This window comes from Bos indicus x Bos taurus, chromosome X (assembly GCF_003369695.1).
Source record: "Bos indicus x Bos taurus breed Angus x Brahman F1 hybrid chromosome X, Bos_hybrid_MaternalHap_v2.0, whole genome shotgun sequence".
NCBI lineage: Eukaryota > Metazoa > Chordata > Mammalia > Artiodactyla > Bovidae > Bos > Bos indicus x Bos taurus.
The window spans coordinates 102,129,329-102,273,507 of record NC_040105.1 but is presented as its reverse complement, the minus strand read 5'-3'; the positions used below and the strand labels follow the sequence as shown (position 1 = coordinate 102,273,507).

The 144,179-nt window shown below is 36.8% G+C and overlaps 1 pseudogene; it reads left to right on the top strand.

Annotated features, from left to right (window-relative positions):
• The first annotated feature begins 51,180 nt into the window (after positions 1 to 51,180).
• Positions 51,181 to 86,136, top strand: LOC113888127 (annotated as a pseudogene).
• The last annotated feature ends 58,043 nt before the right edge of the window (positions 86,137 to 144,179 follow it).

Genomic DNA, 144,179 nt, shown 5'->3' with positions numbered 1-144,179 from the left:
CTTGTTCATAAGTCTGTTCTCTATGGGTCTTCATTGCTGCTCGGCAAACAATATATATATATATATATATATATATACAAAATATGTATAATTTATATACTATATATTATTTCATTGTATATATTTATACACACACACACACACATATATATATATATATATCTCACATATTTTTTATCCATTCATCTTTTGATGAATATTTAGGATGTTCCATGGATGGAGAAGCCTGGTAGGCTGCAGTCCATGGGGTCGCTAGAGTCAGACACGAATGAGCGACTTCACTTTCACATTTCACTTTCATGCTTTGGAGAAGGCAATGGCAGCCCACTCCAGTGTTCTTGCCTGGAGAATCCCAGGGATGGGGGAGCCTGGTGAGCTGCCATCTATGGGGTCGCAAGGAGTCAGAAACAACTGCAGCGACTTAGCAGCAGCAGTAGCAGCATGTCTTGGGTATTGTGAATAGTGTTGCTATTAATATAGTGGTGCATGTACCTTTTTAAATTATATTTTTGTCCAGATGTATGCCCAGGAGTGGGGTTGCTGGATCATGTGTTAAGTCTATTTTTAGTTTCCTGAGAAACCCCCATATTGGTTTCCCTTGAAGCTGCACCAACTTGCATCTCCACCAATAGCATAGCAGGGTTCTCTTTTCTACAAACCCTCTCCAGTATTTTACTTTTTAATGATGGCTATTCTGATAGGTGTGAGCTGGTACCTCATTGCAGTTTTTATTTGCATTTCTCTAATAGTTAGTGATGTTAAGCATCATTCCATTTGAGTGCTGACCATCTCTTTGGAGAAATGTCTGTGTAGGTTTTCTGTGCATTCTTTTATTGCTGTTGTTGTTGCTGAGTTGTATAAGTTTGTTCATATATTTTGGAAATTAAGCCTTTGTCAGTTGCATCATTTACAAATATTTTCTTCCAGTCTGTAGCTTGTCTTTTTGTAGCTTTTATGGTTTTCTTTTCTATACAGACTTCTTACAGAAGTCTGTAAATTTGATTAGGTCACATTTGCTTATTTTCTCTATTTATCTCTCTCTCTTTTTGCCTCAGGACACTGACCTAAAAAAACAATGTCATGATTTATGTCAGATAATGTTTTATCTGTTCTTTATTCTAGGTGTTTTGTGGTGTCATGTCTTATATTTAAGTCTTTAAGCCATTTTGAGTTTATTTTTGTGTGTGATGTGAGGGTGTGTTCTAATTTCATTAGTTTATATACAGCTGTCCAACCTTCCCACATCACTTGTTAAAGAGACTGACCTTGTGTCTATTTTATATTCCTGCCAAAATTATTTGATTGTAGGGTGTGTGTGTGTATGTGTTTGTGTGTTTTGTCTGTGTCACACAACTTGCGAGGTCTTATTTCCCTGACCAGGAATTGAACCCAGGCCTCTAGTAGTGGAAACATGGAGTCGTAACAACTGGGTGGCCAAGGAATTCCAAGTGTGTGGGTATAGATTGTCTTATAAAACACTACATTCCACACTGGAATTCCCTGATCTCCTAAATGATTTTTAATTTTCAATTATTATTTTACTGTTTGTACTGTTGAATATCTAATTTTATTAAATTATGTTTCTTCAACTATTGAACTGATCATGTGATCTTTTCCCTTTTGCTTGATAATATGGTTAATTATATTATTTTTGAATATATTAAAGCTTGAATTCTGGGGTTAAGCTATAATGATATATTCTCTTTTTTATGGACTATAGAATTCATACACACACACACACACACAAATATTTTTATTTTTGTTCACACAATGCAGCTTGGAGGATCTTAGTTCCCTGACCAGGGATAGAACCCAGGTTATGGCAGTGAAATTTCTGAATCCTAACCACTGGACCACTAGAGAATTCCTGTGTATGATTTTTCCATAACATTTTCTGTTTTCATAAGTGAGATTGGACAATAGTTTCTTAATACTGTCATTTTCATGTTTTTTATCTATGTAATTCTAGCTTTATAAAATGAATTGGAGATTGTTCCTTCTGTTCCTACACCTTGCCAGAACTTGCAAAACACTGCATTCATTTGTTCTTCAATGTTTTACAGATTTCATTAGTGAAACAAAATGAGCTTCATGTTTTATTAGTCGGAAAATTAAACATATTTCAGATTCAAAAGTTTACTTCATGCTTGCAATTCTCTTTTTTTCTTGATTGAAACATAATCTATGTATTCTAAAATTTCATTTCAAAGTATGCAATAAAGTGATTTCAGTAGTATATTCACAAAATTATGTAACCATCACACAATAGAATAAAACTATTCTCTAATTTTGGTGCATATACACAATGGAGTATTACTCAGCCATTAAAAAGACTACATTTGAATCAGTTCTAATGAGGTGGATGAAACTGGAGCCTATTATACAGAGTGAAGTAAGCCAGAAAGACAAACACCAATACAGTATACTAATGCATATATATGGAATTTAGAAAGATGGTAACGATAACCCTGTATACGAGACAGCAAAAGAGACACAGATGTATAGAACCGTCTTTTGGACTCTGTGGGAGAGGGCGAGGGTGGGATGATTTGGGAGAATGGCATTGAAACATGTATAATATCATATGTGAAATGAATCACCAGTCCAGGTGTGATGCATGACACAGGGTGCTTGTGGCTGGTGCACTGGGATGACCCAGAGGCATGGTATGGGGAGGGAGGTGGGGGGAGGTTCAGGATAGGGAACACGTGTACACCCGTGGTGGATTCATGTTGATGTGTGGCAAAACCAATACAATATTGTAAAGTAATTAGCCTCTAATTAAAACCAATAAATGTAAATTAAAAAAATAAAAATAAAATAAAGGCATCACTCCCCACAAAAAAATCTCATACACATTAGCAGTCATTCCAAATTCCTCTGCCCCTTGAAACCACTATAAACAGATTCTGCATCTATAAATTTGCTTAACCTAATCTGGATATTTCATATGAATAGAATTATTCATTAACTTGTGTCCAGCTTCTTTAACTTATTATGATTTGTAACATGTATCAGAATTTTATTTATTTTGAAGGCTGAAAAATATCCTATTTTATGTATATACCATATTTTGGTTACCCTTTCAGCAGCTGATGGCCATTCGGTTTGTTTCCACTGTGGGGGTGGTTATTTTGAGTAATGTTATAATGGTCATCCATTTATGTTTCGTGTCATCATGTGTTTTCAATTTTGTTGGGTATATATCTAGGAGTGGAATTGTTGAGTTATAAGGTAATGTGTGTGTGTGTATACACATATATGTGTTATAAGGTAATATATTATAAGGTTATACAAACACACACACACATATGTATATATATACATATAATATCTGTTTTCCAAAGCAGCTGCATCATTTTACATTACTACAAGAAGGATATGTTGTTTCAAAATTCTCCACATACTTGTTGACAATTGTTATTTTCTGCCTTCTTAGTTTAGGTATCCTATTTCACAGAACCTCTTGATGAAAGTGAGAGGAGAGTGAAAAAGCTGGCTTGAAATTCAACATTGAGAAAACTAAGATCATGGCATCCAGTCCCATCACTTCATGTAAATAGATGGGAAAACAAAGCAAACTGTGACAGACTTTATTTTCTTGGGCTCCAAAATCACTGAAAATGGTAACTGCAGCCATGAAATTAAGAGATGCTTGCTCCTGGGAAGAAAAGGTATAACAAACCTGGACACCATATTAAAAAGTGGAGACATTATTTTGCTGACAAAGGTCTGTCTAGTCAAAGCTATGATTTTTCCAGTAGTCATGTATGGATGTGAAAGTTGGACCTTAAAGAAGGCTAAGAATGAAAGAATTGATGCTTTTGAACTGTGGTGTTGGAGAAGCCTCTTGAGAGTCCCTTGGACAGCAAGGAGATCAAACCAGTCAATCCTGAAGGAAATCAGTCCTGAATATTTCCTGGAAGGACTGATACTGAAACTGAAGCTTCAGTACTTTGGCTACCTGATGCAAAGAACTGACTCTTGGAAAAGACCCTGAAACTGGGCAAGATTGAAGGCAGGAGGAGAAGGGGAGGACAGGAGATGAGATGATTGGACAGTGTCACCGACTTGATGGACATGAATTTGAGCAAGCTCCAGGAGTTGGTGATGGACAGGGAAGCCTCGATTGGTATAGTCCTTGGAATCTCAAAGAGTTGGACACCACTGAGTGACTGAACTAAACTGAACTTTCTTACAGCCTTCGTTGTCCAAGAGTCTTTCTGCCAGTGAAGAGTTAGTTTTCAGTGAGCATTGTTGCACGTGTGGATGTATTTTTCATGTGTTCATGGGAAGAGGTGGATTCAACATCCTTTTACTCTGCTGTCTTGATTCACTTTCTTCTAGATTAATGTTTTCTTCCTAAATTTACTTTAAAACTTTCAAAATCCGTGTTTTAGAAGTGTCCTGTGTAAATTGAATATATATTCTGATCTGAATATTTCTTTTCTAGCTAAATATTCTTTTTAGTTTTTATAATGACGTACATATTTAGATTTATATCTACCACTATATTTTATGTTTATTTTCTCTTCTTTACAGTTTTTAAATTTTTTTATCATATTTCTGTTTTCCTCATTTTAGTTTGAAAATTTTACTAATTCTATTCTTTAATAAATACCCTAGGATTATCAGTAATATATAAATTATTAATATAAAATATTTCCTTTTATTCTTTTTATTTTTATTTATTTATTTTAATTGCAGTCTAATTACTGTACAATATTGTAGTGGTTTTGCCATACATCAACATGAATCCGAACAGGTGTACACATGTTCCCCATCCTGAACCTCCCTCCCACCTCCCTCCCCATACCATCCCACTGGGTCATCCCAGTGCACCAGCCCCAAGCCCCCTGTGTCATGCATCAAACCTGGACTGGTGAGTCGTATCACATATGATATTATACATGTTTCAGTGCCATTCTCCCAAATCATCCCACCCTCGCCCTCTCCCACAGAGTCCAAAAGACTGTTCTATACATCTGTGTCTCTTTTGCTGTCTCATATACAGGGTTATTGTTACCATATTTCTAAATTCTATATATATGCATTAGTATACTGTATTGGTGTTTTTCTTTCTGGCTTACTTCACTCTGTATAATAGGCTCCAGTTTCATCCACCTCATTAGAACTGATTCAAATGTATTCATTTTTATGGCTAATACTCCATTGTGTATATGTACCAAAGCTTTCTTATCCATTCATCTGCTGATGGACATTTAATAGGTTGCTTCCATTCCCTGGCTATTATAAACAGTGCTGTGATGAACATTGGGGCACACATGTCTCTTTCAATTCTGGTTTCCTCAGTGTGTATGCCCAGCAGTGGGATTGCTGGGTCGTATGGCAGTTCTATTTCCAGGTTTTAAGGAGTATCCACATTGTTCTCCGTAGTGGCTAGTTTGCATTCCCACCAACAGTGTAAGAAGGTTCCCTTTTCTCCACACCGTCTCCAGCATTTATTGCTTGTAGACTTTTGGATAGCAGCCATTCTGACTGGCGTGAAATGGTACCTCATTGTAGTCTTGATTTGCATTTCTCTGAGAATGAGTGAGGTTGAGCATCTTTTCATGTGTTTGTTAGCCATCTGTATGTCTTCTTTGGAGAAATGTCTGTTTAGGTCTTTGGCCCTTTTTTTGGGGGGGGGGTCATTTAATTTTCTGGAATTGAGCTGCAGGTGTTGCTTGTGTATTTTTGAGATGAATCATTTGTCAGTTGCTTCATTTGCTATTATTTTCTCCCATTCTGAAGGCTGTCTTGTCACCTTGTTTATAGTTTCCTTCGTTGTGCAGAAGCTTTTAATTTTAATTACATCCCATTTGTTTATTTTTGCTTTTATTTCCAATATTCGGGGAGGTGGGCCATAGAGGATCCTGCTGTGATGTGTGTTGGAGAGTATTTTGCCTATGTTCTCCTCTAGGAGTTTTATAGTTTCTGGTCTTATGTTTAGATCTTTAATCTATTTTGAGTTTATTTTTGTGTATGGTGTTAGAAAATGTTCTAGTTTCATTCTTTTACAAGTGGTTGACCAGTTTTCTCAGCACCACTTGTTAAATAGATTGTTTTTCTCCATTCTATATTTTTGCCTCCTTTGTCAAACATAAGGTGTCCATAGGTCCGTGTATTTATCTCTGGGCTTTCTATTTTGTTCCATTGATCTATATTTCTGTCTTTGTACCAATACCATACTGTCTTGATGACTGTGGCTTTGTAGTAGAGCCTGAAGTCAGGGAGGTGGATTCCTCCAGTTCCATTCTTCTTTCTCAAGATTGCTTTGACTATTCGAGGTTTTTTGTATTTCCATAAAAATTGTAAAATTATTTGTTCTAGCTCTGTGAAGAATACTGTTGGTAGCTTGATAGGGATTGCATTGAATCTATAGACTGCTTTGGGTAGTATAGTCATTTTCACTATATTGATTATTCCAATCCAGGAACACAGTATATTTCTCCATATATTAGTGTCCTCTTTGATTTCTTTCACCTGTGTTTTATAGTTTTCTATATGTAGGTATTTAGTGTCTTTAGGTAGATATATTCCTAAGTGTTTTATTCTTTCATTGCAATGATGAATGGATTTGTTTCCTTAATTTCTCTTTCTATTTTCTCATTATTAGTGTATAGGAGTGCAAGGGATTTCTGTGTGTTGATTATATATCCTGCAAATTTACTATATTCATTGATTAGCTCTTGTAATTTTCTGGTGAAGTCTTAGGGTTTTCTAGTAGAGGATCATGTCATCTGCAAACAGTGAGAGTTGTACTACTTCTTTTCCAATTTGGATTGTTTTATTTCTTTTTCTGCTCTGATTGCTGTGGCCAAAACTTCCAAAGCTATGTTGAATAGTAGTGGTGAGAGTGGGCACCCTTGTCTTGTTCCTGAATTTAGAGGAAAAGCTTTCAATTTTTCACCATTGAGGATAATGTTTGCTGTGGGTTTGTCATATATAGCTTTTATTATGTTGCAGTATGTTTCTTCTATTTCTGCTTTCTGGAGATTTTTTTATCATAAACGGATGTTGAATTTTGTCAAAGGCTTTCTCTGCATCTATTGAGATAATCATATGGCTTTTATTTTTCAATTTGTTAATGTGGTGTATTACATTGATTGATTTGTGGATATTGAAGAATCCTTGCATCCCTGGGATAAAGCCCACTTGGTCATGATGTATGATCTTTTTAATGTGTTGTTGGATTCTGATTGTTAGAATTTTGTTAAGGATTTTTGCATTTCTTTTTTTTTTTTGGCATCTTTATTAGGTTTTGGTATTAGGGTGATGGTGGCCTCATAGAATGAGTTTGGAAGTTTACTTTCCTCTGCAATTTTCTGGAAGAGTTTGAGTAGGATAGGTGTTAGCCCTTCTCTACATTTTTGGTAGAATTCAGCTGTGAAGCCGTCTGCTGCTGCTGCTAAGTCACTTCAGTCATGTCTGACTCTGTTCGACCCCATAGATGGCAGCCCACCAGGTTCCCCCTTCCCTGGGATTCTCCAGGCAAGAAAAATGGAGTGGGTTGCCGTTGCCTTCTCCAATGCATGAAAGTGAAAAGTGAAAGTGAAGTCGCTCAGTCGTGCTTGACTCTAAGTGACCCCACGGACTGCAACCTACCAGGTTCTTCCATCTGTGGGATTTTCCAGGCAAGAGTACTGGAGTAGGGTGCCATTGCCATCTCTGGTGAAGCCATATGGACCTGGGCTTCTGTTTGCTGGAAAATTTCTGATTACAGTTTCAATTTCTGTGCTTGTGATGGGTCTGTTAAGATTTTCTATTTCTTCTTCATTCAGTTTTGGAAAGTTGTACTTTGCTAAGAATTTGCCCATTTCTTCCAAGTTGTCCATTTTATTGGCATATAATTGCTGATAGTAGTCTCTTATGATCCTTTGTATTTTTATGTTGTCTGTTGTGATCTCTCCATTTTCATTTCTAATTTTATTGATTTGATTTTTCTCCCTTTGTTTCTTGATGAGTCTGGCTAATGGTTTGTCAATTTTATTTGTCCTCTCAAAGAACCAGCTTTTGGCTTTGTTGATTTTTGCTATGGTCTCTTTTGTTTCTTTTGCATTTATTCCTGCCCTAATTTTTAAGATTTATTTCCTTCTACTAACCCTGGGGTTCTTCATTTGTTGTTGTTGTTGTTGGTTTTTTTTTCCTAGTTGCTTTAGGTGTAGAGTTAGAATATTTATTTTACCTTTTTTCTTGTCTCTTTAGGTATACCTGTATTGCTATGAACCTTCCCCTTAGCACTGCTTTTACAGTGTCCCACAGGTTTTGGGTTGTTGTGTTTTCATTTTCATTCATTTATATGCATATTTTGATTTCTATTTTGGTTTCTTCTATGATTTGTTGGTTATTCAACAGCATGTTGTTCAGCCTCCATATGTTGGAATTTTTAATAGTTTTTCTCCTGTAATTGAGATCTAATCTTACTGCATTGTGGTCAGAAAAGACGCTTGGAATGATTTCAATTTTTTTGAATTTACCAAGGCTAGCATTTGTCTTACATACTGTGGTGCTCTTATGTTGGGCACATTTATGGCCCAGGATGTGATCTATCTTGGAGAAGGTTGTGTGTGTGCTTGAGAAAAAGGTGAAATTCATTGTTTTGGGGTGAAATGTCCTATAGATATCAATTACGTCTAACTGGTCTATTGTATCATTTAAAGTTTGTTTTTGCTTGTTAATTTTCTATTTAGTAGAACTATTCATAGGTGTAGAGCTTCCCTGGTGGCTCAGAGGTTAAAGCATCTGCCTCCAATGTGGGAGACGTGGGTTTGATCCCTGGGTCGGGGAGATCCCCTGGAGAAGGAAATGGTAACCCACTCCACTATTCTTGCCTCGAGAATCCCATGTACGGAGAAGCCTGGTAGGCTACAGTCCATGGGGTCGCAAAGAGTTGGACATGACTGAGTGACTTCACTTTCACTTTCTTTCATTCATAGGTGCAAGTTGGGTATTAAAGTCTCCCACTATTATTGTGTTATTGTTAATTTCCTCTTTCATACTTGTTAGCATTTGTCTTACATATTGTGGTGCTCCTCTGTTGGGTGCATATATATTTATAATTGTTATATCTTCTTCTTGGATTGATCCTTTGATCATTATGTAGTGTCCTTCTTTGTCTCTTTTCACATCTTTTGTTTTTAAGTCTATTTTATCTGATATGAGTATTGCTACTCCTGCTTTCTTTTGGTCTCTCTTTGCATGGAATATCTTTTTACAGCCCTTCACTTTCAGTCTATATGTGTCCTTGTTTTGAGGTGGGTCTCTTGTAGATAACACATATGGGGGTCTTGTTTTTGTATCCATTCAGCCAGTATTGTCTTTTGATTGAGGCATTCAACCCATTTACCTTTAAGGTAATTATTGATAAGTATGATCCCGTTGCCATTTACTTTATTGTTTTGGGTTCGAGTTTATACACCCTTCTTGTGTTTCCTTTCTAGAGAAGATCCTTTAGCAGTTGTTGGGGAGCTGGTTTGGTGGTGCTGAATTCTCTCATCTTTTGCTTGTCTGTAAAGCTTTTGATTTCTCCTTCATATTTGAATGAGATCCTTGCTGGGTACAGCAATCTGGGCTGTAGATTATTTTATTTCTTCACTTTAAGTGTGTCCTGCCATTCCCTCCTGGCTTGAACAGTTTCCACTGAAAGATCAGCTGTTATCCTTATGGGAATCCCCTTGTGGGTTATTTGTTGTTTTTCCCCTGCTGATTTTAATATTTGTTCTTTGTGTTTGATCTTTGTTAACTTGATTAATATGTGTCTTGGGGTGTTTTGCCTTGGGTTTATCCTGTATGGGACTCTCTGGGTTTCTTGGACATGGGTGATTATTTCCTTCCCCATTTTAGGGAAGTTTTCAACTATTATCTCCTCAAGTATTTTCTCATGGTCTTTCTTTTTGTCTTCTTCTGGGACTCCTATGATTTGAACATTGGGGTGTTTAACATTGCCCCAGAGGTCTCTGAGATTGTCCTCATTTCTTTGATTCGTTTTCTTTTTTCCCCTCTGATTCATTTATTTCTACCATTCTATCTTCTACCTCACTAACCCTATCTTCTCCCTCAGCTATCCTACTGTTGGTTCCCTCCAGAGTGTTTTTAATCTCATTTATTGCATTATTCATTATATATCGACTCTTTTATATTTCTGCTAGGTCCTTATTAAACCATTCTTGCATCTTCTCAATCCTTGTCTCCAGGCTATTTATCTGTGATTCCATATTGTTTTCAAGATTTCAATAAAATGGATCATTTTTACTATCATTATTCGGAATTCTTTATCAGGTAGATTCCCTATCTCTTCCTCTTTTGTTTGGTTTGGTGGGCATTTATCCTGTTCATTCACCTGCTGGGTATTCCTCTGTCTCTTCATCTTGTTTATATTGCTGTCTTTGGGTTGGCCTTTCTGTATTCTGGCAGTTTGTGGAGTTATCTTTATTGTGATGTTTCGTAGGTGTGGGTGGGGTTCTATGCGAGGCTTGTCAAGGTTTCCTGTTTAGGGAAGCTTGTGTCGGTGTTCTGGTGGGTAGAGCTGGATTTCTTCTCTCTAAAATGCAATGAAGTGTCCAGTAATGAGTTATGAGATGTCACTGGGTTTGGAGTGACTTTGGGCAGCCTGTATATTGAAGCTCAGGGTTATGTTCCTGTGTTGCTGGAGAATTTGTGTGGTATATCATGCTCTGGAACTTGTTCGCCCTTGGGTGGTGCTTTGTTTCAGTGTACGTATGGAGGCATTTGATGAGCTCCTGTCAATTAATGTTCCCTGGAGTTAGGAGTTCTCTGGTGTTCTCAGAATTTCAACCTAAGCCTCCTGCTTCTGGTTTTCAGTCTTATTTTTACAATAGCCTCAAGATTTCTGCTTCTCCTTTCGAAGACAATGGGCTGCTTTTCTAGGTGCCTGATGTCATTTGCTGGCATTCAGAAGTTTTTTTTTTTTTTTTTTTTGTAGAATTTAGTTAGTGTTCAAATGTTCTCTTGATGAATTTGTAGAGGAGAAAGTGGTCTTCCCGTCCTATTCCTCCGCCATCTTAGGACTGCCCCTCTATCCCTTTTATTTATTTATTTTTATTTTTATTGGAGGCTAATTACTTTACAATGTTCTGGTAGTTTTGCCATACTTTCACATGAATAATCCATGACAGTACATGTGTTCCCCATCCTGAACCCCCTCAGTCTCCCTCTCCATCCAATCTGTTAGGGTCATCCCAGAGCAACAGCCATGACAACCCAGCCACATGCATCAAATCTGGACTGGCGATATGTTTCAATGCTATACTTTCAAATCATCCCAACCCGCCTTTTCCCACAGAGTCCAATAGTCTGTTCTTTCCATCTGTCTTTTTTGATGTCTGCATATAGGGTCATCATTCAGTTCAGTTCAGTTCAGTTCAGTTGCTCAGTCATGTCCGACTCTTTGCGACCCCATGAATCGCAGCATGCCAGGCCTCCTTGTCCATCACCAAATCACAGAGTTCACTCAGACTCATGTCCATCGAGTCAGTGATGCCATCCAGCCATCTCATCCTCTGTCGTACCCATCTCCTCCTGCCCCCAATCCCTCCTAGCATCAGAGTCTTTTCCAATGAGTCAATTCTTCGCATGAGGTGGCCAGAGTACTAGAGTTTCAGCTTTAGCATCATTCCTTTCAAAGAAATCCCAGGGCTGATATCCTTTAGAATGGACTGGTTGGATTTCCTTGCAGTCCAAGGGACTCTCAAGAGTCTTCTCCAACAGCACAGTTCAAAATCATCAGTTCTTCAGCGCTCAGCTTTCTTCAAGGTCCAACTGTCACATGTATACATGACAACTGGAAAAACCATATCCTTGACTAGATGGACCTTTGTTGGCAAAGTAATGTCTCTGCTTTTGAATATGCTATCTAGGTTGCTCATAACTTTCCTTCCAAGGAGTAAGTGGCTTTTAATTTCATGGCTGCAGTCGCCATCTGCAGTGATTTTGGAGCCCCCAAAAATAAAGTCTGACACTCTTTCCACTATTTCCCCATCTATTTCCCATGAAGTGATGGGACCGGAAGCCATGATCTTAGTTTTATGAATGTTGAGTTTTAAGCCAACTTTTTCACTCTCCTCTTTCACTTTCATCAAGAGGCTCTTTAGTTCTTCTTCACTTTCTGTCATAAGGGTGGTGTCAACTGTATATCTGAGGTTATGGATATTTCCCCCGGCAATCTTGATTCCAGCTTGTGTTTCTTCCAGTCCAGCATTTCTCATGATGTACTCTGCATATAAGTTAAATAAACAGGGTGACAACATACAGCCTTGATGTACTCCTTTTCCTATTTGGAACCAGTCTGTTGTTCCATGTCCAGTTCTAACTGTTGCTTCCTGACCTGCATATAGGTTTCTCAAGAGAGAGTTCAGGTGGTCTGGTATTCCCATCTCTTTCAGAATTTTACACCGTTTATTGTGATCCACAGTCAAAGGCCTTGGCATAGTCAATAAAGCAGCAATATATGTTTTTGTTGAACTATCTTGCTTTTTCGATGATCCAGCGGATGTTGGCAATTTGGTCTCTGGTTCCTCTGGCTTTTCTAAAACCAGCTTGAACATCTGGAAGTTCATGGTTCCCGTACTGCTGAAGCCTGGCTTGGAGAATTTTGAGTATTACTTTACTAGCATGTGAGATGAGTTCAATTGTGTGGTAGTTAGCATTCTTTGGCATTGCCTTTCTTTGGGATTGGAATGAAAACTGACCTTTGCCAGTCCTGTGGCCACTGCTGAGTTTTCCAAATTTGCTGGCATATTGAGTGCAGCACTTTCCCAGCATCATCTTTCAGGATTTGAAATAGCTCAACTGGAATTTCATCACCTTCACTAGCTTTGTTTGTAGTGACGCTTTCTTTTTTTTTTTTAGTTGTATTTATTTTACTTTTTACCTTTACAATATTATTATATTGGTTTTGCCATATATCAACATGAATCTGCCACAGTTATACACGTGTTCCCCATCCTGAACCCTCCTCCCTCCTCCCTCCCCTTACCATCTCTCAGGGTCGTCCCAGTGCACCAGCCCCAAGCATCCAGTATCGTGTATCAAGCCTGGACTGGTGACTAGTTTCATATATGATATTTTACATGTTTCTATGCCATTCTTTCAAATCATCCCACCTTCTCCCTCTCCCACAGAGTCCAAAAGACTGTTCTATACTTCAATGTATCTTTTCCTGTCTCTTTACAGGGTTATTTTTTACCATCTTTCTCAGTTCTAATGAGGTGGATGAAACTGGAGCCTATTATAAAGAGTGAAGTAAGCCAGAAAGAAAAACACCAGTACAGTATACTAACGCATATATATGGAATTTAGAAAGGTAGTTTTGCTTTCTAAGGCCCACTTGACTTCACATTCCAGGATGTCTGGCTCTAGATGAGTGACCACACCATCGTGATGATCTGGGTTTTGAAGATCTTTTTTGTATAGTTCTTCTGTGTATTCTTGCCACGTCTTCTTAATATCTTCTGTTTCTGTTAGGTCCATACCATTTCTGTCTTTTGTCGAGCCCATCTTTGCATGAAATGTTCCCTTGCTATCTCTAATTTTCTTGAAGAGATCTTTAGTCTTTCCCCTTCTGTTGTTTTCCTCTATTTCTTTGCATTGATCGCTGAGGAAGGCTTTCTTATCTCTTCTTGCTATTCTCTGGAACTCTGCACTCAGATGCTTATATCTTTCCTTTTCTCCTTTGCTTTTCACTTCTCTTCTTTTCACAGCTATTTGTAAGGCTTCCCCAGACAGCCATTTTGCTTTTTTGCATTTCTTTTCTATGGGGATGGTCTTGATCCTTGTCTCCTGTACAATGTCACAAACCTCAGTCCATAGTTCTTCAAGCACTCTATCATCAGATCTAATCCCTTAAATCTATTTCTCACTTCCACTGTATAATCATAGGGATTTGATTTAGGTCATACCTGAATGGTCTACTGGTTTTCCCTACTTTCTTCAATTTAAGTCTGAATTTGGCAATAAGGAGTTCATGATCTGAGCCACAGTCCCCTCCTTGTCTTGTTTTTGTTGACTGTACAGAGATTCTCCATCTTTGGCTGCAAAGAATATATGTTATTTCAGTGTTGACCATCTAGTGATGCCCATGTATAGAGTGTTCTCTTGTGTTGTTGGAAGAGGGTGTTTGCTATGACCAGTGCATTTTCTTGGCAAAACTCTATTAGTCTTTGCCCTGCTTCATTCTGTATTCCAAGGCCAAATTTGCCTGTTACTCCAGGTGTTTCTTGACTTCCTACTTTTGCATTCCAGTCCCCTATAATGAAAAGGACATCTTTTTTGGGTGTTAGTTCTAAAAGGTCTTGTAGGTCTTCATAGAACCATTCAACTTCAGCTTCTTCAGCGTTACTGGTTGGGGCGTAGACTTGGATTATTGTGATATTGAATTGTTTGCCTTGGAAAGGAACAGAGATCACTCTGTCGTTTTTGAGATTTCATCCAAGTACTGCATTTCAAACTCTTTTGTTGACCATGATGGCTACTCCATTTCTTCTGAGGGATTCCTGCCCACCGTAGTAGATATAATGGTCATCTGAGTTAAATGCACCAATTCTGGTCCATTTTAGTTCGCTGATTCCTAGAATGTCGACGTTCACTCTTGCCATATCTTGTTTGACCACTTCCAATTTGCCTTGATTCATGGACCTGACATTCCAAGTTCCTATGCAATATTGCTCTTTACAGCATCAGACCTTGCTTCTATCACCAGTCACATCCACAACTGGGTATTGTTTTGCTTTGGCTCCATCCCTTCATTCTTTCTGGAGTTATTTCTCCTTTGATCTCCTACTGGGCACCTACTGATCTGGGAAGTTCCTCTTTCAGTATCCCATCATTTTGCTTTTTCATAATGTTCATGGGGTTCTCAAGGCAAGAATACTGAAGTGGTTTGCCATTCCCTTCTCCAGTGGAGCACATTCTGTCAGACCTGTCCACCATTACCCGCCCATCTTGGGTGTCCCCAATGGGCATGGCTTAGTTTCATTGATTTAGACAAGGCTGTGGTCCTAATGTGATTAGATTGACTAGTTTTGTGTGATTATGGTTTCAGTGTGTTTGCTCTCTGATGACCTCTTACAATACCTACTGTCTTACTTGGGTTTCTCTTACCTTGCACGTGGGATATCTCTTCATGGCTGCTCCAGCAAAGCGTAGCTGCTGCTCCTTACCTTGGACGAGAGGTATCTCCTTACCACCACCCCTTCTGACCTTGAACGTGGAATAGCTCCTCTAGGCCCTCCTGTGCCCGCGCAGCCAGTGTTCCTTGGAGGTGGGGTTGCTCCTCCTGGAATGGTCATCATTACTATCTTTCTAAATTTCAAATATATGAATTAATATATGTATTGATGTTTTTCTTTCTGACTTAATTCACCCACTATAATAGGCCCCAATTTCATCCACCTCATTAAAACTGATTCAAATGCATTCCTTTTAATAGCCAAGTAATATTCCATTGTATGTATGTACCATGGCTTTCTTATCCATTTATCTGCCAATGGACATCCAGGTTGCTTCCATGTCCTGGCTATTGTAAACATGGCTGGGATGAACATTGGGGTACATGTGTCTCCTTCAGTTCTCATTTCCTTTGTGTGTATGCACAGCAGTGGGATTGCTAGGTCGTATAGAAGTTCTATTTCCAGATTTTTAAGGAATCTCCATACTGTTCTCCATGGTGGCTGTACTAGTTTGCATTCCAACCAACAGTGTAAGAAGATACTTTTTTCTCCACACCTTCTCCAGAATTTATTGTTTGTAGACTTTGTGATAGCAGCCATTCTGACAGGCATGAGATGATACCTAATTGTAGTTTTGATTTGCATTTCTCTAATAATGAGTGATGTTGAGCATTTTTTCCCATGAGTTTGTTAGCCATTTGTATATCTTCTTTAGAGAAATGTCTGTTAGTTCCTTAGCCCATTTTTGTATTGGGTTGTGTATTTTTCTTGAATTGAGCTTCATGAGTTTCTTGTATAATTTTGAGATTAATTCTTTGTCAGTTGCTCACTCCAGTATTCTTTCCTGGAGAATCCCATGGACAGAAGAGCCTGGTAGGCTATAGTTCACGGGGGTTGCAAAGAGTCAGACACAACTGAAAGAAATCACTTTTTTTCCTTCTTTCTTTCATTTGCTATTTTTTCTCCCATTCTGAAGGCTGTCTTTTCACCTTGCTTATAGTTTCTTTTATTGTGCAAAAGCTTTTAAGTTTAATTAGGTCCCATTTCTTAATTTTTATTTATACCCATTACTCTGGGAGGGTGGTCTAGAGAATCCTGCTGTGATTTATGTCAGAGAGTGTTTTGCCTATGTTTTCCTCTAGGGGTTTTATAGTTTCTGGTCTTACATTTAGATGTTCAATCCATTTTGAGTTTATTTTTGTGTATGGTGTTAGATAGTGTTCTAGTTTCATTCTTTTACAAGTAGTTGACCGGTTTTCCCAGGACACTTGGTAAAGAGATTGTCTTTTCTCCGTTGTATATTCTTGCCTCCTTTGTCAAAGATAAGGTGTCAATAGGTGCTTGGATTTATTTCTGTGCTTTCTATTTTGTTCCACTGATCTGTGTTTCTGTCTTTGTGCTAGTACCATACTGTCTTGATGACTGTTGCTTTACACTATAGCCTGAAGTCAGGCAGGTTGATTCCTCCAGTTCCACTCTTCTTTCTCAAGATTGCTTTGGGTATTTGAGGGTTTTTTTTTTTTTTTGTAATTCCATACAAATTGTGAAATTATTTGTTTCAATTCTCTGAAAAATACCGTTGGTAGCTTGATAGGGATGGCATTGAATCTATAGATTGCTTTGGGTAGTATACTCATTTTCACTATATTGATTCTTTCGATCCATGAGCATGGTATATTTCTCCATATATTAGTGTCCTCTTTGATTTCTTTCACCAGTGTTTTATAATTTTCTATATATAGGTCTGATATTTCTTTAGGTAGATTTATTCCTAAGTTTTTTTTTTTTCTCTCACGATGGTGAATGAAATTGTTTCCTTAATTTCTCATTTTGTTTTCTCATTGTTAGTGTATAGGAATGTAAGGGATTTCTGTGTGTTAATATTATATCCTGCAAGTTTATTATAGTCATTGATTAGCTGTAGTAATTTACTGGTGGAGTCATTAGGGTTTTCTATGTAAAGGATCATGTCATCTCCAAACAATGAGAATTTTACTTCTTCTTTTCCAGTCTGGATTATTTTTCTTTCTTTTTCTGTTCTGATTGCTGTGGCCAAAACTTTCAAAACTAAGTTGAATAGCAGTGTTGAGAGTCGGCGTCCTTGTCTTGTTCCTGATTTTAGGGCAAATCCTTTAAATTTTTCACCATTGAGGATAATGTTTGCTGTTGGTTTATTATATATAACTTTTATTATGTTGAGGTATGTTCCTTCTATGCTTGCTTTCTGGAGTTTTTTTTTTTTTTTTAATCATAAATGGATGTTGAATTTTGTCAAAGGCTTTCTCTGCATCTACTGAGACAATAATGTGGGTTTTATCTTTCAATTGGTTAATGTGGTGTATCACATTGATAGATTTAAGAATGTTGAAGAATACTTGCATCCCTGGTATAAAGCCCACTTGGTCATGATGTTTGGTCTTTTTAACATATTGTTGGATTTTGTTTGCTAGCATTTTGTTAAGGATTTTTGCATCTATGTTTTTCAGTGATTTTGGCCTGTGGTTTTCTTTCTTTGTGGCATCTCTGTCTGGTTTTGGTATTAGGGTGATGGCGGCCTCGTAGAATGAATTTGGAACTTTACCTTCCTGTGCAATTTTCTGGAAGAGTTTGAGTAGGATAGGTGTTAACTCTTCTCTAAATTTTTGGTAGAATTCAGCTGTGCAGCCATCTAGTTCTGAGCTTTTGTTTGTTGGAAGAATTCTGATTATGGTTTTGATTTCTGTGCTTGTGATGGGTCTATTAAGATTTTCTATTTCTTCCTGGTTCAGTTTTTGAAAGTTATACTTTTCTAAAAATTTGTCCATTTCTTCCAAGTTGTCCATTTTATTGGAATATCGTTGCTGATAGTAGTCTCTTATGATCCTTTGTATTTCTGTGTTGTCTCTTGCAATTTCTCCATTTTCATTTCTAATTTTGTTGATTTGATTGTTCTTCCTTTGTTTCTTGATGAGTATGGCTAATGGTTTGTGTATTTAGTTATCTTCTTGAAGAACCAGCTTTCAACTTTGTTGATTTTTGCTATGGTCTCTTTTCTTTCTTTTTCACTTATTTCTGCCCTAATTTTTGTTATTTCTTGCCTTCTACTCACCCTGGGGTTCTCCATTTCTTCCTTTTTTAGTTGCTGTAGGTGTAGAGTTAGGTTATTTATTTGATTTATCTCCTGTTTCTTGAGCTAACCTTCTACTGTTACGACCCTTCCCCTTAGCACTGCTTTTACTGAATCCCATAGGTTTTGGTTGTTGTGTTTTCATTTTCATTCATTTCTACGCATATTTTGATTTATTTTTTTATTTTTTCTGTGATTTGTTGGTTATTCAGGAGTGAGTTGTTTAGCTTCCATATACTTTTATATTAATATTTTTTCCTGTAGTTTACTTCTAATCTTACCTCATTGTGATCAGAAAAGATACTCAAGATGATTTCAATTTTTTTGAATTTATCAAGGCTAGATTTATGCCACAGGGTGTGATCTGTCCTGGAGAAGGTTCCATGTGCACTTGAGAAAAAGGTAAAATTCATTTCTTTGAGGTGATATGTCCTATAGCTATCAATTAGGTCTAACTGGTCCATTGTATCTTTTAAAGTTTGTTTTTCCTTGCTAATTTTCTATTTAGTTGATCTATCCATAGGTGAGAGTTGGGTATTAAAGTCTCCCACTATTATTGTGTTATTGTTACTTTCCCCTTTCATATTTGTAAGCATTTGCCTTACATATCACAGTGCTCCTATGATGAGTGCATATATATTTATAATTGTTATATCTTCTTGGATTAATCCTTTGATCAATATGTAGTGTCCTTCTTTGTCTCTTTTCACGGCCTTTATTTCAAAGTCTATTTTACCTTATATGAGTATTGCCCCTCCTGCTATCTTTTGGGCTCCATTTGCATAAAATATCTTTTTCCAGCCCTTCACTTTCAGTCTGTATGTGTCCCTAGTTTTGACGAGGGTCTCTTGTGGACAACATATATAGGGGTCCTGTTTTTGTATTCATTCAGCTAGTATTTGTATTTTGGTTGGGGCATTCAACCCATTTACATTTAAGGTAATTATTGATAAGTATGATCCTGTTGCCATTTGCTTTGTTGTTTTGCATTCAAATTTATAAACCTTTTCTGTGTTTCCTGTCTAGAGAAGATCCTTTATCATTTGTTGGAGAGCTGGTTTGGTGATGCTGAATTCTCTCAGCTTTTGCTTGTCTGCATAGATTTGATTTCCCCTTCATATTTGAATGTGATCCTTGCTGGATACAGTAATATGGGTTGAAGGTTTTTCTCTTTCATCACTTTAAGTATGTCCTGCCATTCCCTTCTGGCTTGAAGAGTTTCTACTGAAAGATCAGCTGTTACCATTATGGGGATCCCCTTGTGTGTTGTTTGTTGTTTTTCCCTTGCTGCTTTTAATATTTATTCTTTGTGATTGATCTTTGCTAATTTGATTAATATGTGTTTTGGGTGTTTCACCTTGGGTTTAAGCCTCTTGGAACTCTCTGAGTTTCTTGAACTTGAGTGGCTATTTCCTTCCCCATTTTAGGGAAGTTTTCAACTATTATCTCCTCAAGTATAAAAGGAATCCAAATTGGAAAAGAAGAAGTAAAACTCTCACTGCAGATGACATGATCCTCTACATAGAAAACCCTAAAGTCTCCACCAGAAAATTACTAGAACTAATCAATGATTATAGTAAAGTTGCAGGATATAAAATCAACACACAAAAATCCCTTGCATTCCTATACACTAATAATGAGGAAACGGAAAGAGAAATTAAGGAAACAATTCCATTCACCATTGCAACGGAAAAAATAAAATACTTAGGAATATATCTACCTAAAGAAACTAAAGACCTATATATAGAAAACTATAACACTGGTGAAAGAAATCAAAGAGGACACTAGTAGATGGAGAAATATATCATGTTCATGGATTGGAAGAATCAATATTGTGAAAATGAGCATACTACCCAAAGCAATCTATAGATTCAATGCAATCCCTATCAAGCTACCAATGGTATTCTTCACAGAGCTAAAACAAATAACTTCACAATTTGTATGGAAATACAAAAAAAACTCAAATAGCCAAAGCTATCTGGAGAAAGAAGAATGGAACTGGAGGAATCAACCTACCCGACTTCAGGCTCTACTACAAAGCCACAGTCATCAAGACAGTATGGTACTGGCACAAAGACCGAAATGTGGATCAATGGAACAAAATAGACAGCCAGGATATTAATCCACACTCCTATGGACACCTTATCTTTGACAAAGGAGGCAAGAATATACAATGGATTAAAGACAATCTCTTTAACAAGTGGTGCTGGGAAAACTGGTCAACCACTTGTAAAAGAATGAAACTAGAGCACTTTCTAACACCATACACAAAAATAAACTCAAAATGGATTAAAGATCTAAATGTAAGACCAGAAAGTATACAACTCCTAGAGGAGAACATAGGCAAAACACTCTCCGACATACATCACAGCAGGATCCTCTATGACCCACCTCCCAGAATACTGGAAATAAAAGCAAAAATAAACAAATGGGACCTAATTAAACTTAAAAGCTTCTGCACAACAAAGGAAACTATAAGCAAGGTGAAAAGACAGCCTTCAGAATGGGAGAAAATAATAGCAAATGAAGCAACTGACAAACAACTAATCTCAAAAATATATTAGCAACTTCTACAGCTCAATTCCAGAAAAATAAATGACCCAATCAAAAAATGGGCCAAAGAACTCAATAGACATTTCTCCAAGGAAGACTTACAGATGGCTAACAAACACATTAAAATATGCTCAACATCACTCATTATCAGAGAAATGCAAATCAAAACCACTATGAGGTACCATTTCACGCCAGTCAGAATGGCTGTGATCCAAAAGTCTACAAGCAATAAATTCTGGAGAGGGTGTGGAGAAAAGGGAACACTCTTACACTGTTGGTGGGAATGCAAACTAGTACAGCCACTATGGAGAACAGTGTGGAGATTCCTTAAAAAACTGGAAATAGAACTGCCTTATGATCCAGCAATCCCACTGCTGGGCATACATACTGAGGAAACCAGCACTGAAAGAGATACGTGTACCCCAATGTTCATCGCAGCACTGTTTATAATAGCCAGGACATGGAAGCAACCTAGATGTCCATTAACAGATGAATGGATAATAAAGCAGTGGTACATATACACAGTGGAGTATTACTCAGCCATTAAAAAGAATACATTTGAATCAGTTCTAATGAGGTGGATGAAACTGGAGCCTATTATACAGAGTGAAGTAAGCCAGAAAGAAAAACACCAATACAGTATACTAAAGCATATATATGGAATTTAAAAAGATGGTAACAATAACCCTGTGTACAAGACAGCAAAAGAGACACTAATGTATAGAACAGTCTTTTGGACTCTGTGGGAGAGGGAGAGGGTGGGATGATTTGGGAGAATGGCATTGAAACATCTATAATACCATGTATGAAACGAGTCGCCAGTCCAGGTTCGATGCATGATACTGGATGCTTGGGGCTGGTGCACTGGGACGACCTAGAGGGATGGTACGGGGAGGGAGGAGGGAGGAAGTTTCAGGATGGGGAACACACGTATACCTGTGCGGATTCGATATTAACAAAACCAATACAATATTGTAAAGTTTAAAAATAAAATAAAATTATAAAAAAATAACCCTTAACAATTAAAAAAAAAATTTTTCTCATGGCCTTTATTTTTGTCTTCTTCTGGGACTCCTATGACTAGAATGTTGTGGCATTTAACATTGTCTCAGAGGCCTCTGAGGTTGTCCTCATTTCTTTTAATTCTTTTTTTCTCTTTGTTTCATTCATTTCCACAATTCTCTCTTCCTCCTCACTTATTCTGTCTTCTACCTTAGTTATTCTACTTTTGCTTCCCTCCAGAGTGTTTTTGTTCTCAATTATTGCACTATTCATTATTGCTTTACTATTCTTTGTTTCTTCTAGGTCCTGTTTAAACTTTTCTTGCATCTTCTCAATCCTTGTCTCCAGACTATGTGTAACTCCATTTTATTTTCAAAAATTTGGATCATTTTTCTATCATTATTCTGAATTCTTTTTCAGGTAGACTCCCTATCTCCTCCTCGTGTTTGATTTGGTGTACTTTCATCATGTTCCTTTCAGTTCAGTCACACAGTCATGTCCAAGTCTTTGCGACCCCATGAATCACAGCACCCCAGGCCTCTCTGTCCATCACCAACTCCCGGAGTTTACCCAAACTCATGTCCATCGAGTCAGTGATGCCATCCAACCATTTCATCCTCTGTCGTCCCCTTCTCCTCCTACCCCCAATCCCTCCCAGCATCAGGGTCTTTTCCAATAAGTCAACTCTTCGCATAACAAAGTATTGGAGCTTCAGCTTCAACATCAGTCCTTCCAATGAACACCCAGGGCTGATCTCCTTCAGAATGGTCTGGTTGGATCTCCTTTCAGTCCAAGGGACTCTCAAGAATCTTCTCCGACACCACAGTTCGAAAGCATCAATTCTTCAGTGCTCAGCTTTCTTCACAGTCCAACTCTCACATCCATACAGGACCACTGGGAAAACCATAGCCTTGACTAGATGAACCTTTGTTGGCAAAGTAATGTCTCTGTTTTTTAATATGCTGTCTAGGTTGATCATAAATTTCCCTCCAAAGAGTAAGCATCTTTTAATTCCCTGGCTGCAGTCACCATATACAGTGATTTTGGAGCCCCCCAAAGTAAAGTCTGACACTGTTTCCCCATCTATTTCCCATAAAGTGATGGGATCAGAGGCCATGATCTTAGTTTTCTGAATGTTGAGCTTTAAGCCAACTTTTTCACTCTCCTCTTTACGTGCTGAATATTTCTCTGTCTTTTCACCTTTTTTTATGTTGCTGTGTTTGGGGTGGTCTTTCTGTATGCTGTAAGTTTTTTGTTCCTCTTTATGGTGGAGGTTCCTCCTTGTGGGTAGGGTTGGACAAGTGCCTTGTCAAGGTTTCCTGGTTAGAGAAGCTAGCATCAATATTCTGGTGGGTGGAGCTGTATCTCTTCTCTCTGGAGTGCAACGAAGTGTCCATTAGTGAGTTTTGAGGTGTCTATGGATTTGGTGTGACTTTGGCCTGCCTGTATTTTTGTGCTCAGGGCTTTGTTCCTGCATTGTTGTAGAATTAGGTTGATGTGTCTTGTTCTTAAATATTTTGGCCCTTGGATGGAGCTTGGTTTCAGTGTAGGTATGGAGGCTTTTGGATGAACTTTTTTTGATTAATGGTTCCTGGAGTCAGGAGTTTTCTGGTGTTCTCAAGTTTTGGATTTAAGCCTCCTGCCTCTGGCTTTCAGTCTTATTCATACAGTATCCTCAATACTTCTCCATCCATACAACACCAATGATAAAACATCTAGGTTAATGGTGAAAAGACTCTCCACAGTAAGCGACACCCAGAGAGGTTCACAGAGTTACATGAAAAAGAGAAGAGGGAGGAGGGAGATAGAGGTGGCCAGGTGGAGAAGGGGGGGAATCAAAAGGGACGAGAGCAATCAAGCCAGTAATCACACTCCCTAAGTAAAAATGGATACCGAAGATTGGATTCTTAAAGGTACCAAATTGATAAAAATACCAAAAAGCAAAGATTAATAATCTAGAGTAGAGGTTATACTCTCAAAAATTCAACATTAAAAAAAAACCAAAAAAATTGCAAAAATTATATGAAAAAAATGAAATTTTCTTTAAAAAGAGTGTCTTTTTTCAAGGAAACAGTATGTTTGAAAAATTAAATTGAAGTAATAAAGTATTCTTAAAATTAAAAAATTATAATAGTAAAGTATATCTAAGAAATTCTTTTTATTTTATTTTTAAACTTTACATAATTGTATTAGTATATCTAAGAATTTCTGTGGAGCTGTTGAGGAAAGTGTGTGGTCAATTCAGTTTCAGATAATTCCTTGTTCCACCTTATACTTCTTCTCAAGTTCTGTAGGTCAATTCCAGTGTAGCCATTGCTAACTACAGGGTTTTAATGTGTTGCACCTGTCACTTCCAAAGCCATTCCCTCTTTGTTTATTTTGGCTTCCTCTTTTTGCAAGTCTCTTCAGTATCTAACGTTCGCCTTGACACAAGGCGGTGAAGGTGATCATTTATTTAGGCTCACTTGTTCAATTGTGCTGCGAGGAGGGATGAACACTGCAAACAAATATCACTGGTGAGTCTGGGAAGTGCTCACTGTCTGGGCCACACTGGGTTTCTCCCACTCATGGTGTGTGTGCTTTCTTGGTCTACATTGCTCAGGCTCCAGGTTGGTATGCTGGAGAATTGTCTAAGGTGGGCCCTGGGTTGCGTGCACTTTCAAGATCTATGCCACTCAGGTTCAGGTTCTCGGTTACTTCACCAAGGCACAGACTTAGTTGGGCCTGCGAAAAATATTTCATTTTAAAAGTTTCCTCCATGTCAGTACTAGAATCTTAGAGAACTTTAATTGTGATAATACCCTAATTTATATGATTTGATCTCTTGTACGTAAATTATACATTGTTCTCCCTTCTCGTATACCTGTGGCGGATTCATTTCGATATATGGCAAAACCAATACAATATTGTAAAGTTAGAAAATAAAATTTAAAAAAATCATAGATGATATTTTCATTTTATGCCATCAGTTTTCATATTCACATAGATTATCTTCATATTTGTCATATTGTATTTGGGATCATTCCTTTTTTTGCCTAATTGAATCACTTAGAGTTTTCAATCAGAGAAGGCGATGGAACCCCACTCCAGTACTCTTGCCTGGAAAATCCCATGGATGGAGGAGCCTGGCAGGCTGCAGTCCATGGGGACACTCAGAGTTGGACACGACTGAGCGACTTCACTTTCACTTTTCACCTTCATGCACTGGAGAAGGAAATGGAAACCCACTCCAGTATTCTTGCCTAGAGAATCCCAGGGACAAGGGAGCCTGGTGGGCTGCCGTCTATGGGGTCGCACAGAGTCAGACACGACTGAAGCGACTTAGCAGGAACAGCAGCAGCAGAGTTTCCAATAGAGCCTCTTTTTTGAAAAAACCTTCTGTAAATATATTCAATTTACCCCTTGCTTCTGAAAGACTTTCACTTAACATGTAAATTTAATTTATAATTATATTCTCTCAGAATTTTGATATTATTCTTCAATATTCTGGCTTTCATATTTGCTCTTGAGAAGTCAGCTATATATCCTTTCTTTTAAAAAAAGATGATATTCTATGTTTTTTATGGCTGCCTTTAAGTGTGGGAGAGGTGGTTTTTCTTCAGTTTCATTCTCCTATGTCCAGTTTTACAATTATGCTTAATTTTTTTTATTTTGCATAATTTCCTAACATATGAAAAGCAGAGAAAATGGTTTAATTAACCTTTATGTATAAACATCATCCCCCGTCAATATATCTCAACTTATGTCTAATCTTGCTTCAGCTAGACCTGTAACAACCACCATCACCATTCAACACTATTATTTTGAAGCAAGTTCAAATTATCATTTTATAAAATAAAGTTAGCATATGTAGGTAAGTGCTCTTTTATAAAATCATAGTAACTTTTTCACAGATGCAAATTTTAATAATATTTTCTCAGTAATTTCTCAGTGAGTGCAAGAGCTTGGAGTTTCTCAGGTTGTCTTTGAAATGTGTTTTTCTTCTCTTAAACAATTTGAATCAGCATCAAACAACAACCATATATATAGCTGGTTGATAGTGTTTCTTAAGTCCATTTTAATATGTAGTTCCTTGTATCCTTTTCCCTACAATTCGCTTGTTGAATTAACCAGGTTCTTTGTACTTACATTTTTTTTAAATAGCCTGAATTGTATATTTCCTTTAATTATCATCTTTGGGACTCATTAGGCTGTCTGAATCTGTAGATGATTTTCTTTCATCAGTTTAGTGGATGTATCAGTCATATTCCCTTTAAGTATTTCCTTTGCCACATCCTCTCTTTTCTCAGCTTCTAAAACTCTGACATTTTGGTAATAATATTTGTGTCTTTTAGCCTCTCATTCTTCCAAAGAAGATTTGGACTTGATTCTGCCAAGCACCAGAATGAAAACATTACCCAGTCAGAAAAAAAAAAAAATTAAATTCCAAATTTTATTTTTTGAACCACCCAGGTAGTTCAAAATTTAGGTTACAAGGCCACATGATGATGGGCTTGCTGTTATAAATCATTAGAAGAAGCATAATTTTTCATTTCAGTTAGCATGCTGGTTCAAGACATGCAAGTTTCCTTTGTATTCCCTGGAAAGTAGAGGTTTATTTCTAGTATATATTTTATACTAAGGATGGAACATTTGGGAAACTCAATTTATTTAGAGTGGGAATAATTACTGTGTCAGACTCCAAGTTCTGGTGGTTCTAGGCTTTATTCCTGTACGCTTTTTCCCTTATAAGTCAGTAAAAATAGAAGTACAAGTTCTTCTGGTATAGCAAATATCCTGATAGCAGGCTTATTTCTATTATTTTAATTATTTTCTAGAATTCGAAAATTCCTAGTTTCTTATCAGCTTATGGATGATTTTAGGTTTTTTTTATAAGTGTATTTCATCTACTCTAGTTATTTTCAAAGAAAGGTAAGTCAGGTTGCACACATGTACAAAATGAATAGTGAATAGTGAATCGTGGTCTTGCATACCAGCCTTGGCTTTGAATGCCTTTTTTTTTTTTTCCCTAAGGGATTGACATTTTCTTCTCCTTTCAGTTGCTGGCCTAGCCTTTAATAGGAATCTTGGATACAAAATATCACACAACTTTATCTATAGGGTTTTTAAAAAAATGTTAAAGTGTATTATCCCACTGGAAAAAAGAAAATCACTTCACTAATGTCAATTTACTCCCTACTGCTCTATTTTTGTGCCTGCTTTAATGCTGAATCATAAATATATATATATATATATGTATATATATATACATATATATTTTTTTTCCTTTGGTGATGGCTTTTAAAATCATACAGGTGCAAAACCTAGCTCTCCAATTCTTCATGCTTTCTTGCTATCATCGTTAGTGACTGTTCATTTGGTTTGTCTATATTATCAAATCTGCCCAAAGGGATGTATAACTCTTTAAAAGAATACATATTTTAAAATTCTCACATTGCTTCATTAAACTTCTCATATTAATCAGTTACATGATCTTGTAAGTAACATAACCACTGTGCTTTATTTTTCTTTTGTGAAAAAGTGGAAACATTAATCTTAGCAGACAGCAGCACATCAGGCTAACCTGTCCACCATCTCCCGGAGCTTGCTCAGACTCATGTCTTTTGAGTTATTGGTGCCATCCAACCATCTCATCCTCCATCATCCCCTTCTCCTCCTGATGTCAATATTTGCCAGCATTGGGGTCTTTTCTAATGAGTCAGCTCTTCGCATTAGGTGACCAAAATACTGGAGCTTCTGCTTCAGCATCCGTCCTTCAACGAATATTCACAACTGATTTCCTTAAGGATTGACTGGTTTGATCTCCTTGCAGTCCAAGGGACTCTCAAGAGTCTTCTCCAACATCACAGTTCAAAAGCATCAATCCTTTGGTGCTTAGCCTTCTTTATGCTCCAACTCTCTCATCCATACATGACAATTGGAAAAACCATAGCTTTGACTAGACGGACATTTGTCAGTAATGCCTCTGCTTTTTAATATGGTGTCTAGGTTTGTCATAGCTTTTCTTCCATGGCTGCAGTCACCATCTGCAGTGATTTTGAAACCCAAGAAAATAAAATCTGTCACTGTCTGCATTGTTTCCCAAACTATTTCCCATGAAGTGATGGAATTGGAAACCATGAGCCAACTTTTACACTCTCCTCTTTCACCTTCAGTAAGAGGCTTTTTATACAGAAATATCTCTAAGTCATGAAAGGTTAAAATGAATACAACAATAGAGATATAAAATGCCATTGGAGTATGGTGGAAAGAAAAATCAGTTCTGATTGAAATTAACTAGTTCTGACTGATATCAGCAGGGACTAATAATGCTACTTGTAAGCAATATAAATATTCTTAATAAAACAATAAAAATATATTTCAAACTGGAGATACAATTAACACTCTTGCAAATTATTTTTTCCTATTTAGTTGCTACATATATGTTTTAAACATTTTACATTATCTATAATACTTTTATATATCTCTGTGGGTAAAAAGTATAAAATAATGCTTGATCTCAGTAGTGAAATGCTAGATAAGAGCAACAAATATTTTTGACTATAGAAATTCAAGCATGTTGTCATTTCAAACAATAATATTCATATTTCTAGAAAATTAGGCATTGAAAGGCACTTAGAGGTCATTATTACATGAGAAACCAAGACCCAGAAAAGTGTACTGATTTAGTCAAATCTCACAATGGATTATTTGGCAAGAATTAGATTTAATATTTCCATCTGAGTGCTGTCCATCAAGCTGTTTTACATGAGGAAGGCAAGTTTGTTTAACGAACCATATTTCACAGCTAATGTTAAAAATCAATTATAAAATTTAAAAAGTTATTTTATACAAATGGATTGTCAACATTTAACTCATAATAAGGTTTGTGGAACTCAACACTGAAACTCTGAGACAGTATCAAAAAATTATCTGGATGTTCTTTTGACAAGTTATTTGTTAGAAAGCATTTTTGAAAAAAAAATTAGTAGCATTTTGTAATATGTGCTGGCAGCTTTCTGATTAAACTGTCAAAGTTGGTCAGGTGAAGAAGGTATATAGAACTTGAGTTTTGAAAAACTTTAAAAGGAATCCACACCTTTAAAATCATTTATCTTCACATTATCTCTGCAATTTAAAAACATATATTGATTTAAAAATCTAGGCATTCATAGTTTCCAAATAAGATTAGCTACTGCCTAGTAAAGTAGAAGAAAATATCATGTCTAAGGTCAGATTTGCAAAAGAAGATACTCTTGTGACTAAATTACTCAGAAGTAGTTATCAAAATAGCTAAGATCCATTTTCTTTGTGTATACATAGAATTAAAACAGGTTGGTTAAAAGTGTGGGTATGTTACTCTAGACAGTCAGATTATTTCTTTAAGAGTACTATTTGTATTGAGTTTTTAATGACAAGAAGGATATATATTGGCAAAAAATAAAGAAAAAATAATTAGCAAAGATAGAGGATATAGTTTTAGGAAACTTCTTGATAAGCTTCAAATAGAAAATGAATACAAATAGTGCAATATGGCTACAAATATAAATCTTAATATACATTATCTAATAATATGCTCTTTCTCTTCAAGCAGAATGTAATATAATGTGTCAACTGATGAATATTTGTAAAGTATCATCATTGGTCAACATGCCTTTTTGACTAAAAAATTATAATATATGAAATAACATTTACTGGAAGCAAGAGAAATTATTTGAAACTGGGACTTAGTTTTTTCAGAAAAAGTTTTAAAATATTTACTATACATATTCCTATACAATACTCATCCATTTTTATAATGGAAAATAATTATAGAAAGAGAAAATGCAATTTTCTTGTCCTGAATATCTCCACATTGAATTCATATTGGTTTATATGTGTGCTAAAGATATTAAAATACTCATGGATAAAAATGAAGTTGTTTTAAAAAACGAAGGACTGTTCAGAATCTTTTGTTATGATAGCTGCTGCTGCTGCTAAGTCACTTCAGTAGTGTCTGACTCTGTGCGACCCCATAGACAGCAGCCCACCAGGCTCTCCCGTCCCTGGGATTCTCCAGGCAAGAACACTGGAGTGGGTTGCCACTTCCTTCTCCAATGCATGAAAGTGAAAAGGGAAAGTGAAGTCACTCAGTCGTGTCTGACTCTTAGCGACCCAATGGACAGCAGCCTACCAGGCTCCTCCATCCATGGAATTCAGGCAAGAGTACTGGAATGGGGTGCCATCGCCTTCTCCGTTGTTATGATAGAGTTGCTAAATTTATTTGACCATTAGACACATATGGGTCTACCTTGGTGAGTCAGTGGTAAAGAACATGTCTACAATTCAGGAGATATAAGAGATGCTGGTTTGATCCCTGGGTCATGTAGATCCCGTACAGGAGGACACAGCAACCCACTCTAGTATTCTTGCCTGGAGAATCTCATGGACAGAGGAGCCTGGCAGACAAAGTCCATAGAGTCACAAAGGACATGACTGAAGTGACTGAGCACACATGCACAAACATATACATTTTCAAATTTGAGTCATTAACATCTCCCAGAATATTATTTCATGAAACACCTGATTAGCTGATAAAAATGCAGTCCAAGTAGTTCACCTAACAGGAGTGGAAATGGAGATCCACAGACCTTAACTCACTTCACCTCTCAGCAGCTATATTAGATTTCTTCTGTAGCTGTAACACATGTATAAGCTTAAAATAGCACGCATTTATTATATCACAGTTTCTGTATATCAGAAATCCAGGTGGGTTCAATTGGAGTCTCTCCTTAGGGTCTTACAAGACTAAAATCAATATGCAGGCAGGTCTAGTCTCCTATCTAAAGCCTTAGGGGGGAAATATGCTTCCAAGTTTATTCAGGTCAATAATAAAATTCATTCTCTGTGATTGTAGAACTGAGGTCCTTGTTTCCTTCCTGACTGCCAACTGAGACTGGCTCTCCACTCAACAGGCTACACACCTTCTTTCTAACATCTTCACCATCTTCAAAGCAGAAGCAGAACATCAAGTTCTGTTTTTTCAACCTCTTCTTCTGTTAGAGAAAACTGTTTTAAAGGATGCATGTGATTACATTGGGCCTACCTAAACAATTAAAGATATTCCGCCTATCTTCAGGTCAACTGTGCCATGAGTTCATGCCTGTTAAGTTGCTTTAGTCATGTCTGACTCTTTGTGACCCTATAGACTATAGCCCACCAGGCTCCTCTGTCCATGTGATTCTCCAAGCAAGAATACTGGAGTGGGTGGCTGTGCCCTCCTCCAGGGGATCTTCCTGATACAGGAAATGAAACCATATCTCTTATGTCTCCTTCACTGGCAGGCAGCTACTATTACCATTAGCACCACCTGGAAAAAGCAGCTGTGCCATATAGCAAAATAATAACAAGGTTGAGCTCTCATAATATCAAAGTGCTTCAGGGATTAGAGAGAGGGAAAATCAGGCCATTTTAGAACCCTGCCTATCTAGAGCTAAAACTAGAACCAAAATCTCTTTACTGTGAACCCACTATTTTCTCTTATCTTGTTTGAAATCAGTAAATGGATTTTATAAATATTTGATTCATTGAATTAAATTATAGTTTATGTTATACTTAGGATTTGCATGTTTAATCTGAAGAAGGATTGTGATCAACATTTTCTCTCAGAGTCTTGCTCTTTCATTATAAATAGATTTCTAAACAGATTATCTGTTTGTTATTTTTAATAATCATATTTTGTTTTCTTTCTCATTTCAAAGAAAATGAAGTGGCATACTATTTGCATTATTGTAAGGAAAATAAATGTCAATAATGGCCACAATGCAATTCATTCATTTGTAGTCATGAAAATTTAAAGTAATTAGTTTCTTTAACTGCTCCAGTAGAATGACTAATGAATTAATTATAAAAAAGAAGTAACATAAGTGTTAATTAAGCAGCCAAATGCTGTTTCTATGATCATTTACATGACTGCAGTAATTTTTATGATTTTTTTAATTACTAGTATCATTTTTGGATATAGTATTACAGTTGTGACTTATTTCTTCTATTAAAATAATAATAATAAAGTTTTTATTATTAGTGTAACAATTTTCTAAAGTGGAAAATGTCTTCTACAAAGGAAACTGAAGGATAATTTTGTTAATACACAAGCATAATTCTCAATCTTAAAACAAGTTATAGTGAATGTCTCATAATTTTTAATCTGTTCAGCATTTCTTCCACTTTTTCTAGTAACCTCAACTTCATTCTGTGGGTAACTAGCCCTTACCCATGCTGTGGTTTCAACTGTGTTGACAAAATAGAACCTAATATCTTGATGATAATGATGACCATCTGACTTAGTCCTGATAATTTATAATAACCTATTTCCTTGGTCTCAATAATTTTCCCAAAGAAAGGCACCCAGAACAATCAAGTATTTTCCTCAAAGTTTTATGTAAATACAGGAAAATAATATTTTCTACTTTATCTGGGATTGCAGGCTAGAAACACATAATCCCAGATCTATGTGCAGATATATTATCTCCCAACTTCCATTACCACACAGAGAAACCTTGTTTTAATAAAAGAAGTGGGTTAACACAAAATGTAGAGCTATGAGTTAGAAATAAAAAATGAGCAAGTGGTAGACTGAGACAGTTGACAGCATGGTTTTATACCTTAAAATTTTATTCTTTGACTTCTCAGTTGCATGAGCCAATGAATTACTTTTTGTTTCTCTTACAGATTTGCAATGTGTAACCAAGAGATCACTGACTATCACCATTGGGTGCGTTTATCTTAGCAAATTGAATTGGATGACAGTTTGACTTGAAACCAAGAAGGACAATACCATTACTGTCGTGTCCTTTGTCCGATCCACCATCATTTCTCACTTTGATTACTACAGTAGGTTTCACATTGGTCTCTTTGCTTCTACACTTGCTCCTACAGACTATTTTCAACATGGAGACCATAAACCTTATTATGTCATTCCTCTGCTCAAACCTTGTTGATCGATGGTCATCACTATTGAAATCTAAATTAAGTATATTAAGGAAATATAGGTAAGTGTTGTTTCTTAAACTTTAGTATGTGTCAGAATCTTGAGAATTATTGGAATGTATATTCCTGGACCCTTACCAAGAAATTTTAAATCAAGAGATTTAACATGCTTTCCATATTCCATCCTTTATGTAACACTGAGCTATATGGATGGAGAGGCTAAAAAGTATTCTACCAGCAAAAGTGTGGTGACTTTACAAAAGCATTTGCTAGGTTTTGGAAATGATTTATTCCTTTCTAATAATTTATTCTTCATAACTCAATCTTTATTGTACACAGAAAAATATAATCCATTTTTAATTTTTATTTGTGATAGGTTACCTTGCAGTCAATGACCTTCCCAGATGGCTCAGTGGTAAAGAATCCACCTGCAATGCAGAAGACTCAGGTTTGATTCCTGGGTTGGGAAGATACCCTGGAGGAAGAAATGGCAACCCACTCCAGTATTCTTGCCATGATAATCCCATGGATAGAGCAGCCTTGAGGGCTACAGTCCATGGGGTTGCAAAGACTCAGACAAAACTGAGTGACTAAGCATGATATTCTTTCATCCTCACCTTCAGTATTTTTCAGTTTTATATGTAACTCTGTTATGTATCCTTTTAGCTTATCCTCACTAACTTGATCTTCTAAGTTAATTACATTTCTAATTAGTTTTGTCCTTAACTCTATCGTGATTTTGTATGTTCAAGACTGAATTGAACCAATTTGTTGACCAACTGTCGTCTTACAAGACTTTGTTTAAGGTATTCAGCTTCTACATTTGGGTTTCTTAGTCGCACTGCTTACTTTTTAATATATCTACTTATTTAACTAATTTTCTTGGCTTTTGACCCACTAATGCTCCATTTGTATCTAGATTCTGCACTAATAATTCTTCTTTTATTCTTGACTCTAAAAAAGCAATGCTTAAAAGTTAGGTTCTTTAGTCTCTTCAAAAACACACAAAAAAGTGACTTCTCTCGTGGTCCAGTAGTTAAGACTCTGTGCTTCCACTTAGGGGCATGGTTTCAATTTCTGGTAATGGATCTAAGATCCCACATGCTGCATGGCCCAAAGAAAACACACACACACACACATAAAATAATCGCTAAGTTGCATCTTTAGTTTTATTTCATTGTTGATTTTATATAAATTTAAAACACAAATCTAGCTTTTTAGTGAATTTTAACTCATTTTCAGCTGAGTCATTTGAACAATTTATTTTTTGGTTGTAACCAAGATCATTCTGTTTTAGAATGCAAATAGCACACGTAATTTTATTTAAACAATTTTATAATTACTGTATTTAAAAATATAAAATTACACACCCCATGACTTTTGTGAAGTTTAGCCTCCAGTACACAAATAGGATATAAACCATTATACAACTAAATCATATGTATATGATGAAATTTACTAAAAGTGAAGCTGCATCTTAATTATTTATTCTTATTCCCCAAAAGTCATTCCAACAATTTTTGCTGAAATATGTTATAAGAGAGAATCCTTAATATAAAATACTGAAAAGAATTTGGTATATATAAACATAGTTCTGAGGAGAGTTTTTCCAAATACCTTCTTACCTGGGCATTGTATGGAAAAGTTGCTAAAGGTAAGGCAATATGGGAATAAGACTTATTGAAAACAAGTAAGGAGACTTATTCTGTGAGTAGATAAACACAAGGCATATGTCATTATCAGTTTATTATAATTCATAAAAATTTCCAGATATTAAAAACGGATCTGATCAAAGCCTGAAGATGTTGCTTTTCCAGGCAAAGAATTATATTGTGGTCAGAACTCTATTTAGAGTAGGGGATACTGTAAAATGAGTGTTTGTTTCTTTATAAACATTTAAACAATGTAAATTTTAACATCTTTCACTGCTGAAGATAGTTTAGAGAAACAGAGGCAAGTTAGAGCAAAGAAATTAGAACATGACCCAATACTGTGTAGTAGATGTAAGCATAAGTTCATAGATCACTGATGCTATGAATGTGACCCCAATTTCTGTGCTTTAATATTGCACATTTCCGTTTGGAGGATAGACCCATCAAACTGTAGAATCTCATTTTTGAGCGGTGGGAACAATGATACTGATAGATTAATGCCAGGGACCATACTAACTGCTTGCATTAGCTCTAAGAGTGAACCATAAAAGTCTTGGAATATTTTTATTTCCTACCTTTAAAATGGAGATTTTTTGTGAGTTTTGTGTTTAATGATGGGCACAGAACAAGATGGCAGTGATCAATGTCATTCCAAAGAAAAACAGTCTTTTGGACTCTGTGGGAGAGGGAGGCGGGGTGATTTGGGAGAATGGCATTGAAACATGTATATCATATGAGAAACGAATCGCCAGTCCAGGTTCAATGCAGGATACAGTCGGCTTGGGGCTGGTGCACTGGGATAATCCAGATGGATGGTATGTGGAGGGAGGTGGGAGGGGGGTTAAGGATTGGGAACACGTGTACACCCATGGTGGATTCATGTTGATGTATGGCAAAACCAGTACAATATTGTAAAGTAATTAGCATCTAACTAAAATAAATAAATTTAAATTAAAAAAAAAGAAAAACAAATGCAAAAAGGCAAAATGGTTATCTGAGTAGGCCTTACAAATAGCTGAGAAGAGAAGAGAAGTTAAGGCAAAGGAGAAAAGAAAAGATATACCCATCTGGATGCAGAGTTCCAAAGAATAGTAAGGAGAGACGAGAAAGCCTTCCTCAGTGATCAATGCAAAGAGATAGAGGAAAACAATAAATGGGAAAGACTACAGATCTCTTCAAAGAAACTAGAGATACCAAGGGAATATTTCATGCAAAGATGGGCACAATAAAGGACAGAAATAGCAAGGACCTAACAGAAGCAGAAGATATTTTTATTTTTATAATTTATTTATTTTTATTGGAGGCTAATTACTTTACAATATTGTATTGGTTTTGCCATACATCATCATGAATGCATCACGGGTGTACATGTGTTCCCAATCCTGAACCCCCCTCACACCTCCCTCCCCATACCATCCCTCTGGGTCATCCCAGTCACCAGCCCCAAGTATCCTGTATCCTGCATCGAACCTGGACTGGCAATTCCTTTCTTATATGATATTAAACATGCATCAATGCCATTCTCCCAAATCATCCCACCCTCTACCTCTCCCACAGAGTCCAAAAGACTGTTCTACACATCTGTGTCTCTTTTGCTGACTCACATACAGGGTTATCCTTACCATCTTACTAAATTCCATATATATGCGTTAGTATACTGTATTGGTGTTTTTCTTTCTGGCTTACTTCACTCTGTATAATAGGCTTCAGTTTCATCCACCTCATTAGAACTGATTCAAATGTATTCTTTTTAATGGCTGAGTAATACTCCATTGTGTATATGTACCACAGCTTTCTTATCCATTCGTCTGCTGATGGACATCTAGGATGCCTCCGTGTCCTGGTTATTATAAATAGTGCTTGTAATGAACACTGGGGTACACGTATCTCTTTCAATTCTGGTTTCCTCGGTGTGTATGCCCAGCAGTGGGATTGCTGGGTCATAAGCATAAGATATTTTTAAAAGGTGGCAAGAATACACAGAAGAACTATACAAAAACGATCTTAATGACCCAGATAACTACAATTGTATGATCATTCACCTAGAGCCAGACATGCTTGAGTCTGAAGTCAAATGGACTCTAGGAAGGATGACTAGAGACAAAGTTAGCAGAGGTGATGGAATTACAGCTGAGTTATTTTGAGTCCTGAAAGATGATGCCATTAAACTATTGTAGTAGATATGTCAGCAAATTTGGAAAACTCAGCAGTGGCCACAGGACAGGAAAAGGTTAGTTTTCATTCCAACCTCAAAGAAAGGCCATGCCAAACTATGTTCAAACCACTGCATTCATCTCACACACTAACTAAGTAGTGCTCAAAATTGTCCAGGTGAGTCTTCAACAGTATATGAACCGAAAACCTCCAAATGTTCAGACTGGTTTTAGAAAAGGCAGAGGAACCAGAGATTAAATTGCCAACATCTGTTGGATCATGGAAAAATCAAGAGAGTTCCAAAAAAAACATATGCTTCTGCTTTACTGACAATGCCAGATAGCTCAGTTGGTAAAGAACCAGCCCTCAGTGCAGGACATCCTGGCAAGATTCCTGGGTCGGGAAGATCTGCTGGATGAGGGATAGGCTGCCCACTCCAATATTCTTGGACTTCCTCTTTTGGCTTAGCTAGTAAAGAATCTGGAGAAGGCAATGGCAACCCACTCCAGTACTCTTGACTGGCAAATCCCATGGACCAAGGAGCCTGGTAGGCTGCAGTCCATTGGGTCGCTAAGAGTTGGACACGACTGAGTGCCTTCAGTTTCACTTTTCACTTTCATGCATTGGAGAAGGAAATGGCAACCCACTCCAGTGTTCTTGTCTGGAGAATCCCAGGGACAGCGGAGCCTGGTGGGCTGCTGTCTATGGGGTTGCACAGTCAGAGACAACTGAAGCGACTTAGCAGTAAAGAATCCACCTGCAATGTGGGAGACCTGGGTTTGATCCTGAGTTGGGAAGATCCCCTGGAGAAGGGAAACACTACCCACTCCAGTATTCTTCCCTGGAGAAATCCATGGACTGTATGGGGTTGCAAACAGTCAGACACAACTGAGCGACTTTAACTTTCACTTGCTTTCAACGCTATTGTTTGTGTGGATCACAAGAAACGGTGGAAAATTCTTCATGAGATGGAAATACCAGACCGCTTTCCTGTCTCCTGAGCAATCTGTATGCAGGTCAAGAAGCAAAAGTTAGAACCGGCCATGGAACAATGGACTGGTTCCAAACTAGGAAAGGAGTACATCAAGACTCTATATTGTCACCCTGCTTATTTAACTTATATGCAGAGTACATCATGAGAAACGCTGGGCTAGAGGAAGCACACACTGGAATCAAGATTGCCGGGAGAAATACCAATAACCTCAGATAGGCAGATGACACCACCCTGATGGCAGTAAGTGAAGAACTAAAGAACCCCTTGATGAAAGTGAAAGAGAAGAGTGAAAAAGTTGGCTTAAAGCTCAACGTTCAGAAAACTAAGAGCATGGCATCTGGTCCCATCACTTCATGGCAAATAGATGGGGAAACAGTGGAAACAGTGGCTGAATTTATTTTCTGGGATCCAAAATCACTGCAGATGGTGATTGCAGCCATGAAATTAAAAGACTTACTCCTTGGAAGGAAAGTTATTGCCGGGGTCCAGCCCCGGTGGATCCAGGGAATTCGAAGCTGGGATGGCGTCAGCGAGGATCAGGAAACAATTGCTTAATTAAATGTTAATTAAGGATATAAAGAGTAATAGAATGAGGATAGCTCAGTGAGGAAACTCAGTGGAGAAAAGAGGCTGAATAATTCAGCCAGAAGGTAAGAGAAAGAACGACATGGTGAGACCAAGTTTCGGTGAACACGGCCCACACTTTATTTTCCAAAGTAGTTTTTATACCTTAAGTTATGCATAGAGGATAATGGGGGAAGGGGTAGAGTCATGCAGTAAGCCAGGCTTTCTTCCTGCAAACTTATCATATGCAAAAGCTTAGGTGATTTGCATCATCTTCTGGCCCAGAGGCCTTTTTCTCTAAAGGTGATTATTCTAAAGTCAGGCGCCAGCCTCCAAAAAGCATTAGATAAAGTTGCATTCCTACAGAGCAAAGGTGTGGTGGGCTATAACAAGAAAAAGAATTAATTCAAGGGTCCCAGGTTACAAACATTAAAGCTACTATTTACACCAATTATATTAATCAATACACTGCCAGGGACACAGCAGATAAGGGATATGGAGTCTTAGCAGCAAACATTGGCCCAACAAGTGAAAATCCCTTCACCAATACAATTTCTATCAATCTTTTAACTGCTCAAAGGAATCTGTATTTAGACAGTTTAGAACATCTCATGCCTTTCACAGTTTGGAGGCTCTGAGCAATCACATGTGGCCGGAAAAACCTATTCAGGCAGGCTAGAGGACTTCCAAGGGAGTTTGTAGGTTGAAACACTGTCACACCCAGGAATTATTAACTGGAGCTGTAAGCTAACTCTTTTTTCAGAGAGGTAGTGGGGGACAGCCCCCCGTAAAGTCAGAGGTGTAGGTGAAAGCACAAAGCAGAAAGTAGGCAGACTCTGGTTTGGGGGGTAGATTGCTCGAGAATTTCCAGGGAGACTCCTGAGGCTTGATCCCACCTTTGCGTATGCCAAGCCTCCTTCCTCATGACCTTTGCCAGGGGCAGAGCTCGCTCCCCACAAGTTATGACCAACCTAGACAGCATATTAAAAAGCAGAGACATTACTTTGTCAACAAAGTTCCGTCTAGTCAAGGCTATGGTTTTTCCAGTGGTTATGTATGGGTGTGCGAGTTGGACTATAAATAAAGCTGAGTGCCAAAGAATTGATGCTTTTGAACTGTGGTGTTGGAGAAGACTGTTGTGATTCCCTTGGACTGCAAGGAGATCCAACCAGTCCATTCTGAAGGAGATCTGCCCTGGGATTTTTTTGGAAGGACTGATGCTAAAGCTGAAACTCCATAACTTTGGCCACCTCATGCAAAGAGTTGACTCATTGGAAAAGACTCTGATGCTGGGAGTGATTGGGGGCAGGAGGTGAAGGGGACGACAGGATGAGATGGCTGGATGGCATCACTGACTCGATAGACGTGAGTCTGAGTGAATTTTGGGAGTTGGTGATGGACAGGGAGGCCTGGCGTGCTGCGATTCATGGGGTTGCAAAGAGTCAGACACGACTGAGTGACTGAACTGAATTGTACTGAAGGAAACTCTTATGCTTTTAATTTTTTCGTTGCTGTAATCTTCTGATCTCATTACAATCAGTTTTCATTTCAGAGTCATAATCCACCTCATAATAATACACTGTTCATAATACTTTGCCTATTATACTCATTTTACTATTTATTTTGTTTTTAACAAGCAGCATGCAAATTATATTATTCATTGCAGTATTATATACTATCTTCTTCCATTTAGAGAAGAGTTAATTGTGTAGTTATTACTGGATCTCAGACTCTGGCATGGTATTTTATTAAATTCTCCTGTACTGAGAAGCCCCAGTTCTTCTGCAAGTAATAGTCATTCTTTCAGAAATCAGTTATATAAGCCACAGTAAACAAAAATTATTTTATTCATTAATCCAAGAATTAGTCAATATTTTTTACCAATTACTATATACTTAGTACTAAGTACTACTTATTAAAGATAAGATAAATGAAGTCTCTGCTTTTATCAGCTTTACATTCCAATTATCACTGTCCTGTCCCATTTTTTTAAATTTAATTTTATTTAACTTTACAATATTGTATTGGCTTTGCCATATATCAAAATGAATCTGCCACAGGTATATATGTATTCCCCATCCTGAACCCTCCTCCTTCATCCCTCCCCATACCATCCCTCTGGGTCATCCGAGTGCATGAGCCCCAGGCTTCCAGTATTGTGCATCAAAACTGGACTGGCGACTCGTTTCATATATGATATTATACATAACATACATAATTGTGAAAGTTTTATTTCATGTGGAATAAAGGCACATCATTTTTAGTTTATTTAATATGCAAACAAATACTGGACTTATGCATTTTCTTCCTCACACACCTCTAATTTTTCTCTACAAATAAGCAAAAATAATCTTTATACCATGTAAATAAAATTATATCATTCATCGTCTTCAAACTCAACACATCATTTAATGCACTTAGAATAAAGTCTAGTGGCTTACAGGAACTCCCCTAAGCTTTTAGCCACTGCTGCCTTTTCAACCTCATCTGATGTCACTCTCTTTTTTTAGTTTTATGTGCCTGAACCACAGCAGTTTTTCTGCTTCTTGAATATGTACATGTTGGTCCTTCTGGATGGAATGTTCATTCACAGGCTTTTAATATGGTTAATTTCTTTTAGAAATCATCTCCTATAAGAAGCCTTCTCTGGGACAGTCTAGCTTTTCTCCATTGTCTCTTTCAGCTCTTTTTGTTAAATAACAAATAGCAATTGACAATTCTACATTTATTTGTTTGCTTAATGTCTGCCTGCCCCATTAGACTAAGCCCCATGTGGGCAGGAATAAGGTCTGTTTCATTCATTACTGTATGGTTAGCACTTAGCATGGCACTGACATGGAAGAGATTGTTTAATAAGTAAATGACTGAATGATTGAATGAATGAGAACCCGTGGTTGGGGATGTGGCCCTTCATTATAGTATTTTTCCTCCCTATGAAAGAATTTTAGACTGATATCATTTCATCACCTTTTTCAGGAACCCAATTCAAAGTTCAAAAACAATACTTACTTCAAAATACACATATTTTTTATAAATGGTTTATGAGCTTAAATCCAAAATTTATGCTGATACAGTGAAAAATATTTTAGTCTGTAGATATTTTTCATATATGCTGAAAAACACAGAGTATGTCTTCAACAAACAGATTAAAATGAATCAGTAGTATTTTAAAAAATATTTTTATACATACAATCATTACGGTACCCATGAAGTTTCCAGAAATAACTTGTTCCATGTGATTTAAATTTCTTTGGATGTTTTGGGACATAAGGGTTGTCTGTAGAAAGAATAATATTAAACAATCATTGAAGAGAACTCCACCCCTATATTTCTAAAGATGTAACCAAGGTCTAAAGTAAATGTCTCCCAAAGTTTTGACCTTAAGACACATATCTTCCATGTAACAGTTCCTAACTAGCCACACTTTAAATCATATCCCTTTTGTCAAGAATTTATAATCTGCTCTGTGCATGATTAAGCACATGATTATGAGCTAGTTTACATTTTTATGTGTTGATCTCTTTGTGTATGCTAGTCTGATCTCTGCAACCAGTTTTCATTCTCTTTGGTAGAAAACTATGTTATATTTCTTTTGCATACTCCAAAGCTCTGGTATGGCACTGAGCACACAAAGAGTGCAAAACACTCTTAATTAATGTATGTGTTGGTTGTGAATCTTAATATTTTATGTGCAAATTAATATATGTACAAAGACTTGCACACTCTTTAAGATCTAAAGAATTCTACAGGAAGAAAAGTTATACACAGACATATAATATGCATTTTTATTTGTGTCAAATATAGTTTGTCTGTCTTATTTAAATAAAACCCTAATAGATGGCCCCTATTGAAATTTTAAACCAGTCAATCCTAAAGGAAATCAACCCTGAATACTGACTGGAAGAACTGACGCTGAAGCTGAAACTCCAATACTTTGGCCACCTGATGTGAACAGCTGACTCACTGGAAAAGACCCTGATGCTGGGAAAGATTGAAGGCAGAAGGAAAAGAGGTGACAGAGTATGATGTGGTTGGATGACATCACTGATGCAATGGACATGAACAAGGGCATACTCTAGGACATGATGAGGGACAGGGAAGCCTGGCATGCTGTGGTCCATGGGATCATGGAGAGTTGGACACAACTTGGCAACTGAACAACAATTGGAATTTCAAGCCCTGGCCGTTACAGGAAAAATTTTTTTCCCAGTCCATGTGATAATTGCAATTTCTTTGGTATATTAGGAATCCTATATGTTTGTTTCTTTAGGAAGAGGTCAGGGAAGTGAGTAGAAAAGTACATTGAGCCTCCTAGCAATTTTGACCTCATATTTTCAAGTCTTCATCTTGTCCAACAGAAAGGGATACAGTTAATACTAAACTATTTGCCTAAAAGAAGGAGTTTAAAAAATCAGACTAATTATTTCATGTGCTACTGTCAGGGATTAGACTGCAGAGACTATCAGCATTAAATCTTATGCTATTTCTGGTCAACAGACCCCCTGGAAGAGTGTAGCCAATGTTTCAATTTGGTTTTTGATTAAATGCACATTTTGTTGTTTCTTCACATATGCTATTTAATTTAGTCTTCACGTAAGCTCATGATTATATCTACTTAAAAAAAATGAAATTGCAGCTCAGAGAGCTTGAGTAACTTGCTACAGGTAATGCAGTAATCAAGCTTTTGGGATCCTATATTTACCCTTATTTTTTTCCCAAGACATGAGAGGTACGTAAGAAGAAGCAGCATTTTATAAAAGTATGCCCCAAATCAGCAAGATGTGGAAGAGAATAACACCACTGGTGAGAAAACTTCATCTAATCCCATTCTAAACACACAAAAGCAGGCCATGAATGGCTTTAGACAAAATTTTTAAGCATTACAAGGATCGTCAATACTGTTGGGCACTTAAAATGTCAGTAGTTAATGCCAACCTTGGGGAGGAAATTGATTGGTTTAATAGTTTCCCAAGGTGACAAGAGTCATCTGCAATCCAGTAGTGAATTCTAATGTGAACTGCCTGGAAGAGAAATAAAACAAGATAATAGAGGTCATTTGTTAATTGCTTCCTAACTTAAAGTGACAGAAAACCATGTAAAGCATTTCTAAATCTCTTGCAACATAAACAGTCCTTTGAACTATTTAAGTTAATGTAGGACATAAGATATGTCAATTAGAAAGATATTGTGGAATTCAGAATTAAGAATTGCAAATAGTCACTTCTTCATATGTATTTTTAAGTGCAAAGCATAGCATATTAATCAGATGATGTCTAAGTGTAATCAATTAAATATTTGTTAGGACACTTGAAAGAAGTTTTCAGCAAGGAACTTATAGAAATCCCATTTCTAAATACTTGAGGGAATATATAGTTTTTCAGGAACTGAATGCTGTTTGTGTATTAATCCATCAGAAATTATTACCAAGTTTCAGTGTTACATTTAAGCTGACTTTAACCTGACAATTCCTTTGCCGTCCAGTAATTAGGACTCTATGCTTTCATTTCTGAGGCCAGGGTTCAATCCCTGGTCAGGGAACTAAAATCCTACAAGTTTATCTTGGAATAACAGAATATGGAAGCATGATGCTGTATAACATGACTTCTGTTAACCCTCTTCAAAAAATAGGCCTTGGAGTCAAATAAGTTAGGATTTTTTGGTTTCATTTGCAAAGGTTTTTAGCTTTGTGCTGGGCATTGTGTTAAGCAATTCATTTACTTTACCCTAATTTTCCTATCAAATTATAAAGCAAATTATTTTAAATTACTTATGTTCAATGTGGAAATAAAGGCTCAGGTGAATAAAAGAGTGGCCCAAGATCACCAAGCTGTTAACAAGTAAAGCCAGGGGCATTCCCTGACTTTCCAGTTGTTAGGACTTTGTGCTTTCACTGCTGAACGACTAGACTCAGTCCTTGTCCTGGTCAGGAATTAAGATCACACAAGCCACAGCATGGCTGAAAAACAAATGGACAAACAACAATGACCACAACAACAGAAAACAACAAATAAAGTCAGGATTCTAATCAAGATGTATTTGAACCTATTACTTATAATTTAATCTTTGACATTTGTAGCAGGTGCTGCTAGTGCCCTGACCCAAATCCTTGAAAATAATTTCTAGACACATTAAGGTCTTCCTGTAACTCTGTTTGAGGTGTTTTCTAACCACGGGAGCCATTCAGGGGGCAGCAGTCATATCACATTTATAAATTATGTGGATTATGATCAATGTGAATAAAGAAAAGATTCTCCACTGAAAATGAGGTATATATGTCTGAACTGCCTTGCCAAGACATCAGTGAAGGAGGTAGAAGCCAAAAAATGATGGACATGCTAGAAGGGATTAACTATGGGAGACCATAAAACTTATCATCTGAACATCTTCCTCAGCAGGCTCCAGAGGGCACTCTCTCCACCAAAGTAGTGAGGAATCATTTGACTGATTACTGGAAGTCTGGAATGAGCAAGATTTGAAGATTGAAGATCATGAAGTCAGAGAGAGATAAATGTGACTGAGACTACAGGAGTAGGAACAAAGTGTGCAGATCATTGTCTCAAGTCAATGCTCACCTGACACCACTGTAGAGGAGGCATTGAGCAACCGAGTGGATTGAATGACTGTTTTAGTGGATTTCTTCTAGTTTGTCTTCTCTCCCACCCAATGGCTTAGAGAATAAAATTATGAATACAGTAATCATAGTATAGGTTTTTTAGGCCAGCCTTAAAAAATCACCTCGAATTTGGTGGCTAAAAACAGTGGAAATTTATTTTCTCACAATTAAGGAGATCAGCTGTCCAAAATCAAGATATCAACCAGGTTGTCCTCTCTCCCAAAGCTTTGGATAAGAATTGATTTTGTACCTCTTTCATGGCCTTTGGTGACTGCTGGCAATCTTTGGCTTTCATTGGTGTGTTGCTGCATTACTTCCATCTCTGCCTCCTTCACATTGCCTCCTCCTCCCCTGTCTATGTCTCTACTGTGTGTCTCATAACACACTTGTTAGTGAATTCAGAGCCCACACCGATAATTCACACTGATCTCAAGTTCCTTATCTTAATTGCATAGGCAAAGATAATTTTTCCAAATAATGTAACATTTACAGGTTCTAGGACTCTGATGTGGACATATATTTTGAGGGAGGGGTTGCTATACAACCATGACACATGGTAACAAAAGTGGCATTTATGCACAGGCTCAAAAGCATGGACTCAATCTCATCAAGGCTAATTTACCTATTTCCACTGCTAAATATCTGATCCGTAAACAGCAAAGACTGAGACTGGGCTCTTAATATAGCAAGCCCTTCTAAGAGAACAACAACCAGACACATGGTGGGAAGTTGATTACATACAACTCTTTCCACAAGAGAGGATGGTCCTTACTAAGAGTGACATGAATTCTTAGTATGGATGTTCATACTGTTTCTGTTAGCATTACTACTCAGGGACGCACAGAGTGTCAAATTTACCCACCCTGAGCTCCACATAATACAACCTTGGAACAAGGGGACAGTTTTGCTGTTGTTTGCTTGTTTATTTGTTTTTAGCAAAAATGCTGCCGCAATTAGCACATGATCAAAGAATTCATCGCTTATACCATATATTATATCACCCAGAAGCTTCCAGCCTTATGGAACATTAAAACAATCTCTTGATGGTGCGACTAAGGTACTGGCTTGGAAATAATCTCAGATGTTATACTCTTCTTAAGGATATAATTTATCCCTTAAGCTAATGTAAATTTTATCATGCTGTTCCCCTAAAGATAGAACACATGATTTAGGAACAAAGTGGTAGGAGTAGAAATGGTACACTCGCCAGCACTGAGGAATTTATTATTTCTTTTCCAGCAACTTTAGGTTCCATGGTCCCTGCTTCCCACAGAAGGAGCTTCCATTAGTGAACACAAGAAGAGGCCTATAAAATCAAAATCTATGGCTGAAATGGGTCTTTTTGGGTTTCTTCTACAAGTAGAACAGTAGCAAAAGAAAGTCTTACATACCAGTAGCGGTAATTGAAAGTTATTTCACAAAGAGCTATGATTACTGCACCAAAATGGGGATAGTCATTGAGATTCCATTTTGTGCTTCCATACTGGATATTAATAGGAAGAGAAAAATTGTAGCAATGACAGACTGATAAGAACAAGGTATCCAGAAGGCTTAAATCTTGTAGAGATGAAGGTCTAGGTCTCTCAACTTGGCAGACAATTCAGATCAGGATTGTATTCTGAAGATAGGGAAAGAAAATCTAGAATTTATGGTAAAGCAAAAGAATAACATCAGGAAAATTATAGCATCAGGTACTAATGGTTATCCCATTTACCCTTCTGTTGTATTCCTTTTTTTTTTAATTTTATTTTATTTTTAAACTTTACAATATTGTATTAGTCTTGCCAAATATCGAAATGAATCCGCCACAGGTATACCTGTGTTCCCCATCCTGATCCCTCCTCCCTCCTCCCTCCCCATACCCTCCCTCTGGGTCGTCCCAGTGCACCAGCCCCAAGCATCCAGTATCGTGCATCGAACCTGGACTGGCGACTCGTTTCATACATGATATTATACATGTTTCAATGCCATTCTCCCAAATCTCCCCACCCTCTCCCTCTCCCACAGAGTCCATAAGACTGATCTATACATCAGTGTCTCTTTTGCAGTCTCATACACAGGGTTGTTGTTACCATCTTTCTAAATTCCATATATATGCGTTAGTATACTGTATTGGTGTTTTTCTTTCAGGCTTACTTTACTCTGTATAATAGGTTCCAGTTTCATCCATCTCATTAGAACTGATTCAAATGTATTCTTTTCAATGGCTGAGTAATACTCCATTGTGTATATGTACCACAGCTTTCTTATCCATTCATCTGCCGATGGACATCTAGGTTGCTTCCATGTCCTGGCTATTATAAACAGTGCTGCGATGAACATTGGGGTACACGTGTCTCTTTCCCTTCTGGTTTCCTCAGTGTGTATGCCCAGCAGTGGGATTGCTGGATCATCATCCAGTTTTTTAAGGAATCTCCACACTGTTCTCCATAGTGGCTGTACTAGTTTGCATTCCCACCAACCGTGTAAGAGAGTTCCCTTTTCTCCACACCCTCTCCAGCATTTATTGCTTGTAGACTTATGGATCGCAGCCATTCTGACTGGCATGAAATGGTACCTCATAGTGGTTTTGATTTGCATTTCTCTGATAATGAATGATGTTAAGCATCTTTTCATGTGTTTGTTAGCCATCTGTATGTCTTCTTTGGAGAAATGTCTATTTAGTTCTTTGGCGCATTTTTTGATTGGGTCATTTATTTTTCTGGAGTTGAGCTGTAGGAGTTGCTTGTATATTTTTGAGATTAGTTGTTTGTCAGTTGCTTCATTTGCTATTATTTTCTCCCATTCTGAAGGCTGTCTTTTCACCTTACTAATAGTTTCCTTTGTTGTGCAGAAGCTTTTTTTGTTAAGAAATTACAACTGGAAACTACTGTAAAGGATCTGTGATAAGACAGAGTGTACATTAAGTGAGACATGAGTGTATATGAGTGGTGTAAGGGTAAGACTGTAGCAAATGCTATCTTCCTCCTATTCATACAATTCTCGAGACTGTCTGAAGACAAAAGATGACTTCCTTCAATTCTATGACTTGGAATTATTTTTGGCATCACTCCAGGATTCTTGCCTGGAGAATTCCATGGAGAGAGGAGCCTGGTAGGCTACAGTTCATGGGAACACAAAGAGTCGAACATGAGTGAGTGACTATCACTTATTCACAGTAGTTTTCTTGCTCTCCACCACATCTGCCATTACTTCCTCCACTGATGTCTTGAATCCCTCAAAGTCATCCATGAGGGTTAGAATCAATTTCCAAATTCCCTTGAATGTAGCCATTTGAACCTCTTTGTGGAATAGAGTTAGGTGCTTGCTTAGGATTAGACTTTGGCTCAAGGGAATGTTGTGACTGGTTTGTTCTTCTAACTAGACTACTAAAACTTTCTCCATGTCAAGAATAAGGATATTCTGCTTTCTTATCCTTCATGTATTCACTGGAATGTCATTTTTAGTTAGCTTCAAGAACTTTTCTTTGCATTCACAACTAGCTGAACTAGCTAGCTGTTTGGTTCAAGAGGTTTAGGTTTAAACCTATCCTGGCTTTTTACACGCCTTCTTCACCAAGCATATTTCTAGTTCTTGATTTAAAGTGAGAGCTGTACAACTCTTCTTTTTATTGTGAATATTTTGAGGTCATTGAGAAGCTCTATACAGTCAGCAAAAATAAGACCTCAAGCTGATTGTGGCTCAGATCATGAGATCTTTACTGCAAAATTCAGGCTTAAATTGAAGAAAGTATGGGTAAACACTAGACCATTCAGGTATGACCTAAATTAAATCCCTTAGGATTATACAGTAGAGGTGACAAATAGATTCAAGGAGCTACATTAATAGACAGTGTGCTTGAAGAACTATGGACAGTTTGTAACGTTGTAAAGAAGGTGGTGAACAAAACCATCCCAAAGAAAAAGAAATATGATAAGGCAAAATGGTTGCCTAAGAAAGTCTTACAAATAACTGAGAAAAGAAAAGTGAAAGGCAAAGAGGAAAGTGAAATATATACCCAACTGAATGCAGAGCTGTAGAGAATAGCAAGGAGAGCTAAGAAAGCCTTTTTAAGTGAGAAATGCAAAAAAAAAAAAAAAATAGATGGAAACAATAGAATGGGAAAGACTAGAGATCTCTTCAAGAAAATTGGAGATATCAATAGAATATTACATTCAGAAACAGACAAAATAAAGACAAAAGTGGCAAAGACTTAACAGAAGGATAAGAGATTAAGAGGAAGTGGCAAGAATACACAGAAAAACTGTACAAAAATGTCTTAATGACCCAGATAACCACAATAGTGTGATCACTCACCTAGAGCCAGACATCCTGGAAGGTGAAATCAAGTGGGTTTTAGGAAGCATTACTACCAACAAAGCTGGTGCAGGTGATAGAATGCCAACTGAACAATTTCAAGTCCCAAAATATGACATTGTTAAAGTGCTGCATTCAATATACCAGCAAATTTGGAAAACTCAGTGATAGTTACAGGACTGGAAAAGGTCAAGTTTTGCTTACAATTTCAAAGAAATGGTAATGCCAAAGAATGTTCAAAATACCAGACAATTGTGGTCATTTCACATGCTATCAAGGTAATACTCAAAAATCTTCAAGCTAGGTTTCAAGAGTATGTGACCCAAGAACTTCCAGTTGTGCAAGCTGGGTTTAGAAAAGGAACCAGAGATCAAATTGCCAACGTCAATTGGGTCATAGAAAAAAACAAGTGAATTCCAAAAAATCTACTTCTACTTCATTGACTACATGAAGGCTGTTGACCGTGGATCACAGCAAACCGTGAAAAATTCTTAGAGATGAGAATACCAGACCACGTTACATTTCTATTGAGAAACCTGTATGCAGATCAAGAGGCAACAGCTAGAACCAGACATGAAACAATAGATTGGTTCAAAATTGGAAAAAGAGTACAGCAAGTTTGTATATTGCAACTCTGCTTATATAACCTATTTATAGAGTGCATGTGTGCTCAGTCGCCTCAGTTGTGTCTGACTCTTTGCAACCCTATTGACTGTAGCCCGCCAGGTTCCTCTATCCATGGGATTCTACAGGCAAGAATACTGGAGTGGGTTGCCATGTCCTCCTCTAGGGAATCTTCCAGACCCAGGGATCAAACCTGCATCCTCTGGAACTCCTGCATTGCAGGTGGATTCTTTACCTACCGAGCCACCTGGGAGACCCCTATATGTGGAGTACATCATGGGAAATGCTGACAGGATGGATAATTCTGAAGCTGGAATTAATATAGCTGGGAGAAATAACAATCTCAAATATGCAGATGATAACACTCTAATGGCAGAAAGTGAAGAGGGACTGAAGAGCCTTTTGATGAGGGCAAAAGACAGGATTGAAAAAGCTGGTTTAAAATTCAGCATTCAGAAAACTAAGATCATGGCATCTGGGCTCATCACTTCATGGCAAGTAGATGGGGAAAATGTGAAAACAATGGCATATTTTATTTTCTTGGGCCCCAAAATAACTGTGGATGGTGACTTAAGCTATGAAATTAAAAACCCCTTGCTCCTTGGAAGAAAGGCTATGACAAACCTAGATAGTGTATTTAAAAGTAGAGACATCACTTTGCCAACAAAGGTCTGTCTAGCCAAAGGTATGGTTTTTCCAGTAGTCAGGTACGGATGTGAAAGTTGGACTATAAACAAAGCTGAACACCATAGAATTTATGCTTTTGAACTGTTGTGTTGGAAAAGACTCTTGAGAGTCCCTTGGACTGCAAGGAGATCAAACCAGTCAATCCTAAAGAATATCAACACTGAATATTCATTGGAAAGACTGATGCTGAAGCTAAAGCTCCAATATTTTGGCCACCTGATGCGAAGAACTGACTCATTAAAAAAGGCCCTGATGCTGGGAAGGATTGGGGGTAGGAGGGTTCAAAGGTAACAGGGGGTGAGATAGTTGGATGGCATCATCAACTCAATGGATATTAATCTGAGCAAACTCAGGGAGTTAGTGAAGGACAGCAAAGCCTGAAGTGCTATAGTCTATTGGATTGCAAAGAGTTGGGCATGACTTAGTGACTGAACAGCAACAACACTGTGCTATTAATTGGTCTATTTTCAATATTTCTGTGTTTCAGAGAATATGGAGGCCGAGGAAAATGAGAGAGATGGGAGAATAGATAGTTGGTGGAGTAGTCAGAACACACACATTTATTAAGTTAGCTATCTTATGTGGGCACACTTTCTGACACCCTTAAAGTAATTAAAATAGTAACATCAAAGATCACTGATCATAAAATACCATTAAAATATGATAATAATAAATGTATATGTTGCAAAAATTACCACAGTGTGACACAGAGATACAAAGTGAATAAATCTTGTTAGAAAAATGGTATCGATAGGATTGTTTAATGCAGGCTTGCCACAAGTCTTCAATTTGTAAAAACCATGATATCTGTGAAGTTCAATAAAAAGAAGTACAGTAAAATGAGGTATGCCTGTACCACGTATGCCTGTACCACGTAAACATTAATCAAAATAAAGCAGGAATGGCTATATTAGTATCAGATAAAGTAGACATTAGAGCAACAACAAAAATAATTACAGTCAAAGAAGAACATTACATAATGATAAAAATGATCAATATACCATACCAGAGAGAGGTACAATGATCTTAAATGTCTGTGCAACAAACAATGAAGGTTCAAAATAGATCAGTAAAAACTGATAGAACTGAAAGCAGAAATAGACATTCACAGTTGTAGATGATGACTTCAACACCACATTCTCTGCAATTAATAGAACTACTAAAGAGAAAAATCAACAAAAATATAAAATGACCCAGAAACACATCAAATAATAGAATCTTATTGATGTTTAAAGAACAGTCTACTCAACAACAGCAGAATACACATTTGTATATTATTTCTTAGTCCATAATGGTATCAAACTAGAAATCAAAAGCAGGAAAAAAAGGAAATTTTACAAAAACAACATAATCCTAAACAGTACATGGAAATACACTGTATTTCCTAAATATATGTTGGAAAATTCTTGAAGAATTAAAGAAACAATAGAGACAACAGGAGATATCAGTGAAAATAAAAACAGGAAAATAGTAGAGGAAATCAATGCAACAAAAAATTGACAAACCTCTAACAACAAGTGGTACATGAAAAGATACTCAACAATCTCTAATCATCAAGGAGATGCAAATCAAAATCACAATGAGATATAACCTTATACTTGTCAGAATAGTGATTATCAAAAGGACAGAGAATAATGTGTTGATGTAGATATAGAAAAAAGGAAACCCTTGTACACTCTTGATGCAAAGGTAATTAGTACAGCCATTATGGAAAACAATATGGAGGTGCCTCAAAAAAATTAAAATAGAGCTACTGTATGCTCTGGCAATTTCATTGCTGGGTATATATATGAAAATAACAAGAATACAAACTTGAACAGAAATATGCAATCCCAAATTCAATGCAGCATTATTTACAACAGCCACTGATAGATGAATGGATGAAGAAAATGTGATACACATATACATACACATGCACAGAGGAATATTATTCAGCTTTTAAAAAGAATTAAATCTTGCCACTTGCAACAACTTAGAAGGGCCTTGAGAGTGTTACACTAAGTGAAATAAGTCAAAACAAGAATCATAGGATCTCAACTATATGTGGAATCAAAACAAAACAGAACAATAAGCTCATATTTAAGGAAAACAAACTGGTGGTTGTCAGAAGTGAGAGGATAGGTGGACGGCCAAAATGGTTAAAGGGGGTAAAAAGTACAAATTTCCGGTTATAAAATAAGTAAATCATGGTGATGCACGGCACAGGATGGCAACTATAGTTAGTAATACTGTATTGCCTATTTGAAAGTTTCTCTAAGAATAAATCTTAAAATTGTCAGTACAAGAAAAAATTCTGTAATTATGCACAGTAATAGATGTTAACTCGACTTATTGTGGTGCAATATATACAAATATTGGTTGAATCATTATGTTGTATATCTGTAAATATTACAGTGTTGTATATCAATTATAAACTCAACACTAAACCAACTAAGATCATGGCATCCTGTCCCATCATTTCATGGCAAATAGAAGGGGAAAAAGTGGAAACAGTGCCAGATTTTATTTTCTCAGGCTCCAAAATCACTTCTGATGATGACTTCAGCCAGTAAATGAAAAGATGCTTGCTCCTTGGAATGAAAACTTTAACAAACCTACACAGTGTATTAAAAAGAAGAGACATCATTTTGACAACAAAGGTCTGTATAGTCAAAGCTATGGGTTATCCAATAGTCATGTATGGATATGAGACTTGAACCATAAAAAACACTGAGCACTGAAGAATGGGTGCTTTAGGACTATGGTGCTGGAGAAGGCTCTTGAGCATCTCTTGAACATCAAGGAGATCAAACCAGTCAATCCTAAAGGAAATCAACCCTAAATATTCATTGCAAGGACTGATGCTGAGGTTAAATCTCTAATGCTTTGGCCACCTGATGCCAAGAGTCAACTTATTGGAAAAGACCTGGATACTGGGAAAGATTGAAGGAAAAAGGAGAAAGGAGTCATAGAGAATTTAATGGTTAGATAGCATCAGAAATGGACATAAAATTGAGGAAACTCTGAGAGATTGTGGAAGATAGAGGAGACTGGTGTGCTGCAGTTCACAGGGTCACAAAAAGTCAGACTCGACTTAATGACTGAACAACATATAAATTATATCTCAATAAAAATTTCACCAAACTTTTCCCTAACTTATCATTAAAAATATGTCCACAATAAAGCACTACAGATGTGATATTACTTTATGTGGTATTTAACAATTAATGCAAATAAATCTATATACACAAACCAGAAACAGACTCACTAATAGATGTAGAAAACAAACATTCTTATCAATGGGGATAGGGAGGAAAAGAGGGACGTATTAGGAGTATAGGATTAACATAGTACGATACATATAACAGATAACAAATATTGTTTACTGTATAGCAGAGGGAATAATATTCAGTATCTTGTAATGACCTATAATGGAATACAATATGAACAAATATAACTGAATCACTTTGCTTTATACCTGAAACTAACACAATATTCAGTTCAGTTCAGTCGCTCAGTTATGTCCGACTCTGCAACCCCATGAACCGCAGCATGCCAGGCCTTCCTGTCCATCACAAACTCCAGAAGTTTACCCAAACCAAATCGAGTCGATTATTTCATCCAGCCATCTCATCCTCTGTCGTCTCCTTCTCTTCCTGCCCCCAATCCCTCCCAGCATCAAGGACTTTTCCAAAGAGTCAACTCTTCAGGTGAGGTGGCCAAAGTATGGGAGTTTCAGCTTCAACATCACTCCTTCCAATGAACACCCAGGACTGATTTCCTTTAGGATGGACTGGATGGATCTCCTTGCAATCCAAGGGACTCTCAAGAGTCTTCTCCAACACCACAGTTCAAAAGCATCAATTCTTTGGTGCTCAGCTTTCTTCACAGTCCAACTCTCACATCCATACATGACTACTGGAAGAACCATAGCCTTGACCAGACAGACCTTTGTTGACAAAGCAATATCTCTGCTTTTTAATATGCTATCTAGGTTCGTCATAACTTTCCTTCCAAGAAGTAAGTGTCTTTTAATTTCATGGCTCCAATCACCATCTGCAGTGATTTCGGAGCCCCAAAATATAAAGTCTGACAATGTTTCCACTGTTTCCCCATCTATTTGCCATGAAGTGATGGGACCAGATGCCATGAACTTCGTTTTCTGAATGTTGAGTTTTAAGCCAACTTTTTCACTCTCCACTTTCACTTTCATCAAGAGGCTTTTTAGTTCCTCTTCACTTTCTGCCATAAGGGTGGTGTCATCTGCATATCTGACGTTATTGATATTTCTCCTGGCAATCTTGATTCCAGCTTCTGCTTCTTCCAGCCCAGTGTTTCTCATGATGTACTCTGCATAGAAGTTAAATAAGCCGGGTGACAATATACAGCTTTGACATAGTCCTTTTCCTATTTGGAACCAGTCTCTTCCATGTCCAGTTCTAGCTGTTGCTTCCTGACCTGCATACAGGTTTCTCAAGAATTAGGTCAGGTGGTCTGGTATGCCCATCTCTTTCAAAATTTTCCACAGTTTATTGTGATCCACACAGTCAAAGGATTTGGAATAGTCAATAAAGCAGAAATAGATGTTTTTCTGGAACTCTCTTGCTTTTTCGATAATCCAGCAGATGTTGGCAATTTGATCTCTGGATCCTTTGCCTTTTCTAAAACCAGCTTGAACATCAGGAAGTTCATGGTTCACTTATTGTTGAAACCTGGCTTGGAGAATTTTGAGCATTACTTTACTACCTTGTGAGATGAGTGCAATTGTGTGGTAGGTTGACTATTCTTTGACAATCTGCTATAGTTCAATTTTTAAAAGATGTATTGCACCTCTTTACTCATTTTCTTTTCATTATCACTCTACCTAATTTCTGATTAAACAGGTAACATAGTTTAATGGAAAAAAATAAATACAGAATGCCACAAGCAATATCATTTTCATAAATTTGACATTGAATTTCTCAAAAACCACAAAATTACAAATTTCACAAAGATAAAGTAGTCAACATAAACAGCTTTTAACCATTAATAAAATTGAAATTATAATTTTAATTTTCTCAAAAAAGAAATTTTTAAGTTGAGATGATTTCATTGGGGAATTATATCAAACATTTAAAGAAGTATCATATAATACACACTGAAATACTGAAAATGATAGATATAGATGAAAAAAAATCAAAGAAGGCCTAAATTAATTGAGAGACATGTATTGGAAACTTTAACATTGTAAAGATGCCAATTCTACCCATATCTATCTCTGCATTTATGCATTTCCTATCACAATAAGAAATTTTTTATAGTTATACACTACCTTATTATTATATTTGTATGGAAAATTGCTAAAATTATATTGACAAGGAAGAAGAAAGTGGGTAAAAGCATTTAACTTGATATTAAATTCTATTATATAGCTACAATATTTAAAATAGTGTGATATAACAAAGGGACAGATTCATAGATCAACAGAAGATAATGGAATATCCAGTAGATCCACACAAATATGCTCAATCCAATCATCTTTAAAAAAAAAAAGTTGCAAGAGCACTTCAATGGAATAAGGGTAGCCTTGTCAACAGATAGTACATAGAAACTGGACATCACTAAGAAAAAATGATCATGTATCTAAACTTCACATTTTATACAAGATGAAATTTTTAAAAATGGATCATGAACTCAAATAAAAAATATAAAACTATAAATATTTTAGGAAAAGAACTATGCAAAACATCTTCAGGATCTAGGGGTAATGAGGAATTCTTAGAATGGACACCAAAACACAACCTACAAAAAGAAAAATAATTATAAACTGTATCTCATAAAAATTAAAAACTGACATTTCTTCTAAGTAGATATAATGATTGCAAAGAAACACATTCAGTTCAGTTCAGTTCAGTTGCTCAGTCATGTCCGACTCTTTGTGACCCCATGAATCACAGCACACCAGGCCTCCCTGTCCATCACCAACTCCCGGAGGTCACTCAAACTCACGTCCATCGAGTCAGTGATGCCATCCAGCCATCTCATCCTCTGTCATCCCCTTTTCCTCCTGCCCCCAATCCCTCCCAGCATCAGAGTCTTTTCCAGTGAGTCAACTCTTCGCATGAGGCAGCCAAAGTACTGGAGTTTCAGCTTTAGCATCATTCCTTCCAAAGAACACCCAGGACTGATCTCCTTTAGAATGGACTGTTTGGATCTCCATTAAAAGATGGTAAATATCATCACCCACTAGGAAAATGCACATAAAATCACAATGAGATACAATGAAATACTAATAAGAAAGGCCAAAATTTTTTAAATAGTATTAACAAATGAAAGAGAAAAGATATATCATCCATAGAAGAATTGCAATTTTTTTTATGTTGATATTCTCCCATATATGTATTCTTAAGAGTCTCTTAAAATACAAAATCACTATTGGAAACCCAATGGTGAGTAATCAAAAGAATTGAGTTTGTCAGGATCTGCCGGGGACCAGCCCCGGCTGATCCAGGGTATTTGAAGGAGAGACGGCGTAGGCGAAGATCAGGAAACAATTGCTTAATTAAATGTTAATTAAGGATATAAAGAGTAATAGAATGAGGATAGCTCAGTGAGGAAATTCAGTGGAGAAAAGAGGCTGAAATAAGGATAGCTCAGTGAGGAAATTTAGTGCAGAAAAGAGGCTAAATAATTCAGCCAGAAGGTAAGAGAAAGAACAACATGGTGAGACCAAGTTTCGGTGAACAAGGCCCGCACTTTATTTTCCAAAGTAGTTTTTATACCTTAAGTTATGCATAGAGGATAATGGGGGAAGGGGTAGAGTCTTGCAGCAAGCCAGGCTTTCTTCCTGCAAACTTATCATATGCAAAAGCTTAGGTGATTTGCATCATCTTCTAGCCCGGAGGCCTTTTTCTCTAAAGGTGATTATTCTAAAGTCAGGCGCCAGCCTCCAAAAAGCATTAGATAACTTTGCTCTGTAGTTGCATTCCTACAGAGCAAAGGTGTGGTGGGCTATAACAAGAAAAAGAATTAATTCAAGGGTCCCAGGTTACAAACATTAAAGCTACAACTTACACCAATTATATTAATCAATACACTGCCAGGGACACAGCAGATAAGGGATATGGAAAGTTAGCAGCAAACATTGGCCCAACAAGTGAAAATCCCTTCACCAATACAATTTCTAATCAATCTTTTAGCTACTCAAAAGAATCTGTGTTTAGACAGTTTAGAACATCTCATGCCTCTCACAGCTGGGAGGCTCTGAACAATTACATGTGGCCGGAAAAACCTATTCAGGCAGGCTAGAGGATTTCCAAAGGAGTTTGTAGGTTGAAACACTGTCACACCCAGGAATTATTAACTGGAGCTGCAAGCTAACTCTTTTTTCAGAGAGGTAGTGGGGGACAGCCCCCCGTAAAGTCAGAGGTGTAGGTGAAAGCAGAAAGTAGGCAGACTCTGGTTTTGGGGGTATATGCTGGAAAATTTCCAGGGGGATTCCTGAAGCTCGATCCCGCCTTTGCGTATGCCGAGCCTCCTTCCTCATGACCTTTGTCATGGGTGGAGTTCCTCACGCTGGCTACTGGCAGTGATAGAATTCCAGTTGAGCTATTCCAGATCCTGAAAAGTGCTGCACTCAATATGCAATATGCACTCAATATGTAATATGCCGACTCCCGGCAAGGATCAACATTTTTTTCAAAGGAAATTGAATAGACTAAAATATATCAGAGTGCCTTGTTCATAGCAAGTGTAAGAAATTTTTGATATTTTTTTTACATATGTATATGTACACTGCTTGACATGTGTGATACGTTTTTCAATGAGAATTTAGGTCAACTAAGTTTAAAAGCTAGTTCTTGAAGATATTCTTCGATCACAGGATAGATATAAGTCCAAATGATGAGTACATATCATGTTCTCAGTTCAGTTCAGACGCTCAGTCTTGTCTGACTCTTTGTGACCCCATGGAATGCAGCAAGCCAGGCCTCCATGTCCATCACGAACTTGCAGAGTTTACCCAAATTCGTGTCCAATGTGTCGGTGATGCCATCCAACTATCTCATCCTCCGTCGTCCTTTCGCAGCATCAGGGTTTTTTTTTTTTTTTTCTTCAAATGAGTCAGCTCTTTGCATCAGGTGGCCCAAGTATTGAAGTTTCAGCTTCAACATCAGTCCTCCCAATGAACACCCAGGACTGATCTCCTTTAGAAAGGACTGGGTGGATCTCCTTGCAGTCCAAGGGACTCTCAAGGGTCTTCTCCAAGTTCAAAAGCTTTAATTATTCTGTGCTCAGATTTCTTTTTTTTTAATTTTTATTTAATTTTTAAACTTTACATAATTGTATTAGTTTTGCCAAATATCAAAATGAATCCACCACAGGTATACACGTGTTCCCCATCCTGAACCCTCCTCCCTCCTCCCTCCCCATACCATCCCTCTGGGTCGTCCCAGTGCACTAGCCCCAAGCATCCAGTATCGTGCATCAAACCTGGACTGGCATCTCGATTTCTTTATAGTCCATCTCTCACATCCATACATGACAACTTGGAAAACCTTGGACTTGACTAGATGAACCTTTGTTGGCAAAGTAATGTCTCTGATTTTTAATATGCTGCCAAGGTTGGTCATGACTTTTCTTCAAAGGAGCAAGGGTCTTTTAATTTCATGGCTTCAGTCACCATCTGCAGTGATTTTGGAGTTCAAAAAAATAGTCTGCCACTGTTTCCACTATTTCCCCATCTATTTGCCATGAAGTGATGGTACCAGATCTCTGTTTTATGAATGTTGAGCTTTGAGCCAACCTTTTTACTCTCCTCTTTCACTTTCATCAAGAAGCTCTTTAGTTTTTCTTCACTTTCTGCCAAAAGGGTGGTGTCATGTGCATATCTGAGAAATATGTGCATATTTCTCCCAGCAATCTTGATTCCAGCTTGTGCTTCTTCCAGTCCAGCGTTTCTCATGATGTACTCTGCATATAAGTTAAATAAGCAGGGTGACAATATACAGTCTTGATGTACTCCTTTTCCTATTTGGAACCAGGCTGTTGTTCCATGTCCAGTTCTAACTGTTGCTTCCTGACCTGCATACAGGTTTCTCAAGAGGCAGGTCAGGTGGTCTGGTATTCCAATCTCTTTCAATATTTTCCACAGTTTATAGTGATCCACACAGTCAAAGGCTTTGGCATAGTCAATAAAGCAGAAATAGATGTTTTTTTGGAACTATCTTTCTTTTTTGATGATCCAGCGAATGCTGGCAATTTGATCTCTGGTTCCTCTGCCTTTTCTAAAACCAGCTTGAACATCTGGAAGGTCATGGTTCATGTATTGCTGAAGCCTGGCTTGGAGAATTTTGAGAATTACTTTACTAGCATCTGAGATGAGTGCAACTGTGGGGTACTTTAAGCATTCTTTGGCATTGCCTTTCTTTGGAATTGGAATGAAAACTGACAGTTTCCAGTTCTGTGCCCACTGCTGAGTTTTCCAATTTGCTGGCACATTGAGTGCAGCACTTTCACAGCATCTTTTTTAAGGATTTGGAATAGCTCAACTGGAATTCTATCACTTCCACTAGCTTTGTTTGTAGTGATGCTTCCTAAGGCCCATTTGACTTCACATTCCAGGATGCCTGGCTCTAGGTGAGTGATCACACCATCTTGATTATCTGGGTCATGAAGATCTTTTTTGTACAGTTCTTCTGTGTATTCTTGCCACATCTTCTTAATATCTTCTGCTTCTGTTAGGTCCCTACCATTTCTGTTCTTTATTGAGCCCATCTTCTGTGTATTCTTGCCACATCTTCTTAATATCTTCTGCTTCTGTTAGGTCCCTACCATTTCTGTCCTTTATTGAGCCCATCTTTGCATGAATTGTTCCCTTGGTATCTCTAATTTTCTTGAAGAAATCTCCAGTCTTTCCCATTCTATTGCTTTCTTCTATTTCTTTGCATTGATCTCCGAGGAAGTCTTTCTTATCTCTTGGCTATTCTTTGAAGCTCTGCATTCAAATGGGTATATTTTTCCTTTTCCACTTTGCCTTTCCCTTCTCTTCCTTTCACAGCTATTTGTAAGGCCTCCTCAGACAACCATTTTGCCTTTTTGCTTTTCTTGGAATGGTCTGGATCACTGCCTCCGATACAATGTCAGGAACCTCCCTCCATAGTTTTCAGGCACTCTGTCTATCACATCTAATCCTGTATCACTTCCGTTGTATAATTGAAAGGGATCCAATTTAAGTCATTCCTGAATGGTCTAGTGGTTTCCCTACTTTCTTCAATTTAAGTTTGAATTTGGCAATAAGGAGTTCATGATCTGAGACACAGTCAGCTCTCTTTCTTGTTTTTGCTTACTGTATAGAGCTTTTCCATCTTTGGCTGCGAAGAATATAATCAATCTGATTTCAGTGTTGACCATCTGGTGATGTCCATGTGTAGAGTCTTCTCTCGTGTTGTTGGAAGAGGGTGTTTGCTATGACCAGTGCATTCTCTTGGCAGAACTCTATTAGCCTTTGTCCTGCTTCATTCATTACTCCAAGAATAAATTTGCCTGTTACTCCAGGTGTTTCTTGACTTCCTACTTTTGCATTCCACTCCCCTATAATGAAAAGTACATCTTTGGCAGGGGATAATTCTAAGATATCTTCTTTATCTTCATAAAACTGTTCAACTTCAGCTTCTTCAGTGTTACTGGTCTGGGCATAGACTTGGAATATCGTGATATTGAATGGTTTGCCTTGGGAATGAACAGAAATCATTCTGTCACTTTTGAGACTGCATCCAAGTACTGCATTTCTGACTCTTTTGTTGAGTCTGATGGCTACTCCATTTCTTCTAAGGGATTCTTGCCCACAGTAGTAGATATAATGATCATCTGAGATAAATTCACCCATTCCAGTCCATTCTAGTTCACTGATTCCTAAAATCTCGACGTTCACTCTTGCCATCTCCTGTTTGATAACTTCCAATTTGTCTTGATTCATGGACCTAACATTCCAGGTTGCTATGCAATATTACTCTTTACAGCATTGGACCTTGCTTCTATCACCACTCACACCCACAACTGAGTGTTGTTTTTGCTTTGGCTCTGTCTCTTCATTCTTTCTGGAATTAGTTCCCCACTGATCTCCAGCAGCATATTTGGTACCTAATGACCTGGGGAGTTCATCTTTCAGTGCCCTATCTTTTCGCCTTTTCATACTGTTCATGGGGTTCTCAGTGGAGGAATACTGAAGTGGTTTGCCATTCCCTTTTCTATTGACCACGTTTTGTCAGAACTCTCCACCATGACCCATCCTTCTTGGGTGGCCCTACACGGCATGGCTCCTAGTTTCATTGAGTTAGACAAGGCTGTGGTCCATGTGATTAGATTGGTTAGTTTTCTGTGATTGTGATTTTCATAATCTGTGAAAAAAATCTGAGGGCAGATTTTCTGTCTGCCCTCTGATGGAAAAGGATAAGAGGCTTATGAAAGCTTCCTGATGGGAGAGACAGACTGAGGTGGAAACTGGTTCTTGTTTTAAGGGGCAGGGTCATGCTCAGTAAATCTTTAATCCAATTTTCTTTTGATTGGTTGAGCTGTGTTCCGTCCCTACTATTTACCTGGGGCCAAACTAAGGTCCGTCTAGTCAAGCCTATGGTTTTTCCAGTAGTCGTGTATGGATGTGAGAGTTGGACTGTGAAGAAAGCTGAGCACTGAATTGGTGCTTTTGAACTGTGGTGTTGGAGAAGACTCTTGAGAGTCCCTTGGACTGCAAGGAGATCCACCCAGTCCATTCTAAAGGAGATCAGCCCTGGGATTTCTTTGGAAGGAATGATGCTAAAGCTGAAACTCCAGTACTTTGGCCACCTCATGCAAAGAGTTGACTCATTGGAAAAGACTCTGATGCTGATAGGGACTGGGGGCAGGAGGAGAAGGGGACGACAGAGGATGAGATGGCTGGATGGCATCACCGACTCGATGGATGTGAGTCTGAGTGAATTCCAAGAGTTGGTGATGGACAGGGAGGCCTGCAGCGCTGCAATTCATTGGGTCGCAAAGAGTTGGACACGACTGAGCGAGTGAACTGAACTGAAACTATTGTGGAGGTAATGAAGATAATGGTGACCTCCTTCAAAAGATCCCAAGCATTTAATGAAACAGTCCATGCCCCCAACCCTACAGCAGGCCACCACCAACCCACTTCTTCACTGGAGATTCCCAGACACCCACAGGTAAGTCTCCTGTGTGGTCATTGTTCCTTTCTCCTGTTTCCTGGTTCACAAGGCTCTGTTGTTCCCTCCAACAATTTATTTCCCATTACTATGTAAGTTCTGTCAGCTCTATTGTGGGGTTAATGGCAACCTCCTCCAAGAAGACTTATGTCATATCCAAGCCCAGAGTCCCTGTCCCTGCGGCAGACCACTGCCAACCAGTGCCTCCACAGGAGATGCGCAAACATAGTTCTGTCTCAGTCGCTGTGGAATCCCTGGGTCCTGGTGTGCACAAGGTTTATTTGAGCTCTCTCAGTGTCTCTGGTGGTAATGGGGTTTGATTCTCAACATGAATTTGCCCCTCCTACTTTCTCTCTGGGACTTCTCCTTTGCCCTTTGAACTGGGGTATCTCCTCACAGCTGTCTCAGTGCCATCCGTCTTACTGGGGTTTCTCTGACCTTGGACATGGTGTATCTCCACACAGCTGGTCCAGAGAAGTGCAGCCACTGCTCCTGACCTTGGACGTGGGGTATCTCCTCTCCGCCACTCACCACTCAAGCACTGCGCAGCTGCCACTTGCTGCGCCAGCACTGCATAGCTGCTGAAATCACGTAAAACTACCAAGAGAGATATCAAGCTAGCAGTTGATATAAGGATACTTATTTTACTGCTGTTCATTGCAGAAACTGCTGGAAATTGCTGATGAATGTATAGAGCTCATCTATAGTGATTTCTCACTCATCGTCCAAACCTGCTGGTGACTGCATTTTTTCCATCTTTTATTTCTAGATACCTGAAAAGGATTATGTCAACAAACATTTACTGAAGCACTATCCATGATTACTTAGAACAATTTTGGCAGCATAATTCTTGCATTTCTATTTATTCTTCCCAAGAAACATGAGACTGCTCAGAAATGGAGATGGGAAACTTATATGCATGAAAATGTTGAAGATTGAATCTTAGGAGCCCATTGTTGAAGAGGGGAAGAAAAAGAGCCTATGCTGGGTGATTAAAAAATAAACTTCAATAGTCTTGTGACTATTCAACTTTAATATTCCACAAAAACTTCAATAGTTTGTATTAATTTATTATCCTCTTTGAAAACAAAATTTAAGATGTATATCTTAAATTTCATGATCAAATAGAATTAAGTTAAAAACGCTGAAGAGTCATCCATGTTGGCCTCCAATAACACACAATTTTATAATTTGAGAAAGCTAAAAAATATCATGAATATGGGACTTTTCTACTTTTTAGAGGAATGGAGCCAGCACTTCTAGGAAACTGGTGTTCCCAAGTACATAATGAGGAGTTTTGCAGACACTAAAGGCCTAATTATACAGTTAAGAATCAGAAGTTAACAATCATCAGAAGATTGTAGTATGTACATGTAAAATATAGATGTTTTTAATATGAGTGGGATAAACTAAGTGACAGAATTTGGAGGGAAAAAAAATGAAGGAAAGACCAGAGACAGGGGGAAAATAACTTTACAAAATAGGCTCCACATGAGATGTCATTAAGGAATTGAAAGTTAAAACAACAATGAGATGCCACTATATAGCTGCTGCTACTGCTGCTGCTGCTGCTACATCACTACAGTCATGTCCAACTCCGTGCAACCCCATGGACAGCAGACAACCAGGATCCTCTGTCCATGGGATTCTCCAGGCAAGAATACTGGAGTGGTTTGACATTTCCTTTTCCACTATATAGCTATTAGAATGGCAAAATATCCAGAACACTGTCAGCCACAAATGCAGGTGAGGATGTGGAACTATAGGAACTCTCATTGATTTCTTATGGGACGACATAGCTACTTTGGAAGTCAGCTGGGCACTTACCATATGATCCAGCAATTTCACTCCTTGCTATTTACCAAATTAGCTGTAAACATATGTCCACACAAAAATCTTCACTTGGATTCTGACAGAAGCTTTATTTGTAATTCCCAAAACCTGAAAATAATCAAGATGTCCTTCAGTCAGTAAGTGTATACATAAACTGATTCGTCCAGAAAATTTTGGATGGATAAAAACATAGTCTCCTTATTTCATCAAAAACATCACAATGCAGTGGAGTTGGCAAATGACATTCAATCTCAGTAGCTCTGGAAGAAGGTCTAATGTGTTTTTATTTGTGGGAAGGAGTGTCACTTCCCTTTGGTGTACTGGCAAACAACTTCAAATGTGTCATTAAAAATGACTCTTGAAGGTGTTGAAAGCATTTTTGGACTATGTAAGGAGAATCTATTTTAACGCACTGCATGCATATTAGTGTTACCTACACTTTGGATCATGTATATTCTCATATGTAGCAATAGTTTCATGGAATACCATTGTCCTTTGCCCTCTTACTACCTCAGGGCAACAACACATAAATGTATATATTAGCCTGTCAGAAATCCAGAAATACAAAATTAAAACCACCAAACCAATAAATAGTAAGAGTTTAGTGTGCATATAAGAACAGTTCACCAACCAGTAGCATTCAAATTTAAAACTGATATGAAGCTCAGGAGAATGATATTACAGGATGACTTATGAAGTGAAAATGAGGAAGTTGTTTAACCTTTACTATGATTGGTTGTTACAGCGAGGGTTTCCAGACAGTAGGGAATTGGTTAAAAATCATCATCTTGGGACTTTCCTTGTGGTCCAGTGGCTAAGACTCCCTGCACCAATGCAGAAAGCTTGGGTTCCATCCCTCATCAGGGAACCAGATCCCACATGCTACAACTAAAATTTGCATGTGTGTGTGTGTGTGTGTGTGTGTGTATTATTAGCCACTCAATCATGTCTGACTCTTTGCAACCCCATGGACTGTAGCCCACCAGGCTCTTCTGTCCTTGGGACTTTCCAGGCAAGAATACCTGCGTGGGTTGCCATTTCCTTCTCCAGGGGATCTTCTCAACCCAGGGATTGAACTCAGGTATCACACATTGCTTGCAGATTCTTTACAGTCTGACCCACCAGGGAAGAGTTTGCATACCCTAAGTAAAGATCCTGCATGCTGCAACAGAGATCAAAGATCCTGTTTGCTGCAACTAAGACCCAGTGCAGCCAAATAAATAAATGATTTTTGAAAATTCAGGCTTCCTTCATAGCTCAGTTAAAGAATCCACCTGCAGGTTCGATGCAGGATACAGGATGCTTGGAGCTGGTGCACTGGGATGACCCAGAGGGATGGTATGGGGAGGGAGGTGGGAGCGGGGTTCAGGATGGGGAACACTTGTACACCCATGGCAGATGCATGTTGATGTATGGCAAAACCAATACAATATTGTAAAATAAAAAAAAAATAATAATAATAAAAAAAATCCACCTGCAGTGCAGGAGACCCTGGTTCAATTCCTGTGTGGGGAAGATCCGCTGGAGAAGGAATAGGTTACCCACTCCAGTATTTTTGGCCTTCCTTTGTGGTTCAGCTGGCAAAGAATCTACCTGCAATACAGGAGACCTGGGTTCAATCCTTGGGTTGGGAAGATTCCCTGGGGAAGGGAAAGGGTGCACACTCCAGTATTCTGACCATGGAAAAATCAATATCTTATACCATTTTTAGAAAGATGACTTAAGTTCCCTGCCTAAGTTTCACTTATATTCATGAAACAGGTTACCTTTAGTTTTGCTCATGTGGCTTAAATGGTTTTATCTGCTAAGGAAATTTCCAGGTCTGGTCTCTAATTTTAACAAGCTCAAACAATTCCATTTTGCTTTATCTTTGACATTAAGTCACTTTTTTTAAAGAGAACAATTTGCATGTGCAGCAGTAACATAATTATCACCTTAGCAAGAATATAGCTCAGGAATTTAAATATAACTTCTGGAGTGATGGAGTTAGACTCTCTCTCCAGCAAAACTGCAACCTATTTGGTAAAAATTATAGAAAACATTCATTTAAAATCTATGGAAACTGCCCTAAGGGCATATAGAAAATGGAAAACTTTCTTGTGAGAAAATTTACTAAATCTCAGTAAGAAAAAAACATGAAACTCTGACATTTGAGCCATGACCTTCTGCTCCATTACTCACCACCTACCAGGTGTTTAGGTGGTCTATTAGGACAAAGAGTCAAACTGAAAGTAATAATCAATCATTTATTCACTTACTGTAGTAGTGCAGGCAAGAGATAAAGGAAAAATGTGCTGCTTCCCTGATATTCCATTTTTCCCCCAGGGAAGTACACAGGGTGAGCATCAGTTAGATGGCATGCAGTGCAAGTAATGGGAATGATGGGAATCATTTCTCTTCCAAAGAGCCCTGAACCAAACATTCTTTTACTTTATGGACCTTGAGAACTATGGCTCAGAAGAAGGGGAAAGTCTAGAAATGAGTCAGATGTCAAAAGTACTGGGTCAGTGAAGGGAAAAAATATCTAAGTCAAAGAAGCCTTACAAGGAGGTCTTAGCAGAAGTGCCTGAAAAGAGCCTCAGTGGAGGTCCCCAGATATGAAAGTCTCTGAATGGAGGCACGTTAGCTAGGAAGGCATATATGTATATGAGCATGGCTGACCCAGGGGTTACCTTAGTCCTTGATTGAAACTGTCTCTACACTGTAATCTGTTGACAGTGCACCACATCTCAGGTGGAGAGGGTAGCTTTCCTCCCTTGTGGTCTGCCAAGCAAAGGCTTTGCATTGCCTGTAGTTGGGTCTGAAAGATTACACACTGAGTTTCATATACAGCTGTACTCTTCAACTCCCAGCAACTCTACAACACTACTCTGGGTGTGTGTGCCGTCAAGAAGACAAGCTCTCTCTTTGCCTACTTCCAGTATGGAGCTACAGTTCAACCCTGGGAAAGACAAGCAGTATGCACTATTCATTCTCTGTCCCCCAGCCACATACATATTGTACAAACTTACTTTCAAGTAAGCAGCTATAGCAAGCTGAGAATACTGTGGGCTTCTGTCCTAATGTTCTTATATGGTCGAGGTTCCATGTCAGAAGGGCAAGCCAAGTAGAAGAAGAATTTTCATTCACTCCCCACCTTACTTAATTGTAGAACTGGATTATCATCCCTAAAAGTGAGGGACCCCAATCTCTATTCCTGTGGAGTGGTATAGAATTTATGACTAGGACGAAAGTGGGTCATATGGACAAGAATCTCTAAGTCTCTGCCAAAAAGGATAGATCTTATTCAAAACATTGAGAACTCTTTGCCTAAGGGCAGTGTTTGGGAATGTGAATTGGTACAGTAACTGTGGAGAACAGTACGGATGTTCCCTAAAATCAGTGCCAACATATGATCCTGCAATCCCACTCCAGGGCATATATCTGGAGAAAATCATAAACTGAAAGGATACATGCATCCTGAGGTACATTGCAGCAGTGTTTACAATAGCCAAGACATGGAATCAATCTAAATATCTATCAATAGAGGAATGGATAAAGATGTGGTACATATATACAATGAAATATCACTTTGCCATAAAAAGAATGAAACAACACCATTTGCAGCAAAATGGATAGAACTAGAGATTATTATACTAAGTGAGGTAAGTCAGACAAAGACAAATATCATATGACAACCCTCATTTGTGGAATTGAATTCACAAAAAGAAAAGAAACAAATGAACTTATTTACAAAACAGAAACAGACTTACAGATGTTGAAAGCAAACTTAAGGTAACCAAATAGGAAACGTGGGGGAAGGGATAAATCAGAAGCTTCAGATACACACACACACACTACTGTATATAAGATAGATAACCAAAAAGGACCTACTCTATAACACAGGGAAGTCTTCTCAATATTCTGTGGTAATCTATATGAGAAAAAGAATCTAAAATGAGTAAATTACATGTATATATCTAGCTGAATCACTTTTCTCTATACGTGAAACTAACACAACACTTTAAATCAGATATATTACCTCCTCCAATTTTCTTTTTTATAACTCATCTCACACTCTAACAAAATAATGCTTAAAATTCTCTAAGCTAGGCTTCAACAGTACGTGAATCAAGAACTTCCAGATGTTCAAGCTGGATTTAGAAAAGGCAGAGGAACCAGAGATCAAATTGCAAACATCCGCTGGATCATAGAAAAGGCAAGGGAATTCCAGAAAAAAACATCTACTTCTGCTTCATTGACTACGCTAAAGCCTTTAACTGTGTGGGTCACAACAAACTGTGGAAAATGCTTCAGGAGCTGGGAACGCCAGGCCACCTACCTGCGTCCTGAGAAATCTGTATGCGGGTCAAGAAGCAACAATTAAAACTGGACATGGAACAATGGACTGGTTCTAAATTGAGAAAGGAGCATGTGAGGTATATATTGTCACCCTGCTTATTTAATTTATATACAGAGTACATCATGCAAAATGCCAGTCTGGATGAAGCACATGCTAGAATCAAGATTGCCAGAAGAAGTATAAATAACCTCAGATATGAAGATGACACCACGCTAATGGCAGAAAGTGAAGAGGAACTAAAGAGCCTCTTGATGAAAGTGAAAGAGGAGAGTGAAAATGTTGTATAAAAATCAACATTCCAAAAAATAAGATCATGGGATCCAGTCCATCATTTCATGGCAAATAGACAGGGAAACAATGGAAAGATTGACAGATTTTATTTCCTTGGGCTCCAAAATCACTGGAGATGGTGTCTGCAGTCTTGAAATTAAAAGACACTTGCTCTTTAGAAGAAAAGCTATGACAAACCTAGATATCATTTTAAAAATCAGAGACATTACTTTGCCAACAAATGTCAGTCTAGTCAAAGCTATAGTTTTTCCAGTAGTCACGTATGGATGTGAGAGTTGAACGATAAAGAAAGCTGAGCACCGAAGAATTGATGTTCTTGAGCTGTGGTGTTGGAGAAAACTCTTGAGAGTCCCTTGGACTGCAAGGAGATCAAACCAGTCAGTCCTAAAGGAAATCAACCCTGAGTATTCATTGGAAGGACTGATGCTGAAGGTGAACCTCCAATACTTTGATGCGAAGAACTGACTCATTGGAAAAGACCCTGATAGTGGGAAAGATTGAAGGCAAGAGGAAAAGGGGATGAGGATGAGATGGTTGGATGGTATCACTGAGTCCATGGACAGGAGTTTGATCAAGCTTTAGGAGTTGATGATGGACAGGGAAGCCTGGTGTGCTGCCTTTCATGGGGTCGCAAAGAATCAGATAAGACTGAGCAACAGAACTGAACTGAACTGTTTTTTTTTTTTTTTTTTAATTATAAAAATGAAACAGGGGAGTTTTTGGTGGAAAATCACCACTAACATAAAGGTCTGTTACTCCATTTTGTGAGCTAAATGATGGACAAGTCAGAACTTTAATGTTTAATATACCCTCTATTAGTCTTAAAGATGTCAAATTTTGGGAAATAAAGTATATGCTAACCTTAATTTAAAGGCTAATAAATAAATTTTAAAAATAGATAATAAATAATACAATAAAAAAATAAAGGCTAATAATTGTTTTATATACATGTTCTCTGGTGGCTTAGATGGTAAAGAATCTGCCTGCAATTCAGGAGGCCCAGGTTCGATCCCTGGGTTGAGAAGATCCCCTGGAGAATGGAAGGGCTATCCACTTCAGTATTCTTGTCTGGAGAATTCCATGGACAGAGGAGCCTGGTAAGCTACAGTCAGTTGCAAAGAGTCAGACATGACAGCAAATAACACTCTACAGGTTTCTGTCTTGTCTATTGTTATATCTCTGTATAAAGGTAGGTATTACAGGTTCAATACAGAAAACCTTGGTAGAATAGAAACATCTATACCTTGAACTTCCCTTAACCAAGGCTAATGCAGTCACATGAAATATGGAGTTTGCCATAGTTATCAAGGAGGATGATAAAAGATTAGAGACAATAGTCCTACAAAATTGTTCTTGGAGTCTGTGATAAATTCATAAAATCTAATAGTTGAAAGAACCACTGAGCTTTATATTAAAGCTTATGAAAATAAAATGTTTCATCACTGGCTAATGCATTTAAAATTCAGTGCTATGTCAATATCAAGCAAAATTGTTCCTGAAAATAACTTTGGCAGAGTTTTGTTTTAAAAATCTAGCTATACTATCATGACTATCATGACTTTTTCATATATTACTTAATATTATTCCAGGCAATCCTGATTGCAAAGTAGGTAGATGAGAAGTATTTGATTTATTTTGGATCATTCTAGCTGGCATTAAAAAACAAACAACAACAACAACAACAAAAAACTGCTATGATGTAGAAAATCTTTATCTGTGCAAGTACAATGATTTAGAAGCAATTTAAACAGGGTTTCTTTAGTTGCAAGACTTCTCAGTGTATTAACATGCTAATTTTACATATTATGAATCTCCAAGAGAAGGGTTTAATAAGCACCATTTCCCATTTAACAAAATGAACCTTTGCTCTTGTACTTCTTTGCCTTGAATAATAATATTCTGTCTGTTACAACTAAAAACTAAATCTCATACATGTATTTCTAATCCAGAATTGGCAAAACTGTGACAAAACCTAATTTCAAGAGTCAATGAAAATATATGACCAAGTAATTATAAACTCCATTACATTATTGGACTGTACTTGTCAAGTTTACCTCCTATAGCTAATGCTTTATCTGGCTTAATCTCACTTTTTAAAATATCTTACTCAACCAGTCATTACAATAATGTTTTAAGCATCTGGATTTTTATAAGATGCATAAAATATGTGCATATCTAATCATGCCTTAGAAGGAGCTGTTAAGGCTTTATGTTGGGGACCATTTTTCCTACTTTAGCCACTCACTGGTACAGTGCAAGTGAGTATTTGGTTTTCTGACTTGGGCAAAACATAGTGATAAGGAATTTAGGAGAGCAGACTATGATTAGAAGTCTAGTCAGGTTAACAGTTGAATTCAGGAAAGGTTGTCAATCTTTCAGACTAAATTCTAAAATCATTACCCTGGATGACCATGACTGCCCTATGTGCTGAATATTGATTTTCTTCAGCAGAGCTGCTTGTTAGTGTGACCTAATTTGCCACAGAAAGGACTTGCTTCCCTACACTTTTTAGCATTTCTTTTGTCTTTCTTCTTTTCAGCCATCCAACTTCATCCTCACTTTGAATAGAAGCCTGAGGATCATTCACTCTCTTAGAATGTACCTGTCAGAAAGTGTATTGATTCAGTATTTGCAGGTTGTCCTAGGCTGTTTTTTTTATTTGCTTGTTTGTTTGTTTTACCTTTGTTGTTTTTAAGCCTCAGGATTTACACCTCTTCCCTGATGATCAAGTCTTATTTGTTAAGATTAAGGAAGACTCACATGTATTATGGATTGGATTGCTCTTGAGCTTTAGTGGGATATATTTGTAAACCTATATTCAAATAAGAAAGAAGTAAGAAAACAGGACTGTATACTTGTTTGTTCTGGATAATGATGTGAAATTGCACCCATTCACTCTCTCTCTCTCTCTCTCTCTCTCTCTCTCTCTATATATATATATATATATATATATATATATATATATATACACACACACACATAAATAAAGCTGAAGAAATGTCAAATTCACGTAACTAAATGTTTTAATTACTATTGTAAATTTCCCTAAAGGGCCAATCTGCATGAATTTATTCTCCATTTCTTCTTGAAAATACAATAAAAACCTTATTATTTCCCCTGCATTTATGTACATTTTTACTGTACTTGTGTGTATTTATCTACTCTGTCATTCACTCTAAATCAAGCCATAAAAAATTGACTTCATAAAAATGTCTATTCAATCCTACCACAGAAATTTAAATGGGGGGAAAAAAATAACTTAAACTGTGATTTCTCATCGACTGGCATGTCATTGCAAAAGTACATGTTTAGAATATGCTGTCTTTTGAAATGCATTGATACATCTCTAACAGTTTTAGTGTCATATGAACTTCACTTTCAGCTCTAACACATTGAATTGTTTCAAATTGTAACAGGCAAATGAAATTCAAATACCTCTCAAGAGACATATTTTGAAGTTCTTTCATTCTGTACATTTAGTTTTCTTTGTAAGTTATTTGAATACAAATTATATGCTGCTGCTGCTGCTAAGTCGCTTCAGTCATGTCCAACTCTGTGCAACCCCTTAGATGGCAGCCTACCAGGCTCCTCTGTCCCTGTGATTCTCCAGGCAAGAATACTGGAGTGGGTTGCCATTTTCTTCTCCAACAAGTTATACGACTAAAGCATTAATTTATTTGATGTAACAATGATATCAATTTTTAGTGGAGCTATTAATTTGATTTACAAACTGTTGCTAATGTGTTTGAATCAATTAAGCATCCAACTATAAAAAACCAATTAGGTAAAATGACTTTTTAAAGGAGTACCTTCAACAGTTCCATAATATTTGACAGAAGGATGCACCAATTGTTGGTTAAAAAGTCTGAAGCTGCAATCACCTGAAATGAATATTGTAAAGTAAAAATAAATAAATAAATAAATAAATAAAAGATATACTACTTTAAAAAGTACTATTTTGTCAAATTATACTTAAGAACACTTTTTAGAAATGACTGCTCAGGTCTTAAAATGTAAGCAAATTTCTAGCTAATATGGTAAAACATGCCCTTATGAAACATCACAATGAAGGTACAAAAAGTTTCAATTTACAAGGACAAATAAAATAGAAAAGGAGGAAATAGACAACAGCATTTTAGAAGTATTGACAGAGTTTTGGTGGATGGAATGGTAACTGACTCTGTTGAGGTAGAAAGCTGAGACCTAAGGACTACAGGAAAGAAAGTGACCAAAAACACACATACCCGTGCCTTATTGACCAATAATGCTGCTCTCTCACAGAAGCTTTTTCTATATATTGCCTCTTTGTTTAGTGTATTTAGCCAAAAATCCATGTCTACAAAATCATGAATATTATTATTTCAGCATTAAAAAGTATTTTTATTATTCACTCAATGAGAAGAGACCTTGCCTATTAAAAACAATCTTTTTAAATTATGTATTTCCTTAAGCTACCACCCTTTTTTCATCTATTAACAGCTAGTCTCCTCTATTCCTTAATTGAATATAATTGATTTTTGTCTTTATCATTCAATTTAAACTTCTGTTCTGTGGTCACTAGTGACTTTGTGTCTCTAATAAACATTTCTCAGTCTTCATCTTTCTTGACTTCTTAGCAGAATTTGATTCTCCTGACTACACTTTACATTATGAAATATTCTTGTCCCTTGTCTTCCAAACAAAAACCACACAGAGCAACCCCTCTTTTCTAACTTTAGAGAGTTTTCATTTCCCTAACAGTTCACTTCTTTTCTATCTTCATTGCAGGCTCATTTTCTCTATCCATTAAGTCAATATTGCAGTCCATCCACTTTGAATGGCAGGCCCTCTTATTCTCTCATTTTATATTCTCTCATGCAAACTCCCTAGGTCTGCAACTGTCCTATTTATATGCTGTCCATTCTCAAATCTTTATCTTCATCATAGGACTTTCTTCTGTAATCCATATTTAAGAATGCTTTATCTAACTAGAATATCTTCTAGGTTGTTTCTAAGGAAATTCAAAATATTACAGGACCAAGATGAAACTGGGTGATCCTCCATGCCTGAACATGATCTTCTTTCATCATTCTCTTTTTGATTTAGTGGGTACCACCATAAACCTAGAAATATAGGAGTTAGCCCTGACAACTAATTTTCTCTCTCTGCTCCTTCTTCCACAATGTCATCAAATCCTGTTTACCTCCCAATATCTTTCAGACACATCCATGTCTCTCATTCTCCATTTCCATTTCTCTTCCTGATTCTAAACTACTAAAAAAATTTCTCTTGAGTTAGTACTGCAATCTTCTAACTCCTGACTTCTGTTCAAGACCTTTCTACACTTTTCATAACACTGAAGCCAAAATGATATTAAGAAAATGCAAATCTCCTTAGGTAACTCACTACTGAAAATCCCTAAATAGTTTCAAACTGCTATTACAATACAGACAAAACCTAACATAGTTTATATGGCCTTGTATGGTCTGGATTCTACCTATTCTTCCAGTCTTATCTCAAACCACAGTCTCCCTTGCTCTCCTCATCCCACATTTAAGCTATTTAAATGTGCTTTCACTGTGTCTCAAAACAAGGCATTTGTGTATGCTACTAGCTTGTTTCACAGCTTTTCACACATCCATCTGCTTCCAATAATCATTTATAGACATCTTTTCATTCTTCAGAGCTCAGCTCAAATACAACTTTGTCAAAAGTATTTCCCTAGTTAACCTCATTTGTACCCTCAAATCTACACCCCTCAAGTCTAGGTCAGATTACTTCACTATAGATTCTCATGGTGCTATATTTATTCGGATCTTTTCCCTCTGTTATTAGACATTCATTAGTATGATTATTTGATTTTCAGTTTATGTCACTAGATTTAAGCTCATTAGGGCAACAACTATGCCTCGTTAGTTCACTGATGTCTAACACCTTGCACCCTGATAGACACCTTGCCTGATAGACAGTAGGAGCTTAATAAATATTTGCTTAAAATTCTATTAAATACTGAATTGATGTGTTTGGAGAAAGAGTTTTGTGTCTCACACATAGGGATCCTGAGATCAATGAAGAATCATTCTATGGTAAGCCCCTATGGATAGCATTAGTAAACTTGAAAATGGGTTAATATAAATTACCCAATAAAACATAGAAAACAGATTGAAAAAGAGAGAGAATAGAGTGCCCAAGAGCTACGAGACAATAAATATCTGAGACATAATTATGAGACAAATTATCTGACATACAGATAATTAGAACACAAGAGGAGAATTGACAGTAAATAGGCTGGAAAGAAATATTTGGAGACATATTGGTCAAGATTTTTCTGAAAATAATGAAAATATTCAAACCACAGTTCCAGAGATCCCTTCTTCAAGAAGATACTTTACTGTTGTTGTTGTTGAGTTGCTAAGCCATATCTGACTCTTTGCCATGTGATGGACTGCAGCATGCCAGGCTTCTCTGTCCTCTATTATCTTCAGGAGTTTGCTCTAATCCATGTCCATTGAGTCAGTGATGATATCTAGCCATCTCATCCTCTGTCACCCCCTTCTCCTCCTGCCCTTAATCTTTCCCAGCAATGGGCTCTTTTCCAATGAGTGGGCTCTTCACATCAGTGGCCAAAGTATTAGATCATCAGTCCTTCAGCATCAGTCCTTCCCGTGAATATTCAGAGTTGATTTCCTTTAGGACTGACTGGTTTGATGTCCCTTCAGTCCAAGGGATTACCAAGAGTCTTCTCTAGCACCACAGTTCAAAAGCATCAATTCTTCAGCACTCAGCCTTCTTTATGGTCCAACTCTCACATCCATACATGATTACTGGAAAAACTGTAGTAGCAATCTGTTGTAGGTTCATGTGTCACATAAGGATAAAATGTGCAACAGTAAAATCACAAAATATAAGGGGGTGGTGTTAGAAGCATATTGTCAAAGGATCCATACAGTACATGTAAAACAGTATAATATTTTTGAAAGTATATGTGATTAAAGATATAGATTGCAAACATCAGAATAATTCTTCAAAATATTAAAAAACCTTACAAATAATGAGTCACTACTGGAGATAAGATGCAATAATAAAACACTCAATCCAAAAGCAGACATAAAAAGAGGGGAAAAAAAGAAATATAGAACAGATACAATGAAGAGAAAACATATAGGATCCTGTTGGTTTAATGTCAGCCATACTAATAAAAGGAAATAATGACATTAGGTGTAAATGTTCTAAATCAGGAGTTGGTAAGCTACAGCCCATAGGATAAATCTGTTTGTTGTCTATTTTGGTAAACAAAGTTTTATTAGAACACATCTATGATCACACCTTTACCTATTTTTGTGATTGCTTTCATGGAATAACAGTAGAATTAAGTATTTTGGAAAGTGGTATAAGAACTGCAAACTTTAAATATTTATTGTCTGTCCCTTTATTTAAAAAAATGCTTGCCAAACTATGGTTTAAACAAATAAATTAATGACATTGGCAAAGAGAATACTGTAAAGAAAAGATACAACTATATTCTGTCTATAAAGAAACTATTTTAAATATGAGGGGATTAAAAAAATCAATGCCACGCATGAATTAATCAAAAAAGAAAACTAACATTTCTATCTTAGACAAGTAAACTTCAGAAGAATAAAAATATCAGGGATGAAGAGAGACATGACCTCATGGTAAATAGATTGATTTTCCAAGATGACATAGCAATCCTAAATAGTCTGATTCACCAAGATGACATAGCAATCCTAAATGTATATGCATCTAACAGAATTTAAAAATACATGAAGAAAAATTTGATCAAACTAAAAGGGAGAAATAGGATAGTTCACCATTATGTTGGAAACAAATCCTTTTCTTTCAGTAATCATGGAACAAGACAAAAAAAAAAAACCCAAAACATAATCTACCAATTTGATATTTACAAACACTACATCTTAGAATAGATCATTTTAAAATGCATATAGAAGATTCACCAAGATAGAGCAAAGTATGTTCTATAGTACAAAACTCAACAAATTTAGAGAATTGAAATCATATGAAGTATGTTCCTAACCACAGAGGAATTAAACTAGAAATTGCTTGCAATCATTCTGTACCTGTACAACCATTTTTTTTCACTTTCAGCACAACATTCAGCAGATTACAAGAGCTATTTAATGATTTATTGTAAAATAGTCTTTGTGCTAAATGATTTCACCCAACTGTAGGTCAGTTTAAGTGTTTTGAGTATGTTTAAGGAAGGTAGCTTGAACTAATGTTTGGTACCTTAGGCACATTAACTGTATTTTGCACTTTCTACTTACAACGTTTCTAATTTACAATAAATGTATTGGGATTTAGTCCCATCATAAGTCAAGGAAGATCTGTAGTAGAAAATAAGGAAGGTCTAAAATCAATGATCTAAACTTCCAACATAAGAAAGCAAAAGGAAAAGAGTATTTTGAACCCTAAGGAAACAGAGCAAGGGAAGTAATAATAATGAGGATAAATTTATGAAATTAAAAAATTGAAAACAGAAATGAATGGACAAAATAATGAAAACAAAAGTGGACTATTTCACCATATTAATAAAATTGAGAATTCTTTACCCAAACTGATCCACAAAAAGAGACAAATAACATTAACCCATAAATTTGACAAAATGATAAGAAATGTATAAATTGGTGAAAGATAACTACTGCATGAGAGAAGGCAGTGGCAACCCACTCCAGTACTCTTGCCTGGAAAATCCCATGGACGGAGGAGCCTGGTAGGCTGCAGTCCACGGGGTCGCTAAGAGTCGGACACGACTGAGTGACTTCACTTTCACTTTTCTGCATTGGAGAAGGAAATGGCAACCCATTCCAGTATTCTTGCCTGGAGAATCCCAGGGATGGGGGAGCCTGGTGGGCTGCAGTCTATGGGGTTGCACAGAGTCGCACACGACTGAAGCAACTTAGCAGCAGCAGCAACTACCACATGACAGTCAAGAAGAGATAGATAAATTGATGATTTAAATTTATAGTTAAAAATACTTCTGAATTAAAAAAAAAAAAAGCTCACTTCTCATGTGTGTTTCTCATTTATTCTCACACTACTATCAAACAATGCTTCTGACATCTGATGTGTGGGTTTCATTCCCACAGCGGGCAATTCTCTGTGACATCAGTTGAATATTTTATGATTTAACTACATTCTGACGCTATCTACCCGAAGACAGTGTCAGATACCATAGGTTGAGAGTTCAGTGCTGTGAGACTGCACATCACTTCAGGTGCCAATGACAAGTAGTAGGTCTCCATGTTATCTACAACTTCTGTCTAATTTGGTTTCAAGTCAGAAGTTCCCATGACCTCCTTTTCTTCAGATTTGATTATTAGCTAGAAGAGCTCACAGAACTCAGGGAAGCATTCACTTACATCTAACAGTTCATTATATAGTAAAGGATAAAAGCACTACTATCACCCAGGGAATTCTAAGGGATTTAGGAACTCTGTGTCAAGAGTGAGAGTCAAAGACCAAAATATGAGAACAAAAGATGCTCCTAGTGCTTTTATAACTTAGGACATTACAAGGGTTTTGGCAGTTCTACTTCAGGTACCAGAGGTCTAGATCAATGCATGTATTTACTATTATCTCACATTTTCCAATAAAAAAAACTTTAGATAGAGGAGGCCTCACTAATGAAGTATACCCATCCTTGAAAAGATAGTAGTATCAACTCTAAAAATGTTCTGCACCACACAAGAGAGCAAAGATTTAAAGCTGCTTTCATGCAGACAACAGTTCAGTTCAGTCTCTCCGTAATGTCTGACACTTTGTGACCCCGTGGACTACAGCGCACCAGGCTTCCTTGTCCATCACCAAATCCCAGAGCTTGCTCAAACTCATGTCCATCAGATTGGTGAAGCCATCAACCATCTCATCGTCTGTCGTCCCCTTCTCCTCCTGCCTTCAATCTTTCCCAGCATCAGGGTTTTTGCAAGGAGTGAGTTTTTCACATCAGGTAGCCAAAGTATTGGAGTTTCACCTTCAGCATCAGACCTTCCAATGAATATTCAGGACGGATTTCCTTTAGGATGGACTGGTTTTATTTCCTTGCAGTCCAAGGGACTCTCAAGAGTCTTCTCCAACACCACAGTTCAAAAGCATCAATTCTTTGGCACTCAGCTTTGTTTATGGTCAAACGCTCACATCCATACATGAAGAATGGAAAAACCATAGCTTTGACTTTGTTGGCAAAGTAATGTCTCTGCTTTTTAATATGATCTCTAGGTTTGTCATAGCTTTTCTTCCAAGGAGCAAGTATCTTTTAGTTTCATTTTTGCAGTCATCATGGTTGCAGTCGTTTTGAAGCCAAAGAAAATAAATCTGTCACTCTTTCCACTGTTTCCCCATCTATTTGCAAGGAAGTGATGGGACAGGATGCCATGATCTTAGTTAAATAAGAAGGGTGGCAATACACAGCCTTGATGTAATCCTTTCCCAATTTGTAACCAGTCAGTTGGTCCATGTCCGTTTCTGTTGTTTCTTGACCTGCATACAAATTTCTCAGGACGAAGATAAGGTGGTCTGGTATTCCCATCTTTTTAAGAATTTTCCACAGTTTGTAGTGATCCACATAATCAAAGGCTTTGGCTTATTCAATAAAGCAGACTTTTTTCTGGAATTCTCTTGCTTCATCTATGAACAAATGGATGTTGGCAATTTGATCTCTAGTTCCTGTCTTTAAAAAATTCAGCTTGAACATCTGGAAGTTCTCAGTTTACATACTGTTGAATTCTTTCTTGGAGAGTTTTGAGCATTACTTTGCTAGAATGTGAGATGAGTGCAATTGTGCATAGTCTGGACATTCTTTGGCATTGCCTTTCTTTGGGATTGGAATGAAAACTGACCTTTTCCAGTCCTGTGGACACTGCTGAGTTTTCCAAATTTGCTGGCATATTGAGTGCAGGACTTTCATAGCATCATCTTTTAGGACTCGAAATAGCTCAACTGGAATTCTGTCACCTCCACTAGCTTTATTTGTAGTGATGCTTCATAAGGCCCACTTACACTCAAGGATGTTTGACTCTAGAGTGAGTGATCACTGACCTAGGTGAGTGACCACACAACCGTGGTTATCTGGGTCATTAAGTTTTGTTTTTTTTTTGTATAGATCTTCTGTGTACTGTTGCCACCCTTTCTTAATATTTTATGCTTCTGTTAGGTCCATACAGTTTCTGTCCTTTATTGTGCCCATCTTTGCATGAAATTTTCCCTTGGTATCTCTAATTTTCTTGAAGTGATCTCTAGTCTTTTCCATTCTATTGTTTTCCTATATTTCTTTTTATGATCACTGTCAAAGGCTTTCTTATCTCTCCTTGCTATTCTTTGGAACTCTATTCACATGGGTATACCTTTTCTCCTTTGCCTTTAACTTCTCTTCTTTTCTCAGATATTTTCAAGGTCTCCTCAGACAACCACTTTGCCTTTTTGTATTTGTTTTTCTTGGGGATGATCTTGATCCCTGCCTCCTGTACAATGTCACAAACCTCCACCCATAGTTCTTCAAGCACTCTGTCTATCATATCCAATCCCTTGAATATATTTATCACTTCCACTATATAATCTTAAGGGATTCGATTTAGGTCATACCTGAATGTTCTAGTGGTTTTCTGTACTTTCTTCAATTTAACTCTAAATTTTGCAATAAGGAGTTCATGATCTGAGCCACAGTCAGCTCCCAACCTTGTTTTTGCTGAGTGCATTGAGCTTGTCCATCTTTGGCTGCAAATAATATAATCAATCTGATTTGGGTATTGACCATCTGGTGATGTCCATGTGTAGAGTTGTCTTTCGTGTTGTTGGAAGAGGGTGTTTGCTATGACCAGTGTGTTCTCTTGGCAAATTTCTGTTAGCCTTTGCCCTGCCTCATTTTGTACACCAAGGCCAAACTTGTCTGTTACTCTAGGTAACTCTTGACTTCCCACTTTTGCATTCCAATTCCCTATGATGAAAAGAACATCTTTTTTTTTTTTTAATGTTAGTTCTAGAAGATCTTGTAGTTCTTCATAGAACCATTCAGCTTCAGCTTCTTTGGCATTTATGGTTGGGGCATAGACTTGGATTACTATGATAGTGAATGCTTTGCTTTGGAAATGAACAGAAATCATTCTGTCAGTTTTGAGATTGCAGCCAAGTAGTGCTTTTGTTGACTATGAAGGCTACTCAATTTCTTCTAAGGGATTCTTGCCCACAGTAGTAGACATAATGGTCATCTGAGTTGAATTCATCCATTCCAGTCCATTTTAAATCACTGATTCCTAAAGTGTTGATGTTCACTCTTGCCATTTCCTGTTTGGCCACTTCCAATTTACCAATTCACGGAGCTAACATTCCAGGTTCCTATGCAATAATGTTTTTTACATTATTGGACTTTACTTCCATCACTGTCACATCCACAACTGGGTGTTGTTTTCACTTTGGCTCCGTCTCTTCATTCTTTCTGGAGTTATTTCGCCACTGATCTCCAGTAGCATATTGGGCGCCTACTCACCTGGGGAGTTCATCTTTCAGTGTCATATCTTTTTGCCTTTTCATACTGTTTATGGTGTTCTCAAGGCAAAAATACTGAAGTGGTTTGCCCTTCCCTTCTCCAGTGGACCATGTTTTGTCAGAACTCTCCATCATGACCTGTTCATCTTGGGTGGCCCTACACAGCATCGCTCATAGTTTCATTGAGTTAGACAAGGCTGTGGTCCATGTGAACAGTTTGTTTAGTTTTCTGTGATTGTGGTTTTCATTCTGTCCGCCCTCTGATGAATAAGCTTAAGAGGTTTATGGAAGCTTCCTGATGAGAGATAATGACTGTGGTGGAACTTGGGTCTTGTTCTGATGGCGGCGGGGGGGGGGGGGGCTCTGTAAATCTTTAATCCAATTTTCTGTTAATGGGTGGGGCTTTGTTCCTTCTCTATTATTTGGCCTGAGGCCAAACTGTGGACCCATGCCTCCACCTGAGACTCCTGGACACTCACAGGCAAGCCTGACTCAGTCTCTTGGGACACTGCTCCTTTCTCCTGGCTCCTGGTGTGCCCAAGGTTTTATTTGTGCTCTCCAAGATTCTTTATCCACAGTCCCGTGGAAGTTCTGTAATCAAATCCCACTGACCTCCAAAGTCAAATTCGCTGGGGGTTCTTAGTCCCTTTCCTGTATCCCCAGGTTTGGAAATCTGTTGTGGGTCCTAGAACTTTATGGTGGCTCTTTGGTAGGGCTCATGGCAACCTCCTCCAAGAGGATTTATACCACATGCTGTGTCACCCAGGTCTGCTACAACCAGAGCTCCTGTCCCTGTGGCAGGCCACTGCTGACCCTTGCCTCTTCCCTTAGACTATAACTAAACAAAAGCATTAAATCAAAGTTATAAGCAAATATATTTCACTAATACAGACACAGAAATACACAACAAATATTATGAAGTCACATTATTAATGCCGAAATAGGATGATAACTTAAGATGAACTGAAGTTTATCCCTGGAATACAAAGTTAGTTCAACATTCAAATATCAAACTGTATGAGATATCTCCTAAAAGGGAGAATAAGGAAGTCTGTGTATCCACTCTTCCCTAAAAGCAATGAAAATACTAGCATTGTGAAATCAGCTTTTTGAAAATTCTTTAAATTAACCAAATGCAACAGTTTCAAGTGTATTGAAGAAAAACTGTTGAACCTTGCTAAGAAAAGCAAGTTCTGTAATATTTTTACTTAATCTCTTCTCATCCCCTTGTATAGCTCTATCAGTTCAGTTCAGTCTCTAAGTCATGTCTATTTGAGACCCCATGGACTTCAGCACACCAGGCTTCCCTGTTCATCACCAACTCCCAGAGCTTGCTCAAACTCATGTCTGTTGAGTTCGTGATGCCATCCAACCATTTCATCCTCTGTTGTCCCATTCTCTTCCTGCCTTCAATCTTTCCCAGCATTAAGGTCTTTCCCAATGAGTCAGTTCTTCACATAAGATGCCCAAAGTATTGGAGTTTCAGCTTCAGCATCAGTCCTTACAATGAATATTCAGGACTGATTTCCTTTAAGATTGACTGGTTTTATCTCCTTGCTGTCCAAGGGACTCTCAAACATCTTCTCCAACACGAGTTCAAAAACATCGATTCTTTGGTGTTCAGCTTTCTTTATAGTCCAATTCTGACATCTATACATGACTACTGGAAAAACCATAGCTTTAACTAGACTGACCTTTGTTGGTAAAGTAATGTCTGCTTTTTAATGTGCTCTCTAGGTTTGTCATAGCTTTCCTTCCAAGGAGCTAGCATCTTTTAATTTCATGTCTGCAGTCACCACCTGCAGTGATTTTGGAGCCCAAGAAATAAAGTCTCTCACTGTTTCCATTGTTTCCCCATCTATTTGCCATGAATGGATGGGACTGGATGCAACTCTAGCTCCATAGTTACCTTGAAACCCTTCAGTTTTTACAGTGTTAGCTATGAACACTAGATATACTTCTCATAAAATAGGAATAGCATCTCATCAAATGCAGAATATCAATAAAGATATAGATTGACATATTGAAAGAGCTGAAAGAAAAAAGGATTGTGAACCAAGTATTCTATGTCTAGTATGACTGTATATCAGAAATTAAAAAAGAATAATGTATGAATAAAAGCTGAGAGAAAACATTCTTAGCAGATCTGCCCAGCCCACAGGAAAACTAAAGTGAATATCTCAGGCTGAAATTAAAGGACACAAGACAGTAATTCCAATTCATGTGAAGAAGTATAGAACACAACTGAAGGTAGTTATATATTAATAGGTAACTATAAAAAATAGCATAAATGTATTTTCATTCATAATTATTTTCTTCTCATATCTGAATTAAAATGTAATCCTTAAAGTCATAGTTATGTTAATACAACTATGTTGAAGGGCTTATAATGTATGAACATGTAACTTGTACAACAAAAATAATAACAATGAGGCTAAAGGATGAAGCCATAAAGGAATAAAATTTCAAAAATCAAGCCCTCATGTTTAAATCCAATTGATTAAAATCAGTTCAGTGGAGGTGTGGGGGAGGGATCATCTTTTTCAACAAACGGTGCTGACACTTTATACCTTACACAAAACTCACTTTAAAATGGATCAAAACCTAAATGTGAGTCCTGAAAATAGACAACTGCTAGAAAACAACCTTATGGGTTTTTGTGACTTTGGATAGAGCAGTGTACTCTTAGATATGACATCTAAAATACAAGCAACAAAGGAAACAATAAATTTGGCTTAATCAAAATTTAAAACTTTTACATAAATCAACTTCAATAAAAATTTAAACTTTCATGCTTCAAAGAACACGGTAAAGCAAAAATACAACTGAAAAATGAGAGAACAAATTTTCAAACCACATGTCTAACAAAAGTCTAGTATCTAGAATATGTTAAAAAAATTCACAACTGATAAAAAGCAACTCAGTTTTAAAAAGGACAAAGGATTTGAACAGACATTTATCAAAAGAAAATAAACAAATGGCCAATAAGCACATGAAAAGACAATGCCATTAATTATTTGGGAAATAACACTACAAATCACAATGAGATACTTCTTCACAACCATTTGGATGGTTGCAATCAAAAAGAGAAGCACTAACACATGTTGGCAAAGATGAAACCCTCATAAATTTTTTGGTGGCAATGTAGAGTTGTTATGCAGAAAACAATTTTGCAGTTTCTTCAAAAGCTAAACATATCATAACCATATAACTCAGAAAGTTTGCTCCTAGGTATATAAGCCAAGATAAATAAAAAACATGTGTTCATGAAAACACTTATATATCAATGTTTGTAGCAACATTAATCATAATAGCTAAAAGGTGAAAAAATATTCACATTTACCAACTGATGAATGAATAAGCAAATGTGTTATATGGGTCCAATTGAATGTTACACAGACATGAAAGGAAATGAAGTACTGATTCAAACTGCAACATGGATGAACCTTGGGAACATTATACTAAGTGAAAGAAGCCAGATACAGCAGACCATATGCTACATGATTACATTAATTTGAAATATCCAGACAAGTCAAATTCACAGATGAATGAAAATAGGGATTAATTTTAAATTGGCATCTGCAGTAACAAATGAAGTGCACCCTGCAGCACCTCCCAGCTCTTCAGGTTCAGTGCCATTTCCTCGCCTGGCCTAAAGGTCAGTCCAGTCCCAACACCCATCAGAAGGGCTAAATCTCCACCAATTAGAGGCCACAAATTCCAATCTCTTGCCTAGGCCTGGCCCAATCCAGGTGGTGGGCTCCACAGGCTCTCTTCAGAAGATTCGCAAAGTTCAGAAGCCACCGCTGGGCTTCCCCAGTAAGAAGTGGAAGAGGAGCTTCAGGAACCAAGACACAATGGAACACACAATCACAAGACTGTGATTCCAGGAATGCCTACATTTATCCCCCCTGTACTTACTTGGGAACAAGAAAAATCTTATATAGTGCAACTGCAGCTAGAAGCCCTGACTTGCAAACTGCGCACAGGAGACCTGGGCATCTCCTCTAACCTGGGGGACACGTCCCCTTCCCCAGAGCCCATCTACAATTGTGAGGGGAAAGAGGCTTAACACTCGTGACTTCCATACCCATAAGAAGCTTGAGGAGGAACAAAATAACATCGTTGCCAAAATGGCTTCCCTCAACCCTGATTTCAAGCCTCTTACAGATTAAAAACCTCCAGCAACATGTGTGTGCAATAAAGTAATGATCCCACAATATGAGTATCCAGAAATCAGCTTTGTGTGGCTCCTAAGTGGGCCCAGAAGGAATACCTTGAAGAACACAGAGAAGGAACGTAATGCCAAGATCTTGATTGCAGGGAAAGGCTCTGTGAAAGAAGGGAAAGTAAGGATTAAAGATAGCCAGATGCTGCCAGGAGAAGATGAGTCCCTTCACACCCTGGTGACTGCCAGGAGAATGTGAAAATAGCAGTGGAGAAGAAACATCCTGAAGCAAGATATAGATATCCCTGAGGACCAGAATGATCTACAGAAGGTGCAGCTTCGAGAGCAGGCTCGCTTGAACAGGACACTTTGCGAAGATGATAACAGAATCTTTAGACCCTGGCAGAGCTTGGAGACCCACAACATTACCACAGTGTGTATGAAGTGTGGAGGCTGGTGACCCTTAGTTAGCTCAGAGTAAAATTCAGATGATACCTGGAAAGTGCACTTGTGGACTCTGGGGTCTATTGCCTGCATCAAGGAAAATATATGATGACACTGCCCACTGCTGTTGCATCTCTCTGGTCCTCTTACCCCATGCCAACACCAGCTGCAGCTTCTGACACCCCCTCCATCCAGCAGCAGTATGGCTTTCAGAACCCCCTTGCCAGGGTGGCAAAATACAAGGACTACCACCACCAGCACTGTCCCACGGTCCATTCTTTCATGGAAACAGCAACATCCAGCTGCCACAGCTTCTCCAGGAGCCCCTCACATGCAAGGCAACCCCACTGTGGTGCCCCTGTCTCCAGGGATCCAGCCACCTGTGTTGCCTGGTGTCCCTCTGCCTCCACCGCATCCACCACCTGGTTACACATATATGTAAGGCATGATATATGAGCATGAAAATGTTTTAAAGCAGATATAGGATGATGGTCACACCACTTGGAAAAATTACTTAAAATCATTAAACTGTACACTAGAAAATAGTAGATTTTGTGATTCATAAACTATACCTCAATATATTTGTTAAAAATCAATTAATATAAATCAGCATATCAATGGATTAAACATAAAACCAAGAGCTCCACACAATTGGTTTAGGAAAATCACTTGAAAAAGTTCAAATGCATTCATGATATAAGTTTCAGGAAGCAAAATACAAAGAAAGATCTTTAAGGTGATAAAGGCATCTACAAAAACTTGTAACTAACATCAAATTTAATGTTCAAAAATGGAAAGTTTTCCCCCTTTTGGATATAGTACAAGAATGCCTATTTTCATCATTCCTACTCAACATTGTACTGGAAGTCTTATCCAGTTCAATAAGGATAAATAAAATAGATGGGAACAGAAGAAATAAATTGTGTTGCTTAACCAAAGTTGTGATTATTTACTTAGACAAGCCCACAGCTAACATTATGCTCGATAGTGAAAAGCTGAAATTTTTTCTCTAATATCAAGAACAATACAAAGATGCTTATATTCATCACTTATATTCAACATAGTATTTGAAAGCCTAGTCAGGGAAATTAGGCAAGAAAAAGAAATGAAAGTCATCCAAATTAAGAAGGAAGAAGTAAAATCTCTGCAGATTATATGATTAAATATATAGAAAGTCTACCAAAAAGCTATTAAATGTAATCAACAAATTAAATGAAGTTTCAGGATACAAAACCAACTTACAAAAATCAGTGACATTTCAATACACTCACACCAAATTATCTGCAAAAAAATTTTAAAAAGACCCATTTTGTTTACAATAGCATCAAAAAGAATGAAATATTTAGAAAGAAATTTAAATGAGAAGATAAAGGTCTGTACAGTGAAAACTCTTCAGGGTTGAAATCTTAGAAGACACAAATAAATGAAGTGATATCCCATTTTCATGGATTAAAGAATTAATACATTTAAAATATGCATATTACCCAGGACCATCTATAGATTCATTGCAATCTTTATCAAGATTCCAATGGGATCTTTTACAGAAGTAGAAAAACATCCTTAAAATGTGTTTGGAATCACAGAAAAACCCTGAATAACCAAAATAATCCTGAGGGATAAGAAAGTTGGAGGCATCACACTTCCTTATTTCAAACTATATTACAAAGCTATAGCAATCAAAATGGTACAGTACTGCATGAAATCTGATAGATTAACCAATAGAAGAAAACTGGGAACCCAGCAATATATATGTAGTCAACTAATATTTAACAGGGAGCTAAAACCACTCCATGGAGAAAAAATACAGTCTCTTCAATAAATAGTGTTGGGAAAAGTGGATATTCACATGCAAAAGAATGAAACTAGGCCCCTTTCTTATAACACAAGGGTTAACTTAAAATTTATAGTGTAAGTAAGACCTGACACTATAAAACTCTTAGAAGAAAAGTATAAGAAGAAAGCTCCTTGACATTGGTCATGGGAACAATTTTTTGGATATGACACAAGCAATAAAAACAAAATTCAACAAAACTATATCCTATCAAAAACCTTCTATATATCAAAAAGCAATATACAAAATGTAAAGATGACCTACAAAATTGGAGAAAGTATTTATATTTTCCAACCACAGACAAAAAGAACAAAAAATAAAAAAGCAAACAAACAAAAATAATCTGCCCAAAGGACCTGGGTAGAAACTTTTTCAAAGAAAATATTCAAATAATCAATAGGCATATGAAATAGTGCTCAAAATGACTAATCATGAGAGAAATATTAATAAAAGTCACAATACACAATAAGATATTAGCTCACAATTGTTAGGATGACTATTATCAAAATGACAAGAGAAAGCAATTGCTGGAGAGGATGTGGAGAACAGTAAACCCTTGTGCCTTGTTGGTAGGAATGTAAATTGATGCAGCCACTATAGAAAATAGTATGGAGGATTTAAAATTTTACAAGTAGAACTGCTATAAAATCTATCAATTCTACTTCTGGGTATATGAAGGAAATAAAAGAGCTATATTGAAGAGATATTTGCACTCCCATATTTACTGTAATATTATTTGCAATAGTTAAGACATGAAAACAACTTAAATGTTCACTGAGGAATGAATGGATAAGGAAAATGTGACTATATATATATATATATATGCACATACATATATATATATCATGTATACATATGATACACACATATATATACACATATATCATGTATACATATGATACATACATACATATATATGTATATATATACAAAAAAGAAGGAAATTATTTGCAGCAATACAGATGAAGCACAAGGGCATTATAGAGGAAGACAAGTACTATATGAGCTCACTTATATGTGGAATCTTAAAAAAACAAATTCACAGAAACAGAAAACATATGAGGTATTTGCCAGAGGCTGGGGTGTAGGAGAAAGATACAAGAATTCCATTATAAGATTAACAAATTCTGGGTATGTACTGTGCATCATGTTGACTACAGTTAACAGTACTATACTGCATATTTGAAAATTGACAGTACATCTCCTGACAAGAAAAAAGTATTTATAATGTACAAGATGATGGACATTAAACTAAAATTATTCTAGGAAACACTTCATAATGTATACAAGTATCAAATTATATTTTACACTTTAAACTTATACAATATATTATATGCTAATTATAACTCAATAAAACTAAAATAAAAGTGCCATTAAACTAACACATAAAAACAAAAAAACAAAATTCTAGGTATAGATTTTAAAAAATTATGTTCAAAGTATGTATGGTGAAATCTACAAGACACAGATTTTCAAAAATTTATATAAATACAAGTATAGCATTTTCATGGAAAATACTCAATAGTGATGTCTAGATGTTATGCAATTCTAATCAAATTCTAAGTAGAAAATTTAGTTGAATCACATTTGATTCAAAAATTGTATGGAAAACAGAGAAAGTAAAATGGCCAAAACAAAACAAAGATTAAGGGCTCATACTACCTGATTTTAGGTAACATAAATCTACAGTAATCAAGACAATGTGGTATTGAACAAATGATTAATGCATATATCAGTGGAAGAGATCAGAAAGCCAAAAAATAAATTCACACATATATGTATTAAAAAGATACAAAAACAATTTGATCAACATAGAATAGTGTTTTCACTAAAATGACAAATATTAGTAAATATCTCTAGTCAAAAAAAGAAATTCAACTAAAGCTAGACACACACCTCACATCATATACAAAATTTACCACAAAAATCGATCCTAGTTACCAAACATGTTAACACACACAGGTAAAAACATTTGAGGGCCTGACTTGGCAAAATTTTCTTAGTTAAAACATAATCTTTGATCAACATTAAAACTTCTTTTTTTTACTTATACAAAAGTGTAAAAGGGAATATTTGCAATTCACATATTAGACAAAGAATTAACAGAACAGAAAAGAACTCTCAACAGATAATAATTTTTTGAAAAGCCAATAAAAAATGTGTAAAAATTTGGATAGGCACTTCACCAGGTAAAGTATATGGATAGCAAATTGCCACATGAAAGGTATGCAGCACAATTAATCATTGTGTGCATGCTAAGTCACTTCAGTTGTGCCTGACTCTAGTTGTGTCTGGACTGTAGCCTGCCAGGTTCCTCTGTTCATGGGGATTCCCCAGGCAAGAATACTGGAGTAGGTTGCCATGCCTTTCTTATGTTTTACGACTTGTGTCTCTTGTGTCTCCTGCATTGGCAAGTGGGTTGTTTACCATTAGTGGTAACTGGGAAGCCCCAGTTAGGAAAATGCAAATTAAATCACAATGAGATATCATTCCAAACCTATTAGAATGTCTAATAAAAGTCTGAATACCAAACTGTAAAGACATGGAACAACTAGAAGTCTCTCTTTCCTAATGGGAATGAAAAAATGATATAGTCAGTTTGGAAAACTGATTGGCAGTTTCTTATATTGTTATATATGCATATTTTACATAATGTAATACATACATTACCTATGCTTACAATCTCACTTCTAGGTATTTGCCCAAGAGAAGTAAAAACTTATGTTCATACAAAAACTTGTATGTGAATATTTGTAGCAGCTTTAGTATCAATCAGTTAAAAGTGGAAACTGCATCAACTGATGACTATATAAACAGTGATAACTTCACATGATAGAAAGATTCTCAATAAAAAAGGAAAGAATTAATTATACACAAACATCACATAGAACTCTCAAATGCCTTATACTAAGTGAAAGAGTCTGACTCAGAAAGCTACATATTATAAATACAATTTATATAGCATTTTTGTAAAAGGTAAAACTGTAAGGATAGAACATTATCAGTGGTTGTCAGAGGCTGGCATGTTGGGAAGGGTTGACTAGAAAGGTATAGGATGGAATTGCTCTCCTTGATGAAGCTTCTGTATCTTGACTTTGCATGTCATATGCATTTTTCAAGTTCATAAAACTGCATACTAAAAAGGATGAATTTTACTCAATATAAGTTATGCCTCAGTAAATAAGACTTCAAAATGTAATGTGATATTACCAAAAAAAAAAACCTCTGGCATTCAATCAGTGCAATGCAGTCATATCTCAAGTACTATTAAAGAACCTCTAGTAGGAAAGATTATTGTCTTTTACTCTACATATAAAAATATTTTCACCTTCTGCCTTTATCCTATTTTATTAGTTAGAATAGAAATAAAATTTTAAGAGCTATTTCAGGTTGTTTAAATATAAAGATGGTTTCTTCTCAAATACAAGTCAAATACAATGGATATCTGTATAATTGAAGAGGCAGCTATATCTTTAAGAATTTTTCTGGCAAATCATAGGCAACTTGTTAAAAGTGTATATGGAAATTCTAAGTGAGTGATTTGGTTTATAAAGCAAAGCAAGAAAAACTTGCAGTCCTTTCCCTCTGCATTTTGAAAGAATTTTGTATTGTTTGGATAAAAACACGTTTGCCCTTATAGGGTCATTTCTGTTTGGTCTCTAGGGACTATGGATTGAATATTTCCTTCTCTCAGAAAATCACTATTCTACAAACTGATCACACAAAACCATCTTAACTATCTCATAAGTCACAAACAAGGAACCAACTTCCACACAAATTATATTGTTTGACATTACTTTCTATTGAATTTCTTCTTTGCCTTATTTAAAAAAAACGGAAATCAATTAATGTCAGTTAAGGCAAGGCCATGGATCATAAGCAAATGGCCATAACTGAAGACTGAACTCTCACAAGGAAAAATATGCTCTTTGAACAATTAACATGGAATGCTATAAAACAAATATAACCGAGGCTTGTGACAAAATGTTTCTTATACACAAATGATCAAACAATTAAATTATGCAATATTTCCTATAGCTGAAACATTCAAGACCTTTAAAATAAAGTGCTTAAGTTAAAAATAAAATCCCACTAAGGATTTTAATCCTACAGGGAATATCCTGTGATAACCTATAATGGAAAAGAATCTGAAAAAGAATATATATAACTGAATCACTTTGCTGTAAACTAGAGTCTAACACAAAACTGTAAATCAACTACACTTCAATTTAAAAAAAACAATTCTAAGAAGGGAGTAAGCAAGAAGTCTTTATGGAGGAAGTGGCATTCAGTGTGAGGACTTAGATAGTAGCAGGGGAAGCAGGAGTGGCTGGGCTGAGGAGCTGGTGGAGGTGAAGGGGAGGGGCAGTACATTGTCCCATGAATACTAGAAAAAAGAATTCTATTTATAAGAAAGTGGACTGGGACGACCCAGAGGGATGGTACGGGGAGGGAGAAGGGAGGAGGGTTCAGGATGGGGAACAGATGTATACCTGTGGTGGATTCATTTTGATATTTGGCAAAACTAATACAATTATGTAAAGTTTAAAAATGAAATAAAATTTAAAAAAAATATAAAAAAATAAAAAAGCTTCAAAAAAAAAAAGAAAGTGGAATTATTTTGTAATTATCCAATAATCCTGCGAATATCCCTAAGACTGTGTTTTTCTAGCTGAATTTCTGATAATTATTTTATTCATTTAAACTCTGTAGGATTTAAACTTATACGCATTTCAACTAGTAGAATTAGACTAGTTGAACTAGTTTTCAACAAGTACAAAAACACAGTAAACCTATTAAAATCCTTACATAGATATTTCTAAAACAAAACAAACAAGCAAACAAACAAAAACTTAGTGTCTAAATCTGGTCACATTCTTTATATTTAATATATGAAACCTGAAATTCCGTGAACAAAGGCATAATTTGTAAAAAATTTTGTAAAGTCCAAGGAGATGAATTATCTGTATGTTACAGAATTTCCAAATGAGAATTATATACATATATATGTATATGTATATAATTTTATAGATATATGTGTGTGTGTGTGTGTGTGTATGTGTGTGTGTGATTTTTCACTGAAAGTTTTCAGAAACAAAGATAACTGGCATACTTCGTAATCTAATATACACTATTTTAACACACAGCAAACCTAACACAATTATTATGACAAAATGTCTCTTTTGTTTCAGTGAAAGTGAAAAGTGAAAGTTGAAAGTCGCTCAGTCGTGTCTGACTCTTTGTGACCCCATGGAATTCTACAGACTAGAACACCAGAGTGGGTAGCCTTTCCCTTCTCCAGGGGATCTTCCTAACCCAGGGATTGAACCCAGGTCTCCCACATTGCAGGCAGATTCTTTACCAGCTAAGCCCCAAAGGAAGCCCAAGAATACTGGAGTGGGCAACCTATCCCTTCTCCAGCAGATCTTCCTGACCCAGGAATTGAACTGTGGTCTCCTGCACTGCAGGCAGATTTTTTACCAGCTGAGCTATGAGGGAAGCCCCTGCACATATTATATTTTCTCTTGTGCTGTGTGTGCTGTGCTTGGTTGCTTAGTCAGTTCAACTCTTTTCAACCACAGGGACAGTCTCTAGCTCCTCTGTCCATGGAATTCTCCAGGCAAGATTATTGGAGTGGATTTTCATGCCCTTCTCCAGAGAATCTTCCCATTCCAGAGTTCGAACCCAGGTGTTCCACATTGTAAGCAGATTCTTTACCCACTGAGCCACCAGGGAAGCCCATATTTTCTATTAGTGCCCAATATTTCTCCTTCATCACATCATATTATAGCCATACTGAATATCTTTTAGTCTAACAAATGTTTTACTCTTTTTGACTTACAGCCTTCATATATGTGGTTCTCTCTGGCTAGAAGATCTCAACTCTCCACTCCCACCCCCAATACCAGCTCCATTTTGCTAAACCCTTTGGAACTTTTACTCCAACTCACTCTGCTAAAATACGGCTTCTTGCAGGAAAAATTTTATTGCTAGTGTGTTAGCTCCTTTGTTATACATTTTTATAGCTAATGTTTCCCTTTCTTTTAAACATGCATCACACTTGTAGTGATTTGTAAATGACTATATTTCCCATTTGAGTTTTTACTTTATGAAGAGTGTCTCTAGTGTTTACAGCAGAATTCTCACATAGTATTGTATATCAATATTTGTTGAATGAAAGAATAAATGGATGGTGCACAATAAAGAACATTTTACTAATTGCTGTGGAATCCGTAAGGAGTGGGACTATGTCAGTTAAAGAAAATGTATGAGATATAAGAAGTTTATTAACAAAAGCAAAAAAGCAATAAACACACATAAGAGACATCTGGAAAGCACTTATCAGAAAAAAAATGCCTATAGAAGAGGGTTTAAGTAGAAAAATGGTGATACCTAAGGGTGAAATTTAGATTTGAGGCAGAGTCTGTATCACATAGAATGCTGTGATAAACCAAAGAAGTTTGTCATTTAGTTTGAAAGAGATGGGAGGCCATATCATGAGGTAGGGAGTGACAAGATCATGGTTGCAAATTAGGAAACAATATTGTAGGATCATTTAGTCTGGGGAAATATCAAAGTTATATTAATGTTAATGTGTTAATGTTATGTTATGTTAATATTAATGTTATATTATGTTAATATTAATGTTAATGTTATGTTAATATTGTGTCATTCACTCTTACTCCATAACTCAGATTATCCCCAGTTTATAGAAATTAGGAATGGGCCATGGAATTAGTTACCTATTGAAGGTTCTGCTACTGCTGTTACTTTTAGCTAACATTCACTCAGCACTTACTTAGAGGTCCAGAACTATTTTATGACATAATGTGTATTATGTGTATTACAAAAGTAAATCTTTAAAACAATATTTTGAGATATGATCTCTTATTATTCTCACATTTCAGATGATGAAAATGAATCTCTGAGAGGCTATTTAACTTGTCCAAGGTATGCAGGAGATGTGAAGGTATATTGAAATCCTTTTTTTTTTTTTTTTTTTTTGAAAGGGGACACATATGATTCAGTAAAGACTAATGTCTGATGGACATAAAATAAGCAAGTTTTGAAGAAGGGAATGGCAACTGAAGAAGGAAATGGCAACCCACTCCAGTGTTCTTGTCTGGAGAATTCCATGGACAGAGAAGCCTGGCAGGTTGCAAAGAGGGGTTGCAAAGAGTCGGACACAACTGAGTGACTAACACACTCATAAGCAAGCTTTATCCTGGGCATGGGTGGTAACTACCATTCCAAGCTACCAGAGTGATGGACACTTTGTGATTTACCTAATATTCTAATAAGATGTTATTGAATGCACATACTATTGATATTAAGGGCTTATTAACTGCTTCATTTTTACTCTGCTCCCTATATAATAGGCAGTACTAAACACAGTTTGTACTTTGTTCTTATGTTGCGCAATTACTACCATGCATCTCAGCATTACACAACCCTGATTGAATACCAATAATTAAGTACATGCTTATTTACAATGAATTATATTTAATAACCAAAAATTTATATTCACTTGCAGATAGGATAACTCTTAGATTAGTATTTCTGAAATGCACTGGGATATTAATGGGTCTCTGCTGCATGTTTGTACAAGAATCTCATCAGTTTAATGCACACTGGCTTGAATAAAAATGAATTAGATTTCTTTACATCATGCCTTTTCAGAAATATTTAGTATGTAAAGATGTAATACCACCAGGTAAGTCAATATATTGTATTTATGTGTGTATGTGTATGGGCTTCCCAGGTGGTGCTGGTAGTAGAGAACTCACCTGACAATGCAGGAGATGTAGGAGATGCGGGTTCAGTCCCCTGGGTCAAGAAAATCCCATGAATGAGGTCATGGAAACCCACTCCAGTATTCTTGCCTAGAGAATCCCATGGACAGAGGAGCCATACAGAGGACATGACTGAAGCAACTTAGCATGCACACACGCATGCATGTATGTATATGTACACAAATGAATAAAATGCTGATTTTTAAAGACACTAAAAAAGTCATGGAATTTGTTTTTTTCTATCATTGGTTATCTTTGAAAAAAAATACTTTCAAGAGATCAGTGAACATATAAACAAAACTGTAGTAAATAGAGATAGTAGTATAGCATGATTTGGAGAAATAACCAAAATCAGAAACAATAATATTTATTATTGTTACTATTGTAGCTGTTGTTCATATTGTTTTAAAGCTGAAGAGACATTATCATATTTGAAAATCATAAGGTACCACTTGAGGGACTAAAAACACAGTGAGTGAGTGAGTGGGTAGGCAGATAACTGGTGGATAAAAATTAGGAGATAATAAGAATGTGGTCAAGAGTACACAAGAATAAGTAGAGTTGCAGTTTCTAAAAGGAAAAGAAAGTGAAGTCACTCAGTCGGGTCTGACTCTTTGTGACCCCATGGACTATAGCCTACCAGGCTCTTCCATCCATGGGATTTTCCAAGCAAGAATACTGTACAAAAGAGGGCATACAACCTATATGTTCAACTTAATATTTATAAAGTGAAAACTGATATAACCATATTCTGGTCAAGAAACAGAATATTGCCAGTACTTAAAAGCTTCACATTCACCCTCACTCAACTAAATAAGCTTCTCCTACTTAGAGAAAACAAGAAGCCCAATTTTCATAATAATAATACACTTTCTTTCATTATAGTTTAATCATCTATGTAGGTATCACTATATAACCTAGATTATTTTTTCTATCTTTGAAATGTTTATAATGCGGATCATACATTATACACTGTTCTGTGTTTGTCTTACTTTGCTTAGCATTATGCTTGTCAAATTCACCCATATTCCACACAGTTTCAGTTCTTCTCTTTTCGTTGCTCTATAATGTTCTGTTTGCCAGTTATACTACTAACAAATACTTGGATTATTTCATTGTTGACTGGAAGAAAAATTCATTAGAGAGTTGCAAGTTCAGTTTTATCTAAGATCTTATCAAAGTCTATAGCCCAGAAAACAACCTCTCAAATAACTGAGAAAATGTTCCAGAGAAACATGGTTTTCAGGAAAATTTTATATTTTTTCAGAGCAAAGGACATCAAGCATGACAGGGATATATTTTTTTAAGATTTCAGAAGAAATAGATTAGCATGAACACAATGAGTTAGCATTACGTTGGCATTTGGGAAAGGAATCTTATCTTCCAAAGAGTACTAGAAAGGGCATCACAGGAAAGGAGTAGTTTAACTTCAAAGTGGACATTATCAGGATACTGCATTCTCTTGTTCCCACTAGGTGGAGCTAGTGGTAAAGAACCTGCCTGCTAATGCAGAAGACTTAAGAGACGCAGGTTCAACCCCTGAGTCGGCAAAATCCCCTGGAGAAGGGAATGGCAACCCATTCCAGTATTCTTGCCTGGAGGATTACATGGACAGGGGAGCCTGGTAGGCTACAAATCCATAAGGTCGTAGAGTCAGACATGACTTAGCATGAAAGTCAAGCTGCCTTAGCACACAATTTGACCTGCCTGTTCAGGTCAAATCATGCATAAGCCAGAATGGTTTCCTCTTACTGACCTCAATATGTGAAAATTTCTTCCATCATCATGTTGCTTATTGTGAAAAATGACACCATGTAGATACTAATATATTTCCCAGTGCATATGAGAGTTTTAAAAATATTTTCCTCTTAGTGAGATAACTGGATAATAGGATCTGCATATCTTGGGGAGATTAATAACCAATTATCTCACACAGTGTGCCAACTTAGATGCCAGTCAGTGTTATATGAAACATCTCTTTGCAGCACATCCCTGTTAGCATCTGATATAGACTGGCTTCATAGTTTTTGCCAGTCTAATAGAACTGCAGTGCTATTTTTTGTTATTTAGAATTTGTATTTGCCTGATCACTTATCTGTATGTAGGACAGTAAGCAGAAGTTAGAACTGGATATGGAACAGCAAACTGGTTCCAAATAGGGAAAGAAGTACGTCAAGGCTGTACATTGTCACCCCACTTATTTAACTTATATGCAGAGTACATCATGAGGAATGCTGGGCTGGATGAAGCACAAGCTGGAATCAAGATTTCTGGGAGAAATATCAATAACCTCAGATATGCAGATGAAACCGCCCTTATGACAGAAAGTGAAGAAGAACTAAAGAGCCTCTTGATGAAAGTGAAAGAGGAGAGTGAAAAAGTTGGCTTAAAACTCAACATTCAGAAAACGAAGATCGTGGCATCTGGTCCCATCACTTCATGGCAAATAGATGGGGAAACAGTGGAAACAGTGACAGACTTTATTTTTGGGGGCCCCAAAATCACTGCAGATGGTGACTTCAGCCATGAAATAAAAAGAACACTTACCCCTTGGAAGAAAAGTTCTGACCAATCTAGACAGCATATTCAAAAGCATTACTTTGCCATCAAAGGTCCATCTAGTCAAAGCTATGGTTTTTCCAGTAGCCATGTATGGATGTGAGAGTTGAACCATAAAGAAAGCTGAACACCAAAGAATTGATGCTTTTGAGCTGTGTTGCTGGTAAAGACTCTTGAGAGTTCCTTGGACTGCAAGAAGATTTAATCCTAAAGGAAATAAGTCCTGAATATTCATTGGAAGGACTGGTACTGAAGCTGAAACTCCAATACTTTGGCATAGATGTGAAGAGCTGACTCATTTGAAAAAAGCCTGATGCTGGGAAAGATTGAAGGTGGAAGAAGGGGACAACAGAGGATGAGATGGTTGGATGGTATCACCAACTCTATGAACATGAATTTGAGTGAACTCCAGGAGTTGGTGATGGACAGAGTGGCCTGGTGTGCTGCCGTCCACAGGATTGCAAAGAGTCGGACATGACTGAGCAACTGAACTGAACTGATTGATCACTTATGAAGTTGAGTACATTTTCCCTAGTTTATTGGCTATTTGGGTTTTCTTTTTTATGAAACATTGATTCTAATAGTTTTGCCAATATTTCTACAGAGCTGTCTTTTTGTCTTTGTTGAAGTTACTTTCACGTTTTCCATATTAACCCTTTGTTAATTTTATATGTTACCAATAACTCTACCAAACTTGAGCTTGTACTTTACTCATTTTATGATATAACTTGATGAACAGATGTTCTTAATTTTTAGTGATGATGAGTCTAGCAACATTTTGTATTACATGTGTGTGTGTGTGTGTGTGTGTGTGTGTGTGTGTGTCTTGTTTAAGAAATCCTTGCCTGCCTTATGATCATTACAAAATTATGTTTTATCTCCTAAACTTTTCAAAATTTTACTTTTCAGATTTGAGATTTTAATCTACCTGCACTTCATTGCTGTGTCTGACTACATGTTGGAGTCCTTTTTATGTGTATATGAATTGCCCTGAAAGCATTTACTGAAAAATACATTATTTTCCCCTAGTTTGTATTCAAAATGCACCATACATGTGTCCATATATGTAAGAATATGTTTCTGGATAGAGTTGTATTCCATCCTACTGGTCTATCTTTGTGTAATTATCACACTGTCTTAATTACTATAGTTTTGTAATGAGTCTTAGTATATAGCAAGATCACATCCTCCATATTGTTCTCCTTTTTTGATAAAGACTTGGCTATTCTTGACCCATGGCGTATCCTGTTAAATTTTAGAATAGTATTTTCACTTCTGCAAGGAAGTTTTATTGGAAGATATATGGTATTTCATGGAATTTATACATCAATTTGGGAAACAATTGACATTTTTATAGTACTGAGATTTCCTGGCAAATATATGATACAGCTCTCTATTGAGTTATATTTGACTTTTACTAATACGAGAAAAAATTCCTTCTAGAGGTTTACACTTTTAAAGACACCCATACATGATTGACATCTGAATGTTATTTTGAAGGCTTTCTTTTAAGTTGCATATTTTGTTTGTTGCTAGCAATTTTTCAATTTATACTTACATTGATTTTTATCCAACAACCTTGACAAAGTCTTAATTATAATAGAATTTATAAACACAAATTCTGTATCATCCTTTTTTCCAGTTCTCATGCCTTTCTTTTTCTTTGCCTACTTCAGTTGTTAGCACATCCAGTGCAATGTAGAATGGATACAGTGGCAGTAGCTCTCCTTGTATTGTTAAAAATAAGAAAGGTAGAACTTTCATTATATATTTACATTTATTAAGTTTATTGTATAATGATCTTGTATTTTGCAATCTTGTTCTAATATTAATAGATTTTTAGTTGATTCTTTAGGTTTTTCTATATAAAAATCATGTTATCTGCAAATATAGTTTTACCTCTTCTTTTCCAACCTGTATGTTTTTATTTCATTTTCTTGTCTAATTTTTCTGGCTACAACCTGCAGTACAGTGTTGAATGGAAGTAGCAAAAGCAAGCGTCTTGTTTAATTCCTGAACCTAAGAAGAAAACATTCAGTATTTTGACATTAAGTATAAAGTTTCTAGTGGAATTTTTGTTGATACCATATATCAGGATAAGTCCAACTTGATCATGGTAAAAATCCTTTTTATTTGCTGCTGGATTCAGTTGGTGAGTATTTCATTGAAAATTTTTGCACCTATTTTTCATAGGGAATATTTATCTGTAGTTTTCTTGTGATATATTTGTCTGGGTTTGGAATCATTATTTGACTCATATAATAAGTTAAGAAATATTCTGTACTATTTATCGTAAGATTTTGTGACAGATGGGTAGTATTCTTTTAAAGTTTTTGATGTGCTGTGCTTAGATGCCCAGTCATGTCTGACTCGTTGTGACCCCATGGATTGTAGCCCACCAGGCTCCTCTGTCCATAGGGATTCTCCAGGCAAGAATACTAGAGTGGGTTGCCATGCCCTTCTCCAGGGGAGAGAATTCAGCAATAAGGCCATCTTCTCCAAGGCTTTATTGGTAGGAATATTTTACATGACCAATTCAAGCTCTTTATTTATAAATCTGGTCAGATTTTCTATTTCTTCTCGAGTTAGGATCAGTAGTTTGTATCTTTCTGAAAAGTAGATTTTGTAATCTACGATATACATTTTTATTTTATAATAAAAATAAGTTCTCATCAAATTACTGTTTTAAAAATTTACAGTGTGTGCAATTCAGTGGATTTTAGTACATTAGAAATGATGTGCAACCTCTCACCACAATCTAATTCTGGAACTTCTACATCAAACAAAAAAGAACACTTGCACTTGATATTAATAGTAATCCCTCAAACCTACCTAAGTTATTAGAGTCTAAAGTTATCCAGTGCTTTTTCTTTCTTCTTGGAAAAACAAGTAACCCAGTGTAAATTAAACTCCATCAAAAACACCTCCCAGCTTGTAAGCTATTTTTTTTATGTCTTTCTTTCTCATTCTCTCTTTTCAAGATCAAAAATTACTATTATAAGTCAATGTTTATTTCATCTCACAAGTTTATGATATCCTTTAAGGTGCTTCTGATTCCTTTTATCTCAGACCTTCTACCCAGGTCACTTTCCTTTAGAATATCTTTTAATGTTAATTAGAAAACTATATCCTATAGTTTTATTTTTTTGAAATGTGTTTATGCCATTCTTATTGTTAAAACATATTCTTACTTGGTCAGAACTCAAGTATTAACTTTCTTTTTTCCAAACAATTTGGGAAAAGTATTCCATTGTTAGTAGCAGTGAATTAGCTTTCAGTAAAGCTTTTACTCATTTGAAAGTATTCTATCTGCTTTCAATTCTACTCAGCCAGACAACCAGGAACTTATTTATAGCTGAACAAGTGGTATCTATTACTCATTGCAGTGGGGGAAAATACGCACCATGGAGAATTATGGGGTATCTGAGTAAGCAGATGCAAAAAAAAAAAAAAATTACTGAATATATGAATTGGGCTTTGACTGGGTGATTTGGAGGAAATTCTAACAAAATGGAGGTTAATTATATACTGACTACTACTGTAATGTGAGATCATTTGTAAGATTGCATATATCAATAAATTTTATTTATAGGATAGAGACTAGAATGGGGTTAACATTATAATTGCTAAAGAAGTGGCACTCATTCATGTTGATCAAGAGAAGAATTTTTTGTTACTTATTAGTTTTATAGTGCCCCACCCCATTTTTTGTTGTTCTTTGTTTAGAAAAATTTATGAAGCAGTCTTATTTTATCTCATTTATCAAGGTCCCAAAGTAACCATGTCTGAGGTTAATATTTAGTGACATTATTTTTAATAGGAAAATGGCACGACCTAGTTGTGTGTGTCAGGGCATATCCTGAATGACATAATCTGCTGTCTGTTTTTTTTTGTTGTTGTTTATTTACTATTATCTCTGGAAAATTTTAAATCTTTATTTTAATCCATAGTGTTCTATGGATTAAGGCTCAACATTCAAAAAACTAAGATCATGGCATCTGGTCCCATAACTTCATGGCAGATAGATGGGGAAACAGTGGAAACAGTGACTGACTTTATTTTCTTGGGCTCCAAAATGACTGCAGATGGTGACTGCAGCTATGAAATTAAAAGACACTTGCTTCCTGGAATAAAAGCTATGGCCAACCTAGACAACATATTAAAAAGCAGAGATGTTACTTTACCAACAATGGCCCATCTAGTCAAAACTATGTTTTTTCCAGTAGTCATATATGGATGTGAGAGTTATACCATAAAGCAAGCTGAGCACTGAAGAATTGATGTTTTTGAGTTGTGGTGCTGAAGAAGACTCTTGAGAGTCTCTTAGAAAGCAAGGTGATCAAACGAGTCAATCCTAAAGGAAATAAGTCCTGAAAAGTCATTGGAAGAACTGATGCTAAAGCTGAAGCTCTGATACTTTGGCCATCTGGTGAGAAGAACTGAATCTTTAGAAAAGACCCTGATGCTGGGAAAGATTGAAGACAGGAGAAGAGGGGACAATAGTGGATGTGATGGTTGGATGACATCACTGACTTGATGGACATGAGTTTGAGGCAAGCTCCAGGAGCTGGTGATGGACAGGGAAGCTTCACGTGGGCAGTCCATAAGGTTGCAAAGAGTCAGACATGACTGACTGACTGAACTGAACTAGAGGAAATGGAAAACAATAAAAAGTATATGACTAAATATACAATTACAACTTTTAGTAAGTGTCATTAATGAAACAAATAGGGTTCCATAATACAATGAAAAGAAACCACAGAATGTTTTAAACAGGGAAGTAACATGGTGTAATTTTTGTTTTTGTTTTTAAAAGGTCAAAGCATCAGATTGTTAGCTGTCTCACAATATCTATTCCTCCATTTTTTTAAATAACAAAGACTTGACTGGGCTACAGTCAACTAATGAAATTTTGATTTCCCAACTTCCACATTCATCTAGATGTGGCCATATGACTAAGTTCAGGCCCATGGAAATGGTAATATAATATAGGTCACTTTTAGGACTTCTTCTTAAAAGGAATGAGCATTCACTTTCCTGAGCTGTTTCTTTCCTCCCTATTCTCTGGCATCTGATAAAAACTTGGAGACACTGTTTTGAGCCCAGAGATGAAAGCTAAATATTGAGAACACAGAGCTGGTGTTCCAGTCTTGGACTGCTTATACCTGAAGTGTTACATGAAAGAGAAATACAGATACATCTTATTAAATCCACTGTACTTTGGAGTTTCTTTGTCATAGCAGCTTTGTGTAATGACTAATAGCTTCTTTGTGGAGAAGGAATTGTTCATGGCCAATAGTGGAATTGGGAAAATCCATTTGGAAGCTATTGCAGTAATTCAGAAGATAGATAGATGATGGTACTTGAAATAGGATGGTGGTAATAAATGTTGAGAGAAGTGGATGGAATGGTGATATGTTTGAGAGATAAAGGTAACATGAACTGCTGAAAGGTGGAATCTGGGATTGAGGGAGAATAATGAGTAAAGAATCAGTCTAAGTTTTCTAGCTATTGATTGAAATGAGGAAGTATAGATTGGGAGACCACAAAGTTGTGTGGGTGGTTTGAATAAGCAGTAAAATCAAAAGAAGCAAGGGAGAGAAAATTGATCAATAAGTTGTCCTCTCTTCTGTGAAACTTTCCCTAATTTCCTGGGCAGAATTAGTTATAAGCTTTATATATTTTCATGGCATTTTTGTGCATGATTTCATAAGAACATTTATCAAATTGAACTAAATTTTTCAGTTGTATATCTCCTTGAGTGCAACAGACCTTGTAAGCATTCATCTTGACACCTCTAGGTTCTATCAAAGTTTTCAAGGACATATTAGATACTCAACAATTTTATTTCCTTTTTTTTTTGAAGCAGTGTTAGTAGTAATGCTAAGGCTAATTTTTTTAAATTTTATGTCTATTTTTGTTAATTTTTCTTTGCTTTTCCTTTTTAATTTTTTGGAAGATTTGGCATACATAAAATAATAAGATTTTGGCACACATAAAAAATGATTATATGGTACAGATGATCATAAATGATACATTTCTTCATCTTTGCACTTTCTACTTTGAAAATAATATTTAATTAGAAGTATTGATAAGTAGTAAGGATTAATTTGGAAAATGGAAATAGCAGTCACTTCATATGTGTGGCTATAATGAAACAAAGCAAACCTAGAACTTGAAGTTATTATGAATATATATACAACTACATTAATTTGAATGAACTAGAAGGCATTTACGTAAGTTGTATAATTGAAAAAGCTCATGGAAAGCAGAAGGATGGCAAACTCTGGATTCTACTGAGTTTGAAGCTGATATTTTAAAAGACGACAATTTAGCAGTGGGTTTTCTGATAGACTTCAGTTATGAGAGGCCTGTGAAAAATGCTTGTGGAAGTAACTTCAGGCAAAAAGGGATAAAGTCTGAGGAGCCAAAATACAAGCTAAGAAGTACGAACTTGGTTATTTTAAACAAAAGTAAAATACTTCAGAAATACACTGAGACATAAATTCTAAAATCAGGTTCACAATGATTGTAGGTAAGTTGGTATCATGTGTTGAGTAATATTCCTGATTCTTTCACATGACTCTTCTGTAGGATAGTTTCCAATATATTCTGGAATTATGGTATTTAAATTCTTTTCTAAGTAACTGTTAGAAAAAATGAATGAGTTCTTTTATACATACATTTCCTTTTGAATATAAGTAGAATAAACCTTAGTATGTAACCTTAATTCTCTAAGACAAATCTGCAGTTTCCTCAAATACAGAGGAGAGTTCAGTTCAGTTCAGTCTTTCAGTTGTGTCTGACTCTTTAGGACCCCATGAATCACAGCACACCAGGCCTGCCAGTCTATCACCAACTTCCTGAGTTTATCCAAACTAAAGTGCATTGATTCGGTGATGTCATCCAACCATCTCATCCTCTGTCGTCCCCTTCTCTGGCTGCCCTCAAACTTTCCCAGCATCAGGGTCTTTGCAAATGAGTCAGCTCTTTGCATCAGGTGGCCAAAGTATTTGAGTTTCGGCTTCAACATCAGTCCTGACAATGAACACCCAGGACTGATCTCCCTTAGAATGGACTGGTTGGATCTCCTTGCAGTCCAAGGGACTCTCAAGAGTATTCTGCAACACCATAATTCAAAAGTGTCAATTCTTCAATGCTCAGCTTTCTTTATAGTTCAACTCTCACATCCATAAATGACCACTGGAAAAACCATAGCCTTGAACAGATGGACCTTTGTTGACAATGTCTCTGCTTTTTAATATGCTGTCTCAGTTCTGTTCAGTTCAGTCACTCAGTCGTGTCTGGCTGTTTGCGACCCCATGAATTGCAACATGCCAGGCCTCCCTGTCCATAACCAACTCCCGCAGTTCACCCAAACTCATGTCCATCGAGCCAGTGATGTCATCCAGCCATCTCATCCTGTCGTCCGCTTCTGCTCCTGCCCCCAATCTCTCCGAGAATCAGTCTTTTCCAATGAGTCAACTCTTTGCATGAGGTGGCCAAAGTACTGGAGTTTCAGCTTCAGCATCACTCCTTCCAATGAACACCCAGGACTGATCTCCTTTAGAATGGACTGGTTGGATCTCCTTGCAGTCCAAGGGACTCTCAAGAGTCTTCTCCAACACCACAGTTCAAAAGTATCAATTCTTCGGTGCTCAGCTTTCTTCATAGTCCAACTTTCACATCCATATATGACCACTGGAAAAAACATAGCCTTGACTAGACAGACCTTTGTGGGCAAAGTAATGTCTCTGCTTTTGAATATGCTATCTAGGTTGGTCATAACTTTCCTTCCAAGGAGTAAGCGTCTTTTAATTTCATGGCTTCAATCACCATCTGCAGTGATTTTGGAACCCCCCCAAAAATGAAGTCTGACACTGTTTCCTCTGTTTCCCCATCTATTTCCCATGGAGCGATGGGATCAGATGCCATGATCTTCGTTTTCTGAATGTTGAGCTTTAAGCCAACTTTTTCACTCTCCACTTTCACTTTCATCAAGAGGCTCTTTAGTTCTTCTTCACTTTCTGCCATAAGGGTGGTGTCATCTGCATATCTGAGGTTATTGATATTTCTCCTGGAAATCTTGATTCCAGCTTCTGCTTCTTCCAGCCCAGCGTTTCTCATGATGTACTCTGCATAGAAGTTAAATAAGGAGGGCGACAATATATAGCCTTGACATACTTCTTTTCCTATTTGGAACCTGTCTGTTGTTCCATGTCTGGTTCTAATTGTTGCTTCCTGACCCGCATACAGGTTTCTCAAGAATTAGGTCAGGTGGTCTGGTATTCCCATCTCTTTCAGAATTTTCCACAGTTGATTGTGATCCACACAGTCAAAAGCTTTGACATAGTCAATAAAGCAGAAATAATTGTTTTCTAGAACTCTTTTGCTTTTTTGATGATCCAGCTAATGTTGACAATTTGGTCTCTGGTTCCTCTGCCTTTTCTAAAACCAGCTCGAGCATCTGGAGTTTCATGGTTCACATATTGCTGAAGTCTGGCTTCACAATAAATTGCATTGTTAGGCTTCTCAGGTAGCTCAGTAGTAAACAATCTGCTGCCAATGCAGGAGACACAAGAGACACTGGTTTAATTCCTGGATTGGGAAGATTCCCTGGACTAGGAAATGGCAAACTGCTCTAGTATTCTTGCCTGGAAATTCCATAGATAGAGGAGCCTGGTATGTTACGATCCTTGGGGTTGCAAAGAGTCAGACAGGACTGAGCACACACAGATACACACACACACACACACACACACAATTGCATTATTGTCTCCAAATGTTTACTCTCCTTTTTCCTAAAAGGATTATACATTTCTGCAAGCAACATTAATCATGAGCTAATATAATAATACACATTGTTTTTTACGCAACAAATATTGAGTTACTTGTTATTGTAGTATAACTAATAAAAACTAACTAAAAGAAAATGCATAGACTCAATTTAGAATGCAAGAAGAAAGATTACTTAATTTCATTACCCTTTTGTTGCTGTTCAGTCGCTAAGCTGTGTCTGATTTATTACCTTTATTAGCTTTTAAAAGTATGAACTAAAATATGAAAATATCAAATTAAACTGAAGGAAAGTTTTAGATGCTTTGAGATGGAATAACTGGAATCCAGAGATGACATGATGTTCCTCTGTTCAATTCAGTTCATTTCAGTCCCTCAGTCATGTCCAACTCTTTGTGATTCCATGGACTCCAGAATGTCAGGCTTCCCTGTCCATCATCAACTCCCAGAGTTTACTCAAACTCATGTCTATTGAGTTGGTGATGACATCCAACCATTTCATCCTCTGTCATCCCCTTCTCCTCCTGCCTCCAGTCTTTCCCAGCATCAGGGTCTTTTCATATGAGTCAGTTCTTCACATCAGGTGTCCAAACTATTGGAGTTACAGCTTCAGAACCCGTCCTTCCATTGAATATTCAGCTCTGATTTCCTTTAGAATGGACTGGTTGATGTCCCTAAGATGTTAATAAATTCCTGTTTATTAATACTGCTATTGAATATAATTTACATGATTAAAATATATAGAGAGTAGCTCTCTATAGCTTAAAACTTCTCACCATAAGAAAAAAAACGTATCTATGGTATGGTGACATATGTTAACTCGACTTATTGTGGTGGCCATTTCAAAATATATTCAAATACCAAATCATGCTGTGCACTTGAAACCAATATAATGTTATATGTAATTTAATGCATGTAAAAGACTATGATATGGTAGCATTAAACTAGAAATCAATAGTAGAAAGTGTGTATATTAGTCACCCAGTTGTGTTTGACTCTGCTACCCCATGGAATGTAGCCCACCAGGGTCCTATGTCCGTGGGATTCTCTACGCAAGAATACTGGGGTGGGTAGTCATTCAGGGGATCTTCCCAACCCAGGGATAAAACCTGGGTCTCTTGCATTGCAGGCAGATGCTTTATCTACCGAGCCACCAGGGAAGACCATCAACAATAGAAAGATAGCTGACATATCCCCAAATTCTTGTACATTAAATAAAGATTTCTAACTGACACATTGGTCATACCTGTATGTAGGTCAAACAGCAAAAGTTATAACCAGACAAGGAACAATAAACTGGCTCAGCACTGGGACAGGAGTACCTCAAGGCTGTATATTGTCACCTTGCTGATTTAATTTATATACAGAATACATCAGGCGAAATACTTGGCTGGATGAAGCACGAGCTAGAATGAAGATTGCTGAGAGAAATAGCAATAACCTCAGATATGCAGATGATACCACACTAATGGCAAAAAGGGAAAAGGAACTGAAGAGCGTCTTGATGAAAGTGAAAGAGGTGAGTGAAATAGCTGGCTTAGAACTCAACATTCAGAAAAGTAAGATCATGACATCTGGTCCCATCACTTCATGGCAAGTAGAGAAGAAACAGAAAAAGTGACAGACTTTATTTTCTTGGGCTCCAAAATCACTGCAGATGGTGACTGCAGCCATGAAATTAAAAGATGCTTGCTCCTTGGAAGAAAAGCTATAACAATCCTAGACAGCATATTAAAAAGCAGAGAAATTGTTTTGCTGTCAAACGTCCATATAGTAAAAGCTATGGTTTTTCCAGTAGCCATGTATGGATGTGAGAGTTTGAGCATAAAGAAGCCTGAACACCTAAGGATTAATACTTTCAAGCTATGTTGCTAGGGAAGACTTTTGAGAGTGCCTTGGACAGAAAGGAGATCAAGCCAGTCAATCCTGAAGGAAATCAGTCCTGAATACTCATTGGAAAGACTGACACTGAAGCTGAAGCTCCAATACTTTTGACCACCTGGTGTGAAGAGCCAACTCATTGGAAAAGACTCTGATGCTGGGGAAGATTGAGGGCAGGAAGAGATGCAGGCAACAGAAGATGAGATAGTTGGATGGCATCCTTGACTCAATGGGCATGATTTTGAACAAACTCTGTGTGATAGTGAAGGACAGGGGAGCCTGGCATGTTGCAGTCAATGGGGTCACAAAGAATTAGACACATGCCACTGAACAACAACAAATAAACATTTCTGACCAACACTTTGATCCAAGAAAAAATTTCAAGAGACTTTAAAAATATTTTGATAAATGATAAGGAAAATGCAATGAAAGTAGTAATGATAAGGAAAATGCAATGAAAGTAGTGATTATAAGGAGATATATAGCATTGATTTACTATATTAGTAAAAAATAAAGATCTAAAACCAATAATCTAAGCTCTCACTTTAGGAATCTAGATAAAGAAGAGAAATTTAAATCCAAAATAAGTAGAGAAAAATAAACTATAATAAAAATTTGTACAGTATCAATGGAATTGAGAAGATGAAATTAATAGACAATAGGGACTTCCTCAGCAGCTCAGTGCTTAAGACTCCCCAGTTCTACTGCAAGGAAAGTGGATTTGATCCCTGGTAGAGGAACTAAGATCTCACATCCCACATACCTTACAGTGTGATAAATAATAATAACAAGAAAACCAAATATGCTTCTTCAAAAAGATCAATTAAATTGATAAATTTCTTGTTTCAACAATAATACCTTTGAAGAAATATGGAAATATGGTGAAATTGGACACATTAAAAGAGAGATACCAATCGAGTTGGGACACTGACCCAAGAACACATTGGTATAACTTAGGTCAGAAAATGTTTTGCCTGTGTTTTCTTTTAGTTTTATGGTGCCATGTTTTGTAGTTGAGATTCTAAGTCATTTTGAGTTTGTTTTTGTGTATGGTAAGAGGGTGTATTCTAAGTTCATTGATTTACATGCAGCTAACCAACTTTCCTAGCATCACTTGCTGAAGAGACTGCAGTTTTCTCATTTTATATTCTTACATCCTTTGTTGAAGATTGATTGACTATAGGTGTTTGGTTTTATTTCTGGGCTCTCTATTCAGTTCCATTGACCCATATGTCTGTTTTTGTGGCAATATCAATACAAACAAAAGCAAAAAGAAACAAATGGGACCTAATCCAACTTACAAGCTCTTGTACAGAAAAGGAAGCCATAAACAAAGTGAAAAGACATTGTACGGGATGGGAGAAAGTATTTGCAAATGATGCCACCGACAAGGCTTAATTTCCAAAATATACAAACAGTTTAACAGCAGCAGCAACAACAACAACAACAAAACAACTCAATATAAAACATAGACAGAAGACCTAAATAGATATCTCTTTAAAGGACATTCAGATGGCCAACAGGCACATGAAATGATGCTCAATATTGCTAATTATTAGAGAAATGAAAATCAAAACAACAGTGAGGTATCATCTCACACTGATCAGAATGGCCATCAATAACAAGGTTACAAATAACTAATGCTGGAGAGGTATGGAAGAAAGAACTTTCCTATACTGTTGGTGGGAATGTAAGTTTGTGAGGCTACTATGGAAAACAGTATGGAGGCTCTTCAAAAAATCATTTAAGAAAAGTCCATATAATCCAGCATTCCCATTCCTGAGCATATATAATTAAACAAGATACATCCACCTCTATGTTCATAACAGCACTATTTGTAGTAGCCAAGGCAAAGAAACTATGCAAATATCCATCAACAGTGTAATGGATAAAGAAAATGCAGTACATACATACAATGAGATAATATTCAGCCATAAAAAAAGAATAAAATAATGCCATTTGCAACAACATAGATGCAACTGGAGATTACCATACTAAGTGAAATAAGTCAGAAAAATAAAATACCATATGATATCACTTATATGTGGAATTTAAGATATTACATGAACTTATCTACAAAACAGACATGCACATAGAGAACAGACTTGTGGTTGCCAAAGTGGAGGTGGGGAAAGGGATGGATGGATTGGGAGTTTGGGATTGGATTAATAGATACAAACTATTATATATAGAAGGAATAAACAACAAGGTTCTACTCTATAGCACAGAGAATTATATTAAATATCCTGTGCAATATTGGAATATTGCAATAATGGAAAGCAATAATGGAAAGAGTATATATAAATGAATCACTTTTTTGTACAACAGAAATTAACACAACACTGTAAATAAACTATACTTGAATAAAATAAACAAACAGTCATACCTTCCTAAACAATGCATAAGTCAAAGAAAACAACTATTATTACTTTGAACTAAAAGAAAGTAAAAATACAATTTATTAAAATGTGTGGATGCAATGAAAGCTTAGAGAAAAGTTTACCTCACTGAATACATACTCTAGAAAATAATAAAGATCTAAAATTAATTATCTAAGCCTCTATCTTAGAAAATTTGAAAATGAAGAGAAAATTAAATTGAAAAGATTCAGAGGGAAAGAGAGAAAAATTAGAGCTGAACTGAATGAAATTGAAAACAGAAAATCAACAAGGAAAATCAATAAAAAACCAAAGCTGCACACTTTTAAAAAATATAAAATCAAGAAGGCTTTAGTAAAGCTAATTTAAAAAAAAAGAAAACACAAATTACTAATATCAGAAATGAAAGACAGTGTTGTCACTACTGAGCTCATTAACATTAAAAGGATAATGAAGAAATACTATGAACAACTCTATGTCTACACATTTGATAACTTTAGTTGAAAATTTTCTTGACAGATAAAATTTACCAAAACTCATAAGAAGTCATAGAGAATATGAATCAGCCTATATCTTTTTTTTTCAGCCTATATATTTTAAGAAATGTAATCAATAATCAATCAACTTCCAAAACTGAATGCACTAGGTCCAGATGGGTTCACTGGTGAGTTCTACCAAATTCTCTATAATATCTTTCAGAAAATAGAAGTGGAAAGAGTATGTCCAAACCTATTTTATGAGGCCAGCATTATCCTAAATTTAAAACCAGATAAAGACATTACAATAAAAGAAAACTATATACCAATATCTCTCATGAACATTGATGTAAAATTTCTCAGCATAATATTGGGAAATCAAATTGCATGTATAAAAAATTACACACTATGACCAAGGTGAATTTATCCCAGTTATGCAAGTGTGGTTCAACATTTGAACATCAATTAATGCGTTTCATCACATTAACAAGCTAAAGAAGAAAAATTGCATGATCATATCAATAGATACAGAATATACATTTGACAAAATATAACATCTATGATTAAAAACTCTCAGCAAACTAAGAGTACAAAATAATTTTCTAAACTTGGTAAAGAATATCTTCAAAAAACCTCCAGCTGACATAATACCTATGAATGAATTTTCTCACTAAGATCAAGAACAATAGAAGAATGTCCCCACTCACCACTCCTTTTCACTCCTGGATCTAATAAATGATTATAGCAAGGTTGCAGGATACAAGGTTAGTGTAAAGAAATCTGCTTTCCTATATATCATAAATGTACAAGTAAAAATTGAAATAAAAAGAGCAATAACATTTACATTAGCCCCCAGCACAGAACACTTATGTATAAATCCAACAAAATATTTCTAAGATCTATATGAAAGTGAAAGTGATATTTGCTCAGTCCTGTCCAATTCTTTGCAACCACATGGGCTACAGTCCATGGGATTCTCCAGGCCAGAATACTGGTTGGATAGCCATTCCCTTCTCCAAGGGATCCTCCCAACCCAGGGACTGAAGCCAGGTCTCCCACATTGCAGGCAGATTCTTTACCAGCTGAGCCACCAGGGAAGTCCAAGAATACAGGAGTGGGTAGCCTATAGCCTATCTTTTCTCCAGTGGATCTTTCCAACCGCAGTAAGTTATTTTTTAATATCAATAAACTGATTTTTAAGTTTATTTGCAGAGGCAAAATACAACATTGAAGGAGAAGAACAAAGTTGGAGGACTGACACCACCCAGCAAGACTTGCTATAGTGCTAGAGTAATCAAGACTGTGTGGTATTAGCAAAAAAAAAAAAAAAAAAAAAAAAGAGAGAGAGAGAGAGAGAGAGAAATAGAATAGATAGCTCAAAAATAACTTCTTTAAATATAATTAACTGATCTTTGACACAGGATCAACATACAATGAAGAAAATATTAGTTATTTCAAAAACTGGGACTGGAAAAACTGGACATCCAATATAGCAAAAGAGTGAATCTAGTCACAGACCTTATATCTTTCAAAAGAGTAACTCTACATGATTACAACCTAAATGAAAAAACTGTAAAATTCCTAGAAGAGAACATAGGTGAAAACCTAGATCACTGGGTTTTGGTGATTAATATTTAGGTACAACATCAAAACTACAATTCATGAAGGAAAGAACTGATAAGCAGGACTTCTGTAAAAGTAAAATAATCTCTGCTCTTAAGGGGGGAAAAAATAAAACACTTTCAAGAGAATGAAAAACAAACAACAGACTAGAGAAAATGTTTGCAAAAGATATACCTGATAAAAGACTGCTACCCAAAACATACAAAGAACTCAAATCTCGACAATAAGAAAAAATGGGCCAAGGACCTTAACAGACACTTCACCAAATAATAAATACAGTGGGAAAATTAGCATATGAAAAGCTACTCCTCATCATATGTCTTCAAGGAAATGCAAATAAAAACAACGACATATCACTACACATGTATTGAAATTGTTAATACTTGAAAAGCTGACAATATCAAGTTCTAGTGAAGATGGTGGAGCAAGGGCTTCCCAGGTGGTGCAGTGATAAAGAATCCACTTGCCAATACAGGAAATACAAGAGATGTGGGTTCAATCCCTGGGTCAAGAAGATACCCTAGACTAGGAAATGGCAACTCCAGTATTCTTGCCTGGAAAATTCTGTGGACAGAGAAGCCTGGTGGGCTACATTACATGGGGTCACAAAGAGTTGGCTACAACTGAGCACTCATGGTGGAGCAAAGCGATTTAGGCATCATGGTAGCCTGAGTCATTCCTTTATTAAAAAGTGGGCATCCATAAATGAATTCACTCTGTACATTATACCAAAACACCCAGTTGGTTTCTACTCACAAGTGCATTTGGAAGTGGTGGGAAAGAACCTCAGTGAGGGTTGCACATCCAAAGGAGTCAGTAAGCCTATGCCACCCCCACTTGCCAAGATTAGGAAAATGTGCCAAACTGGTCAGATACCCATTGGTGAAATAATTTGTGAGAGTCCAGTCTCCCTAATGGGAAAATCTGGCATATTGTCAGAGTGGGAAGTAAATGAGTTTAGATAGAGAAGGGAATACTTTTTAAGGGAGCATCCTGTCTCAGGGTGACTCTGCAAGGTACTGGACTTTTGGTAGCATCAGTGGCAACCTCTCCATCAGATGAGGTAGAAAAAAAAGTGGTGAGTAACTTCCCAGCTACTCCAGTTGTGTAGGTTGTGGCTGGAGAAACTCATTTCTGTCCTGGCAACAACCAGGTTTCTGAGGAGGTTACATCCATGCCTGGGGGAACGGAAAGGAAAGGGAAGAAGGCAGGTAAGAATATCACAGGAAACTGAAGGAATGTGTTTCCTGGTGAATGCTTTGGGACTTCAGCAGAAGGTCTGCTCACAGACCTCTTTGGGTCTGTTCCACTTGGGGATCTCTCTCACTAAGTACATAGGCATCCATAAAGCCACAGATGCTGTCTATTTCCCACCTCCTACCCTCATACTGACTCCTTGTGAATTCTCCAAAGTGCATTCTTGAGAGCCAGCTCCAGTAGGAGAAACTATAGTATGGTTTCTTGAACTCCTGTCATATTTGCATTGAAATCAGCAGTATGCAGCAAAGATAGTCACACTCACTCCTTTCAGGAAGTGTCTAGAATTTGCACATATATCCACTTCCAGCTCTTTGACCAGAAATATATTATAAATATACCAATCCAGAAGGTAATCCATATATATTCAGAACAACCTTGTACTCAGCTTAAACTGGGGCCATTGTTAGATGGGAAGAATAGATAATAGGGAACGATTAGTCATTATTATTATTACTATCATAATTTATATAACAATTTACCATAGAAAATCCCTCTTGTGAATATACTCATACCCTATCAGAGAGGCTAAATGAGTAAATGGAAACATGAACTCTAAATACTTCAATCCTACAATTGAGCCTGCACTTAACAATGGTGAAACCAATTTAAATATTAAGTGGTTATCCAGATAATTTAACAAAAGCTTTCTATTTTATAGAAAGAAACTTTAATATTGTCTGTTTAATAAAATGCAAAAGAAAAATTGAATGATGGCTGCTTTTCCATGTAAAAACAAACTAAAACAAAAAACACTTTATTCTTAGTTATATTACTCATTGTTTAACATTAATTGAATATCGAGAATATGAAATATCTTTTTTCCTGATTAAAAGATATTAATGATAAAGAAATCCTGATACTTTGTATCACCTGAAAACAGATTCCAAACCAAGATTAGCTGTATAAGACATTTATTAGAAGAGGTAATAAGAATGGGTCTTCCCAGGTAGCTCTAGTGGTAAAGAACTTGTCTGCCAATGCAAGATTTATGAGACAAGGGTTCAATCCCTGGGTCAGGAAGAGCCCTTGGAGGAGTACATGGCAATCCATTCCAATATTCTTGCCTGGAGAATCCCATGGACAGAGGAGCCTGGTGGGCTACAGTCCACAGGGTCGCAAAGAATTGAGCATGACTGAAGCTACTTAGCACACAAGCATGTAAGCAGAATAGGTGGAAAGAGAGCATTTAAAGTGCAATGCAGGTCTGACAACTGTGGAAGGAGACTGGGAAGAAAGCAAGTTTGGGTAGAAAGTCTTCAAAAACTGTTTTAGAAAAGTTGATGAGGAGTTCTTCATCCAAAGTCACCTGTTAAAGAAATCTCATACACTGCCTTAGTACTCCAGTACCCTTTCATTCTCAGTCATTGGTTAGCAGCAGGCAATGGGAAATGCAGCTTTGGTGTGAACATGGTGGATTTGGTACAATAACAGGTTGGACCACTAGTCGATTATGCTCCGCATGTAGGAGATCTGAATGGTACATCTATATTATTGCCACATTTCACCCTTTGCACAACAATTTTCTGTTGCCACTCCATATCCAAGGGTTTCACAGCTGTCATTTCAACCAACTGTGGATTGAAACTATTTGAAAAGAAAATCCAGAAATTTCCAAAAAGCAAAACCTTAATTTGCTGTGTGCTGGCTGTCAACACTTTATGTAGCATTCACATTTCGTTAGGTGTTATAAGTAATTTAGAGACAATTTAAAGCACACAGGAGGATGCATATAGGTTATATGTAAATACTATGCCATTTTATATAAGGGGCTTAAAGATACTTGGATTTTGATAATTGATGATTTTCTTAGGACAGATCCACCATGAATACTGAGGAATGGTTTCTCCATGCACATTCAGGAAGGAGTTTCTCCATGGTTCCATGAGCCACTGTTACTTAGGAGAAAGTTAGAATACAGAGGGAAATGAGATGAACTACAATCACTGTAACCATAGTTTGTCTTGGTGCCATAACACTTCCTCTTTCATTCTCTGTTTTAAATTTTTCTCACTCTCAATTATCACCCTGGTAAGTCTTAGTGGCTCATCTGGTGGTGTGATCCAAACCCACATTGCTTAGAGTTACTAGTCTTTGGTAATTATACCATTCTCGGGCTTGGATGGCTACACCTCTACCTACAATCATAGTTACAATGGGGCAAGAAAGTGCCAAAGTCACCCAGATAGAGCACATAGGTTCTCCACATATTCCTCCCTGATGCTATTATGACTCCTCTTGTTTTCTGTGGGTTCCTAGACAAAAAGAGTTAGAAGTGCCTTGTAGTAGCTATAGCTTGTATTGACAATTATATCCTTGTCATGTTCAATGGCAGGAGCAGGACTAACTTTAGGGAATTATAGGTACAGCACAAAATCCTTCACTATTTCATTAAGATTGATAGTAAATGACTTCATCCTGCTTCAACTCCTTGGTTCCAAGACTCATAGAATTTTCCTGCTGGGGACACAGCATCATATAGTGGTGTGCTATTTAATGCATACACCACATTATTCCAGAGTTTTCTTTCCAAGCTTTAACTCAGATGTGCTTTAAAGTACTTTTATTACTCTATGTAGTTGGCTGCTTCTTGATGGTGCAGTATGTGATATGATCAGTAGAATCCATATTTGTGGGGCCACTCTCATACCTCGTTTGCTGTGAATTGGGTCTTCTTGATGGATGCTAAGTTATTTGGGATTGTATGGCTTTGGATAAGGAATTCTGTAAGTTTCCAGGTAGTACTGCTTGCTGAGCTTCTGCAGATAAGAAAGGCAGACTCAAACCCAGAATATATGTTTCTTCTCTGTGACAACTAGTCTCTGTTTCTTATAAGATAAAAAGGGTTTGGTCTAGTCAACTTGATACCAAGAGGTTGGTTGGTGTCTTTGAAGAACAGTGCCATATGGAGGACTCATCATTGCTCTCTTTTGCTACCAGATTAGACATTCAGAGGAAGTGGTATTTAAATCAGCCTTGGTAATTGAGAACTGATGTTGTTGGACCCATATGCATTCTCTATCTCTGCCCTTATGGCCATTCTGTTGGTAAGATCATTGTGCCAGTTCCAGGGTGACCATTGATAAAGGCTGATGAATACATGACTGAGCAACAAAACTGAACTGAACTGATGAATATCAATTGGCCAAAGCATTTTACTACTTTTTGCTCAGTATCTCTTCCATGGTAGGTGTTAATGTTTGTTATAAAAATATTCACATTTTGTTCCCATTCCCATATGTCCATCCACAGGCCTCTACCTATGATCCCCTTATTAGTAATCTTCCAATCCTTTTATTTCCAGGCCTCTGACCTTATGGCCAGTTCTTAATTTTATTTCAATCACCTCCAGAACAAATCAGGATAGAAAAATATATCCTTTTCCATGTCATCTAATGGAAATATATTTTACAGGTGTTTGGCATTAAAATCACATTGTTGTTATGTACTTCAGTTCTAGAAGAGGATGTGACTAATATATTGCTTTTATGTCAGTAGTAAATAAAATTTGATCATTGTGTCATTTTTACATATGTATCCAAGATAACATTTTTTAGGTAGTGGTCATTTGTGAGTCCATTTCGGCTCTGACATTGGCTCTATTTCTTTTGCAGCCATTATTCAAATGAGCACTCCCACAATAATTGCTACACATTGTTTCATCCTCAAATTAGTCCAAATGGAATGAGAAAATATAGCCCCTTTTCAAATTAATCTAGGTTCCAAGATATGACAGGATGAAATATATTCAACATTTTCTTATTTTTTGAAAAATTCTCTAATTGTATTTTGATATTTTTGACACTATTCACATGATATGATTCTAAAGTTGTGAAGCCAATTATAAACCAAATAAAAACAGTTCTTGATTTTTAATAAGCTTTCACAAATACTAACATTTTGAAAATACCCAAGTAGAAAATTGGGTATCAGACAGCAACAAGACTTTCACTTCACACAGTTATATTAACTAAAATTTCTTCTAAAAGTTTCCCTCAATAGATTAAACATTTTTCACATCTGTCAAAATTTGACATACCATATCAGGAAATATTCAGAGAAAATTTGCTTTATATTCTCTTTTGTGCAGTTCATCACTTCTTCTATTTATCTGGCATATGTTGAAATCTTTGAAATATATGCCATAGCATTTTTATTTTCCAGGAAAGGAATATCTACTTTATTTGAATAGATATAACATTTTACAGAGGCTAAATATTTATTTTATCTGTGCTAGTTTTAGACAAAATTATTTTACGTTTTGTAACAATACAAAGACTTCTCACCTGCTTCCAAACTTATGTTAATTGTATTTGCATTTCTGATAATTACTTATCTCCCCACAATATCTCATGTATAAATTGATTATCTTAAACCCTGATATACAGTAACCTTATGTAACACACATAAACAAAATCTAGAAAATGAACTCAGAATTAATTAAGCCTCCTGAGGTTAAAAAAGAATTTTGACATATAATATCTGAACTACAAGCATAGTAATTGACATTCAGATAAAGGAGATAATACATCTGCATTTTCAAAAAGGCATCTAAGAACTTTCTTGAAAGTCTTAAACTTAAATTCTTTAGGTTTTGCTGATTTATTTCAAGCAAAACAAACTATGTTAAATCTCTGAAATAAGACACAATAGCCAGCAATTTACAATGTAAAGGCAATGATTTTTCCTTTAAAGATGCCAATCGATTCTCTAGTCATGTATTTAAATTATATACATGTATATTATATAAGCATGTGAGATGTGAATGTGTGCTACGTTACTACAGTTGTTTCCAACTCTGTGTGATGCCATGGACTGTAGCCCATGAGGCTCCTCTGTCCATAGGACTCTCCGGGCAAGAATACTGGAATGGGTTGCCATGCCCTCCTCTAGGAGATTTTCCCTACCCAGAGATCGAACTTGGGTTTCTTGCATTGCAGGTGGATCCTTTACCACTGAGCTATCAGGGAAGCTCTATATAAGTATATATAATCTATAATAATATATGTATATATAATATACATATTAACTAAATCAGCTGCATTTATTTTGAAAACATTTATTTTGAAACATTTTAAGTTTCTTTCTGCTAAATATATGTCAAATCAACAATCTAGCAAAATTAATAGTTAACAGCTTCTTAGAGTACTAGATTGGTCTTTTAAAAATATGGTGTTCTGTCACATGTATACTACATAGATTGTATATAACTACAATATATACTACCCTGATTTTCTTATGTTACATACATAATTTTGTTTTAAAGTAGAAAAATGTGCAATGCCCCCAAAAGGTGTAATATATTCTTATAGAAACAAATAAATACTCTCACTATTGTATTTAAAATAAGTGTGAAACATTCTGCGAGCTACAAATAATTAGTAAAAAAGACAGGGAGATCATTAGGAATAACATTAGTGTGTAGCAGTATAGTGGTCATTTGTAGTGAGAGGTGACCTCTTGGTCTATTTAGGAGTAAATAGTTCTTTTAAATCAATTTCTTTTGACAGGAGACTCTTAATGCCTACAGTAATTTCTGCCTCTAAATTGAGCAATTTCCACAGATATTTTAAATTTACCAATACACACTTATTTTGTAAAGATTCTTCCTTTGGTTATCTATGGAATAAATTCTAGATATCAACTCAAATGCCCTGCTCCTATCAATGTGAAATTAAATGAGGTAAGTTCTAATCCAACTAACAGAAACTATTTCTGCAACAAAGGACCAACATTCAAGTAGTTTCTCAGATATACACTGAAGGACTTCCAAGAAATAACATGAGTTGCATATGTGTGTGTGTTTGTGTGCTCAGTCACTCACTCATGTCTACCCCCTGGAATGTAGCTTACCAGGCTCCTCCACTCATGGAATTTTCTTGGAAAGAATACTGGAGTGAGTTGTCATTTCCTCTTCCAGGGTATCTGCCTGACCCAGGGACTAAACCCTAATATCTTATGTCTCCTGCATTGGCAGGTGGATTTTTTACCACTATACCACTTGCATAGCTAACAATAAAATATATATATATATATATATTTAATGGTGGTTTAATACACTGCAAATCAAAACTACAATGAGGTATCACCTCACACCAATCAGAATGGTCATTATAAAAAAAAATCTACAACAATAAGTGCCAAAGAGGTTGTAGAGAAGAGGGAGCCCTCCCTAAACTGTTGGTGAAAATGTAAATTGGTACAACCACTATCGAGAATGCTTCCTAGTGGCTCAGTGATAAAGAATCCATCTGCCAATGCAGGAGATATGGGTTCGATCCCTGGATAAGAAAGATCCCCTGGAGGAGGAAATGTCAACTCACTCCCTGGGAAACCCTGGGAAATCCCATAGACAAAGGCGCCTGGTGGGTTACAGTCCAGGGGTTCACAAGAAGTCAGACATGACTTAGCAACCCAACAACTATGGAGAATAGTACAGAAGTTCCTTTAAAAAAATTAAATAGAGCTACCATATGGTCTAGCTATCTCATTCCTGGGTATATATCCAAAGAAAATAATTCAAAAATATTCATGCACCACAATGTTCATTGAAATATTATTTACAATAGACAGGGCCTAAGTGTCCATCAACAGAGGAATGGATCAAGAAGATGTGGCAAATATATACAATGGAATATTACTCAGCCATATAAAAGAATGAAATAATAAAAACATGGGTGGAGCTGGGGCTTATCATATTGAGTGAAGTAAGTTAGACAAAGAAAGACAATTATCATATGATATTGCTTGTGTGTTTTCCCAGTAGTCATGTATGGATGTGAGAGTTGGACTATAAAGAAATCCGAGCTCCAAACAATTGATGCTTTTGAACTGTGGTGTTGGAGAAGACTCTTGAGAGACCCTTGGACTTCAAGGAGATCCAACCAGACCATCCTAAAGGAAATCAGTCCTGAATATTCATTGGAAGGACTGATGCTGAAGCTGAAACTCTAGTACTGTGGCCACCTGATGCAAAGAACTGACTTATTTGAAAAGACCCTGATGCTAGGAAAGATTGGAGGCAGGAGGAGAAGGGGACAACAGAGCATGAGATTGTTGGATGGCATCACGGACACAATGGACATGAGTTTGAGTAAACTTTGGGAGTTGGTGATGGACAGGGAGGCCTGGCGTGGTGCAGTCCTAGCGGTCACAAAAAATTGGACATGACTTAATGACTGAACTGAACTGATTGCTTATGTGCAGAATCTTAAAAATGGGTGCAAAATAACTTACTGACAAAACAGAAATAGAGATACAGATGTAGAAAACAAATGTGTCCAGAGTTAAGGGGAGGAATACATTGGCAAAATTAGAATGACATATACAGATTACTATAAACACGATAGATAACTAAAAAGGTATTTCTGTCTAGCACAGGGAAACCTACTAAATACTCTGTAATGCCCTATGTGGGAAAAGAATCTAAAAAAGAATGGACATATGCGTATAACTGAATCACTTTGCTGTACACTGAAAACTAACACAATATTGTAAATCAACTATACTTCAATAAATTTCTTTAAACAAAATTATACTTCAGAAATACTGACTGTTTCAATTGCTTGTTTTCAAAGTTGGGACCAAATTTTGGACTACTTCTATGTTCTCTCTTGGTGCCCATTGATATTTTTATAATGAAAGCCTTGCTCCTTGCTCAATGAGCAAGACTTCATGTCCATGTCTTCACAGCAAAGAACAAGATGAAAGTTTCTTTAGTGTCTTAAATGTACTCTCTGCCTTCCAATACTCCATACATACAATTTAAATTATTGATCAGAATCTTATTTTAGCCAATCTTTATCTTTTCTATTTGACAACTGTTCATATATTTGTATCTAAGAAAACAGTGATTCAGACATGCTGTATGTTTAGTACTGAAGCATGTGCCTAAGTCCAAACCCTCAAAGATCCTCTCAAAAACCCCAGGGCAGTTTTTCTTCACATTTGCCCTAACCTTGTTTACATTTGAGTCCAACATTGACTTAGTTCATTTATGTATAATGAATGTATTATTGTTTTCTCTTGATGTATTCTTGAGCTTCTATTTATCACTAGATGACATGTAATTATGGCCTTCTTATCTCTGTTTTGTATCATCTCTGAAATTTGACCTTGGTAGTATGAAATACTTAACAATATTCTTTAATAATTTGGTATGCATTTTGAGTTACTTTTGAATATTCGTATGTAATTTTGACCAAAAAATATGCCTTAGACTTCTAGTTTCTGATTCCACAGGCAAGGAGCTTGAAAGTCATCAGTCCTAACAACAAGTAAAAAGATGAACAGGCTGAAAAATCTGGATCCATAAGACAAGGGAGCATACAGAACAAACTGCTACCATCCAACCTGAAGACACAGAAATGTGAATGTAGGAATTCCAGGTTATCAAAGCAGAGACTCATGAGAGGAAAAGTCCAAGGGAACCAGTGTCCTGATGGGAAAACCTGAACTGATGAATTGCTGGAGATTGTGTGAAGAACTACGAGAGTTAAAATTCCAGGAAGACTCATTTATAGGGAGACTCACAAAATATTGAGTTACCTCCAGGAGTTCAAACAGGTTCCCACAGTAAACAGCAGAAAAATCTCACAGGTTTCTGGAATGGGTAAGAGGAAAGAATTAAATTTGAAATATGCCAGAGCACTCTGTTCTTAAAGAGGTTAGCCTCAAGGGAAACTAGCTAAAAAGAGCTTGAAAGTGTTAGTCACTCAGTCCTGTCCAATTCTTTGCAATCCCCTGGATTTGGTCCCTAGGCTCCTCATCCATGGAATTCTCCAGGCAAGAATATTGGAATGGGTTGCCATTTCCTCCTCCAAGGGATCTTCCTGACCCAGAGAATGAACCCGGGTCTCCTGCACTGCAGACTGAATCTTTACTGTCTGAGCCACCAGGGAAGCTGAAAAAGGAGCTTAATCAGTTAGCATTTTTCAGAGCCTAACTGACCAGGGAAAAAGGAAATACTCAACTGCAAGCTTTAGCCTTCTATGTGAAGAAGGGAAATGCCCTATTTCAGTGCATTCTCATTATTGTGTCCAAGCTAAAAGGGTAGAAAAACAACTGAGAAGTGCTACGTTCACAGTATAAGCACACAAAATGATTAGGTCCAAATCATAGGGCTGAAGAATACTTCCTATCACTTCATGACTCATCAAAACATTACTAAAAGACACTCTGTGATGACCTAGAGGAGTAGGATGGAAGGAAGGAGGGAAGGGAGGCTCAAGAGAAGGTGGTATATGTATAATTATGGTTGATTTGCACTGTTGTATGGCAGAAATCAATACAATATTGTAAAGCAATTTTCTTCCAACTAAAAAATAAATTAAAAAAACTTCATATTTACAGCAAACTCCTTTTACATGCACATCATAACTAGAATCAAGAAAAAAATTACAAAACAAAAGCAAAATAACAACACAATTTGAACAGAGAAAACATTCATCAGAACAGACATTGTAGGGATGTTGCAGTTATCACATTGGGAACTAAATAACTATGATTAACATGCTAAGAGTGCTAATGAATAAGCTAGACAACTTGCAAAATCAGATAGGCAGTGTAAGCAGAGAGAAGGAGATCCTAGAAAAGAACCACCTGAAAAAAATTCCTAGAGATCAAAACCAGTGTAACAGAAATGAAGAATGCTTTTAATGAATTTATTCGTAGACTGAACACAGCTTAGCACAGATTTTCTGAGCTAGGGAATGTATGAATAGAATCTTTTAAAGCCTAAAAGCAAGGAAAAAGACGAAAAAAACAAAAACAAAACAGAATATTCATTGACCGTATACAATGATATAACATATACACAAAGGGAATACTGGAAGAAGAAGGGGAAAATAACAGAAGAGATATTTGAAAAATAATGATTGAGAATTTCACAAATTAATGATAGACACCAAACTACAGATTCATATCAGAGAACACCAAACAGAATATGATGGGAAAAATAAAACTACACCATAGCATATTATTTTCTGTTACAGAAAATCAAAAATAAAGAAAATATTCTTAAAGAAGCCAGAGGAAACAAACAACATGCCTATAGAGAAGCAAAGATAGTAACTACATCCATCTTTTCCTCTGAAACTATGCGAGGAAGAGGGTGAAGTGAAACATTTTCTGGCTTATTTCTTTTATTTCCATTCAGTTCAGTCTCTAAGTCGTGTCTGATTCTGCAAACCCATGGACTTCAGCAAGCCAGGCTTCACTGTCCTTCACAGTCTCTCAGAGTTTGCTCAAAGTGATTTCCATTGAGTTGGTGAAGCCAAGAAACCATCTCATCCTCTATCCTGCTCCTCCTGCCTTCAATCTCTCCCAGCATCAGGGTCTTTTGCCAATGAATTAGCTCTTCTCATCAGGTGGCCAAATTATTGGAGCTTCAACTTCAGCATCAGTCCTTGCAATGAATATTCAGGGTTGATTTGTTTTGGGATTGATTGGTTTGATCACCTTGCTGTCCAAGGAACTCTCAACAGTTCTCTCCAGATCCACAGTTTGAAAGCATCATTCTTCAGTACTCAGCCTTCTTCATGGTCCAACTCTCAAAGCCATACATGACTACTAGAAAAACCACAGCTTTGACTATATGACATTTGTCAGCAAAGTGATGTCTCTGCTTTTTAATACACTGTCTAAATTTGTCATAGTTTTCCTTCCAAGGGGCAAGTGTCTTTTAATTTCATGGCTCCAGTTATGTCTGAAGTGATTTTGGAGCACAAGAAAACAAAGTCTATCACTTTTTCCATTTTTTCCCCCCATGTATTTGCCATGATATGATGGGATCAGATGTCATGATCTTCATTTTTTGAATGTTGGGTTTTAAGGTAGCTTTTGCAGTCTCCTCTTTCACCTTCATCAAGAAGCTCTTTAGTTCCTTTGTTTTCTGCCACTAGTGTGGTGTCATCAGTATATCTGAATTTTTTTAAAATATAAATGTATTTATTTTAATTGGAGGCTAATAACTTTAAAATATTGTATTGGTTTTGCCATACATCAACATGAATCCACCACGGGTATACACGCATTCCCCATCCTGAACCCCCCTCCCGCCTCCCTCCCCATACCATCACTCTGGGTCATTCCAGTGCACCAGCCCCAAGTATCCTGTATCACGCATTGAACCTGGACTGGCGATTCACTTAATATATGATATTTTACATGGTTCAATGCCATTCTCCCAAATCATCCCACCCTCTCCCTCTCCCACAGAGTCCAAAAAACTGTTCTATACATCTGTGTCTCATTTGCTGTCTCGCATACAGGGTTATCATTACCATCTTTCTAAATTCCATATATATGCCTTAATATACTGCATCAGTCTTTTTCTTTCTGGCTTACTTCACTCTGTATAATAGGCTCCAGTTTCATCCACCTCATTAGAATTGATTCAAATGTATTCTTTTTAATGGCTGAGTAATACTCCATTGTGTATATGTACCACTGCTTTCTTATCCATTCATCTGCTGAGGGACATCTAGGTTGCTTCCATGTCCTGGCTACTATAAACAGTGCTGTGATGAATATTGTGATACACGTGTCTCTTTCAATTCTGGTTTCCTCGGTGTGTATGCCTAGTAGTGGAATTGCTGGGTCATAAGGCAATTCTACTTCCAGCTTTTAAGGAATCTCCACATTGTTCTCCATAGTGGCTGTACTAGTTTGCATTCCCCCAACAGTGTAAGAGGGTTCCCTTTTCTCCACACCTTCTCCAGCATTTATTGCTTGTAGACTTTTGATAACAGCCATTCTGAGTGGAGTGAAATGGTACCTCTTTGTGGTTTTGATTTGCATTTCTTTGATAAAAAGTGATGTTGAGCATCTTTTCATGTGTTTGTTAGCCATCTGTATGTCTTCTTTGGAGAAATGTCTGTTTAGGTCTTTGGCCCTTTTTTTGATTGGGTCATTTATTTTTCTGAAATTGAGCTGCTTGTATATTTTTGAGATTAGTTCTTTGTCAGTTGCTTCATTTGCTATTATTTTCTCCCATTCTGAAGGCTGTCTTTTCACCTTGCTTATAGTTTGCTTTGTTGTGCAGAAGCTTTTAAATTTAATTAGGTCCCATTTGTTTATCTTTGCATTTATTTCCAATATTCTGGGAGGTGGGTCATAGAGGATTCTGCTGTGATTTATGTGGGAGAGTGTTTTGCCTATGTTCTCCTCTAGGAGTTTTATAGTTTCTGGTCTTATGTTTAGGTCTTTAATCCATTTTGAGTTTATTTTTGTGTATGGTGTTAGAAAGTGTTCTAGTTTCATTCTTTTACAAGTGGTTGACCAGATTTCCCAGCACCACTTGTTAAAGAGATTGTCTTTAATCCATTGTATATTCTTGCCTCCTTTGTCAAAGATAAGGTGTCCATATGTGCGTGGATTTATCTCTGGGCTTTCTATTTTGTTCCATTGATCTATATTTCTGTCTTTGTGCCAGTACCATACTGTCTTGATAACTGTGGCTTTGTAGTAGAGCCAGAAGTCAGGTAGGTTGATTCCTTCAGTTCCATTCTTCTTTCTCAAGATAGCTTTGGCTATTCGAGGTTTTTTGTATTTCCATACAAACTGTGAAATTATTTGTTCTAGCTCTGTGAAGAATACTGTTGGTAGCTTGATAGCGATTGCATTGAATCTATAAATTGCTTTGGGTAGTATACTCATTTTCACTATATTGATTCTTCCAATCCATGAACATGGTATATTTCTCCATCTATTAGTGTTCTCTATGATTTCTTTCACTAGTGTTTTATAGTTTTCTATGTATAGGTCTTTAGTTTCTTTAGGTAGATATATTCCTAAGTATTTTATTCTTTCCGTTGCAATGGTGAATGGAATTGTTTCCTTAATTTCTCTTTATGTTTTCTCATTATTATTGTATAATAAATGACCCAATCAAAAAATGGGCCAAAGAACTAAATAGACATTTCTCCAAAGAAGACATACAGATGGCTAACAAACACATGAAAAGATGCTCAACATCACTCATTATCAGAGAAATGCAAATCAAAACCACTATGAGGTACCATTTCACACCAGTCAGAATGGCTGTGATCCAAAAGTCTACAAATAATAAATGCTGGAGAGGGTGTGGAGAAAAGGGAACCCTCTTACACTGTTGGTGGGAATGAAAACTAGTACAGCCACTATGGAGAACAGTGTGGAGATTCCTTAAAAAACTGGAAATAGAACTGCCTTATGATCCAGCAATCCCACTGCTGGGCATACACACTGAGGAAACCAGAAGGGAAACAGACACGTGTACCCCAATGTTCATCGCAGCACTGTTTATAATAGCCAGGACATGGAAGCAACCTAGATGTCCATCAGCATGTGAATGGATAAGAATGCAATGGTACATATACACAATGGAGTATTATTCAGCCATTAAAAAGAATACATTTGAATCAGTTCTAATGAGGTGGATGAAACTGGAACCTATTATACAGAGTGAAGTAAGCCAGAAGGAAAAACACCAATACAGTATACTAACGCATATATATGGAATTTAGAAAGATGGTAACAATAACCCTGTGTATGAGACAGCAAAAGAGACACTGATGTACAGAACAGTCTTATGGACTCTGTGGGAGAGGGAGGGGGTGGGAAGATTTGGGAGAATGGCATTGAAACATGTAAAATATCATGTATGAAACGAGTTGCCAGTCCAGATTCGATGCACGATACTGGATGCTTGGGGCTAGTGCACTGGGACGACCCAGAGGGAGGGTATGGGGAGGGAGGAGGGAGGAGGGTTCAGGATGGGGAGCACATGTATACCTGTGGCGGATTCATTTTGATATTTTGCAAAACTAATACAATTATGTAAAGTTTAAAAATAAAATAAAATTTTAAAAAAATGTCACTTTTTGCCTTCAAACTGCTATGGTGAAAAGCTGTCAGACAAAACACCTCTGTTGCCATGACAAAAGAGTCACATGTAGGGGGAAAACAATCTAAGAGAGTGTTCATGTGTAAATATAGATAAAAGTGAATAAATAAAAAAAAATGACACCATAAATTAGTGTGAGGGCTTTAAAATAAATCATAGTAAAAAAGAGATAAGGAAAGAAATAGAATATAACCATGGCTTCATTTAGTTTTTTGTTTATTTCAGTCTCTCAGTTGTGTCCAATTCTTTGTGACCCCATGGACTGCAGCACGCCAGGCCTACCTGTCCATAACCAACTCCTGGAGTTTACTCAAACGCATGGCCATTGAGCTGTTTATACCATCAAACCATCTCATCCTCTGTCGTCCCTGTCTCCTCCTGCCTTCAATCATTCCCAGCATCAAGGTCTTTTCAAATGAGTCAGTTCTTTGCATCAGGTGACCAAAGCATTGGAGTTTCAACTTCAACATCAGTCCTACCAAAGAACACCCAGTAATGATCTCCTTTAGGATGGACTGGTTGGATTTCCTAGCAGTCCAAGGGACTCTCAAGAGTCTTACCCAACACAACATTTCAAAAGCATCAATTTTTCTGTGTTCAGTTTTCTTTATAGTTCAACTCTCACATCCATACATGAATACTGGAAAAAACCATAGGCTTCATTAGATGGACCATTGTTGGAAAAGTAATGTCTCTGCTTTTTAATATGCTGTTTAGGTTGGGCATAACTTTTCTTTCATGGAGTAAGTGTCTTTTTATTTCATGGCTGCGGTCACCATCTGCAGTGATTTTGGACCCCCAAAAATAAAGTCTGCCACTGTTTCTCCTGTTTCCCCATCTATTTGCCATGATGAGATGGGACCAGATGCCTTGATCTTAGTTTTCTGAATGTTGAGATTTAAGCCAACTTTTTCACTCTCCTCTTTCACTTTCTTCAAGAGACTTTTGAGTTCCTCTTCACTTTCTGCCATAAGGGTGGTGTCATCTGCATATCTGAGGTTTCTCCCGGCAATCTTGATTTCAGCTTGTGCTTAATCCAGCCCAGCGTTTTTCATGATGTACTCTTCCTATAAGTTAAATAAGCAAGGTGACAATATACAGCCTTGACGTACTCCTTTTCCTATTTGGAACCAGTTGTAACTGTTGCTTCCTGAGCTGCATACAGGTTTCTCAAGAGGCAGGTCAGGTGGTCTGGTATTCCCATCTCTTTCAGAATTTTCCACAGTTTACAGTGATCCACACAGTCAAAGGTTTGGCATAGTCAGTAAAGCAGAAATAGATGTTAATAATCAATAAAGAAGAAATTGATAGTTTTCTGGAACTCTCTTGCTTTTTCTATGATCCAACGGGTGTTGGCTATTTGATCTCTTGCTCCTCTGCCTTTTATAAATCCAGCTTGAATATCTGGAAGTTCACCGGTCACGTATTGTTGAAGCCTGGCTTGGAGAAATTTGAGCATTACTTTGCTAGTGTGTTAGATGAGTGCGATTGTGTGGTAGTATGAAAATTCTTTGGCATTGCCTTTCTTAGGGATTGGAATGAAAACTGATCTTTTCCAATCCTGTAGCCACTGTTGAGTTTTCCATATTTGCTGACATACTGAGAGCAGCACTTTTCACAACATCGTCTTTCAGGATTTGAAATATCTCAACTGGAATTCCATCACCCCTACTAGATTTATTTGTAGTGATGCTTCTTATTGCCCACTTGACTTAACATTCCAGGATGTCTTGCTCTACGTGAGTGTGAGTGTTCACAACATTGTGATTATCTGGATCGTGAAGATCTTTTTTGTACAGTTCTTCTGTGTATTCTTGCCACCTCTTCTTAATATTTTCTGCTTCTGTTAGGTCCTTACGATTTCTGTACTTTATTGAGCCCATCTTTGCATGAAATATTCCCTTGGTATCTTTAATTTTCTTGAAGAGATCTCTGGTATTTCCTATTCTATTGTTTTCCTCTATTTCTTTGCCCTGATCACTGAGGAAGGCTTTCTTTTCTTTCCTTGCTATTCTTTGGAACTCTGCATTCAAATAGGTTTATCTTTCCTTTTCGCCTTTGTTTTTCACTTTCCTTCTGTTCATAGCTTTTGTGAGGCCTTCTCCAACTTTTTTGCATTTCACTTTTTTTGGGATGATCTTGCCCCTGTCTCCTGTAAAACGTCATGAACCTCCATCAATAGTTCATCAGGCACTCTGTCTATCAGATCTAGTCCCTTAAATATATTTTTCACTTCTGCTGTATAATTTTTAGGGATTTGATTTAGGTCATACATGAATGTTCTAGTGGTTTCCCTACTTTTTTCAATTTAAGTCTGAATTTGTCAACCACAGTTAGCTCCCGGTCTTGTTTTGGCTAACTGTATAGAACTTCTCCAACTTGGCTCCAAAGAATGTAATCAATCTGATTTTGGTGTTGACCATCTGGTGATGTCCATGTGTAGAGTCTTGTCTTGTGTTGTTGGAAGAGTGTGTTTGCTATGACTTGTGCATTCTCTTGGCAGAACTCTATTAGCCTTTGCCCTGCTTCATTCTGTACTCCAAGACCAAATTTGTGTGTTATTCCAGGTGTTTATTCACTTCCTACTTTTGCATTCCAGTTCCCTATAATGAAAAGGACATCTTTTTTGGATGTTAATTCTAGAAGGTCTTGTAGGTCTTCATAGAACTGTTCAACTTCAGCTTGTTCAGGGTTACTGGTATAGACTTGGATTATATACAGGGGTATAGACTTGGATTACCATGATATTGAATGGTTTGCCTTGGAAATCATTCTGTCATTTTTGAGACTGTATCCAAGTACTGCATTTTGGGCTCTTTTGTTGACTATGATGACTACTCCATTTCTTCTATGGGATTCTTGCTCACCGTAGTAGATATAATGGTCGTCTGAGTTAAATTCACCCATTCCAGTCTGTTTTAGTTTGCTGATTCCTAAACTGTCCGTATTTACTCTTGCCATCTCCTGTTTGATCACTTCCAATTTTCCTGGATTCATGGACCTAACATTCCAGGTCCCTATGCAATATTGCTCTTTACAACATTGGATCTTGCTTCCATCACCAGTCTCATCCATAACTGGATGTTGGTTTTGCTTTGTCTCCGTCTCTTCATTCTTTCTGGAGTTATATCTCCACTAGCCTATTGGTCACCTATCAACCTGGAGAGTTCATCTTTCAGTGTCCTATCTTTTTACCTTTCCATACTGTTCATGGGGTTTTCAACGCAGAAATACTAAAGTGGTTTGCCATTCCCTTCTCCAATGGACCACATTTTGTCAGAACTCTCCACCATGACCTGTCCATCTTGGGTTGTCCTACACAGCATAGTTCAAATTTTCATTGGCCTTTAGGCTTCTCAGCCTTTTGGCTAAGATCAAGTGTGTAATCATGGTTAGAACATGATTAAGTTCTAGAAATTTCTCTAAGTATCTGAATACATCGGGTGTCTTTCTTATATTGGGTCCTTGGTAGTTTTAATATCACCAAGATAGAAAATACATGATTATGAACATTGCAGTGGTTCTCAGTGGACAGGAACCTCCTCTCCCTTGACCTCTTATTTCCATAAAGAGACATTTTGTTTGAAACTATTCCACTGGCCTCTATTTCCATGTATCACTCACTTAGTTCTTCTTATGTGCCAGGTTGAATACAAGGTACAGTCTGGTGGAGTCTTTACAGTATAGTAAGCTCAGTAAGGTAAACTTTGTTTTGAAGTTCAGAATTTCCTGTCTCTGATTCTATTATGATGAAGGGTAGAGAGGAGAATATTAGAAAAACAGTTTGGCTGTAAATCCAAAACCACATCATCTTATCATTAACATGATAATAGTTTACACTCTGTCTGACTCCTGTGTCTTTCAAATGGTATCGAAATTTGGTGGGCAAGAGAGAAAATATTTTTTTTAATATCTCTATAAACTGGCATTATTTGGGTTAGTTATATTTGTCACAGTTTGCATTCAGTGCTTTATAGAAATTCTCTCATTTATACTTCAAAATACATTTCTTAGGTAAACTATAATTTTCCTTGTTTTATAGATCAGAAACTTGAGACTCAAAGAGATTATATAATACACTCAAAGTTGCATGACTAAAAACTGATGGAGCCAAACTTGACTGTCTCCAAAGCCCACACTCTTATTTATTATAGTATACATGTTAAGCAATGTGTAAAATTATTAATATTTCTGGAGGGAGAGAAAGAAGAATTCTTCATTAATCTATTTAATATTTTATATGCAATAAAATTTCTTTTCTATTTCTAGGTCAAATTGTACTAGATATGTGGTTTCCTAATAAGAAAAGGAGACACCTTCATTCAATTCCCTGTATCCTCTCATTATAGAACACCTCACCTAGTCTCTTGTCTTCTTCTGTATGATAGACATGATCCTTAGAGTAGCCTATGGAGACTGTTTCAAAGAATGAAAGCAATACTTAGAAATAGTAATTGTAGGTAGAGTGATGTGATGGGCAATATTGAATTGGTGACTTACTTTCTTATCCTCTATTCATGAAAGTCTGTCAAGAATGTAAAAGACAGCCTGTCCTTTTATTACAAAAGAAGAAAAAAACAAATAACTAACACTGGGTGAAATTATTTATCAAATTACAAACAAGGGCACCATACTAAAAAAAAGGTTTTTTTTTTCATGAAATTATTAAACTGAAGTGCCATCTTAATTCTCCTACATAAAATATGCATATAGAAGCAGTACTGTGATCCTTCCTGACAAATCAAATGAGCTACATGACAGTCTTCATATCTTTATAAGAAGCAAGACCTAGTCATTAGCTTGCTACTATTGTACTAGCCAGACAATTTATTTTCAAGCACTTGTCAGTAGAAAAAAATTTACATTCTCTAGGTACTCACAATGGCACTGACATTTACTCAGAGTAAATCTAACATGGATTGGCTCAGTACAGCTCAGAATGACAGACATGACATTTACTGCTTCTGTACTTTAACCAATATTGTGAAGATAAGGTCTTGGATGTTCCATGGAATTGATGAAATATAATGTCAAAGCTAATGGATAGTCTACTTACCTCTATGATAAGTTCTAAGAAAAAATAAATTAAGGGCCTGTCTGTTGGTGTACTGTGGGAGAGAAAACTAAGTGAATAGAAATATATTTTCATCCAATTACTCGAAATATTTCTACTTATTGATAAGTTTATATTTCTTTTCACATCTATAAATTTGTTCTACTGAAGCAAGCTATTTCTCACTTCCATATGTTCTTCAAATATTCTTTACTGTTTCACAATCAATAGGGAAAGAAAGTCTCATTCTTATGTAGTCTCATTCTATAAGAATGAAGTTGTCTGTCACTGTACCTTTCTCACTCTCTGCCTTTAAAAATACATATATCTATAATATGATAAGTATTATAAACATTCTTGTATGTAAAACAAATATATAATTAAAAGTTTCCTTTACACTTGTTACATAAAATTCCATTGACAATATCATTCATTTCTTTTCAAAAGATATATCTGTACATATATATTTTTTTATTTCTTGAAAATTAAACTCTTTTGCTGAAAACATCATGCATTTAAATTGTAGTGTGGGTTACATGTTAGATAATATTTTAACTATAATCTTAGTCAATAGATAAGAGAATAATTAAAACTCTGATCTCTCCTTCCTACTTAAATCTCATTGAAAGTAATGGAAGTATTTTACACTCTTTCATAAAGAACTTTTTTTATTTTTCTTACAATTGGGATGATATTATGTTTCTCAGTTCTCAGCTATCTCTGAAAATTCCCACTCTCATTGTCACTAATGATCTATATTTCCCTTTGCATCTCACTTTTTACTGAAATAAAGCCAAGATAAATGTCTTTCTTCCAAAGTACTCAGAAGCTGTGGACCTATTTCCATGAGGATATCAGCAAACAAAGACATGATTCCAGTAATCTTGGATGCATTGACTAAATAAGAGTAACTTTCTGTCCAGATCCATTAAATATGTTAACAGTCTTTTGAATATTTTCTTGAATATTTGAGGCCAAGGACATATCCTTGAGTGTGAAGTCAAGTGGGCCTTAGGAAGCATTACTACTAACAAAGCTAGTGGTGGTGATGGAATTCCAGCTGAGCTATTTCACATCCTATAAGATGATGCTGTGAAAGTGCTGCACTCAATATGCCAGAACATTTGGGAAACTCAGCAGTAGCCACAAGACTGGAAAATGTCAGTTTTCATTTCAATCCTAAAGAAAGGCAATGTCAAAGAATGCTCAAACTACTGCACAATTGCACTCATCTCACACGCTAAGAGTTGGACGCGACTGAGTGATTTCACTTTCACTTTCCACTTTCATGCATTGGAGAAGGAAATGGCAACCCACTCCAGTAGTCTTGCCTGGAGAATCCCAGGGACAGAGGAGCCTCTTGGGCTGCCGTCTATGGGGTCGCACAGATTTGGATACGACTGACGTGACTTAGCAGCAGCAGCAGCACATGCTAGTAAAGTAATGCTCAAAATTCTCCAAGTTAGGCTTCAACAGTACACGAACCAAGAACTACCAGATGTTCAAGCTGGATTTCAAAAAGGCAGAGGAACCAGAGATCAAATTCCCAACATCTGTTGAATCATAGAAAAAAACAAAAGAATTCCAGAAAAACATCTACTTCTGCTTCATTGACTACGCTAAAGCTTTTGACTGTGTGGATCAGAACAAATCGTGAAAAATTCCTCAGGAGATGGGAATACCAGACCACTTTACTTGCCTCTTGAGAAATCTGTATGCAGGTCAAGAAGCAACAGCTATATATAGACGTGTAACTGTGGACTCGTTCCAAATTGGGAAAGGAGTACATCAAGGCTGTATCTTGTCACCCTGCTTATTTAACTTCTATTCAGAGTACAGCAAAATGCCAGGTTGGATGAAGCACAAGCTGTAATCAAGATTTCTGGGAGAAATATCAATAACCTCAGATATGCAGATGACACCACCCCTATGGCAGAAAGCAAAGAGGAACTGAAGAGCCTCTTGATGAAGGTAAAAGAGGAGAGTGAAACACACTGGCTTAAAACTCAACATTTAAAAACCGAAGATCTTGTCATCTGGTCCCATCACTTCGTGGCAAATAGATGGGGCAACAATGGGAATAGTGAGAGACTTTATTTTCTTGGGATCCAAAGTCACTGTGGATGGTGACTATAGCCATGAAATTAAAAGATACTTGGTCTTTAGAAGAAAAACTATGACCAAGCTAGACAGCATATTAAAAGCAGAGACATTACTCTGCCAACAAAGGTCCAACTAGGCAAAGCTCTGGTCTTTCCCATGGTCATATACAAATGTTACAGTTAGACCATAGATTAGGCTGAGAATTGATGCTTTTGAGCTGTGGTGCTGGAGAAGACTCTTGAGAGTCCCTTGGACAGCAGGGAGATCTAACCGGTCAATCCTAAAGAAATTCAACTCTGAATAGTCTTTGGAAGGACTGGTGCTGAAGCTGAAGCTCCAATACTTTGGCCATCCAATCCGAAGAGCCAATTCCCTGGAAAAGACCCTGATATTGGGAAAGATTGAGGGGAGGAGGAGATGGGGCAACAGAGGATGAGTTGGTTGGATGGCATCGTCGACTCAATGGACATGAGTATGAGCAAACTCAGGAGATAGTGAAGGACAGGGAAGCCTGGAGTGCTGCAGTCCATGGGATGCAAAGAGTTGGACATGACTGACTGAACAACAAAGTACCTATCCAAGTCAGGAAACCAGTAATGATTTCTTCTCATGGGTAATAGTAGGTGCATCCAGGAGGGAAGATATTTGTCTCAATTATTAAGGATATCTTTTGGCTGAAATTTATTTTGTAGTTTTTATATGTTCATATCCATTTCATATTTTAATTGTATATTTAAATATATGAATTAGGTAAGATGTGGAAAAAAAATTGGGACTCACCTTTATTAACATATGTTTCTTAGAATAACTGAAGAGAGACTATGTGTTTTCAAGGTTGCTCCTTAATCTTTCACCCAATATACAGGATTATTTAGCTTTACATTTTTTTACCATATGCTTCCCTTGTGCTTCAGACTGTAAAGATCTGCCTACAATGCAGGAGACCCAGGTTCGATCTCTGAGTCAGAAAGATCCTTCTCTACCATAAACTTATAAAGAGCACACAAAAATAAACTAAAAAGATTTATGTCAGTTGTTTAACCTCATAATTCTTTTAGTACACCTCAGCTTTATCCTTCTGAGCAAACAGGAGTCTAGAATTGTGATTCGGCTTTATCTCTTTGCCTGCATTGTATAAGTAATAATTTTCTCTATCACTTACTTTAACTATGTTTCCTAATTCTTAAATCATTTCATTGTTTTAGTTAACAAGGGATTCAAATTCATACATGTGATTTGCTAATATAACAAAACATACAAACAAGCACAAATTAGCATTCAATGACTAAATTCTAAATGGTGTCTAATTCTATGACACCATTCTAAACAGATGGTGCCTAGAAAGCAAACACCTGCAAGTCATCTGGACCACAGTGACTCCAGTGACTGAAATGAAAATTAGGAATAACCCGAGCCAGAATATCTGCATTCTGTGCTAGTTGGCTGAAGCCAATAGACTGAATATAGTAAATACACTTTGTCTTACATGCCAACTCTGATCATCTGATTGTGGATGCATGGTGTGCTGTGCAGAAAAGAAATGTATACCAATCCTCACCAGGAAAGAACATCATAATTGAGTTGATGGGGCTATGACTCTGGGTATGAACTATTAAGAAACCTGCAAAATAGTTGCTATTTCAAAGCTAGGCATAAGTTACAAATAAACACGTTTCTTTATATAAGTAAAGTCAGAGTCATGAATTCTGATACTGTGTATGCATGCATGGGTGCACATGTGTGGGTGTTCTACCATTTTTAAGTTTGGGAAAAAGTTGTATTTTTTATTTTACATTGTTTCCATTTGATCACTGGAAATAATCTTGCATTTGAATCTTTATGGGTTATGTTCAAATGCATGCACATACATACATTTAATGGCAAAAGAACATTAATCACAAAAGTGTTCAGAGTATATCCTTAAAACTTATGAAGAAAAGAGGTAATTTTCTGTAGCAGCATGTTTACTAAGTATCTTATTCTTTAACCAGAAAACTCCATCTTATAACTATGATATTTCTTCTGCCACACTCACCTCCACTTCATAGTTAAAGAAGAAATCAATAGATTGGGAGGAGGTAAGAGAAAGAGAGATTAAATTGCCAACATCCACTGGATCATTGAAAAAGCAAGAGAGTTCCAGAAAAATATATATTTCTGCTTTATTGACAACACCAAAGCCTTTAACTGTGTGGATAACAACGTACTTCTTCAAGAGCTAGGAATAGAGACCACCTTACCTGTCTCCTGAGAAATCTGTACGCAGGTCAAGAAGCAACAGTTAGAACTGGACATAGAAAAACAGGTTGGTTCCAAATTGGGAAAGGAATATGTCAAGGCTGTATCTTGTCACCTGCTTATTTAGCTTCTATGCGGAGTACATTATGTGAAATGCCTGGATGAAGCATGGATGAATGCTAAGTATCCAGGATGAATGTCTGGATGAAAGCTGGATGAAGCACAAGCTGGAATCAAGATCACTGGGAGATATATCAATAACCTCAAATATGGAGATGACACCATCCTTAGGGCAGAAAGTGAAGTTCTAAAGAGCCTCTTGATGAAAGTGAAAGAAGAGTGTGAAAAAGTTGGCTTAAAACTCAACATTCAGAAAACTCAGATCATATCTGGTCCTACCACGTCATGGCAAATAGATGGGGACACAATGGAAACAGTGACATACTTTATTTTCTTGGGTTCCAAAACCACTGCAAATGGTGACTGCAGCCATGAAAGTAAAAGATGCTTGCTCCTTGGAAGAAAATCTATGACCAACCTAGGAGAAATAAAGAAAGAAGGGCTTCCCTGGTGGCTTAGAGGTTAAAGCATCTGCCTGTAATGTGGGAGACTTGGGTTTGATCCCTGGATTGAGAAGATCCCCTGGAGAAGGAAATGGCAACCCACTCCAGTATTCTAGTATTCATGGATAATCCCATGGACGGAGGAGCCTAGACAACTTGGACAGCATATTAAAAAGTGCAGACATTATTTTGCCAACAAAGGTCTACCTATTCAAAGCTATGGTTTTTCCACTAGTCATGAATGGATGTGAGAGTTGGACTATAAAGAAAGCTTAACAATGAAGAACTGATGCTTCTGAACTGTGGTGTTGGAGAAGACTCTTGAGAGTCCCTTGGAGTGCAAGGAGATCCAACCAGTCCGTCCTAAAGGAAATCAGTCCTGAATATTCATTGGAAGGACTTATGCTAAAGCTGAAACTCCAATTATTTTGGCCACCTGCTGTGAAGAACTGACTTATTGAAAAAAATCCTGTTGCTGGGAAAGATTGAAAGTGGGAGGAGAAGGGGATGAGAGAGGATAAGATGGTTGGATGGCATCACTGACTCAATGGACATGAGTTTGAATAAGCTCCAGGTGTTGATGTTGAACATGGTGTGCTGAACATGCAGCCTGGTGTGCTGCAGTCCATGGGGTCCCAAAGAGTTGGACATGACTAAGCAACTGAGCTGAACTGAACTGAAGAGAAACAGAGATACAGAAAGACGAGACAGAATGAGAAAAAGGAGGGAATCTAGGAAGAAGAGGAGGAAAAGTGAAATAAATCTGTGAGAGATCTCTTGAAGAACCAGTTAGTGTTTACCATGAAACTACCTCCCAGAAAGAAGGGCAAGAGTTTTAATTCCTCATGGAACACAGGGAAATACATAGAAACTTCTAAATAATGGTTGTAAACACAGGGTAAATTTGCTTATAGCATGATGCTTTGATTATATATGGCTAAATAATTGATGTTCTTCCTGTGTGTCTCAGAGAATTATGAAAAGCTTTTTTTTTTACATTTTATTCTGATTTGAGGCTATCACATTAAGGTAACTTAATGAGATGTTTACAGCTGCCTAAAAATTGTATAAGACATCCCATCTTGTACCACACTAGTGTACTACTTGATTCAAAATGATTTTTTTCATGGTTTCACTTCTGCCAGACTTTGCTTAAGTCATTCTGATTCTACCTATTTCTATAATAGTAGAATAGAGCTCTAACCTTGCCAGAAAATTTCCTCTGTGGTCAAATATTAGTTTTTCTATGTATCTTAACTTTTTTTTTTTTCCTAATGGAATTTAAGGCAACGGTTAGAACTGGACATGGAACAACAGACGTGTTCCAAATAGGAAAAGGAGTATGTGAAGGCTGTATATTGTCACCTTGCTTATTTAACTTATATGCAGAGTACATCATGAGAAACGATGGACTGGAAGAAATACAAGCTGGAATCAAGATTTCTGGGAGAAATATCAATAACTTCAGATATGCAGATGACACCACCCTTATAGCAGAAAGTGAAGAGGAACTCAAAAGCCTCTTGATGAAAGTGAAAGTGGAGAGAGAAAAAGTTGGCTTAAAACTCAACATTCAGAAAATGAAGATCATGGCATCTGGTCCCATCACTTCATGGGAAATAGATGGGGAAACAGTGGAAACAGTGTCAGACTTTATTTTTCTGGGCTCCAAAATCACTACAGATTGTGACTGCAGCCATGACATTAAAAGATGCTTACTCCGTGGAAGGAAAGTTATGACCAACTTAGATAGCATATTCAAAAGCACATTACTTTGCCAACAAAAGTTAGTCTAGTCAAGGCTATGGTTTTTCCTGTGGTCATGTATGGATGTGAGTGTTGGACTGTGAAGAAGGCTGAGTGCCAAAGAACTGATGTTTTTGAGCTGTGGTGTTGGAGAAGACTCTTGAGAGTCCCTTGGACTGCAAGGAGATCCAACCAGTCCATTCTGAAGGAGATCAGCCCTGGGATTTCTTTGGAAGGAATGATGCTAAAGCTGAAACCCGAATACTTTGGCCACCTCATGCGAAGAGTTGACTCATTGGAAAAGACTCTGATGCTGGGAGGGATTGGGGGCAGGAGGAGAATGGGACGACGGAGGATCAGATGGCTGGATGGCATCACTGACTCGATGGACATGAGTCTCAGTGAACTCCGGTTGTTGGTGATGGACAGGGAGGCCTGGCGTGCTGTGATTCATGGGGTCACAAAGAGTTGGACATGACTGAGCAACTGAACTGAACTGAACTGAATGGAATTTTCATGAACGAGTCTTTAAATGCATGTATGTATATGTGTGTGTATCTATATCTATATCTATCTATCTATCTATATATATATGTATATCTTTGGCTGCGTCACTTCCTACAAGTATTGCTTGTGGTAATTTTTGTTGTTTTTCCAGCACAGAGACTTCTCTTCTCTACTTATGGCATGTGGGCTCAGTAATTGTGTTGCAGGGTCTTAGAATATTATTCTCAGTAATTGTGGGGTTGAAAATGAAATATTATTCAGATTTTCCAATTCAGTTCAATTGCTCAGTCATATCTTACTCTTTATGACACAATGAACTGCAGCACACCAGGCTTCCTTGTCCATCACAAACTCCCAGAACTTTCTCAAACTCATGTCCACCAAGTCGGTGATGCCATCCAACCATCTCATCCTCTGTCATCCCCTTCTCCTCCTGTCTTCAATCTTTCCCAGCATCAGGGTCTTTTCAAATGAGTCAGTTAATTCACGCACTTGTTAATGGCTACAAAAAAGAGATTAACTGATCCCTTCCAAAGCCTGGCCCTTCCCAGTTATATTTCACAAGACTTTTTACTTTACTGTCCCTCTACCTTTTGACTTTAGCTACTCTTTGCCTCTTTCTTTGGTTTTATTTAAGAAACTGTCATCCAGACCCCAACAGGATGATTACTTTGAGACATTAGTCTGCCACCTTTTGAGTCAGCCAGCTTTTTGAATAAAACTGTATTCCTTGCCTCAACATCTCACCTCTCAGATTCATTGGCCTATCATGTAGTAAGCAGAGCGAGCTTGAAGTTGGTAAGTAATGTTGAAAATTTTGATCATTTAACATAACTTTCATTTTATGAGAAAGAAAGATGTTCACATTCATGTAAATTGAATAGTGTAAACAAGATGGGGCTGAAAGAGCCCTTTTATATCTTGTAAAAATATAATACAATGTTCATGTATGTCCTCAAATGGACCTTATCTCCAAAATTTTTGCTTTCATTTGATTTAAACCAAGTTTAATATATGGTCAGGTTTGCATTTATAAAGAGACACAATGGGGAATGGGTCTAACTCTTTTGTGAATAACATTATCGTTGTTCAGTCACTAAGTCGTGTAGAACTCCTTTTGACCTCATGGACTACAGCACACCAGGCTTCCCTGTCCTTCACTATCTCCAGGAGTTTGTTTAAACCCATGTCCAATGAATCGGTGATGCCATTCAACCATCAAATCCTCTGTCACCAGCTTCTCCTTCTGCCCTCAATCTTTCCTAGCATCAGGGTCTTTTCCAATGACTTGGCTCTTCACATCAGGGGGCCAAAGTATTGGAACTTCAGCTTCAACATCAGTCCTTCCAGTAAATAGCGTTGATTTCCTTTAGAATTGACTGATTTGATCTCCTTATTGTCCATGGGATTCTCAAGAGTATTTTCCAGCACCATAATTAATGGCATACACATAAGGAGTTCTTGTTCTTTGAATTAATATGTAAGATCAACAATTAATTGAGCTGCAAAGTTAAGCAGTATTTGTAGAGAGCTGAAGTTAAATAGTACTTGTCAAGAGTCATCTGTTTCATTTGTCCGTTCACTTTATAATTTTCATTTACTTAAGCCTGTATCAGGTAGCTAATTAACTGCAACTTTGTAGTATCATTTTGAGCATGCAATATGTTAAAGTGACATTTTATTTGTTTCTATTTGTGCAGCACCTGCACAAAAGGGGGGAATAAATATATAATATAATTCCTGGTGACTCAGTGGTAAAGAATACACCTGACAATGCAAGAGACATGAGTTCAATCCCTGGGTCAGGAAGATCACCTGGAGAAGGAAATGGCAACCCTCTCTAGTACTCTTGCCTGGGAAATTCCAAGGACAGAGCCTGGCGGGATACAGTCCATGGGGGTCAAAAAAGAGTGGGTCACGATATAGCCACAGTGTAACAACAACAAGAACAATGTAACAGTACTTTTTTCCTTTCAAACAAATGATTTTTATATTGAAATCAAGATATATTGACATTTTTCTAGTGAGAAATACAGATTATGCAAAAAAAAATTTTATTTTAGTCCTGAAGTATAGATAAAGGGAAAATTTGCCTCCACATAGGAAGAATACTCGTTGACATAAATTATAGGAATACTTTTTCAAATCGGTCTCCTAAAACAAAAGAAAAAAAAATAAACAAATGGGCTTAATTAAATTTTGCAACTTTTTCTCAGCTAAGTAAGCTGCTTTCAATACAAAAATACAACTTACCAAATGGAAGAAACTATTTGCAAATGGTATTACCACTAATTGGTTAACATCCAAAATAAACAGTCATAGAACTCAATATCAGAAAAAAACCAAACCCAATAAAAAAATGGGCAGAAGTCCTAGAGAGATATTTTCTCAAAGGAGACAAACAGATTGCTAACAGGCATATGAAAAGATACTTAGTATCACTATTAAAAATGCAAATCAATATAACAATGAGGTATCACCTCACATCTGTCAGAATGACTATCATCAAAAAGTCTATAAATAACGAATGTTGATAAGGTTGTGGAAAAAAGTGAATCCTTATACATTTTTGATGGAAATGTAAATTGCTGCAGCTTTATGATGAGCAGTATGGTGGTTTCTCAAAAAACTAAAAATAGGACTACCCTACGATCCAGAAAATCTACTCAAGAGTATATGTCCAGGAAAAACAAAAGCATCAATTTGAAAAGATACATGCAATTCAATGTTCATAGCAGCACTTTTTACAGTAGTCAAGGTATGGGGCAACCCAAGTGTCCATTAACAGAGAAATGGATACATATAGGGCAATATTACTCAGCCATAAAAAGAATAAAATTCTTCCATTTGTGGCAACATGAATCAGTCAAGAAAATATAATGCTTAGTGTAATAAGTCAGCATCAACTTTCAGGATTTGGAATAGCTCAACTTAAATTGCATCACTTCCACTAGCTTTGTTCCTCATGATGCTTCCTAAAGTTTACTTGACTTCACACTCCAGGATGTCTGTCGCTAGGTGAGTGACCACACCATCTTGCTTATCTGAGTCATTAAGATCTTTTTGTGTAGTTCTGTATATCCTTGCCACCTCTTCTTAATGTCTTCTGCTTCTGTTAGGTACATACCATTTCTGTCCTTTATTGTGCCAATCTTAGCATCAAGTATTCCCTAGGTATCTTTAACTTTCTTGAAGAGACCACTCGTCTTTTCCATTCTATTGTTTTCCCCTATTTCTTTGCATTGATCATTTAGGAAGGCTTTCTTATCTCTCTTTGCTATTCTTTGGAACTCTGAATTCAAATGGGTATATCTTTCCTTTTCTCCTTTGCCGTTCGCTTCTTTTATCTAGTGCCTTCTTTCACCTAGGC